This window comes from Pinus tabuliformis, chromosome 3_2 (genome assembly GCF_031772625.1).
Source record: "Pinus tabuliformis cultivar Carrire ecotype Pingquan chromosome 3_2, CPIR1, whole genome shotgun sequence".
In the NCBI taxonomy this organism is placed as follows: Eukaryota; Viridiplantae; Streptophyta; class Pinopsida; order Pinales; family Pinaceae; genus Pinus; species Pinus tabuliformis.
The window spans coordinates 266,759,459-266,903,637 of NC_142302.1; the positions used below are offsets into that span (position 1 = coordinate 266,759,459).

General features: G+C 37.0%; 1 pseudogene; it reads right to left on the reverse strand.

The window, feature by feature from the left end:
• Positions 1-12,678: 12,678 nt before the first annotated feature.
• LOC149180682 (inositol transporter 1-like) lies at positions 12,679-73,316 on the reverse strand (annotated as a pseudogene).
• Positions 73,317-144,179: the final 70,863 nt, after the last annotated feature.

Sequence of the window (144,179 nt, forward strand, 5' to 3'; positions counted from 1 at the left end):
AAAAAAATGTCATACAATGTGCATGTTCATCCAATATGATAATGCAAAGTCGCATATATTAATTACAATACTAAATAATATTAAGTATAAATAAAATTAATTTCAACCATATAAATTTTATTATATAACATGTCAAGTATTATTTCCAACTTAATATTGGTTGGATTACAATTTACACATGAAATATTGTTTCATCATTTCAAAACATTATCATTGTGTTGTCAAGGAATTGCAAGTGAATTTACCAAATCTAAAGACTTGACCATCAGTCTTTATGTGTGTCTCTTGTGTAGGATATTAGCTCTAAGGGTGTCACTAGACCAATTCTCTTCTCTCTCTTTTTATATTTGTCACTCTAGTGTTATTGTTCCCCTCTTTCTTCAATTCCTGCTTCTTACCATCAATACTGAGTTCCTCTCTTGAAAATTAAAGAAGATACAATGCAGAGTATAAGACATAAAATATGATAAATATTTGAATATAAAATAAAGTATAATGTAAATTATTTATATGACATATACCTCAACATCAACAATGTCAATGCCATTTCCCCCCATAAAAGCAAGAAACTCGAACAAGTTTTCTTCAGTTGGGGATAATGGCCATTATGTGGCCATATGACCTATATAAAAAAAGCAAATAAAACATCACCATATAAAATAACACCTTAATAACTTAGTATTCAACCTTCAGAGAAATCTTAGGCATAATCATGCCAACTAAGTTACATGCTAAAAAGCTCAGATTGTAGATAAGTTGTTAAAACAAATATGCCGAGGTGTGATGTTTAACCCTTGTCATTTTATTCATAACAATATTTCATTCTCTAACACGTGAACTTAGTCAAATATATATACAACCTATGCTCAAATAAAAAAATGAAGGTAAACTTTTGTAATATTCATGAAACTACTTTAACACAAAACAACTAAAAAGATTTCAATTAATATCGTGTAATACTAAACTCATCTTCGAGCTCTAGATGTTTTTTAAATTGACATAATACCAAGTATTTTCAATTTCATAGTTAAAAGAAAACAAAATAACAATAACACATTTAAAAATATAATCAAACAACAAATTGAGGATATCATGGAGTGGACATTGCAATTACAAAAAAATTGTTTACCTGTCCACCAGTGTCTTGTCTAGCTTTCCTAAAACATTTACTTTCCCAAAATAACCATGACGTGAAAGAATCACAACATTAAAAACCATAGGAATCCATATTGGAAACATTTCCAAAGTCGATGGTTCAGGCGCCTAAAATATCTCCAACAACAAATGAATCATATCCAAGACATGCTCTACATTGTCTCTCCATCCTTTTTCCTATCCCATTTCTTGTAACATGTCCACACCAGAGTCAAGTAACAATAAAATGAAGGAACATATTTTTTTATTATCTTTTGTATCTATAAACTTTGAATTTGGTTTGTTTCATGAACATATTAATTCATATTTAAAGCCTTCCTGTCATGAGAAGGTATTAATCAAGTAGGACATCAAAAAAATCGACCTTTATGAGGTCCTCAAACAATTCCTACAATATCAATATTTTTCTCCTTGTGATATCTTGGGTAGAAAAAATAACATATCTACAAAATAAAAATCCATATATTACCTGTGTTTAAACTCTGTATCTAGTGTATTTGTAGGCAGATTTTTAAGATGTTCTTCTGCCTTTACCAAAGAAGATTGTAACTTGGTTCAACTCTATATCATTTCATTCAACATCAATTTCTGCAAGATAAATATCACATATTATTCTTTTCCATTTCTCAACATGCTACAAATGATAAATTGAAAGTCACATAAAACCAAGAGCAAACCCTTTTTCTAACCAAAACAATCAAACAAATAATGCCTCTAATAAAACTTCACACCTCAGAAATTAGTCTATCACGTGCATGGGCTAAAGCAAAGATTCTTTGAACCATCTTTAGGTCATACTTAAAGGGATATTCATATGTTTACCATGATGTAAATTTGGTGTTAAAATAAATATATAAATCTAGGTTATTATCAGTGAAATTCAAGTATAATTAAAAACAAATAACATCATTGCAAGGTGGTGGATAGAGAAACATCTCCATAATTAGGATTCTCTATTTTATTTTGATTTGAGTTGAGTTCGTATTTTAATATATAATTTTCTCTAAAGAATTGAAATAGAAGGATGAGAATCAAAATAGCCTAAATAATCCCAAACCTTCCTCTCCTGGTTATCCATACCTATCTCCTAGCCTTGTTAAAATGATGTGATTTAAATTATTCAAAGAGTAGAATGAATTTGCTGCAAAAAAATTGTGGTTGTCATGATATTAATTATAAGCTCCGTAAAGAAATTTGTCAAATAGGTTTATCTCTGGTGGGAATGATTGCTATCCTTCCCACCCAATTTCAATTTCCATAAGTGACGTGTTGAGCTCATAAAAAGCATATTGGTGTAATGACATTGAACTTTGTTGTTGACTGGAATTCAACAAGGTAAATATTTTGGTCATCATTCTTTCTAATTCACTCCAAAAAAATTTCATAATTTGCTACATAAGTGATGTCATAGCTGCAACTTGTGAATTCTTTCCTAGCATATGGCTTGTTTCATCCTGGCATTCATTTGCCTTACCAAAACATTTGACTTATTTCTTTCCTGTATTCAATCAAAAACATGTGTGGCATTGACATAGTCAATTCAACTAAATCACCCATTTTTAGCTTATGACAAGGATCACTAATGGTTTTTTGATTCATTCTTGGCCTCAAATCCTCCTGTATTAGCAAACCATAAGATGTAAAAGTGAACTACCATAAGTTATTTTTCCTAGAAAATCCTTCACAATTGAATTTGGAGGTAGTTCTTGCATAGTCATATATTTAACAACAATAAGAAATCCTTTATTCATGAAATTTATATGATGGTATAAATTCAAACAATATACATAAAAAATGCGTAAAATATTAGAAAATTAATTTCAAATAAAATCAAATTGCAAACTAACTACATCATAATATGGTGTTTTTAAGAATATCCTTTCCATACGCAAATGTAGTGCTAAATTAAAATTCCTATATTTTGGGAGTGGTAGAAATGAAAAAGATTTTCAAAGGGGATGTTGATGAATGATGTAAGTAGAGGCATCTGTTATCTAGCATATCCAATGGAATTTTCATAAAAAATAACAGTGTCTTATCAAGAAATAGTGAAAATTATGACACTGCCACCATGAAAAACATGTCGATATGCCACCATGAAAAACTTTCCTATATGATTGGTGATATTCCATTTAAGTTGTACATTATCCTATAATACCTTAAAAATGTCATTCACGAATTTGCAACAATTGATTTGAATTCCCTCTCTCACTGTTACAAGGAAAAGTGTCTATATAGAACTGCTCTATCCCACTAAGGTGTGACAGCTGCCTTAGAAACAAACAGAGAAAAGCTACTTTCGTTTTTCTTTTATGAATTATAAATAGAGAGGAACAAGAAGACCAACCTCTGTCTTGCGCTAATCTCCTAATTTGATTCCTCTCTTCTTTGATAGTCTTCAGCTACCTGCTCCCTTGCACGCCCAACTTCACAAAGTACCTATAAGATCACAGAAGCATAGCACTATACAAAGACATGGATCTATAATCATAAACAATCTAGGATCAGATGTAAATTGACCATACAAATGTAGCAAGCATCAATGACACAAAAGCATGGAGGAAAACTTGAATAGCTTTTATTAATAATCAAGAAAAGAGCCAAGAGGAGTTACAACCAGTTGTTCTGACCCAGCATCAACCTCCCAGCAAAGAAGCCCCTCTTCACCTCGAACAATGCTTAGATCACCCAACAATCTGATGTTTGTCTCAAGAAACCAACAACAATTCCTTACAATACGCAAAATTCCAGCCTCCAACCCCTGGATCTCTGGGATGAGAGATCTATATATAGATATTTACAGAGGTGTGAGTCAGCTCTGGGTTTTTTATTAGTGTCTTCTCTCTGATAGTTCTTGATGCCACTTGGAGATCTCATTGATCTCTTACCCATCCTTGGGCGATTTTGAGAGGCAAGTGTCCCAGGAGAAGTTTCTGGAAGATTCCATGATCATCCACCTCGCAAACTGTCTCCGCCACTTGTCTTTTCCCGTCCATCGCACCCCATAGAAGGGATTTTTGAAATTCAATGCACTTCCTGTGTGCTCAAGGTGCGATGCATCGTACCCTGGCCATGGAGCAAGTGAAATGATCCAGTTTTGACCAATTCTGAGAAGTTTTTCATGGAGAACTTCTGGGAGAAGCTGTAATTTGTTGACCTTGTTCCTTTAGGGGTTAGAACAACACTTTTAGGGACTTAGGAGCCCTTGGTTTATGGACATTTCATGCTTGGGGTTGTAGTGCCCAAAAATGTCTATAACAGTTGCCCCCTAAAGCATGAGGTAGTTAATCCTTTGATGTCGGGTGAAATGCTTTATTATGAGGATCCGAAGTTCTTTCAAGCTGGGAGGAGACCTGTAATAAGATACAATACAATACATTATCTTCATAAGATTTTCATGATCTAGCTGAGGCGGGCATTCCCATGCTCAGCTCTATAAATTCATTTTCATGTACATAGGACAGACAATCATCTGAGTGTAGACTGATGATTCTGATAGAGCCATCATCCTTTTGATTGGATGGTATCTGTGCAGCAATGATGTACATTTGATGTCTTTATTTCCCTGAATATATATTGCAGCCCAGATGGATGAAACTAGATCTGGGGTCTTCAAACTCGTTCGATCTTCACTCGAAGTACAAGTCGGTCCATGTGAAAGTTGTTTTGGAGTCGAACATGGAAAGACATTTCCTGATTACCAGCCAATGATGTAAGCTGTTAACAAGCGCGAGAGGAATCACCGATAATGATAATGACCCTCAAGGTACTGTAGTACAATTTACGTGGTGTGAATAAAGGACTTGGCGTTGAACACCACGCAAAATCTTTCGGTCGAAGGCCATTGATGTAAACCTGTCGCCGGAAGTGAGAAACTTGCCATTGAGGCATGCAAGCTTCAAAGTACTGAATGGGGTGTTCCTAGATCAACTTCTTGGATAATGAGCTGATGTCGACAAGAAGTGATCTGTCACAGGAGGGCCTTAATGAATCCCACATCAATGACACGGAACGGAGCAAATGATTTTAATGGAGGTGAAAACGATCTAGTGATATAAGGTTCAGGGTGGCGGTCATGAAAGAATGGAGTATAATGTATGGTAGTGGGTGAGACACAGGTGAATTCTCTGAATGACTTCTCTTGAACATATCGGCGACATTGTTGTGATGGATTGGTAGCATTAACCCCAAATGTGGATGGTATGATGGGACCATGGTGATGTGACCGGTGAATGAAACAACCCAACCCGACTTGGACACGGAGTGGAAGTGTCATGTTCAAGAGCGACATGCTACCAACAAAGTTTCTTCAAGTTTTCTTCCCAATTTTCCCCAGTCATTGCTGACCAGTACCTCTTTATTTTTGTCAAGCTTGAGGAGGATAACATATGCTTGTTCTATAATTTTCCCTTTGGGCAAACCCATCGCTATGTTTTAACGAGCCTAGCGATAGTGAAACTCGTTCTCGTCTATAGACAAGTTTGTCGTTATTACACTTTTAACAAGTTTAACGACAAAGATAACTCGGTCCTTTTCAATTTTATAGAGTCTGAAAAGGAACGTAAAGGTAACTCCAAAATTCATTTTTCGTCATCTAATCCCTTAAGTCCGAAAAAGTATAAAAACAATACAGAAGGGATGAATTTTCGATACTTTTAACGAGCCGAACAAAACAAGCGCTCGATATTTTTGTGTAATAATCTCTCAGGTCCAAAAATATTAAAATTTAGAGGAGAGATAGCACTTCCGGTCCCTTTAACGAGCTGGAGAGGCCAATGGCTCGGAAATCTTTTCATATTTTACGAGTCAGTTGAAAATAGCTTAAAGGAGACTCGTCTTTTGAGGAACGAGTGATAAAATGGGTAGCAATTGATTCCAGGTAAGGTTTGGAATTTCCCAATCACGACAGTGTTACAAGGATGACTAGTGAGATCACTCTTCGCAGCTGTTCCTCAAAATGGGTAAACGATCAAATGGAGGTGAATGATCGGCCAATACAGAGTGGAGGTGATGATGAAAACACAACCAAGGCTGAAATACTACATTCACGATGGTTATTTACTGGGAAATTAGTTCATTTTTTTTAATTGAGCTTAAACACTGGGGAGAAACATTTGCTCATGACTTATGTTTATTTTTTAACGAGCTTGAACTATGTCTTAAAACTGCTCGATGCGGGTTTTCTTTTTTTTAAACGAGCTTGAACCCTGCAGTAACACTGCTCATGATAAGTTTGCATGCCCCCAGCATAATAACGCAAATCGAGGTGCATGCCCCCCAAGCTTCATTGCATTCAACTCGGTGGTTGGAATGAAGGTTTACCTTTGAGATTTGGAAAGGGGATTTGTTTCATTTTTTAATGAGGTTGACACAGTAAAAGAACTATCCTCAGAATCCACTGTATTTACAGTATTTGATAGAAAATCAAAAACTGAAGGATGATTAAGGTCATTGGAATAATCTTCATTGTAATCCGGGAGATGGGAACGATGGTGGTAATCTTCCCATGGTGCCTCCCCTAACATCATTGACTGAATGATTCCTTTGTCTGTAGAATGTACATGCGACCAAGGATCTGAAGAGGTGCCATATTCCTTAGACCTATCTATCCAAACACTCGATGAGCGTTGATTTGGGTTTGCCCCCCAGGCCAAGAAAATTGATTGCTACAATATTTCTATTAGGGCGATGATCCATGCTGACAAAATGTTTAGGAATCTTCTGAATCCATTAGATATAGAAGATTTCATATTGCAGGTTTCCACTGTGGCCACTTCCGCCAGCTTACTCGGAGGCGGTAGGGCAAAAGTACCCATTAAGGCAGGGTCTTTTAGGAGGCCTACTCCAATAATTTGAAGCGAATGATTGCTTCCATGGATCAATGGAATGCTTCCTGTAACTTGTGGACTGTTGGGGAGAAATGTTTGTTGGTCGAAGATTTTAATTCCTCCTTGGAAGGGAAATGCAATCTTCCTGAAGTAGGTCGACACAACTGCGGCCATGGCATAAATCCAGGGCCTTCCCAAAAGGATGTTGTAATCGAGGTTTCCGTCGACTACTTCAACATAAATTTCTACTGTTTTGCCTCCCAGTTCAACTTGCAAGTTACTTAAAATCCCATATGGAGTGTATGATCATCCATCAAATGCTTTTAATGTCGTTGACGATCTCGAGAAGGGTGGTGAGCCTAAATTTTTCCAGCAACTCATTGACATAATACATGTAGATGTCCCCTCATCAATAATTGTTTGATGAACAGTTTTGTTGAGGGATTTCACTTGAATAAGGAAAGCTAGTTGAGCTAATAACTGAGGGTCATATCCTTTGTGATTAAAGGATACAAGATTGGAATCCATTGGGTCAATCCCACTTATTACTGATAATAGATCATGCTTTTGGGAGAGGCAATTTTGCGGTACCTCAAGTGTCGACATAGCGGACGGTGATTGGGCTAGGTCCTCTACTATATTATAATTTTGTGCTACTTTTGCACAAGGATTAAATGTCAATTTGTGTACTACTCCCTTTGGCAACTTTATCATTGGTTCAGGAATGATGGGTGGCACAACTTCGGTGAAAGTTGTTGTCGAACTACTAGGTTGTTCATTAGCCTTGTTATTCGACAGTCATGGATTCCCGTAATCTTTATTCCTTGTCAAAGCATCATTTTGGTGCTTTGAGATAGACAACATAAGCACTTGGGATCAGGAAGCATTTTGATTAGCAACCAGTTTGGTTCCTTGGTTTGAAAATGGATCAGTCAATACTGCTGAGGTTTTTGAACTCTTAAAGAGTTTCTTAACTTCAGCTTTATGTGGACAATCTCTCGTTCGATGATCCTCATCGCATATATGACACCCCGCAGGGGGTTTCCTTTGCCCAGAAGGGTTTGTAGAAGCTTTATCATGCTTCTTTTTTCTCCCTTTCTTTTTCTTCTTGCCCCCTGGTTGCTTGGTTTCTTTGCCTTTATCTGTCGATACGGCAATTACTTCTGAGGCAAGAAGTTCATCTCTTGCATTTTGACCGGAAATCTTACGGGCCTTTTTAGATGTATCCTTTGTCAATTTCATGTCTGTTGCGCTAATCACGCCGTCGTCGGCATGAGAGTGATTGTTTGATTTAGGAGGAGGAGGAACTGAGAATTCCAGTCTAGGGGCGTCAGGTATTTTATCGTAGAGTGTGTCGGACTGGGTGTAAATCAAGTCCAAATATTGCGCACGAGCGATAACTTGCTCTTCTGTGACGACTCCCCCTTTTGCCACATCTTCCGTGATGGAAGGTAGTAATGACTTGATAAACCATTCAGCTAAGAGCTGATCGGGAACATATATTTTTAGCATTCTACGACGACGTCGCCACTCATGTATATGATCAGATATGTGAGTGGCCGTCGTTTGTTTGAAGTTGGTAAGGAGTTCTGTTCCCGTTTCGTACCTTATCGGTAATTGAAAATGGGTTAAAAAGGTTGTGGCTAGGGTACTAAAGTTGTCGAATGAAGCTCTAGGCAATTCGATGTACCATTTTGCTGCCAGACCAGTTAACGTCCTCTGAAAAAGGCGAAGCCTAATCGAATCATCGTTTAGGGTGTTTGATGAACACCACAGATGAAATGTCATCACATGATTCGACGGGTCCTCACCCAGATTTCCATTAAATTTAGGAATATCTGACGGAAGTTTATGCGGAATCGCTAGCGACCAAGGGGCATAAGCAATTGGATCATTCGTCAGCCGGTTTAGATCCGGTAATTCTAGAGTTGCTACAAAGGGCAACTGTTGATTCAGGTTAGGCGAAGAAACCCAGGATAAGATGGAATCGCCTGAGCAGTGGGTCTTTGCATACCAACATAATGTATTTGATGCTGGCAACTTTGACAAGGTTGATGGGCATAACCGCTTTGGAAATGCGGTTGCCCATTACTTACAAAGACTTATTGCTCAGGTCCTTGATATGATTGCTGGAATGGCGGTTGTTGAGATTGAACCAGTCATGGTTGTTGGACCATTTGCTATTGCCCAATACTGGATGATTGACCAAGATGAGGCATCATAGTACTTGTTTGAGCCTGAGTCGCTCCAGATAAGGAGGCACTAACCTGAGGTTGTGATTGAGTCATTGAGACAAGAGGCTGTTGTATTGCAACCTGAGAAACTTGGGGTTGACATACAACAGGTAGCGCTCGTATTTGCGACGCAGTCACCATAGAAGGTATAGTGGGAATATTCGACACAGGGTGGACTGGTTGCATTGAATATATAACCCTTGGTTGCTGAGGTAGCATTGGTACCCAACTGCTGGATGTAATTCCAGTTTGACCTGAACTTTGTTGTAAACTCCCATATGGTTGTTCTCCAGGAGGGAATAATGAAAAGGCATACTGCCCTCCATATGGTGGAAATCCAGTACTTAAAGGGTAAATTGGCCTTTGAAGACACATTGGATCAATTTGTTGAGTTTCAGCATGAGAAATACCAGATGATGATCCGGATGAAGAAATAGGAACTGACCATGTCGTTGAAACAGTCCCTGACTGGACTCCGGTTTGTTGTTGATAACTTGCCGGGACAGATGGTATACCATCGAACACCGTTGGAGTAGCAACAGGAGGCTCTGTAGCTATTGCGTCAGATGACATAGTCCTGGATGTTGATGGTTGTTCAGACATATCTTGTCTATCCAAAAGATTTTCTAGCGATTTCGATTAACTTTCTTCCACAATTGCGGATTACTCGATCAACTAAAAATAAAAGGGAAGTATGTTTATGAATTAGATGAATTTTAGATGCTTTGACACAACTTGTTTTTTCAATTTTTAAGAGTTGAGAAAAAACAAAAGATGACTCTAGTCGCCTTCGATTTTTAATGAGCCTGAAGTGACAAGTGCTCAGATGGACCTTTTCCGTTAAGGAGTCTGAAAAGGAACGAAAGGGACTGCTCTGGAAATCTAGGTAGAGGGATTACCAAACCAATCACAAAACTGCAGAATACTTTTTACGGTACGGCAGTCAATCTTCTCGAATGCTGTGTTCAGTGCATTGTGATCGATAGGGCGGCAGATACGGCTTCCTATGGATAAAGGATTAAGCCTATTGGGGTCTCCCAAAATATACTCGACGGTACGTGGGAGCACAAGTCCGTACTGGCACTTATCGTCTCAAAGTGGAGGAATCACCCAACCATCAGTGAGAACAACAGTTACCAAGCTTTACGATGTCGGAATACGTCTCTAGCCTAGACTTCTAAATGTTGTGCGCTAAGTTCCAAAGCGTTGTTAGATTCATTGAATTTATTTTAAGTTGATCTTGTTTATGAAGTTTTCCTTTCAGGTTCACCATGAGATGTAGATGCAATTCCTAAAATGAAATCTAAGATGATAAACAAACTTTTTATCTTCTTTGTGCAATGAAAATCCTAGCTACTAAGGAAAAGAAAGATAGAATCTTTTCACAAAGAGCAAAGAGCACACTCTAAATGCACTTTCCTATATCAAGCCAATCAGACTGTCTATATGCAAATTCACATGCATGTATTTGTTTTCGATTTTCTTAGTATATGAATGCTAAAAAGAAAGTTGATGCACAAATCTGAATTTCTTTTCAAGCGACAAATATCAACAAGTTTCTTTTCGAAATAAAAAATGTAGATGATCACAACACCTTACGATTTTGAAATGAATACTTGTTCTTGACACTAGAAAATTACAAATTCAGACCAAAAACAATAGTAACAGGATAATCGACCATCAACAGTAATCAAACTCTTTCCTATGATCGAAATCGACACTTGTGACAGTTTCAAATCAAAGGACAACAATACAATTATGCTACTTTTGCAAAGGAGAACTGTAGATGACTCAACAAACACACAAAAAAATCTACAGTTCTTTTGTACAAAGGAGGTGGAATAACAGCAAGGAAAAGGGGTTTCAAACAGACATATACTGATCACAAGCAGCAAAATTTAGGAATAGAACTGGAAAGAATGAATCACAGAAACCAAAACTGCACAGAGCCTAGTCTGATAAGTGCACCTGTAACATAGAGAATTTGAAATGCAGCGCACCTTGTCCACTCGGGAAGTGCGCTGAAGTTCAGATTCTCTGAACAGTACCTGCGCTGGGCTAGAAACGAGACTCTGTTCGGGTTCCGGGTCACAGTTTGTAGTTCAGTTCTTGGGTTTTGGCCGAGCAAAAAGCAATCAGTAATGCAACAATAAGGGGTAGATCTAAGGAGGATCTAAGAGCTATCACAAGGGCAATCAGATATTTTGTGAATCAGTTGTTTAAATCATAAACAGATCCAGTAGATGGATTGAAGTAGAAATTAGCTACTTTGCATTTGTTATGGCAAATGCAGTTTGAATGCTACTTGTAATTTTATGAAACAGACAACAAAGAATGATAAACAAACAAACTAATTAGCTCCCCAGTGGAGTCGCCATTTTGTTACAGGGAAAAGTGTCTATATAGAACTGCTCTATCCCACTAAGGTGTGACAACTGCCTTAGAAACAAATAGAGAAAAGCTACTTTCGTTTTTCCTTTATGAATTATAAATAGAGAGGAATAAGAAGACCAACCTCTGTCTTGCGCTAATCTCCTAATTTGATTCCTCTCTTCTTTGATAGTCTTCAGCTACCTGCTCCCTTGCACGCCCAGCTTCACAAAGTACCTATAAGATCACAAAAGCATAGGACTATACAAAGACATGGATCTATAATCATAAACAATCTAGGATCAGATGTAAATTGACCATACAAATGTAGCAAGCATCAATGACACAAAAGCATGGAGGAAAACTTGAATAGCTTTTATTGATAAACAAGAAAAGAGCCAAGAGGAGTTACAACCAGTTGTTCTGACCCAGCATCAACCTCCCAGCAAAGAAGCCCCTCTTCACCTCAAACAAAGCTTAGATCACCCAACAATCTGATGTTTGTCTCAAGAAACCAACAACAATTCCTTACAATATGCAAAATTCCAGCCTCCAACCCCTAGATCTTTGGGATGAGAGATCTATATATAGATATTTGCAGAGGTGTGAGTCAGCTCTGGGTTTTTTATTAGTGTCTTCTCTCTGATAGTTCTTGATGCCACTTGGAGATCTCATTGATCTCTTACTCATCCTTGGGTGATTTTGAGAGGCAAGTGTCCCAAGAGAAGTTTCTGGAAGATTCCATGATCATCCACCTTGAAAACTGTCTCCGCCACTTGTCTTTTCCCATCCATCGCACCCCATAGAAGGGCTTTTTGAAATGTAACGCACTTCCCATGTGTTCAAGGTACGATGCATCACACCCTGGCCATGGAGCAAGTGAAATGATCCAGTTTTGACCAATTCTGAGCAGTTTTTCATGGAGAACTTCTGGGAGAAGCTGTAATCTGTTGACCTTGTTCCTTTAGGGGTTAGAACAACACTTTTAGGGACTTAGGAGCCCTTGGTTTATGGACATTTCATGCTTGGGGTTGTAGTGCCCAAAAATGTCTATAACACTCACGAGAGATTTTAGCATCTAATTTTCTACTTCATAATGTATGATGATCATCAAGAAGGTGTTTTTTAAAAGAACCTTCCTCGCTTATACGACTACTATATGATCTCGCTTGTCATAATTTATCAACCTCATCAAAGCTCAGTCCTTTCAACTTAGGAACAAAATCAAGGAAAAAAAGAATGAAGCCCCAACAATAATGGCGAATACTATAAATGTTTTGGATGTGCCCAACACATTAATCAAGGATGGGAATCTCTTTAAAGAAATCAGATTAAATATTCAAAAAATTGTTGCGATAATGCTTCCACACATATTTCTATATTTTGAAGGATAAGTTTCAGAATTGATTGTCCATAAAACTGGTCCCATGCCAGGTGCGAAGAAATCTATATATAAAACCAAGCCATGAACAACAACCCAACCATAACTAATGGGACCCACATCGCTGTACCAGGAGAGAAAGTGATGGGAATAATATTGCTCAAATGTTGTGTTTGCAAGAAAGCAATTTCCAAGAATCATATGGACAAACAATGATAAAATATTGTAATGGATTAATAAAAGAATACATGTTAAGATATGCAATCTAATTCAATGACATCAATATTTCAGTAAGTTTATCTCAGACAAAATTTTAATCATAAAACCTTTTAAGGGGCCTAGTTTTTTTCTTTCTAACAGAGTTACTTTATAATCCATATTTTTATCTTTTCCATAAACTGCATAAGACATACTGAATAAAATCCATTTCCTTTGGGAATGCATATCACATTGAGAAAGGAATATGGGATGTGTCCTTACATTGTTTCCAGAGGTTGCACAAAAGCCACACCCAACAGTTAATAAACCATTGGAGTTCCAAAGAGGTTGACTAAAGTTGAGGATTGTTGGACAAGAATAACCTTCTTTTAGTGTCTGTTGCATGTCAACAGTGGGCACATAACAAAATTCAAGTAAAATTTTCTAGATAGAATGGCTAGTGACAAACAAAATTCTGATTAAGCTCATCAAGAGTAGTGGTCTTCTTCCACACCAACATATTAGGTATATGCCAAAGAATTGTACCAAGTGCATTCATTTCCATAACAAATAAGGAAATTAATAAAGTAGTTTGATTTGAAACAAAACCCACCAATTTCACAATAGTAGGACTGTAATACATTACATTATTAATACCCATAAACTGTTGAAATCCCTGCAAGTGAATTACTGTAAAAATATAAGTCACAAATAATAGAAAGAAGAACAAATGTAGATCAATGTGAACGACTCATGGTTAACATTACTATAAGCCTTTGGAGCCAACTCTAAATTAGAAAACAAAATATGAAGTTAATATCAGAGAAATATGGAGGTTAGGGACATAAAAATATTGGTATAAATATTCCTTCAAGAGACATAAAATGAAGAAATTGTATTCTCATAACTAATAAAATCTCTATGGAAGGAAAGACATGAATTACGCATCAAAACAAGAAGGTTATTTACAGGGAGTAGCCTCCCTATGGGATTCTAATATCCTGCAGAGTAGGGCTGAAATGTTCTCACTGGATCACAACATGCTTTATAGAATTTTCCTTGGGTCAATAATTCCAGTTAACGAACATTTATACCCAAAATAATTGGGGTAAAAGAGAAGCTTCTAGGAATCATTCAATATCTCAAAGGAATCCATCCCTTAGAAAACCATACCTTGGCAAGTGACTCAAAGTGGACCACAAAGAGAAAAAAGATGGTATATATAAGAGACACTACAAAGTACAAGTAAAATACCTGATCTAAAATAATTTTATGCCAAACCTTCAAAAATGAAATTCACTTGGAACAACACTAGAATTGTAAAAGGATTCATTGCAAAAAGAATTTCCCAAATGTTGTCGTGTAAAAAATAGTTGGATAGAAACAAAACTATCTTACAAGAAGAGCAAAATTTTATAATATCAATAACTATGACATAGTATAGTATCAATGCAAATTGTAGAGAGAAAATGTTGACAACACCCTTGGAGGTTAGTAAAGAAAATTGGCTACATTCATTGAACCTTTGGGGATCATACTAATGAGGGCTTTTAGGATCTCTGACCCTGATCACATAAAGGATGAAATAGATCACTTGACCTCTGTCTTCAAAAGCATTGGATACAAGGAGTGGAACATCAAGAAAGCTATAAGAAGGGCCCGGGATAAGGCGCTCTCTGAACATCCCCCTAAAGACAAAAAAGAAAATCAAGGGAAGGTTTACCTTCCATACATCCAAGGGATTACAGATAAGATTGCAAAAATTTTAAAGAGGAAGAACATTCACACTCAATTTACAACCTGTGGAACAATAAGGCAAATAATGAGGTCGGTTAAGGATAACATTGATCGTCAGCAGCTCAAGGGGGTGTACAAGATCGATTGCTCCTGTGGCAAGAGTTATATCGGGGAAACAGGTCGATCTTTGAAAATAAGGCTTAAAGAACATGCCGCGGACATAAAGAATGAAAGATCCCGCTCATCAGCCCTTGCTGAGCACTCGTCCAAAACCAAACATCAGGTGTGTTTGGAAAGCGCGAGGGTGATTGCAAGAGAAGACAACTATCATAAAAGGAAAATCAGGGAGGCCATTGAAATTATGAAGTACCCGCGGAACCTCAACAGGGACAATGGGAATGAAATCAGTGGAAATTGGCTTCCTCTAATTAAACAAATGAACACCCCCCCGGAACCCTTGGAAGCTCAGGATCAATAATATTAATAAATTAAAAATAATATAAGTATATTAATATTAATAATATTAATAAAATAAAAATAAAAATAAAATTAATTTATATCAATTAATTTTATTAAACATTCTTATTAATTTATATTAATTATATTATTAAAATCCTATTAAATCTTATAAATTATATTAATTAAAAATTTTATTAAATTATATTAATTAATTAACTTATATTAAAATATATTATTTATATTAATATAAATTAATTTACATTAATCTTATTAATTATATTAATTATATAATAATTCATATAAGTATATTAATAATTATTAATTATATTAATAATTCATATAAGTATATTAATATTAATAATATTAATAAATTAAAAATAAGAATAAAATAGAAATAGAATTAATTTATATCAATTAATTTTATTAAACATTCTTATTAATTTATATTAATTATATTATTAAAATCCTATTAAATCTTATAAATTATATTAATTAAATTTTTTATTCAATTATATTAATTAATTAACTTATATTAAAATATATTATTTATATAAATATAAATTAATTTACATTAACCTTATCAATTATATTAATTATATAAATCTTATTAATTTATATTAATTATATTATATTAAAATCTTAAAAATTCTTATAAACTATATTAAAGATATCAATTAATGTTAAATTAAAGTAATTATATTAATTAGAATAATTATATTAAAATTTACATTAGATATATTAGTTATATATATTAATTATAATAATATAATTAATATAAATTTGGTTACATCAATTAATATAGATGAATTATAGTATAGTTTATATCAATCAAATTAAAATTAAATATAATTTATACATATTGAATATTTTTAAATATATTAATATAATTAGATATAATTTAGTTACATATTAATTAATATAAATAAAATAAATTAATTTAGCTATATATTAATTAATATAAATAAATTATAATATAGGTTTTTTAAAAAAAAATAAAAATTTATTCATTTATAATTTAATAATTAATATATTTTTATGATAAAAAGTTTATTCATAAAAATCTAAATAATAAAATCCTAATCTAATTAAAGGAAAAGAATAAAAACAATTAAAGCAAAAATTTATATTATTATTATATTAATTATATAAATTAATATAAAATTAATTTATATTGATTATTATATTAATCATATTAATTATATAAATCATATTATTAATTTATATTAACTAGTTTAAATCATATGTCGGCCTTTTTCTATGAATTTAGGGTTCTTGTATTTATTTCCAGGTCGCATTCTCTTCTCTCTCAATATTCTCTCATTCCTATTCTTTCTATTTGTCCTGATGATGGACCCCCTTTGGGGTTTGAAACGTTGGCAAAATGAACTAAGAACTGTGGTTAATCCGGATCATGAATCAAAAAACGCCCACAGAAGTCTAAAATCTAACATCATACTAATGTTCATCACCCAACCCCAGAAATTCCAAAACAAGGAGGCTAGAACCCATAGATGGAGACATTATAACTTGAATATGCATAAAAACACTTCATTTTATTCTTCAATATAACAAGGGGAAATACATGAGCTATAGGAGTAGGTGGTTCCATCATGACCCAAAAGGTTAAAAAGAAAAGAGAATTCTCATGGGGTTTTGGAACAGCTATGAACAACAAAGAAAAAACATTAGCAATGCTTTAAGGGCTAAGAGTTTTGAGCACACTCACCATGGGAAAGATTACCTCCATAGGAGAGTATAATTTTCATGGGGTTTAGGTAAAGCTATGAACAATAAAGCATAATAATTAGCAACATTTAATTGCTAAGATTTATAGGCACATTAAGCCCCAGGAAATATTACATTCATAGGAGAGTCAAATATTATCTTCTTAATATTGGTAAGACAAGCTCAGATACACTTAGAAACTATTTAGTGATCTACAAGTCCTAAGAACCCATAGCACAAAACCACAAAAGTGGATGTTGCAATTAATCTGGAATTAGCATTGGATATGGTAGAACTAAGGGTGCTATAAGAATATTGGACAAATGTTATGTAGCCAACCCTAAATCAAAGAGGCATGAAATTCCCCAAGAAGTTGGAGGCTAGGGCCCACAAATTGCAACCTTAATACCTTAATAATTGCATGGAAACACTTTTTTATTCTTCAATGGTGTGGAAAATGAGACGCAGGGGGTAGTAGGAGTAGGAGGTGTCATTATGACCCAAGGGGTAAAAAATTTCAATTAATTCTCACGGAATTTGGGAGCAGCTACCAACAACAAAGCAACAACATTAGTAGTGCTTCAAGGGTTAAAAATTCCAAAATCATTGGGTGTGGTATAACTAAGGAGCCTGGAATAAGATTTTGAGGTCCATAGGTAACCATCACATATCCTTGTTAAAAGAAATAAGAAACAATAGAGAAAGGATCAGATTGGCAGAGAAATAGAAGAAAAGGGAAGAAATCAGGATGGATAGATGACACACACCCAAATTTCACATAAACTTCTAAAAAAGAGGGAAAATAAGGTTGAAGGATTAGAGAGATCACTAACAATAAGGGCCTATAAAAAATTCAAGAATTAAAAAAAAGGAACAAATTGAAAAATATATGATAGACAATCATAGGAAAGAAGGAAATCACTTCATATCCTTTGGTGAGATTCCTGAGATTCCCAATAAAAAAACTCATAGAGATAGTAAGGTCAATAGAAACACCCTCAAATATTATCAACTTCAAGACTATCTTGGATTCTCCCAAGTACCATAGAATGAGTAACAACTTCCCCTATTTCTTAGCTATAGACAAAGAAATTGGGTGGGTGAAATATGACATCTCATAATGCAAAGAGAAGATTGGAAAACTAAAGGAAAATAATACAATATTATCTAAGTCAATGGGGTACCTGAAGGAGAAGGTGAGGAAAGTAGAAATCATGTCGAACATTAACCTCCATTCACAAGGTGAGTAGCAGAAAAATAGGATAGTTGTAACAGAGGAGAAATTGAGCTATTAAGGAGTTGAACCAATCCCTGATATACTAGATTAGCAAGATTAAAGAGGGCCATGATACCCCCATCATAATAGAGAGAGAAGAGTGAGTAGAATATGGAAAAGCCACAAACCAAGAAATCATGATTGTTAATCATCAGACAAAGCAACAAGGCAATCATTTTTGACATCTAAGTTATTTTCTATCTTAGAAAATGCTGGGATTTTTCATAAGGCTCTGCCTTCAGTTTGTCTATATATTGCTCTACAAGAATGATATTCAAGTCAAAATTGGTGATGATTCCCATATTTTAGTTCATGGTAAGAACTTGGCTACTTTAAATATTCTGAATCCAGTTCAGTATATTGTTTTTTATGAGCATAAACAAGAAGACAACCTATGGGTATAATCCCTGGGGGTAGGTGGAGTGCCTACATGTTTTTTCCTGCTGTGAATACAAATTTTTTCACTATTAAAAAAAGATTATAAAAATGAGTTAGCATCCATTCATGATGCATGCCATGATCAAAATAATTAAAAATGACTACAAGGCACATCAATTATTCTCAAAGAATAAGATACAAAGTCTTTGTAGATGTATACCTAAAGACCCACTCCAGTAAATAAAGCACGTCTTACTTATTTGGACTTTAATAGGTCTAGGTATGATATATCTCCACTGGAATCCCTCTCATTAAGGTATTTTTCAATAGCATATGATAGTTGTTTGATCTCACTCCCTAGACAATCAAGGTCATATATCTATCGTAGAACTGCAATACCCTTAACTTCATTTTTCTATGTTGAAAGAAAACATGAATAAGTTGTAGGTCCATTATAAAGAAATGTCTTTACATTTGATTAAAAACAAAAATTGTATGCAGACTAACTAAACCTTCATAAAGAGCCAATGTGGAGATTCTAGCAAGAATAACACCAATAAAAGTTGTAAGAGGGTTGGTAACCGTGCTACACCTAGGATCCACTACCATGTTGTTGATTTGAGGTAGCATCGGATGTGCTCTAGCCACGAAATTTGGTGGAGAGGTTGGGGCACATGAGATATCCAATATCCAGAAAGGGTTTGGGTAGATTCTAAACAGATCAGGACACATTAAACTAATTAATATTTTTAATGGAGTCCCTAAGTCAAAACTTAGGGAAAATAAAATATTAATGTGTATTAATATGAATCTGTGTTAGAACGGTCCAAAAGACATGGATCAAGCCAGATCTAATCTTATCCATTGATTAGGGACTTAATCTCAGTCGTTGAGATGTCAACAAGAAAAGTATAAGAGGAGGTTTGAGGGTCACTTGAAGAAGTACAGCAAATGATCAATCATTCTATTCTCTAGAGTGGGGTTTGCTAAGAGAGATAGAATCAGTGATCAGGAGAGCAACTAACGGGCATTGAGTGCATAGAAATAGAGAAGGCATAGATTGTGCCAGGAGAGCAGCTTAGCAGCCAAGGAGGGTGATGCAGAGCCAGCAAGGGCTCATGCAGGGCCACGCAGAGGCAACCAAGTGCTGTGTAGAGCACCAGAGGGGTCAACGTAGCTGACGTAGAGGCTTCTAGAGATGATGTAGGGCCTCCTAGGGCTAACGCAAGCCTAGAAAGGTTGACACAGGGCCAACATGAGACAGAGAGGGGCTAACGCAGTCTAGTTTGGGTAGATGTTGGGGTTGTAGAGCAGATTTGTGCTGAGGAGCTTCCAGAAGGATTTTCCGGGGTTTCAACTAGGAGATTTGTCTCAAACTGTGAGGTATAGCTGCTAAGAAAATTCTTTGTTGGGTAGGCCATTTTCGACACCCAAATTGTACTTTGATATTTCTTAATAAGAAAACCCTCAGATAGTTGCACTTGTTTTCCCGCATTAGGTTTTTTCAGGGACATTGGTCCAAAAATAATGGTGTCATGTGGTGTGTTTGTTCTTGTTTCTTTTAGTTGCTGATCTGTAATATGTTGATCATGCACTGGTGTTTATTATCAGTGTTTACTCTATAAATAACTTGTTAAGGAAAAATAACAAGTAGGTAGAAATAAATCAGAAAAAGTGCATGAAGGGTTTCTAAACTAAGTAAACTTAGAAACTTCAACATGGTATCAGAGTGTGATTGCATATCATAGGAGGACTAAAAGACATCAGCCGAGCGAAGAAATAATGGCAGAAAAAAGTTGTCCCGAGGTGACAGAAGCTGTTTCTAGCAGCGTAGAAGCTAATAAGTATGACACAGAGCTAGCCAGAGCCATGTAGAAGAAGCAGGGAGCTACGCAGAGCCTTTGAGAGGCCAATGTTGCTAACGCAAAGGGATAGAGGGCTAACACAGAGCATCCCAGGGCTAATGCAGACCCATCTGGGGTGATGCAGAGCCAACATAAGGTAGAGAGGGGTTGACGCAGTTCACAGAGAGGTAGTTTTTGGAGTCTAGAAGGCTACAGAAATATTGTAGAGTGGAGCTGGTGAGGTACTGTAGTCAGAACAGTACCTGAAAGAGCAGGGCTAGAGGAGTTGTTATCGGGGGTTTCTAGTCGAGGAACCTGGATCAGCAGTGTAGTTGCACAAGACAATCAGAGTAGGGGACATCTCAACAAGCAGTAGAAGGACTTCCACCAGGGAAATCAGGACTCAGAGGGAGTCCAGAAGAGAACTCCCTGACGGGAAGTAGAGACTCAGAGGAGTTGAACATAGAACTTCCAAGAGGGAAGTAGAGGAGCATCATGGCACTTTACGGGGTAAGATACCAAGATAGACTGGATGGAGCATCACATTTCGTACCCTGGAAGGCCAAAATCTTATCAATTCTAGACAAGAATCGTGTCAAGAACTTCGCCTTGAAGATGATATCTATCCCAGTTGACCCAAATGATAATGACAAGTACGAAGAGGCGATGTTGAGGGCCAAGTGCATTATCTTTGACGAGGTCAAGGATCATGTGTTACCACATATAACTGAGAAGGAAATGACTATTGAGATGTGGGAGGCTCTCACGAACATGTACCAGCATACTTCTGTGTAGAGAAGAATGTTGCTCGAGAACCAGATGAGGTTATATAAGATGAATAAGGGTCAATCGATTGACACCTTCCTCGGAGGACTGAATGAGATCCGAGACCAGTTGACTACTATAGGAGCGACACCGGATTAGGAGCTTATGGTGAGGATAGCCTTGAATGTTGTCTCATAAGATTGGGAAGTGTTTGTCCAGAGTATCCTAGGCAGAGGGACTCTCCTACCTTGGGACGAGATGTGGGTAGCTCTTCGCCCGGAAGAGATTAGACAACAATTGAAGATAGGTAGCAATAGCAAAGGGATCAAGGTCAAGGAGAAGGAGGAGGATGTGGCCCTAACATCTGAGGGAAAGTAGGAGAAACGGAAGAAGAAAGATCTCTCCAAGATCAAGTGCTTCCACTGTAAGAAGAGGGGTCATTATGCGACCTAGTGCCCAAGGAAGAAGAGTAAGGGAGAGTCTTCTGAGACTAAGGCAGCGCCATCACGGGCAGAGAAAGAAGTTGATAGATGATGACTGTGCCATGAGTGAACATGCACCACTTAAGTGGAAGTGGGGAGACATCGAGCTATAGTCAGGTGGACTATAGGCGATGAGAGGCAGGATCCTTGAGGTACCTAGCCTCTTGGATTAGACCTTGCTACAGGAGCCTCGACAAGGAGTAGCAGGATTGGCTAAGTGGGTAGAGATGGATGCAGATGGAGCAGCAAAGAGAGCTATAGTGGAAGAGTCCCAAGATAGCACAAGGCTTGTAGGCTGTAGTAGTGCGAGAGGCACAAGAGTGTTGCACCAGTGCATGATGGAACAGAGAGGTGTGCAATGCTGCAAGATGTAGGGAGTTGTTGCAACAACGCAAAGGTCAGAGAGGGATCACTTGTCAGCGGCAGAGGGAGCTTCAGCATCAGAAGGGTCTCTAGCCCAATAGGGAGGTTAGTTGGAGGATCAGTTACTTACTTCTCAGTCACTGAGTTGTAGTGCAGCAATGGGCAACACAATGCAACATGATGAGAGGAGGTGTTGTGCAGATGCATCGTTGGGAGAAAGGACCAACAGTAGCATGGATGCAGAGGGAGCTGTCGTACAGATGCAATAGTGGCAGTGACAGAACCATGGGTAGCAGTATAGGAGGCAGCAATGTAGAGGATGGTGGGCAGGAAGGCCTAACATCAGCACAGGTACCGATGCCGAATGATCAAAGTAATACTTAGTGAGGAGTATTACTAGAGCACAGTCCTTGCTAAGAGGGAGTGTTGATTTGAGGTAGCATTGGATGTGCACCAGCCATGAAATTTGGTGGAGAGGTTGGAGCACATGAGTTCTCCAATACCCAGAAAGTGTTTAGGTAGATTCCAAACAGATCAGGAGACATTAAAATAATTAATATTTTTAATGGAGTCCCTAAGTCTAAACTTAGGGAAAATAAAATATTAATGTGTATTAATGTGAATCTATGTTAGAATTGTCCAAAGACATGGATCAAGCCAGATCTAATCTTAGCTGTTGATTAGGGACTTAGTCTTGACCGTTGAGATGTCAACATGAAAAGCATAAGAGGAGGTTTGAGGGTCACTTGGAGAAGTACACCAGATGATCAGTCATTCTATTCTCTAGAGTGGGGTTTGCTAAGAGAGATATAATCAATGATCGGGAGAGCAACTGAGGGGCATTGAGTACATAGAAATAGAGAAGGCAAAGATTGTGTCGGGAGAGTAGCACAACAACCAAGGTGGGTGACGCAGAGCCAGCAAGGGATCATGGAGGGCCACACAGAGGCAGCCAAGTGCTACACATAGCACCAAAGGGGCTAGCGCAGCTAACGCAGGGCCTCCTCAGGCTGACGCAGGCCTAGAAATGCTGACACAGGGCTAGCATGAGATAGAGAGGGGATAATGCAGTCCAGTTTGGGCAGACGTTGGGGTTGTAGAACAGTTTTATGCTGAAGAGCTGCCGGATGGGTTTTTCAGGGTTTCAGCTAAGAGATTTCTCTCAAACTGTGAGGTATAGCTTCCAAGGAAATTCTCTGGCCAGTTTTGGCACCCAGATTGTACTCTGATATTTCTTAATAAGAAAACCCTCAGATAGATGCACTGGTTTTCCCACATTGGGTTTTTCTGGGGACATTGGTCCAAAAATAATGGTGTCATGTGGTGTGTTTGTTCTTGTTTCTTTTAATTGCTAATCTGTAATATGTTGAGCATGCACTAGTCTTTATTTTCAGCATTTAATTTGTAAATAACTTGTTAAAGAAAAATAACAAGTAGGTAGGAATAAATCATAAAAAGTGCATGAAGGGTTTCTAAACTAAGTAAACGTAAAAACTTCAACACTTGTCCCTAATATCTACAAATAAAAAAATATATATTCAAGTGATTAAAGTATCCTCCAATGAACATCACCTTTACTCCAAAAACATGCAAGCATCAAGGTGTCCCTTAAATGAAAACCAAGAAAATGAAGAAAATTTGCATAGAATTTAGGCTAGGCAAATTATGTGGTTTAGAAATATTTCAGCAGTTAGAGGAGAAATGCAGACTATGAGCTGAATATTTGATACAAAATTTGTTGGATAAATGATAGGGATACCCACTAATTCTCAAGGCACTTGTTTCATGCTACTTTGTGAAACCAATGACAAATCAATAGACAATTTGACAAACAATAACAAGGCTTCTTACCTCAGTAAATGTTAGATTCACAAGATATGATAGGAACTGACCCCTAGTGGTCATGAGTGTATTTGTACTCACTATTTCTCCCCTTATTTTAGAAGGTGAAGCTTCTACAAGAGTAGTAATTGATGCAATACCAAAGCCTATCCCCACCAAGAACCTGCCAACTATGAGAACATATGGATAGGAGGAAAATCCATAGAAATTGATCCAACAATAAAAAACAAATAAACTACAACTATTGCCAGATTGCATCCATAGGAATCACTAATCCATCCATCTATTGCTTCTCCAATTATAGCACCCACAATTTTCATTGTAACAATAGTTTCCCGTTGAAATTCAAGGTAGGGGGTTGTGAACAGCTAGATGAGAAGAAAATAAGCATTCATTGATGAGAAAGAAAGAGGAATTATTTATTATAAAATCCCATATGAAAGTTGAAATTGAGCTTGCAAGTACCTGTAAAAAGGTGCTCCTTTTCATAGAAGCAAAGTCATCACGAATGTAGAGAAAAGCACTAGATATGACACCTGCATATATGTCATTCCCACTATTAGCCACCTTGTCTCAGACTGTTTGCCACACCCAAGCACATATATACTTGACAATATGAAGATAATGTAAATAGAGCCCAACTAAAATGGGGACTAGCAGAATCTAGAATATAACATTGTAGAATCCTGAAATGAAGGATTAAGTAAAACTAACTAGCAAACCAGAGACTATAAATCAAAAAATAAATAAATAAATAAATATATATATATATATATATATATATATATATATATATATCTATATATATATATATATATATATATATATAGTTCTAAATGCTAATCTAGGTTGCAAATTTTCCTGATGACAAGACAACTAAGGATGGAATTGCCAACAAATCAATAATACAAATACCTAAATGCAGTAATTCTAACATTATTGAAAACTTTGAGGAGAATACAATCTGCAACTATTGAAACCAGGATAATAATTAATAAACTATACCATGTTTATTTTTCAAACAACTTCTGTATTGACTAATTTATTTTATTGGGGGTTCTTACACTCTCTATTGCCTAATTATTTTCCAGGGGCTTTTACATAGAATTTTATGTTACCTAGGTAAAGCATAAAAAATATTTATGTAAAACATAGGCATAGAAACATACAACCCTTTGTGAGAAGTAAACAATGAAGAGAAGGAAATACCTATTTTTTTTGCAAATTCCTTTTGTTGACAAGAGCAATCTCCCTAGATCCTAAAAGGAAACTAGAAACAAATAGACAATCAAGCTAATTCCTTCCCTGAATCTATCTTTCCTTGAATCATAAGCTAATAAGGTAAGAAATGGAAATCCATACCTTATTACGACACGCTTGATTAAGATCCCTCATTGTGCTTCAGTGCAGCTTCTCCATGCTTGAATCTAGACCTACACACATGGAAACAACAAAGGATTAGAGGCATAAGCAACATAAATGATTCAATAACTCAAACTAGTGATCAAGGAGACTAGTAACAAACATCATTCCAATGGAAAAATATAAATAACATCATCCCAAAGGAAGAGTATAAATAACATAAACCATCCATGAAATTGATCAATTCATCCATTAAACAATGAAGTGAGAAGAAATTCTTGTTTGTATTAATTTTAGAAACATAAAGGAGCTACAAAACCTGTGCCTTGATGTCGTGAATCTCCTCCCATTGATCTCAATCCTCTCCAAGAATGATAAGCTCTCCAACCTGATTACTCCAACATAAAGTTACTCTCAATAGCCTCCCTCAATTCCCCCACCTATCGCTTGATTTATAGGCCAAAAGGAAGTAGTTTGAGATCCTTAGTCCAAGGATGAGATCCACTAAAAGAGCGATGAGGGCTCCTTGAAGAATGGGAATTAGTTCCATAAAAAATGATGTTAGGCTTGAATAACAATGAGTTCGAGGCTTTCTGCTAGGAATGATTCAACCAAAAATGCTTCTAGATCTCGATTTTAATTTTTACTTTTTATTGATTGACCTGCGTAGTTTTTGACCACAGATAGAGCGCAGTTCTATGAAGTTTTGTAGTGGACAAAACTGCACATGTGTGGTTTTAGCGAAACTGTGCAGATGCTAAAAAGCAGGGTTTTGTACCAAGAGATCCATAAATTCGACTTTATTCAAGGTATATAAGTTGTCGAATTGCAAGGGAATGCTACATGACACTTGGATGGATGGTGAGAGATCCAGTTTTGATGATTATTTGTCATGGTGACAAAATGAAGTGTAGCAGATTGCCCCCTAAAGTGTGAAGTCATAAAAGTTGAGGACTGAAGTGCTTTATCATATAAAGGATTGGATCAGAGATCATGGTTGGAAACCTACAACAATCAATCAAGGATTACAACAAAATATAATAACCATCACTGAGGTAGGCATTCCCATACTTAGAACATAAAAGTCTTACAGCATAGTATGAAAATACATAATGTCAAAGTAGATATAGGATGGATGCAGCCATCAAACATAAAACTCTTTGTACAATCATGAACAAAAAACTCCTCGCAACCTGGATAGATGAAACTAGATCCGAGGTCTTGATCTCCATCTCTCGATCCATGGTACAGATCTAACCATTTGAGTAAATGTCTTGAAGTCGAACATGGCAGAAACCACTTAATTATCGGTCAATGATGCAAACCGTTAACAAGTGCGAGAGAAACCACCAATAATGAAAATGGCTCTCAAGGTACTCCCAGTAAAATCTAAGAAGTGTGAATAGGTGATCTGAAGTCGAACACTCATAGAATCGTTCGATCGAAGGCCATTGATGAGAACCTATCATCAAAGGTGAGAAACCTGCCATTATGGAATGCATGCTTCAAGGTACTGAAGGTTTCTAGATGAACTTCCTAGATACTGAGTTGAAGTCGATAGGAAGTGAACCATCATAGGAAAGCCTACGACACGAAATAAAATGTCAAGTTTTGAAAATATTTTTCAAGGAATGACTCAAGGATGGCCGATACAATTGAAGGCTACAAATTGCAAGGTAATTTGAACTGAGGTTTAGACTTCTCTTAAACATATTGGTGACATGACAAAATGACTTGGAAACATTTGACTAAACAATAATACCCAAACCAACTGAAGATTTTCAATTAGGTTTGATTAACTATGAGACGAATGGATTTCTCAACCCAAACAAATATGTGGTGGAGTGTCATGTTCAAGAGCGACATACTGCCTAAAATACAAGAAACGAACTTTTCTTCTCAATTTTCCCCCACCATTACTGGAAATTACCTCTTTATTTTTTACAAGATTGATGAGGATAACATATGCTTGTCCTATAAGCTCATCCTTCGGATGAGTCCATCCTAGTATCTTTAATGAACCCTAGGAAGGAGTGGTTTGGTTCTATTATGCTTAACGGGTCCTATAGTGTTTAGTTTTTACGAGTCCAGAAAAGGAGTAACTCGATGTCGTTTTCTTTTAAGAGTTTGAAAAAGACACAAAAAGGAAAATCATTCAATTACTTTAACGTAAAATTTTAGCGAGCCTAGAGAAAGTAAATCTTAGTGTTTTTCAGTTTTAGAGAGTCTAAAGAAAAACATAAGTAGACTCCATCAGGTTCTTTTTCTTAAATTTAGTCCCTAGAACTCGAAAAAGGATAAAATAATGTGGGAGAGAACTCTATTGACCATAATTAGTCAACGTATACCTTTTTTGTAAACAATCATGGCTCAGTCTGTAAAAGGGGTAAACTTATACTGAGTGGACAATTGTTCGTTTAATTTTACGAGTTCAAACAATCAAGTGCTCAGAAATATTTTCATGTTTTAAGAGTTTGAAAAGGGCTTAAAAGAGGACTCCATGATTTCTCTTTTTTCATAAGGTTTAACGAGTTTGAAAAAGTGATAAAAATATACTCATCTCACTGACTTTCAATTTAATTAACGAGCAGGAAAATATGGAAATAACTTGGCATTTTCATGTACGGTTTACGAGCATGAAAAGATAACAAAAGGAGCTCAATATTTTTATGATTTTAACGAGTCTTGAAAATAATAATTGAAATGGACTCCAGATAAGTTTCATTTTTGCACAAGCTTGAAACAAAGAAAAATTGTGGTTGAGGGTGGCTTCATTTTTACACAAGCTTAAAATAGAGAAAACTGTGCTTGAGAGTGGTTTTGATTCCCCCATCATAATTACATAGGCACATGCCCCCCAAGCTTCATTTCATTCACCTAAGTAGACTATCAGTTACTAATAGGTAGATGAAATGAAGGCTTGTTTACGAGATCAGAAGACTCGACTTAACATTTATGAGATCTAGTTAAAGAATCAATGATAATATAGGAGGATTTGTTTCATTTTTTAATGAGCTTGACACAGGAAAAGAACTATGCTCAAATGACCTGTTTCATTTTTTAATGAGGTTGACACAGTAAAATAACTATCCTCAACAAGCCTATTTCATTTTTAATTAGGTTGACACACAAAAGAAATATCCTCATAAGAGCCTGTTTCATCTTTTAACAAGGTTGAAATAGTAAAATAACTATCCTCAAAAGAGGTTATTTCATTTTTTAACGAGGTTGACACAATAAAAGAACTATCCTCATAAGACCCTATTTCATTTTTTAATGAGGTTGACACAATAAAAGAACTATCCTAAAAAAGAGTTGTTTCATTTTTTAACGAGGTTGACACAATAAAAGAACCATCCCCATGAGACTTATTTCATTTCTTAACGAGGTTGGCACAGGAAAATAACTATCCCAATGTATCCTATTTCATTTCATGAGGTTGACACAGTAAAAGAACCATCCTCATAAGACCCTGTTTCATTTTTAATGAGGTTGGCACAACAAAAGAACCATCCTCATAAGGATCTGTTCATGGCTTCCATATGGAGGAAACACATGACAAGGGACACCCCTTGATCATGGCTTCCAAAAGGTCTTCATCAGATGGAGGAAAAATCCTTTGGAAGGAACCAATGTCAAGGGGATCAATAGGGGTACGAAAATCATATTCAAATGCCCCCACTGATCTTTTGACCATGTCAGCTACTGGAGCTAAGTCAAAATAAGTCAAGAAAATAGTGAGAGGCTCACTTGCATTGGTAATTGAAAACATGGGATAGGTTGCCACATAATTAACCCATGGCAAGGTAGGTACCACTTCCATATAAGGAACATTCAAGGCTGTTGTATGACTAGTATTCGAAGAAAGATCAATGTACGCAAGCTGATAAACCATCACAACATTTCCATTGTAAGGGAAGGACATCATGTGAAAGAGTGTCGATATGAAAACTTTCATGGCATAGACATAGTCTCTCCCAAGGAGAAAATTGAAAACTAAGGGATCTTGGACTACCATAAGATCAATACAAACAGTTTTACCTTCCAGAGTAATAGGTAACTTAGGAAGGATCCCTAAAGGTTCACTAATGGTTCTGTTAAAAGCTAATAGATTTTTTGTAACCGGCACAAGCTGAGGGGAGCCCAAATTTTTCCAAGCAGTTGAGGATAAAATACTAACAGAAGCACCTTCATCTACATTTGTACATCGCACATTCTTACCAGAGGCCTTCAAAATGATTTGGAAAGGGGTGGAAGAAAGAAAACAAGTTTCTGTCAGTCTACTCCAATCAAAATAAATAGCCTCATTACTTGGATGGGTTCTAAAGCAAAAGATGAAATGCCCCCCATGTGTAGAAGAATCTGAGGTAACATGAAGAACATGAGCGGTATGGAGTTCACTCTCTAAAGGGAGATTGAGATTGACCGAAGATGGGATTGATTTGACCACTTGATCAACAAATATTCCATCAACCTAAGTGATACATGTTTCACCGTCCAATGGAAGAGTGGGATTGATTGTACTTGGATTTACATCAATCACTTCATCAAATGATAGGAGATGGGGAGAAAGTTTATAGTAATTGGTTGGAAGTTGTTACTATGAAACAATAAGTTTTTCCAACAATTCTGAGGCTTCATCCATGTAAAGGCAAAGGTGACTATGATGAGTCCCTTTACATAACCTCTAAGGAAACCTAAACTTAATCTTTTTCCCTAGAATCCAAGAATCATTGGTTAATGCATCAACAGTAAGTTGATGAGAATTATTTGACCATACTTCCAAAACCTTAGGAACACCATGACAATTGATATGGAAGTGGTCACTCTTACAAAGCTTGCAAGGGTATTTGGTCTTACGATGCATTATAGAAGTTCCATCAAAATTACCAATACTTACGGCCATGGTTGGTTGGTTGACTACTTTCTTATCTTGTTTCTTCTTCTTCTTCCCTTTCTTCTTCTTCTTCATCACTTGGTTACTAGCATCAAGGCTCTTACCAAGCGAAGAAGAAGAAAGGGAGGAGGACATGTTGGGTGAAGAAGGTAAAGGGTCAACAGTAGGTTGGCGATGTTGAGATAGTGAACTCAGTTGAGCTAGCACAATTGCAGTATTTGGAATTAAAGAAGTTTAGAACAAACATACAAGTAAACCTATTGTGAATCTGGGAAGTGACAATATAGCCATATAAGGAGGATCGACATTTCCAAGATTGGGAAAAGGACGAGGATTCTCATTCATGGGTTTTCCTTGGTCGGTAACTTCCAGATCGATAGTCATTAGATTCAATCCAAATGAGTTTTTATTATTAAAATTAAATAATATTCACAATCCACACCTAAGGTCTTGTAAAAATTAAAAACAAACAAAGTAACACACGCTAAAAAATCTAGGGATTCAAACCATACAAACTCACCTTTCATAGAGATCAATATTTACTAGTTGGTTATGAAATCCAACGTCGCAAAGATCAAAGTGAAATTTTTTATAGATATGAGCATTTGGAACCAGTTACCTTGACAACCTTCTTAATGAAATAGTCTGGTGCAAGTAACTATGTTATACACCATCTCAAGAAAATATTACCCTCAAAAATGTCCAAGTGAGTCTAGTCAATGTCTTTTCCAGGTACAACAAGACCTTCCCTCTGTCGTCAGCTTAGGTAGAGCCCTAGGATTATGGTCACTAAGTTTAAAAACTACAACAATTTTACCTAGGGGGAGAGTCGTAGATCGAACGTACACGCAAGGGAAAAGTAACAAGCTTAATACCCTTGAAGGCTTGTCCACATTATCAATTGGAGGTTTAATTTCAAGTGACCTCAAGTACCTTTCGGTACCATTGTAATACGTGAAAATCACTCTATCATAGCCAATGAAGTGGGTACGATCACTTCACCAAATCCGACATGATCTCATGCTTAACTCATGTATAAGTAGAGCTTCCCAGAGTAAAATGGAAATAATTGGATTTTCTCTCCCTAACTCAAGATTTTATATTTATTTGTAGCTTTGGAAAGTTTACTTCCTTCCCTATTCCAAAGCCCTACACTTAAGCTATTGTAGGTGGCAAGAGCCCTAAAAAATAATAAAAATTTTAGATGGATTTTATTAACGTTATTTTATTAATTTGTTATTTACTCAAAGGGTAAATGGACATGAAACTGATGGTATTATGACTTGAATCAAAACTCTAATGCATCAAATATGAAATTTGTAATCTTTTCATGTCGATGAATTCTAGCTAGAGTTAGTAAAGAGGTTCTTCTTTAAAACATTAACTCGAAAATGTACCACTTCTAATTTTTCAATGCAATTCAAAGCTCTAAGTTGCAAACCACGCAATTTCATCTAAGCACAATTTTCCTGAAAACTATGGAAATGTAAACTATGCACAATTTCCCTGAAAACTATGCAAATGTAGTCTATGCACAATTTCCGTGAACAATATGCAAATGTAATCTATGCACATTTCATGTTCATGAAATGAGAATTCTAACCATGCAAATGTAATCTATGCAAGAGAATTCTTCAAAACAAACACAAGATGATTCCTGATCCGGATTAACCACAATCTTCACTTCATTCTGCCAACATTTCAAACCCCAAAGGGGGTCCATCATCAGGACAAAAAAGAAAGAATAAGAATGAGAGATTATTGAGAGAGAATAGAATTGCGACCTGAGAATAAAGGGAAAGTTTACCTTCCATTCATCGAAGGGATTACAGATAAGATTGCAAAAATTCTAAGGAGGAAGAACATTCACACTCAATTTACAACATGTGGAACAATAAGGCAAATAATGAGGTCGGTTAAGGATAACATTGATCGTCAGCAGCTCAAGGGGGTGTACAAGATCGATTGTTCCTGTGGCAAGAGTTATATTGGGGAAACAGGTCGATCTCTGAAAATAAGGCTTAAAGAACATACCGCTGACATAAAGAATGAAAGAGCCCGCACATCAGCCCTTGCTGAGCACTCATCCAAAACCAAACATCATGTGTGTTTGGAAAGCGCAAGGATTATTGCAAGGGAGGACAACTATCATAAAAGAAAAATCAGGGAGGCCATTGAAATTATGAAATACCCTCAGAACCTCAACAAGGACAATGGAAGTGAAATCAGTGGAAATTGGCTTCCTCTGATAAAGCAAATGAACCCCCTCGGACCCTTGGAAGCTCACGATCGGAAATAAAGGGTCTTGCATTCAGGGAGTTTTCTTAAAACAATTAAAGCAAATTTATATAAGTATATAATTATATTAATTATATTAATATATAAAATATAAAATTAATATAAATTAATTTATATTAATTTTATTAATTATATTAATTAATTTATATTAATTTATATTAAATTATATTAATTATATTAATTAATTTATATTAAATTATATTAATTATATTAAGGTAAATTAATATAATTTATATTAATTATATAAATCATTTTAATTAATATTAATTATATTATTTATTAAATTAAAAATCTTATAAATTATATTAATTAATTTATATCAAATTATTTTAATGAAATTAATTAATTTATATTAAATTATATTAAAATGATTATATAAATTAATTAAATTTTTTATATAATCAGATATATTATTTACATATATTAATTATAATAATATAATTAATATGAGTAAGTTAGTTATATTAATTAATATAAATAAATTATAGTATAGATTTTAATAATTGTTTATAATTTAATAATTAATATATTTTAACTATGGTAAAAATTTTATTCATAAATTTATATTGATTATTTTTTATTAATAAAACATATTAATTAATTTATATTAAATATTTTAAATATATTAATTATTTTATAATCTTATAAAATCTTATAAATTATATTAATTAATTTATATTGAATTATAGTAAATTAAAAATATAAATTAATTAAAATAATTAGAATAATTATATAAATCAATTATAATTTATATATATTATATTATACATTAATTATAATAATATAATTAATATAATTTAGTCATATTAATTAATTCAATTCAATTATAGTAAAGGTTTTAATATTTAATAATTTTAATAATTAATATATTTCAATAAAAAATATTAAAAATTGTAAATAATAATAAAATCCTATTTCAATGAATAAGAAAATAATAAATAAAATAATAATTAAGTATCATATGTCGGCCTCTATTTGTGAATTTAGGGTTCTTGTATTTATTCTCAGGTCACAATTCTATTCTCTCTCAATAATCTCTCATTCTTATTCTTTCTTTTTTGTCCTGATGATGGACCCCCTTTGGGGTTTGAAACGTTGGCAGAATGAAGTGAAGACTATGGTTAATCCGGATCAGGAATCAAAAAACTCCCACAGAAGCCTAAAATCTAACACAAGATGATTCCAAAGCAGCAAAAGAACAATAAGATTATTTCCCTTCACTAATACAACTAAAGAACAAATCAAGTGTAAACAAAGGAAATCAAGGGAAAATTCCAAAGATAAAAAATAATGACACTAAAAGGTGGTTAACACTCAAACATAATTAAGTAAAAAGAGAGAAAAAACATGCAAAAATTGTTGAGAAACTGAGACAAATATTTGAGCAATGACCAAAGTAATTCAAATAAAAAACACCCAATGAAATCATTAAAATGAAAATGCTTGAATGAGTTATGAAATCAAAGCTTAATGTGTAATTATGATTAAACTTCAGTACTGGAATAAAAATGACTCATGTTTTCAATGCAACACAAGAAGCACATCTCATCAAAACACTAATTCTTGAGAAACCCTATGTTTCAATCCTTGAAAACAGACCAATCTCAAGAAAAATCCTTCACAACACTCGATCAAACACACAGAGACTAAATGGAGTCATAGACAAATGAAATGAAACCATAAAAAAAAAAATTCATAATAAAAGGAGAGGACAATATAGTACAATAAACATGCGCACTGTTACTAAAGGTAATTTGCACAAATTTGTGCTGTGTTTTTAAACAGAAACCGTGTAGGTAGAGAAACTTAAAGAAAAAATAAAAAAAAAAGTATCAAAACAAATCAAAAAATCCGAAAGGTCATTAACTTGTCAAGACTCAGATAAAGCTATCGAAATGGGTTTGAGAATAAAAAACAAAGAGATGGAATAGAATAGGATGTTCCCCAGTATGGTCACCAATTTGTTAGGTGGATAAATTCCTCTTGCTAACAAGAGAAATCTCCCTAGATCCTAAAGGAAACTAGAAACAAACATACAATCAAGCTAATTCTTCCCTAAATCTATCTTTCCTTGAATCATAAGCTAATAAGGTGAGAAATGGAAATTCATACCTTATTACGACATGCTTGATGAAGATACATATTTATGCTTAAGTGCATATTCTCCATGCTTGAATCTAGACCTGCAGACATGGAAATAGCAAAGGATCCAAGCCATTTGCAACATAAATGATTCAATAATTCAAACTAGTGATCAAGGCGACTAGTAACAAACATCATTCCAATGGAAAAATATTAATAACATCATCCCATAGGAAGAGTATAAATAGCATAAATCATCCATGAAATTGATAAATTAATCCATTAAACAATCAAGTGAGAAGAAATGCTTGCTTGTATTAATTTTAGAAACATAAAGGAGCTACAAAACCTATGCCTTGATGTTGTTAAGCTCCTCCCATTGATCTCAATCCTCTCCAATAATGATAAGCTCTCCAACCTGATTACTCCAGCATAAACTTACTCTCAGCAACCTCCCTCAATTCCCCCACCTATGGCTTGATTTATAGGCCAAAAGGAACTAGTTTGAGATCCTTAGTCCAAGGATGAGATCCACTAAAAGAGGGATGAGGTCTCCTTGAAGAATGGGAATTATTTCCATAAAAAATGAGGCTATACTCGAATAAACATGAGTTCTAGGCTTTCTGTTGGGAATGATTCACCCAACAATAATTCTAGATCTCACTTTTTATTTTTACTTTTTATTGATTGACCTGCGTAGTTTTTGTTAACACACAGAGCACAGTTCTGCACAATTTTGTAGTGGAAGACACTGCACATGTGTAGTTTTTCTTGAGAAAAACCACACAGATGCTCAAAAGCAGGGTTTTTTACCCAGATATCCAGAAATTCCACTTTATTCAAGGTATATAAGTTGTTGAATTACAAGGGAGTGCTTCGTGACACTTGGATGGATGGTGAGAGATCCAATTTTGATGATTATTTGTCATGGTGACAAAATGAAGTGTAACAATTATTTAATGCAAATATACATAAAATTAAAACCAAACCTCAAGAAGGTGTGTTATCCTCATATCTTATCAATAAAGGCCTACAATGTAGAATTTACAAGCGAAAGTTGTTTAAGATATTCAGCAATGGTATTTGATCTCATAAAAGCATTTTGTTTGACAAATTCTTCTCATATCAAGATTTAGCAAGCATGCACATACCCAATTTGGGAGTATATTCAATGAAACTAAATCAATTTACTACATTCAACTCGACATCCATTTCTAATCTAAGGCATACTATTCAAACTACAAAATCCCTAATTTTGAGAACCTAGGGCATGTTTTTCAGTATATAATTGCAACCTTGTTCCATAACAAGGTTAATCATAAGCTCTCTTTCAAATAAAAAAAAATTATGTTCCCATGGGACTGAATTTCTTTATACATGGACAACAAATTAAAATGAGTGTGTAGCTTGTTCTTACAACAAATGAAGGATTATTCCAAATGTAATTGATCACTTATCTCTAACCTTGTGTTTTTTCAATACTTAAAGGGTATTTTTTTTACAGGAGCATTACCTTTTGTTGTTCAAAAATATTTGCTTCTATTCCCTTTTGTTGTTCTATCTCCCTTCATTTCCTATTCCACAAATACAAATCGAAAAGTAGATATGAGTGAAGCATGCACAACTTCTCTGGTGGCTAATATTCTCGGTGCTACTTTAGGTCATTCAACTTAGTGGTCGACCATTAGCTCATTATAATATAGTTGGCATGCCATTGAGTTGGCATTTGTGAGTATCAACATACCTGCTTAGCACATGTAAAGTGTTGCACTTCTGGATCCATTCTCCACTTGTGGACGTAGTCTAGGGTTAGGGTCTTACCTTACTTGTGATTGACTCATCCTCTTCCTTCTAAAATAAGATAGAAGGATATCATTTCATAACATTATTAGCTTGTTGAATGAGAACTAGAGCAATGAGAGAAATGGTTGCAATAGCTAGGGATTTCTATTTGTTTGTTTTGCTTCATGAGCTTGAGAGGAGTTGTTGGATTTGTATTGTAAGATTGGGAGAAGGTGAGTTGTTGTTTGGGTTTTGCATATCCAGCTTCTAAAAAATGCACGTGCATTTTGAGTTTCTAGATGGAAAAAAAATTCCAGCATAAAAGGGAAATAAGAATCCAAGTGAGCATTCTCCTTCAAAAAGAAAATCAATCGCATTTGGGTCATTGTGGAGGGGCATGGTCAATAAGCTAGACAAAGAATCAATGTATGGTGTTATTTTCCTCTTGATCAGATTGAAAGATTGAAAGCTCTTCAATACTTTGAATCTCAAGAATCATAAGAAATTACATCTAGTCAAGTGGAATAATAGAGGAATATTGTTATGCATACAAGTTGATGATCATCCTGTACTAACATCTTTATGAAAATTTTTAGCTAGAAGTATGTTATCTAGACCAATGGAAGAAACATCTAAGGTCACACTTAAGGTCGTGGATCAAAGGGGGAGATAACTGGAGCATGTATCTTTAAGAACATTTAATGGAATTCAGGGCTTAGGTCACCACTTGCAAACACTGAAATTGACAAGGTTACTCTACCTAAGCTTGTAGGGAATTTTAGTTACAGAATGGGATGTAGACATCTTTGATAAAAATCTTACCCTGGAGTTGCTCATGGTTGGACTGTAAACCACAACTAAGGCTAATGAAAGTGTTGCAATCAAAGGTTTTCTGGAAAGACTGAGTGAGAGCCCCCATGTGAACATGCTTAGCTTGGTAATGCATGTGACACAATGATAGTGAATATAGAAAGAAGGTTTGTTGTTGTAAATTCCAAAAAAAATAGTCTAACTCAATAAAAAGCCGGAAGGTGAAGCTTGGGCTACTAGACATAGATACAATATGAGGTGCAATTAATTGGTTCCCTTTTAGATGTATTTCGAAATATACCACATGGAATGCCCCTTGAGAGGGGGAAAGAACTAATTATTGAACTAGAACTAGAATCCAAATCAGTAATTGTTCTTCCCATATATGTTAATTTTAGGTATGTTCTATGCTTAGTGAAATTTATTTCAATTTTCATAGTTAGCTCAATACCTTTTCCAGATTACCAATCACAGCAGCATTAAAGTAAACTGCAGATAGAACATAAACATAAATCGCAGAAACAAGCCAAGATAAGAGGACACAAGATGTGGTGCTAGCCAGGGACAAACCCCAATGTGGGGAAACCCTTGATCAATTCTTCCTATATGTACTTCAATAGTTCAGCAGAGAGAGAGAGATATAGTACATATACAACAGAAGTCAACACTTTGACTTATCTAAATAAGAGCATAGATCATCTCTAAGTAGATGATACATGAGGTAGCTGAACTTAGTTGAAGACATGATGCTTCAACTAATTCTCCCTGGTGACTCCATCACCATGCGGCACCTATCATTGTGATGCTCCTCATCATCATGTTGCACCTCACTGTGTTGCACCACTCTGCACCCATCATTACTATGTTGCATCCCATCATGATTTACCAATCATGGTTGTACCCATCATTGTACTGCATCATGTACCATTGTTGTCCCAATGTGCTTGCAACACCATACTTACCATGCTGCCCCATTGTGTTTGCAGCACCATGCTTGTTGTTGTCCCATTGAAGCATTGTTGTACCATATGTTGTCCCAATTTGCAGCACCATGCTTTCTGCCCCAATGTAGCATTGTTGTACCATGTTGTTGTACTAATTTGCATTGTTGTACCGTGTTGTTGTCCCAATTTTGTAGCATCATGCTTGTTGTCCCAATTTGCATTGTTTTACCATGTTGTTGTCCCAATTTTGTAGCACCATGCTTGCCGTCCCAATTTGCATTATTATACCATCTTGATGTCCAAATTTCATAGCACCATGCTTGATGTCCCAATTTGCAACACCGTGCTTGTTGTCCCACTGTTAAGCATGACTATCCCTCTAGTGCTGCAGCCATGCCTAGGAGAAGCTCCTTCATACGAAGTTGAACTCTTGAGGGTATATCCATCTCAGTGCAGACCTAGATTAATTCCAACTTGCTATGGCTTGCAGCCTAGCTTGCTGTAGCTTTTGGTCTCCTTAACGTGCCCAAATATTCACTTAATTTCTAGCATTTAGTTCCTTATCTACTCAGCCTTACAGCTTTCCCTCTCAGCCCTAAATCCTTGGCCCTCCATCCAACAATATAATCATTTGAAGTGGCCTGCAGCTAGGGTAGGATAGACCAGTGTTTAGGGCAGAATGAATAAGATTTAGACTAGCCAGGTTAGGGCAGATTTAGGACATCGTTAGGGATGCTTTAGGACTGCAGCCAGGGCTTGTTAAGACCTCCTCCATAGCTACGTTAAAATTCTTCCATGAGCTCCTTTAGGTCAACGTAGATCCCTTACATAATTTCACTGGCATGTCTTCTTTGTTGTGGCTAGGGAAAATTCCTTAACTCTAATTTCTAAGGCTTCTTCCTCCTAGATTTCTCTCACACTAAAACCCAAGAAAAGTGGAGAGAAATCAAGAGAGAAGTGTGTGTAAAATGACTCTCAAGTCATCTCCTTTTATACTAAAATGTTGAGCACATGTGGGGTTATTTGGTTGTTGGTCGGCCTTGACGAATTGTCCCATAACACAAATAAATTCATATCTCCATGAATACTTATCGAAATCGAATGATATTTAGATCAATCCTACACCTCTTGATGAGAGGGATCTAAGAAAAATATCATCTGCCATTAATACGATTACCCACATGGAGTTTGGCCCTATTTGCCAATTTTAACACTCCCTCTCAACTAGGGAGAACTCCAACCGCTGATCCATATGCCCAACTGTACTATCTCTACCATGAGGGCCTTGCGCTGCTCTGCTCTACTCTGCTGAACCATGAAGAAGAAGAATTGATCGAGAATGTATCATACCATTATCTACTTACCCGAAATTAGTTTCATATGAAGAGAGTGTGTCATACCACTTTTACTGACCTGAAGTCAGTTTCATTGATCCCAAATCAATATCACAAAAGCGTGTCTCAAACCACTCATACTAATCCCAGATTAGTTTCATTGATCCTAGATCAATGGAGGTCATCTTGGCATAGGGAGTATGGTAGATATAATGATGCATCCATCGATAGTACTAGTAATGGCCCCTATCCCCATTTCCCTACCCATTGATCAGATGAGAGGTACTTCCCATGAGTCCCATATTTCATGGGTAGGGTGCCTCGATAGGAGAACTAATCATCCTATCCCACAGGAGAACTAATCATCCTATCCCACAGGAGAACTAATCATCTTGGCTCATAGGAGAATGAATCATCCTATCCCAAAGTCACCTCGGGGTATCACAGGGGAAGGCTGAGCTATTCACCTTGTACACAACACACCATGAGGGGAGGGTGAGTTGCCCTATGGTCATGTGTTGCTCTAGTAAGTACCCCAAGCCCCCCAGAGCTCCCAGAGCTCAATGCATGCAAAATGCAGGTCCCTTATACAAAGGTCTCTCAATGACTCCAAGTCGTTCAGTAAAGTCACTGGTTTGACCTTTCCCCGGGGCTTTGACAAAATGTCTGTGAATTGTACATCAGTCTCAATGTGATGGAGCCTCCTCACTCATCGACTTACCATATGCCAAATAAGGTAGCATCTGATGTCTATCTGTTGGGGCAATCATTGAATACAAGATTCCTCAACAATCGAATCCCCCCCTGGTTGTCACAAAGGATCATGGTGGTATTCATCATGTGTACATACTACAAACAACTCATTGAAGAGCTTCCACAACTAGGCAACTTTATACAAGATCATACTCGTGGTTGTGTATTCGGCCATGATGGTGCTTCTAGCAACTGATTTCTGCTTCCTACTCATCCAGGATATCAAAGTAGAACCCAAAAAAGAACCAGCACTGAGAAGTGCTCCAGTGATCCTCCACACAGCCTGCCTAGTTAGCATTTGAATAATCATGCAGCTTCATATTTCCAATAGTGTATCTCAATCCATGAGAGATTGTGCCTCGAAGATATCTCAGAAGATTCTTGGCACCAATCCAGTGAGGCACAACCAAATATGAGCTCACCATGCTAACTAAAAAACATATATCCAGACAGAAGTTCACTAAGAACATTAATGCATATGAGTTTATGAAACTCAGAAGAATTTCCCAAATCTGGTCCAGCATCACCACCATATAACTTCTAAAATTTAAGATCCTTGAGGTAGTCATGGGCTTGCAATTTACCATTCCACATCTGGAATCCAACTCCTTCTTACTTCTGTAAGTGATAGAGTCTGCACCTGTCATATTTAGGTCATTCTCAGAAGGTGCCGGCATGAGAGGTATATCATCAACAACCTTCAAAAAATGGTTTGGATTGACTTCATTCTTAGTGAATCTCAGCTTCATCTGACAACAACCAATCCTCTCATATCAAACTTGGGGTGATTTTCTACAAGCCATAGAGGGCTTTCTTCCACCTTCACACATGAGATTCCTGATCATGAATCTCAAACCTCCTCAGGTTGTTCCAAACCTATGGACTTGCTACATGAGGGTAACAGTCCCCTTGTAAGATTTTCCATCGGTACATATCAAACATGTACCTTCATGCTCCTTTTGAATTCAGGCATCTCTATCATCATCTGACTCACATACCTCCAGTGCTATGTGTCAACTGACATAATCCCCAATGGACCATCCTACAATTTGATACAAATTTCCAACCATGAACCCATGAGTTAAAGCATCTTTGAAAATTTCATTTTCAAACACGTACTTTTCCATCGATGAATGCCACCCTATAGACATTAATTTCCATTTCTCAAAATGGACACTAGGTTCTTCTCTCGATCAAGTACTGTTGAAGGCACGAAAATCACGTCTACAATAAGGGGGATAACCACCCGGTCTGGACCTTGAAAGCAGCTCCTTTTCCATTTGGAATAGTGGCTCTGACTGGGGGTGATGGGACCAGTTTCCCAATCTGTTTATGATGGTATGCTATCGGGATGATGTTTTTCTTTTTGGGTTTATGGGGTGAATGCTTATTCTAAATCTAATCTATCTTTAACTAACATGTGCAATTTATTCTAATGAAAGAAAACATCTAACTTTAAACTATCCCAGGAGTAATGTTTCGCTTATGTGATCTAAAGTAATTTCCAACAACAATTGGTAATAAAAATCATTCAATCACTATGAGAAAGGAATCCATTAAAAATGATTGTTTCATATAATAAATTATCCAAAACAATTATGAGAAACTGTTGAGGGCCCCGAAATCGGGTCAACAACAAGGGGGATACCCACCCGGTCTGGAACCTGGTTGGCGGCTCCTTGCCCATTTGGTGTAGCAGGTCCGACTGGGGATGATGGGACTAGCTTCCCAATCTAAAAGATGTGTGTGTGTGTGTCTAGATTTTGAAGATACTAATCTAAAGGTAATTTTAAACTAATTTAATTCTAGACTCTAAACTGACTCTATGCTACTGTAATCTAACAAAAAACAACACATCTAATCTATACTAACCCGGGGTAAAATTCTTTCGTTATGCGATCTAAAAAGATTTCATACAACAAATGGTAATAAAGATCATTCAGCTATCATAAGAATATAAATCAATTAAGATGAACCATTCTGCATAAGAAGTTAGGCAAAACAGTTGTGAACAACATATCGCATAATCAGTTATTCATATGTCAAGCACAAACAAATGATTCCACCGTACAAAAGTGCCAAATGGTAATCCAGACATTCATACGTCGACGTATAAACAACTCAGCTGTATATCACTCTAAGAAGATGAGCAGAAATTAATCAAGAGATAAAAGTACCATTTATGACTGATTTTCGCTCACAAACTTCAAGCAATAACGATTTATCTCTACTTACTTCTAACATCTACTAAGAGTACAGAAGTGCAACATCAGTAGCAGACATTAAAATGTAAACATAAATAAATCTCAATCCATCCATTCATCAAAAACCCCCTCCGAGGGTGCAAAAGTGCATGTTCTGAGGACAAGTTTTTTGACAAATTTCCGAACCCTTCTCCAAATGCCATGAGAAGGGTTAAATACTACTAACTAACTAATCTTAATTAAACAAATTTAGGGAACGGCTTCAAATGACCGCCCTTTTACTAAAGCAAATTTATTTCTAAAAATTGAATCTAATTTCTAACCGTTTCTGTATCTGCTCCTTAGTGCTGTAAGCAATGTGAGGTTCGCCTGGAAAGAGTCGGCTGGTTGTCTTTTCCTTTTGCTCGGGCGATGAAAGTAGAAATAACAAAAGCTGGCACCTCTTTCTGACAAACTAGAAGATATTTTTGAAAATCTTCCTCTGGCTGGGTGTTTTTTGCTGTGTGTATACTTAGTATAACCCAGATTTCTTTCAAACTGATTGTGTTGTTGCTATTTCGGTTTCTGGCCGTGTGAATGACTCAATGAGTTAGGCATTTTGTTACCTGAACAATCTTACGTATTGAAAATTGCTTCCATTCTTTGTTCTAGGCTTTTCTGAAGCATCATCCATTTTCAGCGTTTTTCTTTTTGCTTTATCCAATCTGAGCTTCAGGATCTTTTGCAAACATGCTGCTTTTGTGCGCCTTTGACTCTGAGTCTTGGATAGTCTATTTTCATCAGTGTCTGTGGAGTGATACTCTGGAATCCGCGGCTCTGCTGCATGCGGTATTCATTTGCAAAGGCATCTCCTCTCTGTTCTTCAAGTATTGGCGCTTTTCCCTTTTCCTTGGATGTTTCCTGCATATAGATTTATATCAGTTACTGCCTTACAGTTTACGCAAAGGAAAAGAGGCATGACGAAAAGATTGACATGAAAGCTTTAAACTCTAATGAATGCATAATCATGACACTCATAATGACTTGACTCTTCGAAAAATGCAACACGATCATCTTTGGATACTCAGGCGTGCAATCATTAATTTCCCTTAAGGTGCGCGCTCGATTTTGTGTTTACAGATCATGCTGAAGAAACTTTGCGATGAGTGGTTTCTGCGATTCGTATCGCAGCAATTAATAGTCTCATTCGTCGCAGATCGCAAATCGCAAAATCGCAGTTTATAAGATCGCAGATCGCAAATCGCAATATTGCAACTTACATTTGCTCATTGTGTGCTGCTTATGTTGCGATATGCGACGTCGCATATCGGCCATCGGCGATTCCTTAGGTTTTTTCTTTTTAAGGGCGCTTTCAGAATATGCGATGCGATGAATTTCGCATCGCTTCTTTGCAGCTTATTTACGCGCATAGGAAAACTCTTCACTCTCTCTTTGCGATGCGATATAGCTTTTAGGGAGTTAAATACAAAAATTTGGATAAAAATATTTTTGGGATTTTTTGTTAAGGGTCCCCCTTTGCTTGATATTATTGCTAATACTAAACAAAGAGGGGGGTTGTTGGTGACCACAACAATGGCGATTCACTGTGAAGAACCAGTTATCTCTGCTTTTCTATTGACATTTCCACTTCCGAAACAGAAAAAATTTCATATGTCTAAATTTTGTTATGGACAGATAGAGTAGATTACCCCTCATCCTGTCAATGATACTTTGTTTCAACCCTTCCTTTATTCCAATTGTCTGCTTCCTTTAGGCTTAGTTCTTGCATTCATACCAGACATTACTTGGTCCTTTTTTAAAGATAAAATAAGGTCTTCTCTGCGTACTGGCTTTAAACTATGCTCATTTGTCGTAGGTAGAGCCTCTGCTGCCCGCAAGCGTCCATAGCCTCGACAGGGTTACCATGTTATCCAGCAATGATCCTTTTTCCTGCTTGAGGTTATTTACAACACTTCAGAGAAAAATCCTTTTTGACACTTTTTCCCTTTTTTTTTTTTTTTATTCTCTAAAGAACAATGTCTTGGTTTGGTGGCCAAATTATGACACAGTCATTCACTTGATTTACACTTTTGCTGAACAAGCTGGCTCGTGATGAGACCCCTTGTCTTTTGATTGCAACAATCTTGAGTCGTTGCCCTGTTTTGATAGACAGTATTGGCAAAGTCAGCAAGTTATAATATCTGTGATCATGATAAGCCGGCTCGTGATGAGACCTCTTATTCTTTGAGATATAGTGTTTTCTCGGATTGTTTCTCTGAATGCTTCAGTTTCCTTTAGCAGGGAGGAAGTCATTGTTTTTCCTTAAGAAAGCTCTGGACGACAATAATAGAGTTTTGAAAATAACAGCTTTGCAGAGAATATTTATTTTATTATTGATGATACCTTTCATTGTGCTGGGATAAAACAATTTTTAACCAAAGGTTGCTTTCATCAAAGTCTTTTGAAAGGTTGAAACTAATATCATTATTCAGGCTAAAGTTAACTCTATTTGTCAATAATAAAAATCAGATTTTTCGAAAAGCTTTGCTATTTGTACAAGTGAAATCAAAATCTGATAGAGAGTTAGTGTGCTCTTTCATGAATCCTTTTCAATGATCCTTTACAACCGATTTTATTTATAAGAAAGAGAAAAAACAAAATAAAAGAAACTAAAACTATCCTACAAAAATAGAAGAGTGATCTTCTATGGAAAATATATTTTAAGAATCTGTCCATTCCCAGGCAAAGAATCTCTTCTACCTGCCAAATCCTGCAACATAAACGTCGATGGGCCTATGACTTCTACAATCTGAAAAGGACCAAGCCACAGCTTTTGAAATTTCGTATGTTTGCCCTTTTCTTCATGAGCCTTATCCCATTTCAAAACTAAATCTCCCATCTGAAAGTTCTTTCTGGTTATGATGGCTGAGTCAAAAGAGGATTTTATTAGCGCTTGGTGGTGAGCATGGGTTTTCTTAGCTTGTTCTCGGCGTTCTTCTAGTTTGATTATTTCCATTTGTCTTAATTGCAAAGAGGAAGTAGATACTTCATCGATGTGTTGTATTAAAGACAAAGAGGGAATGACTAAGTGAGTTGGAAGAACCACTTCTTTCCCATAAACTAAATTAAAGGGAGAAGTGTCGATTGAAGCTTTCTTCGTGATTCTATCTGCCCATAAAGCATTTACCAGCGCTTTGTGCCAATTCTTTTGGTTTTGGTCGACTGTTCTTTTGATAATTCTGATTAGGTTTTTGTTCGTTGATTCAGCTAACCCATTACCTTGCGGATAGTAATTAGCAGAATATTTCAATTTGAACCCTCTTTTTAATGCAAACTCAGTCATTGCATTTCCAAAAAAGTATGATGCATTATCAAACATTAAGGCCGTTGGCAATCCAAACCTAGTGATGATAAATTGATCTATGAATTCAATAATGTTTTCAGAATTAACTGTCTTGAGAGGAACTGCTTCTACCCATTTAGTAAAATAATCTGTTGCCGTGAGGATATACCTATGCTGCTTAGAAGAGTGAGGAACGATCTCACCTATTATGTCCAAGCCCCATTGGCTGAATGGTTGCTCGATGTTGACCGGCTGTAGTGGCATGGATGATTTCCTTTGTTTCCCTGCAGCAGTCTGGCAGATTTGGCATTTCCTTACGTAATTGTATGAGTCTTTGAACAGCGTGGGCCAATAATATCCTGCACGTAAGATCTTATGCGCAGTAGTCTCTCCAGCATAGTGTCCACCTGCTGGTCCATCATGGAGTTCCTGCAAAACCTTTTCGGCTTCAGTTTTCTCAAGACACCTAAGAAGTACAGAATCATAATTCCTTTTAAACAGAACATCATTTATGAGCTGGTATTGTTTAGCTTTCAACCTCAGAGCTCTTTTCTTGGTGTGGTCCAGGTGTGATGGAGCATACCCGTTCTTAAGATAATAAATGGTGTCCGCATATAATGATTCTGCGTCGTTTAGGCTTACCTCATACGTGTGTACCTCTTCAGATGAGTTCTCAGGAATTTGCGATGCTCCAGCTAACATCTTGCAGAAGCCTTGACCCCTTACGATGTTTGCTGGTTTGATCTCAAGATCGTATTCTTGTAGAGCGGTAATCCAATTTGCTCTCTTTTTGCCCACATCCTTCTGTACCAACAAGTTTCTTACCGCTGGAAACGGTACGACGACTTTGGTATGGGCTTTAAGTAAGAAAGGTCTGAAATATTTGATCGCTTTGAAAACAGCATAAGCCTGTTTCTCCACGTCTGAGTAATTGAGTTCAGCACCTTGTAAGTTCGAGCTAAAGAATGCGATTGGAGCTTCCGCCTTCTCTTGATTTACTTGAGTCAAAATCGCGGCATAAGATTTCTCTGAGGAAAAAGTGTATAAGATGAAAGATTCTGAAAAATTTGGGGTAGCTAAAGATGGAGCGTTGATGATAGCTTGTTTGATCAAGTTGAATGCTTCGTGCTCATCTATGCCCCATTTAAAATTTGAATTCTTTTTTATCATATTTTGTAAAGGAGAAATAATACGTGAAAAATCGGGGACAAACCTTTTTACAAAATTGATCTGTCCAAGTAAAGATTGCATGGCCTTTTTGTTATGGGGTATGGATATTTCGGAAATTTCTTTGATTCTGTCAGGTTCAATGTGAATACCAGATTTCGACACTATGAATCCGAGCAATTTCCCTTCACTTAATGCGAAAAAAGATTTCTTTGGGTTAAGTGAAATTCCATACCTTAAGCATCTTTGAAAGATCTGTTTCAAATCTTTGAGATGGTCGATTCGCTTCTTGGAGTACACTGTTATATCATCCAGGTAAATCACTACCGATTTATTGACTAAACCTTTAAATGCGATGTCCATGGCTCTCTGAAAGGTAGCGCCGGCATTGATCGGACCAAATGGCATCTTCCGATATGCGTATGTGCCCCACTTGGTTCGGAATGTGGTTTTCAACTGATCATCGGGATGTACCAGCACTTGATTGTATCCTGAAAATCCATCCAGGAAAGACATTAATTCTGAGCCCGCTACTGCCTGTAGTATTTGCTCCATAGGTGGGAGGGGAAAATTATCCTTCTGACAGGCTTTGTTGAGATTCTGGAAATCAATACAGATTCTAATATCTCCGTTTTTCTTCCTAACAGGCACCATATTGGATACCCATTTGGAGTGTCTGACGGGGAAAATTATTCTGGCTCTCAACAATTTATTTAGCTCAGTCTTTATCTGATTTTCTAAGTTGTGGTGGATTTTTCTGAGCTTCTGCTGGACAGGTTTTTCATTGTCAATCATAGGGATAGTGTGTTGAATGATAGAAGTGTTGTATGTTTTCAGCTCATCGTAATTCCACGCAAAAACGTTTTTGAATTGTCTCAGAAGACGGATATATGCTGATTTTTCTTCAGGGGCTAGGCCGTGGCCTAGATTAACGTTTTGCGGCTTCTGGTCGGTTCCTAGGTTCACTAATTCATAGTTCAGAGTTGAACTGTAGAGTTTAGAATTGGCAGACCTTTTAAACCGACTTTTCAAATCATATAAATCTTCTAACTTAACCACCGATTTAGGTATAGCGTTATCAGTGCTATTTTGCTATATTTGGTGATCATGATGGTCTTCGTCAATTATTTGATTTGAGTAGGATCCTTCAGAAGTGAGGAAATTTACAATGTCTGGATCATCATTGAATACTCTCCAGTTGGTGATGTTGTCAGGGATGGATGGTTTAAAGATTAATTCTATTGAAAACCTATCGGGACTAAAATCTTTGGAGGGAATCAGTCTAGAGGCTACGTTAGCTAACAGGTCTGCGCTCGCATTTTGGAGTCTTGGGATTGACGAAATATTGAATGCTATGAAATGTGAAGTCAGATTTTGTACTAGAGATTGATAGTGCTTTAAATGACTTGACAGGCAATGTATGGTGTTATGTACCTGTTTGACGACAATTTCAGAATCTCCAAAGACTTGGAGATACTTAACATTCAAGCCGATTGCTTTGTATAGGCCTTGCACCAAAGCTTCGTATTCCGCTGTATTGTTTGTGCAATCGAACTCAAGTCTGCATGTAAGCATGGTCTTGTTCCCATCTGGGTTAATCAGAATGCATCCTGCTCCTGCTCCCTCGTTAGATTTAGAGCCATCAAAATATAATCTCCAAAATAAAGATGTATTTACAGAATTATCTAAAAAATTAAAACACTTTGAATCATCAGTTTGGGAAAAATTTTCAACTTGGGACACAACTGAATTTTCTAAGTAAGGTGAAGTGTGAGCATTGAAATTGCCGAGGAAAGAATCTACCGAGTAATTGCCTATGATACTGCTGTTGTATGCTATTGCTTCATTCTCTCCTTCCAATTCTGTCACTATGTACTTTTGGTGCAATTCTCGTTCAACCTTTATTTGATTGGGTTTGCCGTTGTAGGGTAACCACATGTGCGACCAGTCGGTTGAGAAATATCCGTGGAGTTTCTCGGACCAATCCCTGCTAAGAATTAAACCATAGAATTCAGGGATATCAGCTACTAGAATGTCGATAACCTGACATACTTTCGGGTTAGACGACAATCTTATGGTCACCTGGTTAAGTTCACCAATCACTTCGACTTGAGATCGATCAAGTTGAACTATGCGCACTGCAGATTTCTGAGGTTGAACATTCAATTTGGCACAAATTGATCTGGGTAGAATATTCGTTGAAGCACCAGAATCAATCAGGCAATTGTGCACGTTTTTATTGAAAATTTCATAAGTGAGGAGAAAAGGAGGAGTATGGGATCTTGACCTTCCTCCAATCAAGGCAATGTCATTCGGATCAATCTTATTGATCATGTTGGTTGGAGGTCTTCCCATGTTGTGGGAAGCTACAGCTGTAGGTAAAGATGTAGTAGGCACGACATGTAATTCTTTCATCATTATTTTCTGTTGATGTTTCAATTTGCTCAATTCGTAAAGAGTGATATTAGCCCTAGTCTTTTTCATGTCATCAATAATGTTATACTCCATTTCATCCGACACTATCAGTGTTCTTGATGGAGGTATTTGATCTGATTGGACTGGGCTAAATTGGGTCGCTCTAGCGGTTGTTTTCTTTGTTGCGACCTTATCTTTTGTTGCAGGGCTTGCGCCCTTCTGTTTAGGGGTAGTTTGGGGAGGATCAAGTTGATTTTTGCTTCGTGTGCTAACCGGAAATGCTTCTTGATCCTCTTCTTGTGGGAGGATGAAATCCCACATTCCTTGTAGTTCCACAACTTCTTCATCATTGGTCTGCCCTTCAGTGGTATTTTCTTCTTCTTCTTCTTCTTCAGATTCGACGTTTGAGACAGCATTGGGTGGTTTCACCTCCATGGGAAGGTTTCTTTTAAAAGATCTGTAGGGCTTTTTTGAAGAAGTTTCTGCTACTTGCTTTCTTATGTCAATCATCTCGTTGGACATGGCCTTTAACACCTTTTGTAATCCTTCCATATCGAAAGGATCTTTCGTTTGCTTCTTCTTGGTGTCTTCTTTGAAAGAGATCTTCTTAGATTTGCGTTCTTCTATTGCAGATCTCTTTTCTAGGGCAACTACGCGTTTTTCTACTGCTAACGCCTCAGTTAAGTTTTCAACTAAGGTCGTCTTGTTTGCCCTATCTACGAAGATAGCCAAGTTAGATGGTAAGGCCGTGATGTACCATTCACATCTTACTTCCTCGCTGGGTTGAGAAGCAGCGAGAATCTTGTTGAGGATCTTATTGAACCGTAAATTGAAATCTTTAATGGGTTCTCTAGCCTCAGCTTTAAGATTAGATAGGTCATTGATCAATGTCGCTGTTGATCTGTCATCGCCAAACTTGGTGAGGAATTGACTTTGAAAAATGTCCCAACTTGTGATGGACCCGGAAGGTAACGAAAAGTACCATGACCCGGCTGTTCCTTGCATTGTGTAAGGAAAAAGTCGGACGACAGCATCTTCGTTGGTAACTCCGTTGAGATTAACAGAAAGCATGAAATTATTGATATGTTCTTCAGCTAGCATGCCTGTTTCTGGATTGAATTTAGGTAGCCACTTCTCAGGATGGGCCGGTATTGGGCTCAGGGGTGGAGGCATTAAAACCGCCCCAGGATTGTTCCATGGAGACTGGGCCATCGTTGAGCCGCTAGTTAATGAGAGTGCAAAAAATGGTCCCTAATGCTGAGAAGATGAAGGTATTATGATCTTTGATGATTGAAGAGGAAGTGCTGTGGAAGATGGATGAGTGATTTGGGATGAGGATGTGGGTCGTTGACTTCGCGGTGAGGGTGTTGAAATGGACGAAGTGGATGAAAGAGTCTCACGGTCAGACTCTGGTGGTGCTTTCCTTGCTCTTTTCCTAGTAGGGAGAGGGAGTTCACTTGGTTGAATACCAAATTTTTCACTCTTCAATCTGGTCAGAGGATGAGCAGGATTGTACTGCGAAGTCACGCTGCTGTTAGATTTATCAGACCTATGAGAAAAAATAGAGAATCCCTGGAGTTTAGGAATCAAAGTTTGAATTTCAGGGGGTTTAATAATGAGTTGGTCTGATATATTAGAGTAGGTAGCAGCGGTGGATACTCGAGCGACTTCTAACTCCGGGTTTAACCGTAGTGGAGAAGTCGGGGGAGTTGATGAGGGTGATTTACTCTCAGAATGGCATTTAGATTTTGACTTAGTTGCCATTCATAGTTCGGGCCCTCCTTCTAGCGCCAAAATATGTTGAGGGCCCCGAAATCGGGTCAACAACAAGGGGGATACCCACCCGGTCGGGAACCTGGTTGGCGGCTCCTTGCCCGTTTGGTGTAGCGGGTCCGACTGGGGATGATGGGACCAGCTTCCCAATCTAAAAGATGTGTGTGTGTGTGTGTAGATTTTGAAGATACTAATCTAAAGGTAATTTTAAACTAATTTAATTCTAGACTCTAAACTGACTCTATGCTACTGTAATCTAACAAAAAATAGCACATCTAATCTATACTAACCCGGGGTAAAATTCTTTCGTTATGCGATCTAAAAAGATTTCATACAACAACTGGTAAAAAAGATCATTCAGCTATCATAAGAATATAAATCAATTAAGATGAACCATTCTGCATAAGAAGTTAGGCAAAACAGTTGTGAACAGCATATCACATAATCAGTTATTCATATGTCAAGCACAAACAAATGATTCCACCGTACAAAAGTGCCAAATGGTAATCCAGACATTCATACGTCGACGTATAAACAACTCAGCTGTATATCACTCTAAGAAGATGAGCAGAAATTAATCAAGAGATAAAAGTACCATTTATGACTGATTTTCGCTCACAAACTTCAAGCAATAACGATTTATCTCTACTTACTTCTAACATCTACTAAGAGTACAGAAGTGCAACATCAGTAGCAGACATTAAAATGTAAACATAAATAAATCTCGATCCATCCATTCATCAAAAACCCCCTCCGAGGGTGCAAAAGTGCATGTTCTGAGGACAAGTTTTTTGACAAATTTCCGGACCGTTCTCCAAATGCCATGAGAAGGGTTAAATACTACTAACTAACTAATCTTAATTACACAAATTTAGGGAACGGCTTCAAATGACCGCCCTTTTACTAAAGCAAATTTATTTCTAAAAATTGAATCTAATTTCTAACCGTTTCTGTATCTGCTCCTTAGTGCTGTAAGCAATGTGAGGTTCGCCTGGAAAGAGTCAGCTGGTTGTCTTTTCCTTTTGCTCGGGCGATGAAAGTAGAAATAACAAAAGCTGGCACCTCTTTCTGACAAACTAGAAGATATTTTTGAAAATCTTCCTCTGGATGGGTGTTTTTTGCTGTGTGTATACTTAGTATAACCCAGATTTCTTTCAAACTGATTGTGCTGTTGCTATTTCGGTTTCCGGCCATGTGAATGACTCAATGAGTTAGGGATTTTGTTGCCTGAACAATCTTACGTATTGAAAATTGCTTCCATTCTTTGTTCCAGGCTTTTCTGAAGCATCATCCCTTTTCAGCGTTTTTCTTTTTTCTTTATCCAATCTGAGCTTCATGATCTTTTGCAAACATGCTGCTTTTGTGCGCCTTTGACTCTGAGTCTTGGATAGTCTATTTTCATCAGTGTCTGTGGAGTGATACTCTGGAATCCGCGGCTCTGCTGCATGCGGTATTCATTTGCGAAGGCATCTCCTCTCTGTTCTTCAAGTATTGGCGCTTTTCCCTTTTCCTTGGATGTTTCCTGCATATAGATTTATATCAGTTACTGCCTTACAGTTTACGCAAAGTAAAAGAGACATGACGAAAAGATTGACATGAAAGCTTTAAAATCTAATGAATGCATAATCATGACACTCATAATGACTTGACTCTTCGAAAAACTTAACACGATCATCTTTGGATACTCAGGCGTGCAATCATTAATTTCCCTTAAGGTGCACGCTCGATTTTGTGTTTACAGATCATGCCGAAGAAACTTTGCGATGAGTGGTTTCTGCGATTTGTATCGCAGAAATTAATAGTCTCATTCGTCGCAGATCGCAAATCGCAAAATCGCAGTTTATAAGATCGCAGATCGCAAATCGCAATATTGCAACTTACATTTGCTCATTGTGTGTTGCTTATGCGACGTTGCGATATGCGACGTCGCATATCGGCCATCGGCGATTCCTTATGTTTTTTCTTTTTAAGGGCGCTTTCAGAATATGCGATGCGATGAATTTCGCATCGCTTCTTTGCAACTTATTTACACGCATAGGAAAACTTTTCACTCTCTCTTTGCGATGCGATATATCTTTTAGGGAGTTAAATACAAAAATTTGGATAAAAATATTTTTGGGATTTTTTGTTAAGGGTCCCCCTTTACTTGATATTATTGCTAATACTAAACAAAGAGGGGGGTTGTTGGTGACCACAACAGAAACATATCACATAAGAGTTATTCATATACTTAGCATGAAAAAGAATAGTTATCACCATACAGAAGTGCAATAATGATAACTGAACATTCATACTTTCATATATCAATAACTGAAAATAATTTATTACTTGGCACATAAGTAAAAAGTATTAGGAGATAAAAATACCATTGGTAATAGGTTCTACTCATGAGCTTCAGCAATATAGATTTATTTTCAAATAACTCAACATCCACTGAAAGTAAAAAAGTGAATTTCAGTAGCATACATCAAACTCATATAAAAATAAATCTCATTCCATTCATTTTATCAAAACCTCCTCAGTGGGGGGCAAACTGCACGTTCTAAAGAATTGTTTTTGATAAAATCCTGGACCCCTCTCTAAATGCATGAGAGGGGTTTAAATACTACTCTAATGAAATCTAAAAATAAATATTACACAAATAGATGAGGAGGTTTAAATCACCTTCCTCATTTTAAGCAAAACTAAACTAAAAATAAAACTAAACTGTATCTATGATAAATTATGCATCTGTTCTTTTAAGTTGCAAATATCCAACATCGGCTTCAAGAGTGTCGGTTGGCCGACCTCAGCTTTTAATTGACATGCAAATATAGAATTGGCGAGTGATAGCACTATCTTCTTGGTGAAGGTTATGAAACATTTCAGGGTCATCCATTGGCTATGTGGCTTTACCAGGTACTGCCAGTATGTTTCCCAGTTTAACCTATTTACCTATTTAATTGACTCAGCTTTTTGCTCTGTTGTTTGTTTCCACTTTGTTTGAAGCTGCTGTGCCTTTGGGAGGTATCCTGGAGTGGTCTTTGATATCAAATTTTCCTTGTGGATATTTTCATTAATGCACTCGATAATGTTGTTTGCTGATGTCACTGCTTCCTCCATCACCTGCTCTACTTCTTTAAGCTGGGAATCCCATTTTGCGAATAACATTTCTTTATGAGATTCATCGATTTTGGGTAATTCTACTCTTTTCCCTCTATATGATTTTTTCCAGTTCAAAAAGTCATAAACCTTCTTAAAAATTGAATCATAATCGAGTCCTAAATCTATGACTTGATTTGTAATGTTATTGCTCTTTTCGCAATGGGAATTCCATTGCGAGATCTTTTAGCAGTGTTCTTCCTGTTCCAAGAGTTGGGTATTAAGAGAAAGTGCTTCTATGATAAATTATTCAATCTTAGGATCATCCTTAGATAGTCCTATCATGGTCTATAACTGTTCTTCTTTATTGGCCAGACTGCTTTGATAATCCAATTGCATTTGTTGGAAATTCTGCTGGAGTTTTGTCAATTGTATCTATGCTTCTTGACTGATGCTGGCCTGTCATAGTTGTTGTTCCAAAAATAGAATCTTATCCTCCTTTTCTTTTAATAGTATTTGAACTTCAGTTGCCTTATCAATTGTTTCAAAAGCATATGCCCCTGCGATTTGAGAGAGTCTAGTTAGGTTTTCTGATGGGTCTGTAGTTGGGTCTTTCCACAGAACATCCAGAGGTTCAGCCTCTGGAGAGAGCATGACATATATTTTTCTTTTCTTCCTTTGCCTCCTGATGACAACCTTATGTTGTGGGCTATAAAATACATCCAAAGGAGGAATCTCCTCTATTTTTAGTACAATTTCGGATGACGGGGCAACAGGAATATGATCTGTCTTTTGAGTATTGGTAGCCCCTTCCACCACCATTTCTATGGCTATCTCTCTTGGGTTTTTCGGTGGCTCTATGCTTTGTTCCATAGTGTTGATTAACTCATTAAAATTTTCCCATTCCTTTTTTAGATCCACTATAAGTGGCTTTGTTGGCTTTGGAAGGGAAGTGGGAGTTTCAGTTTGTTCTGTAGACAAAACCTGCTGATCAAGCTTCTCTGTAGATTGAGTTGTATCTTTAACTGACCCTTCATTTCTGTTGTTTTCACTTTTCGACTGATCATAAGATTTTTTAGCCAATTCTTTTTTGGAATTGGATTTAGACTTCTCTTTTTTTGAACTTCCACTTATGCTAATACTAGGAGTGGGCTCCCTTATTGGTTCCATACGTAATTTGTCCAATGGACCTTTCTTAACCTCTATTCTCTGTAATTGTTAAACTCTTGAAGCTTTTCTTGATCAAATTGAATTTGTGCCATATGTAAGACCTCTCTAAAAGTGTGTTTCTGTAAAAAGACATCGTCAAAGGAATCTTCTTCATTGGTAAACACTTTTATTTTAACCGCTGTGGTAAAATTCTTTACAACACTAAAGGGATCATACTGCCTCCTCGGGAACTTTGGTAGCTGTAAACATATCATATTATCAACCTCCCTAAAAGCATGACCTAAATTAAATAATGAAAAAGCCTTGCAAACTACAGGGAATTGAAGCCTAATGGCCTTCTTAGAATCCTTGAGGACTTTGCTCATTCCCCCAACACCACAGGTCTGGTAAGCTATTTCCCTGGCCATTAGTTTTTTGAGGACATACAAAGGAAGGATGTGAGGGGAAGTAATGCTACCAGATAACCTGATGTACGTGAATAATTCCTCCTCGAACCGTATTCCCACATGGAGAATTTTAACTTTAGCTTCTGGGGAGAATCTTGGGGCGTCTTTGTTGTAAAGCATTTTATGAATAGGGAGCATCACTCTATGACAGATCTTGTAGAAATGTGGGATGAAATTGAATTCCCACAATTCTTTGTGATAAACCTGAATAGGAAGAGGGTTCTGTACTGTCCATTTCCACCCCATGATAGGAAAATCAGAGACAAAACAAATGGCATCCATGACGTAGGCACTTAAAAAGAATGGAGGGTAAACCCTCTAAGAAAAACTTCTTTTAGTTCGATATCCTAAAATAGCAGAGGCTAAATTATCTGATAAAATTTGGGGCCAATCCATTATGGTGGCATTGGTGGCTGCATCTAATAAAGGCAACCATTCTGATGAAAACTTGTTGATATTTGGCTTCCCAAATAGTCTAGATAACATTGCAGCAGCGAAACAATAAGGAGAACAGAGAGAGCCAATGGCATACAAACCATTTTTTTCCTTCTTTAGTGGTTCCTCCTTGGTAGACCGGCTTTTTGTGCAATCCACCAAATCTTCATTCTCTTTGGAATTTTTCTACAAATTGATTGCTGTAGGAAGCCTAAGGTTCTGGCAAGTGGTACATGTGTCTCAAATTGCTTGGGGCAAATGACCCCATGACTAGTTGATTGACCGTCTTGAACTCTCTATCATATATATCTGCATGATCTATGACCCATTTAACCATATTAGTGTAGGGCAGTATTTTTGGCCTCGCAGCAATACGATGTAGAAACGAGCATGCAAACTCAATTAGGGATGCTTTAGAGGATCCATGTCCATCTGCTGTAACTGTAACCTTCATAATTCTCGGGTTTTCCTCTTCTAACAGTCGGTATGTGGCTTCCCAAGTAGATATCCCCGATTCCTTAGTACAAGTGGTGTCTGTGAATAACGGAGTCATTTTTGACTTTTCAGATGTAGGAGCCTTGCCTTTCTTTCCCATTACGCTCTGTGTGCTGCTCTGCATACTACTCCTGAAAATTGCAAGCAGAGAATAAAGATACGATAAGGATGATAGTGAATAATGAACAAAAATAAGGTGACAGGAAAGCTTTTAATTCTTTAAATCATATCAAAGATATTACCTTGCATGAGATGGTCCTTTTACCCTGATTCGAATCATTTTTAATAAATAACTACTAATGGACCGTTAAGCTAAAATTTAATTCTCATAACTTTGCATCGAACAACGGAAAGTACTGTCATAGAACTCTGAGCCCTTAGATTTGCGATAAAGCAATTCTGCGATTTGCTTCGCAATATCGTAGATTACGATATTGCAAAACCTATTATCATTAACAACCATTGTTTCATTGGGCGGCTGTGATATGTGATTTGCGAGAAGCTTATCGCATTTCACAATATTTGGGCTTTGTTTACATTAAGTGGTGGTACGAAATTTGAAATCTGCGATATGCAATGAGGTGGTAAGGCCTTAGATCTTGCATTTTTGTAGATCACATTTTCAAGGAGTTCTTTATATAAGAGATGCCCGCCATGACCTTTTTGTGATGCGATACCATTGTTTGAAAAGCGGGTTTTGTGAAAGGTTTACCTATTATTTAAGACTTTCCGCTTTCAAAGCTTTTCTTGGGTTTTACGGCCATATAGCGCTTAGGTATGGAAAAGGTAAATTTACACGTTTTTAGAAAGTTTCACTTTGATATCTTGTTTTATTTTAAACAAAAAGCAATATTAAATACTAAGTTTTTATTTTTTTGGAAGGGTTCCCATTTATTAATGTTATTGCTAACACTAATAAAAAGGGGGTTGTTGATGGTCACAACAATTGGCGATTCACTTGAAAGAACCAGTTATCTCTGATGGTTTTTTTATTTTCTAAAACTTCTAAAATAGATATGTTTTTGGAAAATAAAACTTTATTGTATAAAGATAAGGTAAACAATGTTATTTACGAACAACAACATCTTGTTCCATCTATCCTAATTCTGATTATTTTCTTCCCAAAGTTAGTCATTGTACTTACATCAGTCATTACTTGGTTTATAAAGATAAAAACAAATACATCTCCGTAGATCAGTTTAGGTGTACTCATTTGTCGTAGGTAGAGCCTCTGCTGCCAGCAGGCGTCCATAGCCTCGATAGGGTTACCTGTTACCCAACAGTGATCCAGTATCCTACTTAGAAGTATGCAATTTTCAAAGATAAACCCTCATCTACACTTATTGCTTTTTTTTTCTTTTAATTCTTAAAGAACGATGTCTTGGTTTGGTGGCAAAAATTGACACTACCATTCACTTGATTTATAACTTAACTGAACAAGCTGGCTCATGATGAGACCCCTTGTCTTTTGATTGAAACAATCTAGAGTCATTACCTTGTTTTGGTATGTAGTTTGGCAATGTCAGTTAGTTATAATCTTTATGATAATGATAAGCCAACTCTTGATGAGACCTCTTATTATTTAAGTTTAAAGTGCATAACTGGATTACTCTTTGAATCTTGCAGTTTCCTAAAGTGGGGAGGAAATCATTGGTTCCTTAAGAGTTCTTCTGGACGACAATTGTAGAGTCTAAAAGTAGCTTTTCTGTAGAGAATCTTTGTCTTGTTATTGATACTTTTTATGACTGATATGAAGCAAACTTCTACTTAAGGTTGTTTTTAATCAAAACTTGTAATGTTGAAACAAAAGAACTAGTAAAATCTTTTATAATTATAGCACTTGACCATATGTTTCAAAAATAAAGATTAACTTTCCTAACCACTTCCACTTATACAAGCGAAAAAAAAAAATTGACAAGAGACACTGCTTTTGTCGTGGAAACCAAAGGTAAACATTTTCAACCTATTTTATTAGAAAAAATAAAAACAAACTAAAAATAATAATTTACAAAAATAGAAGTGGTCATCTTCTATGGAAAGTATTTTTTAAGGATCTACCCATTAACAAGTAAAGTCTCTCTTTTCCTTACTAAGTCTTGTAACATGAAAGTCGATGGACCTATGATTTCAACAATTTGGAATGTTCCAAGCCACATCCATTGGAATTTGGTATGCTTGCCTTTCTCTTCATGGGCTTTATCCCATTTCAATACTAAGTCTCCAAGCTAAAAATATTTTCTAAATACCAAGTTTGAATCAAAAGAAGCCTTTACTAACTATTGATGATGCGCATGGGTAATTCTGGCCTTTTCGTGTTCCTCTTCTAGCTTAAGAATTTGTAATTGTATTAGTTGCAAGGATGAGGAAGGAGTTTCTTCGATGAACTGAACTAAGGCTAAAGAAGGAACAACTAGATTTATTGTGAGGACCACTTCTTTCCCGTAAACTAAATTAAAAGGAGAAGTGCCAATAGAAGTTTTATGAGTTATTCGATCTGCCCAAAGAGCGTACATCAAAGACTTATGTCAATTTCTATGATTTTGATCAATAGTCCGTTTAATGATTCTGATAAGGTTTTTGTTTGTTGATTCAACCAACCCATTTCCTTGCAGGTAAAAATTGTCAGAGTACTTAAGTTTAAAACCTATTTTGAGTGCAAATTTAGTCATAGCATTACCAGAAAAATATGATGCATTATCAAACATTAAAGCTGAAGGTAAGCCAAACCTGGTAATTATGAATTGATCTATAAAATTGATGATACTCTCAGAGTTGGCTGACTTGAGTGGAACTGCTTCTACCCATTTGGTAAAGTAATCGATAGCTGTAAGGATGTACTTATGCTGTTTAGAAGAGTGAGGAATGATCTCACCTATTATATCTAATCCCCATTGTTCAAATGGTTGATCGATGTTGACCGGCTGTAATGGCAATGATGGTTTCCTCTATCTTCCAACAACAGTTTGAAAAATCTAACATCTTCTTACATAGCTATGTGAATCCTTAAATAATGTTGGCTAGTAGTAGCCCGCGCGCAAGATTTTGTGTGCTGTTGCATCTCCTGCGTAATGTCCACCTATTGGTCCATCATGAAGTTCTTGCAATACTTTTTCAGCTTCAGATTTCTCAAAGAATCTAAGAAGAACAAAATCATAATTCATCCTAAAGAGTACATCATTTACAATTTGATATTGCTTAGCTTTTAATCTCAGGACTCTTTTCTTTGTATGATTCAAATGTGAAGGAGCATATCCATTCTTTAAGTAAAACATGATATCAGCATATCTTGATTCAATATCGTTTAGGCTTACCTCATACATTTGTACCTCACTATCTGGGGAATGTATTTTTGATATAAGCGATGCTCCATCCAACATCCTGCAAAAACCTTGACCTTTTACAATATTCGTTGGCTTGATTTCAATGTCATATTTTTTCAGGGCTGTGACCCACTTTGCTCTCTTTTCACCCATGTCTTTCTGAACCAAAATATTTCTTACCACTGGAAATGGTACTATTATTTTTGTATGAGTCTTGAGAAGAAAGGGTCTAAAGTGTTTGATCACATTGAATACAACATAAGCCTATTTCTCAATGTCAGAATAATTTAATTCAACTCCTTGGAAGTTTGAACTAAAGAAGGCAATTGGGGCTTTGAATTTATCTTGGTTGGCTTGTGTGAGTGCTGCATATGATTTCTCAGAGGAAAATGTATACAAAATGAAGGGATCAGAAAAGTTTGAAGTCACTAGAGATGGGGCATTTATAATTGCTTGTTTTATCAGGCTAAACGCTTCATGTTCTGCCTGACCCTATTTGAAGAGAGAATTTTTCTTAATCATTTCTTGAAGAGGTGACACAATTCTTGAGAAGTCGGGTACAAATCTTTTAACGAAATTGATCTAACCAAGGAAGGATTGCATTGCTTTTTTGTTATGGGGTAAGGATATCTCAGAAATATCCTTAATCCTATCTGGATCAATATGGATTCTAGATTTAGACACTATGAATCCGAGAAGCTTTCCTTCACTTAATGCAAAAAAGGACTTTTTTGGATTAAGTGAGATCCCATACTTTTGACATCGTTGGAAGATATGCTTTAAATATCTGAGGTAACTACTATGTTTTTTAGAATACATTGCTATGTAATCTAAATAAATCACCACTAATTTATTCACTAATCCTTTGAACGTAATGTCCATGGCCCTTTGAAACGTGGCACCGACATTAATCAACCCAAATGGCATCTTTTGATATGCATACGGGCCCCATTTTGTTCAAAATGTCATTTTCAATTGATCATCTGGGTGGACTAAAACTTGGTTATACCTTGAGAAGCCATCTAAAAGGGACATTAGTTCAGACCTTGCAACTTCTTGTAATATCTGTTCCATAGGGAGTAGTGGAAAACTATCCTTTTGGCAGGCTTTATTGAGATTTCGAAAGTCAATACAAATCCAGATATCTTCGTTTTTGTTTCTGACTGGTACCAGGTTGGAAACCCATCTAGAATGTTGAACAAGAAAAATAATTTTGGCTTTCAGTAATTTGTTCAACTCAGACTTAATCTGATTTTCCAAATTAGGATGGATTTTCCTCAACTTCTGCTAGACTGGCTTTTCGTCAACGATCATCGAAATTTTATGTTGTATGATTGCAGTGTCGTAAGTTTTGAGGTCGTCGTAATTCTAGGAAAAAATATTATACTGTTTCAAAAGTCGAATGAAGGCTTCCTTTTCCTTGGGTATTAGACCAAGACCTAGGTTGATGTTTTGTGGTTTTATGTCAATCCCAAGATTCACTAATTCATATCTTAGAGTTGAACTCTGAAGTTTTGAGCTGGTGGACCTTTCGAATCTATCCTTTAAATCATATAGGTCTTCCAACTTGACTACAGATTTGGGTATAGTGTTATTGATGCTTCCTTGTTCTAGCTGCTTGTCATGTTGGTCTTCGTTAATTATCTGATTATTGTAAGAGCCTTATGAAGTAAGAAAACTTACAATATCAGGATCATCGTTAAAAAATATCCAGTTGGTAACATTATTCGGAATGGAGGTCTAAAGATAAATTCGATTGAGAATCTGTCTGGACTATAGTCTTCTGAGGGAATGAGCTTGGAAGCTACATTAGCAAGGAGGTCAACACTAGCATTTTCGAGTCTGGGAATAGATGAAATATTGAATGCTATAAAGTGTGAAGTCAGGTCTTGTACTAATGATTGATAATGCTTCAAGTGCCCTGATAGACAATGTATAGTATTTCTTACCTGCTTGATAACAATCTTAGAATCCCCAAATACTTGTAGATATTTTATATCAAGCCCGATTGCCTTGTATAACCCTTTAACTAGAGCTTCATATTCTACAGTATTGTTTGTACAATCGAACTCAAGTGTACAGGTTAGCATGGTTTTCTCTCCTTTTCGACTAATTAATATACAACCTGCTCCTGCTCCATCATTAGACTTAGAACCATCGAAAAATAATTTCCAAAACAAAGATTTATTTACAGGCCTATCTACAAAATCAATGCATCTAGAAGTATCTGTTTGAGAGAAATTTTCTATCTGAGATAAAACCAAATTTTCTAAAAAATGTGAAGTATGAGCATTGAAATTCCCTAAAAACGAATCAACATAATAGTTTCAAATTATATTATTGTTGTATGCTATAGGTTCATTTTCTCCTTCTAACTCCATTACTATGTACTTTTGGTGTCTTTCTCGTTCAACCTTTATCTTATTTGGTTTACCAGTGTAAGGGAGCCACATATGTGACTAGTCGGTCACAGAGTAATCGTGAAGCTTCTATGACCAATCCCTGCTAAGAATTAATCCATAAAACTCAGGAATATCTACAACAAGTATATCAATGACTTGACATACCTTTGGATTTGATGAAAGCCTTATGGTCACTTGATTGAGCTCACTGATAACTTCGACTTGAGACTGATCCAACTGTACTATGCGTACTGTAGAATTTTGAGGTTGGACATTTAACTTTGCACAAACTGTCGTAGGAAAAATATTAGATGAAGCACCAGAGTCTACCAAACAGTTATGCAACCTTTTATTGAAAACTTCAAAAGTAAGGAGGAATGGAGGAGTATTGGATTTTGATCTTCCTCCAATTAAATCAATGTCATTTGGATCAACTTTATTTGACAAATCAGTCGGAGGTCTTCCCATTTCAAGAGTAGCTTGTGATATTATAGTGGCAGGTAGAGGCGCAATAGGTACTGCATGCAACTCTTTCAAAAGTAGTTTCTATTGATGCTTTAATTTACTCATCTCATGAAAAGTAATGTTGGCCCTAGTCTTCTTCATGTCTTCAACAATATTATACTCCATTTCATTGGAAATGATAAGTGTTTTAGATGGAGTTGTTGAATCAGTTTGGACTGGGTTTGTTTGAGTCACCATTGGTGAGGATTTCTTACCTGCAATTTTATCTTTAGAAGCTAGGCTTGGGTTTTTCTATTTAGAACTGGATTGTGGAGGATCAAGTTGATTTCTACTCCTGGTATTCACTAGTAAGGCATATTCATCTTCTTCATCTGATAGAATGAAGTCCCGCATTCCTTGTAGTTCTACAACCTCCTCATCATCAGTATGTTCTTCATTTGAAACTTCCTCTTCTTCTCCTTCTAATTTTGCGTTTGTTATAGCGTTGGGAGGCTTCGGATCAGTTGAAGGGTTCCTCTTGAAAGGTTTAAAAGGATTCTTGGAAGAGGTCTCTGCCACTTGTTTCTTAATATCAACCATTTCGTTGGACATGGTTTTTAAAACTTTCTGTAATCCTTCCAAGTCAAATGGGTCCTTTAATTGTTTTTTCTTAGGGTCATCTTTACAAGCGACCTTTTTAGACTTTCTTTCATCTACAACGTTTCTATTTTCTAAAACTAGGATATGTTTTTCCACCACTATCACTTCTTTCATATTTTCAGCCAATGTTGGCTTGGCAGCCCTATCTACAAAGATTTTTATATTCGAAGGTAAGGCAGATATATACCATTCACTTCGAACCTCTTCACTAGGTTTAGATGCGGTAGGAATCTTATTTAAGAGCTTATTAAATCACGAGTTGAAATTTTTGACAGTTTCTCTTGATTCAGTTTTAAGATTTGAGAGATCATTGATTAATGTCATTTTAGACCTATCATCACCGAATTTAGTCAAGAACTACTCTTGGAAAATATTCCAACTAGTAATGGATCCTGATGGTAATGAAAAATACCAAGACCCAGCCACTCCTTGTAAGGTATATGGTAAAATCCTAACAACAGTGTCTTCTTCAGTAACTCCATTTAAGTTTATTGACAACATAAAGTTGTTTATGTGTTCTTCTACCAGTATGTCTGTATCTAGGTTAAAATTTGGCAGCCATTTTTCGGGATGAGCTGGCAATTGAATCAAGGGTGCAGGAATTATGACTGCCCCTGGATTGTTCCATGGTCTCTATGCCATTGTTGATATACTAACAGAGGAAAGCGTAGATGAAGTTACAAGTGGTTGGGAAGACGATGTTGAAGTTCCAGTGCCCTGTTGAACAACAATATGGAGTGGGGGAGTGGATGGTTGACTTTGCAATGGATTAGATGAAATGGATGATGATGATAAAAGAGTCTCACTATCAGACCCTTCCGGTGCCTTCCTTACTCTTTTTCTTTTAGGAAAAGGGAATTATGTTGGTTCAATACCAAGATTTTCACTCTATAATCTGGTAAGAGGACGGGAAGGAATGTATTGCGAAGTCACACTGCCTTGAGATAACTCATATTTTCGTGGTGATATTGAAAATCCTTGAAGTTTATGAATTAAAGATAAAACTTTAGGAGGTTAAAGAGTGGGTTTATCTAAGATGTTTAGGCTTTCAGCAGTGGTTGTTGTTTTCTCAACTTCTCTCTTAGAAATTGGAGACTCAGAATGCGAAGGAGAAGTAAGGGGAGATGTTGAGGAAGATTTACTCTTAGAATGGGTTATGGATTTGAATTTTCTCACCATTCATAGTTCAGGCCCTCCTTCTAGTGCCAAATATGTTGAAGGCCCAAAAATCGGGTCTACAACAAGGGGGATAACCACATGGTTCGGACCTTGAAAGCAGCTCCTTTTCTATTTAGAATAGTGGCTCTGACTGGGGGTGATGGGACTAGTTTCAGAATCTGTTTATGATGGTATGCTATCGGGTGATGTTTTTCTTTTTGGGTTTATGGGGTGAATGCTTATTCTAAATCTAATCTATCTTAAACTAACATGTGCAATTTATTCTAATGAAAGAAAACGTCCAACTTTAAACTATCCTGGGAGTAATGTTTCGCTTATGCAATCTAAAGTAATTTCCAACAGCAATTTGGTAATAAAAATCATTCAATCACTATGAGAAAGGAATCCATTAAAAATGATTGTTTCATATAATAAATTAGCCAAAACAATTATGAGAAACATATCGCATAAGATTTATTCATATACTTAGCATAAAAAAGAATAGTTATCACCATACAGAAGTGCAAAAATGACGACTGAACATTCAGACTTTCATATATCAATAACTAAAAATAATTTATCACTTGGAGGTGGGCTCCAGTATTGCAGCAATGATGCTGCAACTCCTGGGACTCCCTTCTTTACTTTTATCAACCTAGTAGTTTGTAACAAACTTGGAGGTGACAGTGTTGTATGCACAAGTACTAGCTCTTGCCGTAGGCTATCACTTGATCAGCTGGCACAAGTCTGCTAGGAGCTTAAGCCAACTTCTATGAGCTCTTAGAAGAAGATTTTAACTGTGATGGATGAAAGCTAACTCAAGAGAGGCTAATCTACTTGCAGAAAGATGCTGAAAGCTGAAAGGAAATGCAAACCCTAGCAAACCCTAGTTTTACTGACTAACCCTACTGGTGCAAGAGAAGAGATGAAAGTTGTAGAAATGGATGCCATTGATTCTTGGAAAGGTAAAATGCATGTGACTAAGCTACTTCTGAAGTAAAATCTGAAAGAAACATCTTTTTGTCCTTTTGAGTAATTTTGCAAAATTATTATGCATGTGTGTTAACTATTTTTTACTGTGCAGCGGTTGATTGGCGAAAGGAAATGGAGTGGGCAATGGTAGGAGGTTTGGAAGATGAGAATAGGGCATAAAGGGTCCCTAGAACCCTTCTAGAGAGTTTCATAGCGATCAGATCTTGAAAAACTGCTCACGTGAACTTCTACAGGAAGTCTGCAGGGGTTCTACAGGAAGAGCCGAAAGAGGATTTTGGAGGGTTGATGGTGGAAAAACGGTGGGAAAGTGGAAATGAAGGATGGATAAAGTTGTTAAGAGGTGTGGGACCTGGTAAATGAAGCTAAGGAGTGATGAAGATGGTTGGATTTGTTCAAGGATGGAGGGAGCAATGTTGCACAAAAATATAGAAATTAGGGTTAGTTGGGAAAGTGTGGAAAATGAAGGGAAGGAATCTTGGATTAGGGGTTGGAGCAGAATGTATGATGGAGGAAGGATAGGTAGGGATGTATTATAGGTGCTCTGCACACTATTTTCCAAAACTAATCAAACAAAGACTAGAAAAACTAGAGATCTATCTACTTTGACCTAATCTGACCTAAAAACCAGAAACATGATGAGCAGAAGTTTATAGACAAGAAATCATGCAAGATAAATATGGAAACTAAGCAAGAACATATCTAAACATGCAAGTACAATTGGTATCAACTTTTCCAACTAAAAATCTAACACTAGCAATTGCATGGAAAGGCAAAAACAATGTTTTTGTGGTAGCAAGTATGCCTTGGTCTCAGCTCATGGTCCCAAGGAGGGAGAGGTGAGATCAAGGATTGCTTGATGGCATTTTTACAGAAATTTTCTGTTACCAAACTGTCAAATAAACTTGAAGCATGAAAAGCTATTTTAATCATCAAAATCAACCTAAGTAACAAAGCAAGATCTTAACCTAAATAGCAGAAATTATTCTATGAATGCAAGGAAAACACATAAAAGTACACAAAGGAGGTACTGGCACTTGGGTTGGGCCCAACCCCAAGAGATACAGCCTCCTAAGAAAGCTCAAAGCTGGTGCAAAGTGAAATTTATCTCCATTACTCAAAAAATAGTCATGTCACAAAACTGTTTACAGCAAAAGCTTGAAAATGAGCTGAAAGGCAGAGCTGCACTAAGGTGCGAAAAAAACCTGTTCAATAGCTCAAATACCAAGGCTTGAAGCCTTCCTAATTATGCAACATGAGGACTCCCAACAGTCCTCCTTAACTTTAGGATCTTGGCTGTTCAAAACTACAGTTAATCAGCCACCTCACAAAATCTGCTTGGCTGCCCCTTGAAATCATCTTTGGTGGGTTGTTGAACTCTGAGCTGATGGTGGAGAACTCGAGGAAGGGGTCATTTAGTGTAGGAGACACCCTTCCTACAAATCCTCAGCCTTGTTCCTTCGTATTTGGCTGTCAACTTGCTCATAAATGCTTGACCTTGGTCCAAAAGATGTCCAAAAATCTGCAATAAGCACGTATTAGATTTTGTGGTCAAGTGACTATCCTCATTCATTCAATTAACATAAATATATTCAAAAGCATGCATAAAACTATGAAGAATGGTGGATTAATCAAGAATAATAGGCAAAATGAGCCCAATAAGTTACCCATTTTTGGGGCTCATCACTTCGCACATAAGTAAAAAGTATTAGGAGATAAAAATACCATTTTTAATAGGTTCTACTCATCAGTTTCAGCAATATAGATTTATCTTCAAATAACTCAACATCCACTAAGAGTGAAAAAGTGCATTTCAATAGTAGACATCAAACTCATATAAAAATAAATCTCGTTCCATTCATTTTATCAAAACCTCCTCAGTGGGGGGAAAACTGCACGTTTTGAAGAATTGTTTTTTATAAAATTCTAGACCCCTCTCTAAATGCATGAGAGGGGTTTAAATACTACTCTAATGAAATCTAAAAATAAATATTACAAAAATAGATGAGGAGGTTTAAACCACCTTACTCATTTTAAGCAAAAATAAACTAAAAATAAAACTAAACTGTATCTATGATAAATTATGCATCTGTTCTTTTAAGTTGCAAATATCTAGCATCAGCTTCAAGAGCATCAGTTGGACGACCTTAGCTTTTAATTGACCTACAAATACAAAATTGGCGAGTGTTGGCACTCATTGGCTATGTGGCTTTACCAGGTGCTACCAGTATGTGTCCTAGTTTAACCTATTTACCTATTTAATTGACTCAACCTTTTTCTCTGTTGTTTGTTTCCACTTTGTTTGAAGTTGTTGTGCCTTTGGGAGGAATCCTGGAGTGGTCTCTGATATCAAATTTTCCTTGTGCAGATTTTCATTGATGCACTCGATAACGTTGTTTGCTGATGTCGCTGCTTCCTCCATCACCTGCTCTGCTTCTTTAAGATCGGAATCCCCTTTTTGCGAATAACATTTCTTTATGAGATTCATTGATTCTAGGAAATTCTTCTCTTTTACCTTCACCTGATTTTCGCCAGTTCAAAAATTCAGAAACCTTCTTAAAAATTGAATCATAATCGAGTCATAAATCTACGACTTGATTTGTAATGTTATCGCTCTTTTCGCAATGGGAATTCCATTACGAGATCTTTTGGCAGAGTGTTTCTTCATGTTACAAGAGTTGGGTATTAAGAGTGAGTGCTTCTGTGATAAATTCTTCAATCTTAGGATCATCCTTAGATAGTCCTATCATGGTCTGTAATTGTTCTTCTTTATTGGCTAGACTGCTTTGATAATCCAATTGCATTTGTTGGAAATTCTGTTGGAGTTTTGTCAATTGTATCTCTGCTTCTTGACTGATGCTAGCCTATTGTAGTTGTTGTTCCAAAAATAGAATCCTATCCTCCTTTTCTTTTAATAGTATTTGAACTTCAGTTGCCTTATCAATTGTTGCAGAAGCATATGCCTCTGTGATCTGAGAGAGTCTAGTTAGGTTTTCCGATGGGTCTGTAGTTGGGTCTTTCCATAGAACATCCAGAGGTTCAGCCTCTGGAGAGAGCACGACATCTATTTTTCTTTTCTTCCTTTGCCTCCTGACGACAACCTTATGTTGCGGGCTATAAAATACATCCAGAGGAGGAATCTCCTCTATTTTCAGTACAATTTTGGATGACGGAGCAACAGGAATATGCTCTGTCTTTTGAGTATTGGTAGCCCCTTCCACCACCATTTTTGTGGCTTTCTCTCCTGGGTTTGTCGATGGCTCTATGCTCTGTTCCACAGTGTTGATTAACTCATTAAAATTTTCCCATTCCTTTTCTAGATCCACTATAAGTGGCTTTGTTGGCTTTGGAAGGGAAGTGGGAGTTTCAGTTTGTTCTGCGGACAAAACCTGCTGATCAAGCTTCTCTGTACATTGAACTATATCTTTAACTGACCCTTCATTTCTGATGTTTTCACTTTTGGACTGATCATTAGAATTTTCAGCCAATTCTTTTTCGGAATTGGATTTAGACTTCTCTTCTTTTGAACTTCCACTTATGCTAATACTAGGAGTGGGTTCCCTTATTGGTTCCATATGAAATTTGTCCAATGGGACCTTTTTTAACCTCTGTTCTCTTTAATTGTTAAACTCTTGAAGTTTTTTCTTGATCAAACTGAATTTTTGCCATATGTAAGACCTCTTTGAAAGTGTGTTTCTGCAGAAAGACATCGTTAAAGGAATCTTCTTCACTGGTAAACACTTTTATTTTAATTGTTTTGGTAAAATTATTTACAACACTAAAGGGATTGTACTGCCTCCCCGGGAACATTGGTAGTTGTAAACATAGCATATTATCAACCTCCCTAAAAGTATGACCTAAATCAAATAATGAAAAAGCCCCGCAGACTATGGGGAATTGAGGCCAAATGGCCTTCTTAGAATCCTTGGGTACGTTGCTCATTGCCCCAACACCATAGGTCTGGTAAGCTATTTCTTGGCCATTAGTTTGTCGGGGACATACAAGATAAGGATGTGAGGGGAAGTAATACTACCAAATACCCTAATGTACATGAATAATTCCTCCTCGAACCATCTTCCCACAGGGAGAATGTCAACTTCAGCTTCTGGGGAGAATCTTGGGGCATCTTTGTTGTAAAGCATTCTATGAATAGGGAGCATCACTCCATGACAAATCTTGTAGAAATGTGGGATGAAATTGGATTCCCACAGTTCTTTGTGATAAACCTGAATAGGAAGAGGGTTCTGTATTATCCATTTCCACCCCATGATAGGAAAATCAGAGACAAAACAAATGGCATCCATGACGTAGGCACTTAAGAAGAATGGAGGGTAAACCCTTTGAGAAAAAATTATTTTAGTTCGATATCCTAAAATAGTAGAGGCTAAATTATTTGATAAAATCTGGGTCCAATCCATTATGGTGGCATTGGTGGCTGCATCCAATAAAGGCAACCATTCTGATGAAAACTTGTTCATATCTGGCCTCCCAAATAGTCTACATAACATTGTCGCAGCGAAACAATAAGGAGAACAGAGAGAGCCAGTGGTGTACATACCATTTTTGTCCTTCTTTAGTGGTTCCTCCTTGGCAGACCAGCTTTTTGTGCAGTCCACCAAATCTTCATTCTCTTTGGCAAATTTTTCTACAAATTGCTTGTTGTAGGAAGCCTAAGGTTCTGGCAAGTGGTACATGCATCTCAAATTGCTTGGGGTAAATGACCCCATGACTAGTTGATTGGCCGTCTTGAAATCTCTATCAAATATATCTGCATGATCTATGACCCATTTCACCATATCAGTGTAGGGCAGTGTTTTCGGCCTTGTATTAATATGATGTAGAAATGGGCATGCAAGCTCAGTTAGGGATGCTTCAGAGGAGCCATGTCCATCTGCTGGAACTGTAACCTTCATATTTCTTGGCTTTTCCTCTTCTAACAATCGATACATGGCTTCCCAGGTAGATATCCCTGCTTCCTTAGTACAAGTGGTGTCTGTGAATAACAGAGTCATTTATGACTTTTCAGATGCAGGAGCCTTGCCTTTCTTTAGCATTACGCTCTGTGTGTTGCTCTGCGTACTACTCCTAAAAATTGCAAGCAAAGAACAAAGATACGATAAGGATGATAGTGAATAATGAACAAAAATAAGGTGACGGGAAAGCTTTTAATTCTTTAAATCATATCAAAGATATCACCTTGCATGAGAAGATCCTTTTACCCTGATCTGAATCGTTTTTAATAAATAACTACTAATGGACCGTTAAGCTAAAATTTAATGCTCATAACTTTGCATCGAATGACAGAAAGTATTGTCATAGAACTCTGAGCCCTTAGATTTGTGATAAAGAGATTTTTCGATTTGCTTCACAATATTGCAAATCACAATATCACAAAACCTATTATCATTAACAACCATTGTTTCGTTCGGCAGTTGCGATATGCGATTTTCAAGAAGCTTATCACATTTCGCAATATTTGGGCATTTTTTTACATTAAGTGGTACTATGGAATTTGAAATCTGCGATATGCGATGAGGTGGTAAGGCCTTAGATCTTGCATTCTCGCAGATCACATTTTCAAGGAGTTCTTTATATAAGAGATGCCCTCCATGACCTTTTTACGATGCAATACCATTGTTTGAAAAGTGGGTTTTGTGAAAGGTTTACCTATTATTTAAGAATTTATGCTTTCAAATCCTTTCTTGGGTTTTATGGCCATATAGTGCTTAGGTATGGAAAAGGTAAATTTACAAATTTTTAGCAAGTTTCACTTTGATATCTTGTTTTATTTTAAACAAAAAGCAATATTAAATACTAAGTTTTGATTTTTTTGGAAGGGTCCCCATTTATTAATGTTATTGCTAACACTAATAAAAAGGGGGTTGTTGATTGTCACAACATGTACATAAAAGAGATTCTATAAATGAATTGAGTTACCCTTATTAAATTTAGGGGTAATATTCCCTACACCCTTTCCGGGATAGGTGGCATCAGCTCCAAGTATAATCCCACGATTGTTTCCATCTCTACTAAATTAGAGAGATCACCCTTCTATCCAATGAAGTGCCATGAAGCACTATTATCAATAAGCTATATTCCCACAGAATCTGAAGGAGAGGGCCAATACAAGATAATGCTTCTTTATCTTATCAGAAACAACATTTGATTCTTCATACCTGGGGTTCCTTGCTTTCTTGAAGAGTCGGTTGTTTCTTTGATGACCTACATTGCCTGTCATTCCTTCGATCATTTAAGATGTCCTTGGAATGATTGTTATCTTCATCAAGAGATGTGTCCCTACCATTCGAACACTCCTTCGCATAATGGTTGAACTTATTACAAACAAGGCATTTGTCTTTCCTTCCACCCTTAGATCCAAACTTCTCAATGAAGTGATATTTAGGTAGGCCATCAGAAGCTTCTGATGTGCCATTCTGATAATATTCTCTGCTTCGATTTCACCCTTGGTTAATTTGAAGAGGGATGACAAATCCACTAATCCTTTTGTCCTTTCCCAAATGTCTTTGGTGATTGCTCTTTCACTCTTGCTTGGGGATTGTCTTCACCTCACCTCTGATACCATGTTAATTCTAGGTATGTTCTATGCTTAGAGAAATTTATTTCAATTTTCATAGTTAGCTCAATATATTTTCCAAATTAGCAATCACATCAACATTAAAGTAAACAACAGATAGAACATAAACATAAATCATAGAAGACAAGCCAAGACAAGAGGACACAAGATGTGGCACTAGCCAGGGACAAACCCCAATGTGGGGAAACCCTTGATCAATTCTTATATGTTCTTCAATAGTTCAGCAGAGAGAGAGAGAGATAGTACATATACAACAGAAGTCAACACTTTGACTTATCTAAATAAGAGCATAGATCATCTCTAAGTAGATGATACATGAGGCAGATGAAATCAGTTGAAGACATGCTACTTCAACTGATTCTCCCTGGTGATTCCATCAACATGCGGCACCTATCATTTTGCTACTCCTCATCATCATGCTGCACCTCACTGTGTTGCACCATGCTGCACCCATCATTACTATGTTGCATCCCATCATGCTTTACCAATCATGGCTATACCCATCACTGTGCTACGTCATGTGCCATTATTGTCCCAATGTGCTTGAAGCACCATGCTTACCATCCTGTCCCATTGTGTTTGCAGCACCATGCTTGCTGCTATCCCATTGAAGCAATGTTGTACCATATGCTGTCCCAATTTGCAGCACCATGCTTGCTGCCCCAATGTAGCATTGTTGTACCATGTTGTTGTCCCAATTTTGCAGCACCATGCTTGCTGTCCCAATTTGCATTGGTGTACCATGTTGTTGTATCAATTTTGTATCACCATGCTTGCTATCCCTATTTTCATTGATGTACCATGTTGCTGTCCCAATTTTGCAGCACCATGCTTGCTGTCCCAATTTGCATTGTTGTACCATGTTGTTGTCCCAATTTTGCAGCACCATGCTTGCTGTCCCAATTTGCAGCACCGTGCTTGTTGTCCCACTGTTAAGCATGACTAGCCCTCTAGTGCTGTGGCCATGCCTAGGAGAGGCTCCTTCATACCACGTTGACCTCTTGAGGGTCTGTCCATCTCAATGCAACCCTAGATTAATTCCAACAGCTTGCTATGGCCTACGACCTAGCTTGCTGTAGCTTTCGGTCTCCTCAACGTGCCCAAACAGTCACTTAATTTCCAACATTTAGTTCCTCATCTACTCGGCCTTGCAGCCTACTCTATCAACCCTAAATCCTTGGCCCTCCATCCAAAAATACAATCACTTGAAGTGGCCTGCGGCTAGGGCAGGATAGACCAATGTTTAGGGCAGAATGAGTAGGCTTTAGATCAACCAGGTTAGGGCAGATTTAGGACAGTGTTAGGGCTGCTTTAGGATTGCGGCTAGGGCTTCTTAAGGCCTCCTCCATAGCTGCATTAAACTTCTTCCATGCGTTCCTTTAGGTAAATGTAGATCCCTTCCATGGCTTTGCTGGTCTGTCTTCTTTGTTGTGGCTAGGGCAGCTTCCTTAACTCCAATGTCTAGGGATTCTTCCTCTTAGATTTCTCTCATACTAAAACCCAAGACAAGTGGAGGGAAATCAAGAGAGAAGTGCGTGTAAAATAACTCTCAAGTAATCTCCTTTTATACTAAAACGTTGAGCACATGTGGGGGTTATTTGGTTGTTGGCCAACCTTGACGAATTGTCCCATAACACAAATAAAGTCATATATGCATGAATAATTATCGAAATCGGATGATATTTAGATCAATCCTACACCTCTCAATGAGATGGATCCAAGAAAAATATCAGCTGCCATTAATAAGATGACCCACAAGGAGTTTGGCCCTAGTTACCAATTTTAACACTATAGGTTCAAATTGTTTAAGGATGAGATTCAAAGAGTAATTGAAGACTACTAGACGTAGTCCATAATAAAATTCAAGTAATTTCTGAATTGGCCTTCTCCAAAGAACGTGAGTTCATTAAGAGGATCCAACAAGCTCTGCAAGTTTTATATGAAGTTTATCAAAGGATTTTGGGATCTTATGGCATCATTTACAGATCTAACCAAGAGATCACAGTTTATTTGGTTAGAGGCAGAAGAAGTCACAATCTATAGGAAGAATATAATGACATCTAGTCACCTCATTATCAAATATGATGCTTTTTGCATTAGCATTAGAGCTGTGATCATAACAAAAACAAAAGCCTATTTCTGTTGAAATAGGAAGCTCACTGATACAGAAAAGACATCACTTGCATGCCATAGTAAATTTATAAGAAGTGTTTGTTGGAGAACATTTAATTTAGAAAAAGACAGATCATCAACAAGTTGCAAGTGCATAACTTTGAGATTTACTGTAAGAGGGGTATCAACAACATGGTGGAAAGCTTATTATCTTTAGTACATGATATTCCTTCCGCATCCATAACAGACCATCATGTAAAGAAGAGATAGTTCCATGTTGCACAAACCTAGAAAGAAGGCAGACAACAATTATTCAGTTCCAGGTGATATCATTCTATCTGAAAATCAAATCTACCTAATTACTAACTCCAATTTCAAGGTACAGATCCTCAGATAAATCCATTCTTCTCCTTATGCTTCCCACATTAGGAATATGTTCTTTTAGAAAGGTTTAAAAACATATGTAAAATATTTTTATTTCTCATGTGAAACCAATCAAAGAATAAAACTAAAAACATATGGAGTCCAAGCTAAGCATGGACATTGTGATGGAACTACCTAAGGTGGGAAGGGGAGTGGAAACTAGTAGGAATCACCTAAGCTCCAAGCACTAATTTCATCCTTAACCAATGAACAAATTGTAACTTTTAATAATTGTTTGGAAGGATACCTATGAAATTATGTTGTTGAACATCGATCTTTAGGATTAATGGTTGCACCTAGTAGAATATTGGTTGAACACATCATACCACATGTCCATTGGTATGACATCTTTCGAGCCTTAGTATAGTTATGATCTTTTGTTGATTATTTATCCTCTTGAAGAGGACCAAATTCTTGTTGTTCCTTATCTAGGATTTCAACATTACTTTATAAGTTGTGGACACATCAAGGATTAGGCCCTCATTCTTCAGGTGATAGAGCCCATTAGGTCCAAGTGTTGAACCTAGGAGCTCTTATACCACTTGTAACAAACCCCCTTGGATATATATATATATATATATATATATATATATATATATATATATATATATATATATATATATATATATATATATATATATATATATATATAAGATGTGGACACATCAAGGGTTGGGCCCTTATTCTTTAGGTGATAGAGCCCATTAGGTCCAAGTGTTGAACCTGGGAGCTCTGAAAGCACTTGTAACAAACCCCCTAGATATATATATATATATATATATATATATATATATAGAGAGAGAGAGAGAGAGAGAGAGAGAGAAGTAAATTCACTATTTTCCTTAAATATCGCATAAGTAGCATATGAATGGAGTTGCTAATAGTGTAAGAACTAAGTGTTCAGTGAGATCAAGGTGTGTTCTAGGAACTTATTTGAGACCCCATTGGCCTAGACAACCTTAGGATTGACCCGTAGGCCCTATGAACCATTTTTCTTGCTTTACACTCAACCTCCATCCTTGACCTGGTCTTGTTAGGATTTTGAGGTTGGATTTATTTTGTAGGACCCTCGAACAATATTTAACTTTAGGTGCCACACCCAACAGATGCACTTCTCTATGCCAAACACAAAACTACATGAAGCAAATAGACTATTATATAATTATTTGAAAAGAGGGCTTGGCCTTTGATCAATTCCCTTATCTCCATAAAACAATGGAGATAATTTACCCTTCCATGGCTATTTGTGGACATTAAATAGAAACAAATACCTTATCTAATATGATATGTCTATACTTAGTAGGATTTATTAGCACTAAGTTACATTTTCTGAATCTTGTGTGAGAAGAGTTATATTTGATAAGTCATTTAATTTTGGCTAGATCCATGAAAAACAAAAGATCTATTTGCATATCCAGTCTCCAATTATGATATTATTTTATACTCCAGTGTTATTATTTAATGCTAAGACATTGAAATCAAATGATTTTTCCCTCCAAATTCCTCATTTTATTTGTGGGCTTATATTAATCTAGGCAGAAAATAGTTTTGATGACTCAAATTTGACACAACTAGAATTATGAGGTAAACTAGTCTTTCAACACCAATGTCTGGGCATTACAAAGGTATCAATTATAATGTAAACTATTATGATGGATAAAGAAATCATGCATCCTATCAGGTATGGGAAGCATTGAATATCATACAATGGGATGCCTTTGCATATGATAGAGCAATGTAATCAGGTTCCACAAAAGTGACCCATTAATTGCAAGATAAACAGTACAATTTCTTCCAATTATGGGAAAATCTTAAACAAGAAATTTTATATGTGGTGACCCATAGTATTACAACTTTTTTTTCTTTTCTTGTTAAACATAAAGAGGAAACACAAAAGTATAGAAATAGATTCCAAAGAAACCAAACTTCAAACCTTATTAGCCCCAAGTAGGTCTAGTCTATGCACAAGGAGGCACCCAAAAAGGTACACTTACATTTTTGATAGTGTGAGGAAAATAGTTTGTTCATTTTGACTTGGTTTGAATTGTTATTGTCCGCTAGAAATGGTATGATTGTTGGCAAGCATTAAGTGTTGAGAAATGGAAACAAGAAATTCCAATTTAATTTGTCCTTGAATTAAACTAAGAACTAAAATTGAATTCTATTCTCATAGAAACTTGTAAATAGTTAATTAAGTTTAATTAACTTAATTAGCTTAGGAATTTCGAGTTGAAAGTCTTTATGTAGTCATGTATATGTTCTCCCTAAGTTTTAGGGGTCCATTATGAGTTTAAATTGAGTTGGAACTTAGATCACTCAGTTTACTGAGTTAAGTTTAGTTAAATTAGTTCCAAACTGTTTGAGGACCTAATAGAGAGTTAACGGTTAGTTGGTGCACTAGTGCATCCACAAGTGTCACTTTAGTTAACTGAAAATTCCCTCATTAGAAACTCATGCATGTCAATTATGAGAAAGACCCAGTTGAGACTAGAGTGCAGGGACAGTGTACTATCATTGGTATTATTTATTGGAGTGCAAATATTATGCATGCATTAGAGATTTATCCTATGTTTGGATTCCACAGTTTTGGAAGCATGAATTCCCTTTAAATATGGGCTATTCATCTTAGGAATTATGCAAGAGATTAGGGCTTGGAGAGATGCAAAATTGGCTAAGTGTTGGCCAAGAGATAGCTTGTGAGCTGAGAGAGTTGAGAATACTTGTGCGAAATTGTTCTAGTGAGAACAAGCTTCGTATATTCACTCGTATTTCTAATAAATGCAATATAGATATCAGATTTTTGAGAAATGGCTTTCCCCAGATACATCTTGTGTTATGTTCCTTTGATTTATCTTCTTCTTGTTCATATTCTTTTCATCAATCTATTGGCTTCTGCTAGTTGAAAGTAGAAGTAGATTCTTGTCTTGTGCTTTAGTACATTGGACGAGCTTGTGAATCTATAGGATTTTCTTTTTGGTATCGAAGTTGAGAACAATATACTAGAGGAGATTTCCAAAGTTTTTAGTTTTGGGTTACAGGTGAAATTCGAATTTTCAATACATATTTCAGGATCAACAGATGGCATTCTACGGTTTGTGGCTCGAGTATGCCTTGGAAGGCAACTTGAATTTTATAACCTGGAGGGTGATTTGAAAATCACTTTTGAGTGATCTTAGTTAATTGATTAGTGAAGGTATTACAGACTCATGTGCTGGTGTGTGTCTATGTTATCTTATGCAATGGATCGATAAGATTGAAAAATACACAGACACTAGAAAATAGTAAGAGAAACACAGCAACCAAAACAGAACACAACAAAATTTAATAAGGAGTACACCCAATCCTCCTGGGCTACGTCTCCGGTCCAGATCTTAGTGGTGGCCTTCTTCTATTGTGTCTTTAAGCAGAGTTTTTACAATGAGGAGCTCAATTTGAGTCTCCTGAAATAGATGATGCTTAGAAGGGTGGTTCTTGGATTCCCCAAGCCACTATAATGCACAAACTCCCCCTTACCAAGTCTTGACCTCAACTGGTCTTAATGGGATGAGTCCAATTTGGTACTCAGTTCTTGACAGATATCCTCACAGGGATTTCTTGAACCTCTCAAGCCTGGTTCTATCTGCTCGATGCTGCCTTAGCTCTGTAGGTCAACTTGACTCTCTGTTCTCTTCTTCTCTGTCTCACTGTCTCTTTTTTTTTTGTTCTCTATCTGTTCATGGCTTAAAGCCAATTCGTCCTTTGATTGTTCACTTCCTCTTCCGTCTCTTCGGCTCGCTTGCCTTTGTCCGCTTGGAATTTCTTGCTTCTGCGTCATCACCACTGTGTAACGTTCCATATGGAGGTGGCCACCTGTCCCCTCATGAACTGATCGCCAGCTCTTCCTCGACGATTCGTTATTTTGGTTACTTTGTGAAATGAGTCATTTGCTAGCTCAGCGGTCAAATCAGACTTCAAACCTTTATGTGTCATAGCTTATTCCTCTGTCAAATCTGGTCTCCCATCGGGTGCAATCTCCACCATTAAATCTGGGGCCTCCAGATCCCACATTTATCGCTCTTATCGCATGGTTGACTTGCTCAACCGTTAGCCCGCGATGAGAGCGGTTTTCTCTCTCATCCACCAGACATGCATCATTCAGTGAATGGCATCGTTGGGTCATCAGCCAAACCCACTTACTGCCCGAAACACCTCCGATACTCCGCTGGTTTTGGAGCGTGGGACCCGCCTTGGGTTTTAGAACTTTTCCCATGGTTTTCTAGCTTCCCTTGTGACTGAGCACTCAGGGCTTTTCCATTTCGAGGGGTTTTTCCTAGTAAAGCATCATGCATCAAAAACGGCCTCTGTTTTCTGATCTGGATCTCCCAATTTCTAGTTTTTGCCACTGCACGGTCTCCATGGGCCTCGGTCAGTGCGCTTTGACTAAGGTCCTCGTTGTTCTGTGCTGGCTACAAACTACCATTGTCCAGAGGTATTTCTTGATGGCTCATTGTTCACAAGTTTTTGAAGTCTGTCATCATTTGAAACAGTCATGGAACTCTGATAATTTTCATGGATCCAATTCGGATCACCGCCTTCCCACTAAAAAAGCTTTTGGACCACCAAAAGTTGGTTTTAAATCATCGACTAAGTGAGGGTACAGTTGTATCACTTGCCCAATCTCTATCCATTTTGCACTGCTCGATTTTGAACCCTTGAGCCCAACCCTGAGGTACTCAAAATATCCCATGCATGTTGTTCTCACCTTCCTGTCCAGAACTGTGTCTTCCTGTAATTCATTAAGATAATCAGGTAGCAGGTCATCAATAGAAGGCAATTGACTCTCTTCTTTAGGATCTTCAATTAACGAAGGTTCAAATAGTCTCAAGTTGTCTGCATTTATGACTAAGTAGATGTGCATGTAAGCTGGCAGATCAAGGCGAAAATCATTCTCACCAATTTTCTCAAGTATCTTGAAAGGTACATACCTAATAGGTTTTAGCTTTTTACCTTCACCTTGCATCATTTCCTTGCTGATATACAGCTAGACTTGATCGCCAACTTGGAAACTATGCTCCATCCGATGTTTGTCATGCCTTGCCTTGTATTTGGCTTGGCTCTCTTCCAGTTGTTCCTGTACTGCCTCGTGGATCTCTTGGATTTGTTCAATGAACCTAGTTGCCTTGTCCACATTATTGTGTCCCTCAACTGTTGTGTACTTACCAAAGACAGAATCCAAGGGAGACCTTGGTGTGAAACTAAAACAGGTCTCAGAAGGAGATCTCTGTGTAGAATAATGTTTTTCTCAGTTGTAAGCATGCTGCACATAACACAAATGTTCATCCCAAAGCTTAGGATGCTTACTGCAATATCCCTTGAGTAATTGGATCACTGTCTTGTTGACTACTTCAGTTTGGCCACCGGTTTGTGGATGGAAAGCTATGCTTTTCTTCAGTTTGGTGTCCATCAGTTCCCACAGACTTGACCAAAACTTTCCCACAAATCGGGTGTCTCAACCAGATACAGTGGAAGTAGGTAGTCCAAAATGAACCCATACATGTTGAAAGAACATTTTTGTAGTTTTTTCAGCTGTAATCTGTTTATTACAAGGTATCAAAATACACATTTTGCTGAACCTATCCACAACAACATATAGATAATCATGACCTTTCCTAGATTTAGGTAGTCCTCCAACAAACTCCATGGAAACACTTTCCTAAGGATGAGAAGGAACTAGTAATGGAGTGTACATGCCTATTTTTCTATTGCTGAGCTTGCTTTTAGCACACATAGTACACCCTCTCACATATCTAGAAATTGTCTCATTCATTTTTGGCCAATAACAAAATATTTACAGCTACGAAACTATTTTACTTAGCCCAAAGTGACTTGATGTTAGAGAAGTGTGTGCTTCTCAAATTATCTTTACTCTTTCAGTTTGTGGAATGCATAACTTCCCACAATGATATAAGAGTCATTCCTTTACATGATAATCCAACTCTTTTACTCGTTTTCCTTGACTTAAAGTTGAATATACATCTTTAAATTCTATATCTTGAGCATATTGTTCAATGTAGCTCTCATGTAACACAAAATTATGCTTGAGTATAGTAGATGCATTTATAATGGGTCTAGATAACATATCTGCAACTTTATTGTGTATGCCCTTTTTATATCTGATGGCTAAATGAAACTGTTGTAGAAAACCCATCCATATATAGTGTCTTGATTGCTGTAACTTAGTTTGGGAGTGTAGATATTGAAGTGGTTGATGATCAGTATGTGTTATTGTTTCTTTGCCCATTAAATAATGTTTCCACTTTTTCACACTTTGTACTAGTGCATACAATTCTTTATCATACGTGGGATAGTTAACTACTGCAGAATTAAATGTCTCAAAATGATAACATATGGGTTTACCATGTTGTGTCAACACTGCTCCCATGGCATAGTCACTGGCATCCATTTGGATCTCAAATGGTCTTTGAAGATCAGACAGTGCTAGTACTGGTGTTGTACTAATCTTTTCTTTCAAGGTGTTGAAGGATTTCTGCTATTTTCCTCCCCGCTGAGACACCTTGTTCAACCCTGTTAAAGCATGTAAGGGAGCTGCAATTAAGGAAAAGTTAGAAATAAACTTTCTCCAATATTGTGCTGCTCCTAAGAAGCTCCTAATTTCTATAGCAGATTTGGGTTTAGGCCAGTTTATAATGACTGCCACCTTAGATGGATCTATCTTCAATTCACCACCCCCCACTATATGTCCCAAATAATTCAGAGATGTTTTGCCAAATTCACATTTTAAGAGTTTAACATAAAGTTTTTCCCTTTTCAAAACATCTAGTGTCCGCTTAACATGCTTTAAGTGTTCTTCCCATGTTTTGCTAAAGATCAGAATGTCATCTAGATACACAATAACAAAATCATCAAGAAAAGGTCTGAGTACATCATTCATTATTCTCATGAAAGTAGCAGGATCATTAGTTAAGCCAAAAGGAATAACCAGCCACTCATACAATCCCTGCTTTGTTTTGAAAGTAGTCTTCCATGCATCTTGTTCTACCACTCTGACCTAATGATATCCACTATGCAAGTCTAACTTGGAAAAATAAACAATTTCTTTCAATTGATCTAAAATATCATCTATGCGAGGAAGGGGGTAACGATTTTTTATTGTTATCTTGTTCAGTGCTCGGTAATCAATGCACATTCTCCATGAGCCATCTTTCTTTCTCACCAAAATGATTGGTGACCCACATGGTGATGTGCTAGGTCTGATGAACCCCTTCTCGAGCAACTACTGCACCTGCTTCTTGATTTCTGCATTCTCTAAAACGAACAACCTGTACATTCCAATGTTAGGCAAGGGAGCATCTTGCTGCAAATTAATTTCATGCACTATTTCCCTTTTGGGTGGCATACCTTTAGGTTCTTGAAACAAGATATCATACTCTGAAACAACTTTTTCTAAATCAGCTTGTCTTTTAGCATCACAGCCCTCAAATACATTGGTTTTATCAGGTTTCTTTTCCTTTACAACCATCAATAAAAATTGTTTGCATGAATTTATCATTCGTTTCATCTGCCCTGATTTTATGAGAGTATAATTATTCTTGAACTTATGAGCTCTTAGAAAGTATTCGATTCCATCTTTAATGAGTAGATACTTGTTCTCAGCTTTATAGAAAATAGCTTTTCTGTCGTACAAGTAAGGACTTCCTAAAACAATTACACATATATCCAAAGGAATTATGTCTAACTCAACCTCATCTACAAATGTTGACCCAAAAGAAAACTTGAGTTTGCATTGTCTAGTCACTTGTAGTTGTGATTTATCATTTAACCATCCTAATGGGTATGGTTTCTTGTGAGGTGTAGTCAGTAATCCCAATTTCTTTACAATTGCTTCAGAAATTAAATTTACTTGTGAGCCACTATCAAACAAAGTATCAATCCTTTGATGTTTGGAAATAACTCGAATATGGAAAAGCTCATGTCTTTTTCTCTCATTTTCTTCATCAATAATAGATTGTGCATAATTACTAGTAGATGCTTCAGAATTCTTACTTTTTATACCTATGGCTACAATGGTTGTTTCATCTCCTGAGTCTGACCCAAAATCTTTCTGAATAGTTGCAACAGTCTTCTTCTTATTTCCCTTGAACTTCTTAGGTCTCAGCTCCGGATGCAGAATCCAACAGTGCTCATCATCATGCCCATCCTTGTTACAGTGAGTGCATGAAGCCTTGCTTTTCTGTGCAATGTTGGCCTTCCTTGATTTCCATTTCTGTTTTCTTTTCTCCTTATTCTTTCTTGTAGTGGGTTGGGATGATCCCCCAACTTCTGGGTTTCCATTCTTTCCTCTAGCTTCTAGATGTGTAGCTTGAACAGATACCTCATCTATACTAGTGGGATTAAACATGAGGATAGTGTGCCTCATGTAGCTGTGTAGACCATCGATGTACTTCAACAGAGTCTCAGGTGAGTCTAATGAGATTCCTAGAATCAATGCTCTCTTCCTAAATTCTTGGGTGTAACCTTGTACATGTTTCCCTTTCAATTGTTGAAGAGTTTGCCATCTCATCATGGCTCGCTGCATGTAGGCCAACAGATAGAACTGCTTTTTGATTGCAGAAATAAATTCACTCCAAATAGAAATAGTCTTATGATGTCTCTTCATGTCAGCTTGGGTCCTGCCTTCCCACCAAATTAAGGCAGTTCCTCCAAGGCGTAGGCTTGCCAGCTGAATCTTGCTATTATCTGAGTCAATACTTTGCACTCTGCAATAAACATAAATTTGTCTGATCCAATTGTCGAGCTTCTCTGCATTCAACTCTCCATCATATATTGGTAAATCAAATTTAACATCTAGTTTAATCAAAGATGTCTTCTTTTTATGTTCAAGGCTATTAGGAGGTGTGAGAAAGCTTTCTTCTTTCCCTTTTCCTTTTGAGTGGTCATGGAGGAGAAACTCTTCTTCTCCTTTATCTTGTTTGGAGCCTGATGAATCTTCATCCTTATGTTTTCTAAAATCCTTATACATTTCCTCTACCATGGACCTTATGGCTAGGAAACTATCTATGAATTGAGGGTCTGGCCCCACAGAACCTTCCTCTAACATTGTCTTCTGAGGATAGACTCTTCCACTTTCAGGATTAGTTTCGACCAACTCTCCTTTTCCTAATCTGAGCTTTGATCTAGTTAGCATTCAATAGCTCAATCCAGCACAAGCTTGTCTAACCTTAACAACCTAGAGCTCTGATACCACTTGATCTAAAAATCAATTGTGAGTGATCTCAGTTAATTAATTAATGAAGGTATTACAGACTCATGTACTGGTGTGTGTCTATCTTATCTTAGGCAATGGATCGATAAGATTGCAAAATACACGGGCAATGGAAAATAGTAAGAGAAACATAACAAGCAAAACAGAACACAACAAAATTTAATAAGGAGTTCACCCAATCCTTCTGGCTACATCTCTGGTCCAGATCTCAGTGGTGGCCTTCTTCTATTGTGTCTTTAAGCAGAGTTTTTACAATGAGGAGCTCAATTTGATTCTCCTGAAACAGTTGATGCTTAGTAGGGTGGTTCTTGGATTCCCCAAGCCACTAGAGTGCACAAACTCCCCCTTACCAAGTCTCGACCTCAACTGGTCTTAATGGGATGAGGCCAATTTGGTACTCAGTTCCCAATAGATATCCTCACAGGGATTGCTTGAACCTCTCAAGCCTGGTTCTGTTTACTCGATGTTGCCTCAGCTCTGCAGGTCAGCTCGACTCTCTGTTCTCTGCTTCTCTGTCTCACTCTCTCTTTTTTTTGTTCTCTATCTATTCGTGGCTTAAAGCCAATCCGTCCCTTGATTGTTCGCTTCCTCTTCTGTCTCTTCAGCTCTCCTGCCTCTGTCTGCTTGGAATTCCCTGATTCTACGTCATCACCACTGTGTAACGTTCCACAGGGAGGTGGCCACTTGTCCCCTCATGAGATGATCGCCAGCTCTTCCTCGATGGTTCGCTATTTCAGTTACTTTGTGAAATGATTCATTCACTAGCTGAGCGATCAAATCAGACTTCAAACCTTTATGTGTCATAACTTATTCCTCTGTCAAATCCAATCTCCCATCGGGTGCAATCTTCGCCGTTAGATCTAGGGCCTCCAGATCCCACAGTTATCGCTCTTATCGTGCGGTTGACTTGATCGACCATTAGCTTGCGATGAGAGGGGTTTTCTCTCTCATCCGCCGGAAACATGTCATTCAGTGAATGGCATCGCTGGGTCATTGACCAAACCCGCTTACCGCCTGAAACGCCTCCGATTTTCCACCAGTTTTGGAGCATGGGACCCGCCTTCAGTTTTAGTGCTTTTCCCATGGTTTCCGGGCTTCCCTTGTGACTAAGCACTCAAGGCTTTTCCATTTTGAGGGGTTTTACAAATCGCGCATCAGAAACGGCCTCTATTTTCTTATCTGGATCTCCCAATTTGCTAGTTTGTGCCACTGCGCGATCTCCATGGGCCTCGGTCAGCGCATTTTGACCGAGGTCCTCGTTGTTCTGTGCTGGCTACAAACTGCCATTGTCCAAAGGTCTTTCCTAATGGCTCATTGTTCACAAGTTTTTGAAGTTTGTCATGATTTGAAATAGTCATAGGACTCTGTTAATTTTCATGGATCCAATTTGGATCAAAAGGACATAATGGAGGTTGTGCTAGAGGATAATGGCTTGAAGGGATTTGTTGATAAAAAAATTCCTAAGCCAATAGCATCGATTCACAAAATTTGGTTGAATGGAAGAAGTGTGTGGCAAAGGTGAGGCAGATAATCCTTGAGGGAGTTTGAGACCACATTCTCTCGAGTCTCCATGGCAAGGAAACTCTATATGCTATGCAGAAAGCATTGACAGACTTATATCAGAATAGAAGTGACCAAAGGAAATTGGCACTGAAGGACAAACTTTGAAAAATCAAAATGGAGAAAGGAAAGACGATTCCAAAATACTTGATCAAGTTGATGCAATGTCTGGATGAGCTTGGAAGTGTTATAATAATGGTTTCCGAGGGTGATATGGTGAATCTTGTTCTTCTAGGACTCTCAAAGAGTTGGCATAGTTATCAGGACTCTGTTAATGGTCGGGAGAAGCTTCCATATTGGGAACGACTCTGGTCGAATGTTAGGCCCCTATATTACTAGTGTAACCTCTTATTGTTATTAGTACAACCCACTTATTATATTGATGTACCCATGTAGTGCCCATATTGTTACTATTGTGCCCCATAGAAGCCCACTATTGTTATTATTGTGCCCTTACATTATTATTGTTATGTCGGCTCTGATTATGTTATGACCCCTTAGACTCCTATATATAGAAAGGGGGTCTTTTCATTTGTATCATCCAAGAATTGTTCATTTATGTAATGTAAAGGAGGTTTCCCCTTGAAGAGGTTGAATTCTAAGGCGTGGATCTATCTTTTCTATCTTTTTCTTGAGCTGGTTCATAACATTTGGTATCAGAGCTTTGGATTCTATGGTTTGCTGCTCCAAATAGGTCATCGTAGAATTTTCACTATAACTTTTGCTCTGTGACGTTTTAGAATCTAAAAGAAAAACCCATTTGAGAATAAATCACGCTGAATCTTGGGTCTGAATTTTAGAGCTTTTTGCTCTATATTTGCAGAGATGATCTGAGGAAGTTGGTCTTTCTGCAGACTCCTAAATTACATTCCAAACAGGTTACCTAGGGAAAATTGTCATAACTTTCTCTCTGAGCATCAGATTGAAATTTCGTAAGAAGGTACAGAAAGAGGACGGACTGTAGTTTCTTGTATATATTTTTTAGAGCTAAAGGTCGAAACAGTGACATGTGGCACTTCATACAAGTTCGCTCTTCTGGAAAGGTCTATAATCAGGTCATCTTGGGAGATTGTGCATAACTCTTTCTTGGAGAATCAAATTTGGATTAGACTGGTGGCATTGGAAAGAGAACACAGAGGGCTACTACAGGTCGTAATTTCAGAACTTCAATATTCGAAAGTACAAAGTTACAAGCGTTTCAAGATCGAGCTCCTAAAATCAAGAAAAAGCAAGATGAGGAAGTTTGATGGCAAGGATCCGGTAAATTGGATACTTCAGATGGAGCAATATTTTGATATACATGGTGTACCACTGTTACAAAAGGTATGTATTGCATCTTCATATTTAGAACTAGATCAATTTTTATGGTATGAAGGGCTTTGTTCTCGTAAACAACTTGTTACGTGGTCAATTTTCACGGAGGAAATGATAGCACAATATGAGGATACAAAGAGCAACACCTTCTTTATAGCAACACCACAACAATTGGAAAGAGTAAAAGGGTTTTGTGACATAGTGGAAAGCAAAATTATGGAAATCGGGAAGCATACCCCTCACAACTATAAAGATGGAAGTGTTGTTTCTCCTAGTCGTCCACAACCTACAAGGGTTACACCACAACAATTGGAAGAAAAAAGAGAAGAAGGGCTTTGTTACAATTATGATAGAAAATGCACTAAAGGTCATAAGTGTGCTGAGAAGAAATTATTTTACATAGAATATGAAGAGGAGGAAGAAAAGGATCAAGAAACATCAAAAGAAGAGGATATACACCAGGACCCCACCCCAGAGAAAGAAGAAATGAATCAGACCATATCTTGTAAAGCATTGGCAAGAATTATCACTCCTCAAACTCTCAAGATAGAAGGACATATCAAGAAGAAAAAGGTGCAAGAAGTGAAATATCACATCGAGAAAGAAGAAATGAGTCCAACCATATCTTGATTGGTCGAGATTACCACTCCTCAAACTATCAATATAGAAGGACATATCAAGAAGAAAAATGTTCAAGAAGTGAAAGATCACATCGAGCATCAAGAAATGAATCCGACCATATCTTGTAAAGTATTGGAAGAAATTACCACTCCTCAAACTCTAGAGATAGAAGGACATATCAAGAAGAAAAAGATTCAAGCAGAGAAAGATCACATCGAGCATTGACAACAAGTTCTCCAACTTGTAAAGGATAACACCACTTCGGCGCAAAATCAAACGAAACAACAAGTAGATCAACATCGTAATGAAATATGTTTTGATGTAGGTGATTGGGTATTTTTACTGCTACATCTCAAGCAAACTATTTATGAGAAGGAAATGTTGGCAATACTACATGCACTTAAAAAATGGCGACCTTATTGAATGGGAAGACTCTTCAAGGATGAGGATGTGGAAGCATTGTTTTGTGCTATTTCTATTATCCATCTAGATTGGATAAATGAAGTAAGGGATGAATGGAAGAAGGACGAAGAAGTATGGCCACTTATTCAAAAGTTGCAAAAGATCCCAATTCAAACAATACTGCTAGAAATTGAAGAGGAAGGAAAAATCATATTGGAACCTGGAGTAGTCACAGAAACAAGAACCTGATAGCTACGAAATCGATCAATTTCAGAGTATCTCATCAAGTGGAAGAATTTACCCGCTGAAGATTCCACATGGGAGGAAAAGAATTTTATATAGAAGCATCAAGAACTACTCAAGCATTGAGGACAACGCTTTTTGAAGGAGAGGGGCATGTTAGGCCTCTATACTACTAGTGTAACCCCTTATTGTTATTAGTACAACCCACTTATTATATTGATGTACCCATGTAGTGCCCATATTGTTACTATTATGCCACATAGAAGCCCACTATTGTTATTATTGTGCCCTTACATTATTATTGTTATGTCGGCTCTGATTATGTTATGACCCCTTAGACTCCTATATATAGAAAGGAGGTCTTTTCATTTGTATCATCCAAGAATTATTCATTTATGTAATGTAAAGGAAGTTGCCCCCTCGAAGAGGCTGAATTTTAAGTTGTTGATCTATCTTTTTTATCTTTTTCTTGCGCTGGTTTCATAACATCGGATTTGATGCAGGAGGAGATCAGGAGGAACACCAGGGTTGGCTCTTCATCAAAGACTAATGAAGAAGATAGTTGTGTCTTAGTGATTAAGGCAAAGAAGGGGAAAGGGAAAGCTTCCCATTTCAAATCAGATATGTATCATGGAGGTAAGAAGTAAGACATGACAAAAGTTAAGTGCTTTCATTGTCATGAGCTGGGCCATTTTGCTACAAATTTTCCACTAAAAAAGTCCAAGAAGAAGTCCTTAGGAGGAGCGGCAGGTGAGGCTTTTGCCTCTCAATTCGGATTGAACTTTTCCCTCATTACATGCATGGTGTCATCAATGATGGCAATTGTATGGTACTTAGACTGTGGAGCTTCATTCCACATGACTGGAGACAAAGAATTATTCAGTCACCTAGAGGAGAAATATCTCTAGATGCATATCGAGATGGGTGATGACGAGAAGTATAGTGTTACTGGATTGGGCACGATTACTTTTCAGAGGGAGCATGGGGCTCCACTGACCTTGAGGAATTTTATGTATGTGCATGGGTTGAAGAATAACTTGGTATTCATTACTATGGTTGAGGATAGAGGCTATGATGTGATCTTCTCAAAAGGAAAGTTGTTCCTTGGACACATAGCCGCAAGTCAAGTAAAGAAGATAGGGATTTGCATGAAGAATCTCTATAAGTTGGAGGTACAGGTGTGTGCTACTTTTAGCACAAAAGTAGAAAGGGTGTAGATCTGAAACATTGGAGAGTTGTGGTATAGGCGATTGGCCACTTGCATTAAGGGGATTTGAATATATTACAGTAGATCTATATTGGTCTTCCCAAAGGTACGCTTGAGCAAGTTGATACATTCAAGGGGTGTACTTCGCGAAAATGTACCAAGTCTTCCTTTCAGGACAAGGACAGTTGAGCATAGGCTATTCTAGAGTGATTCCATTCAGATGTGTGTGGACCATTCTTGACAGCATCCACGCCCAAACAAAGGTATTATGCTATATTGTTTGGTGACTTTTCTTGAAAATGTTGGATATTTTTCATGTAGAAAAAGGATCAAACTTTCACAAAGTTTTGTGAGTTTAAAGAAATGGTGGAGAAAGAGTCAGGAAAGAGTGGAAGGTGTTGATGCCTCGAAAATCGCTGCAACAAGAATGGGGAATAACCACCTGGTCTGGACCTTAAAGCAGCTCCTTTTCCGTTTGGATTAGTGGCTCCGACTGGTTTAACTAGGTCCAGTTACCTTCTCCCTATCGCTATTGGTTTATGGTGTATCTTTAACTACCAATAGACAGGGATATCAGATCACTTCTTCTTGCTGATCAGGCAAGAGAATGACCCTTAAGTTGATTTGGGTTCAGCCAAACCACAACTAAAGTTTTGCCTCTTTGAGAAGAGGACTTAAAAGAATATAGAAATTACTCTAAATGCAAGCTTATTCTAAGATGCAAGCAAAAGAAACTAATCTTAATCCTATCTTAATTAGGTAGATATAGATCTAACCCAACCAAGAGCAAGATAATTAAAGTATTGAGATTTTAAATATGTCTTGTTTATAATGAATATCAAGTTAATGAAGTAGTTCAATTAACTGATATTATGGATATCAAAACACATCATATTGAGACCTATTAACTGAAATAATAAACCAACAACACTCAGGAAGTAATTCACAAAAATGATATTGATTATCAAATCAGTAAATCCAATAATTAAACAATAATATGTGGAAATAGTTCACAACACATTACCATTCAATAAATCAGTTTTATAAGACAGATTTCTGAGTAAGAAGTTACTCAAAAATGAGAAATTAATTCATAAAAATAGAGATACATAATAACAACATTGAGACAAATTACCCATATTGACAATAGTGCACAAACATGAATAAAATGACACATTCCTGTTACCATAAAAATAAAATTGATATTTGAAACAGTAGTATTAGAAATCTCAATTTATTGCATCCATCTCTCTGTCCCTGGTCTTCAACAGCTCTGTAGATTTCTTAAACTTCTACTTTCAAAGCTAAAGCCATAATAGTGCAAACTTTACCCTTCATGTATAATTCAAGATACAAAGGGAAAATCCTCAATAATCCCTAGATCTGAGATTTTCTCTCCTCTCTCCTGCAACTCTAAATTCCTACTACAGTAGTGCTTTTAGAAGTCTAGAATTGCAGAGGAGAGCAGCCTCTTATTACATTCTGTAATCTATCAGTTATACTATTTGCAAAGGAATTTTTGAGAGGAAAGTTTGTTGAAGGAAAATCTATCAAATCCAATTTTATTTGCTCAAAAATTTTAATCTTCAATTGCTGGAGCATTCTTATTGACTGAGATCCTTTTCTCCATATTTCTTCCACTGTTTTCCTACAAAAAGAAATCAAAATAAATTAAAATGCAACAATAAAATCAAAATGTCATTGCTGGCATTTAAAACAAATCCAATCAAATACAATTAAATAAATAATTGAAAATAAAATGTAAGCTTTTTATTGATGCTTGAGATGGTTTTAATTGGCCAAGAATATCATTGATGAGCGAATCTGCAATTAGAAGAGGTTTGGGCAAATGAAAATAAAACTCAGAGAATTGATTTTGTTTCCAAAATTCGGAGCTTGATTTTCTGCCTGATTTTTGACCCAATAAATGACCAAATCTATTAGTGAAACCTCCTCAAAAATGTTCTCCTTCATTTTATCTTTCCAATGAGCTGTCCTGGACCTCATTTGACCAAGTATAACTCAATCTATGGGCCTCCAAATTTAATGGATCAAATCTGGCATAAATTTGGAAATTTTGTTGTTGGGCTAAAAATCAGAATTTTAGTTAAAATCTAATCCTAAAATAGAATTTTAATTAATCCTAATTTAATTATTAATCATAAACTAAACTAATTAATTAATTAATATTAATCTCACTAACTAATATATAATTAATTATTTACCAACTATATAATATTAATCTTAAATAATAATTACATTTTAATTTATTTAAATTAATTATATTACATATATTAATTAATTTAAATATTAATATTTACACTAATATTAAAAAGATAATATAAACTAACCTCCATTTATTCGTTCCATTCTTTTCTTTATTCACTCTGAGTTAAAACTTTAAAACAAAAACCAAAGTTTATAAAAAGAACTTTGCTTAAATGCCTTAAGCCATTTCGCTTTCATGATCAGCGATCGGGGACATGAGGGGACTGTTTCTCAAAATATTATAAGTTTCATATAAACTCCATGATTTTATAAATTGTCTAGAATCAAGACCAAATCTAAGATGATAAAATTTAAATATGAAGATAGAGAGGTCTTGAATTTTATTTTTAATTATGGAATTATATATTTAAAATTGAAATATTTGAGAAATCAAAATGATTTAAATGTGCTGCGAATTGGTCATTAACTGCTTTATTACCATAGTGGTTACCCAAGCTCACTTTTGAAATAACACATCGCCGTATCAAATAAGTCTCATCACATGTGTCTTCACCATGCTTCAAGTTTAATTTGCAAGACTTCACCTTTGTTGCTATGTCATATATTGATTAAATTTTAATGGCTTAGAGGCATGCATTGGAAGCTATCGTATCATAGACTGCAATGGAAAATTTCGATTAAGAACATGCAATGAGGACATGTGCAATGAAATGAAGATATCGCATTATTAAAGAAATATTATATTAGGGATCGGGGACAGTTATGTCACAAATTGCACATCGCACACCGTATCTTGCAATTTGTACTTTGCACATCACGCATCGCAGATTCAGAATAATGATATGGCCATAAATAAAAATGCAAGGAAGCGATTGTGATATCGGCGATGCGATGGATGACATAACTAATCGACGATTGGCAATCTTAAGCACCCGATATAACACAATATGATTCTTGCGACGCCGATATGAGATGAATGACATGGCTAATCGGCAATCTTAAGCGCACGATGTAACAATTCTCAATACGCTGATATGCGATGAAGAGTGAACTCGATAATTTTATGATGAAAATTTGATAACATATTGGATCTGAGACATCGGCCCCTTTTAAATTTATGCTCCTACCATTATTGCGATTGAGCAGACGCGATATTTTTATTAATTTGATTTGAATTTCATATCTGGTCCAAAATTATGTGGTTGTCGCAATATCGGTAAAGTCATTTATCGGAGATCGGTGATTCATGATAATGGAAGTATACTTCACTTGCAAACCTCCGATATGCGAAATGCGATATGGAAAATGAGTGAGGTAATACATCGGAGATCTTTTATGAACAATTTGTTAAAAAAATTCTAAAAGCTACCTCCGATGCAATATTTTGCTACAAATAGTTGTGAAGTGGATGATGTGATATCAGAATGAAATGATTGACGAAGATGAACGGGATGATAGTATTGTAAATATTTTTATTGAAGTATCAGCAATATGAAAATCAAGTTGAATCCTATGATATTTCTTGAAATTTCAATTGGGTTTTTTGATGGTTGAAAGCAAAGTTAAAAATGCTCAAATTCTAATGAAGCACAAATAAAATTTCCCTGAACTTGTTGCAAATTTGAAATGGGTTTGCTGCTTACTTCAAGTTTTTTGAAAACAAAATGAAAACCTGCAAATAAAACAGAACAAAAATAAAAAATAGACTAAGGAAAAGATGAACTAATAATAGATGAGAATAAACTTGTAAATGCTTACCTGGAAGGAATTTGTCTGTAGATTTTACCTTATGAATCTTCAAATTCTTCCTTCGATTTATCAAAAATTTGACTTTGTTCAAAATCATCTCATCATTTATTCTAAATCTAAGTGTGCAATCAGCTTAAATAAAATCTGTTTATTCATGTTTAAGAAATATAAACTTTACCAGAAATAAATATAAAAATAGATTTCCCTTTATAGTGATTGTTTAATAATGCCTTTAGTAAATAAATACGATGTGTATTGTAGCATCAAATAATAAACTAAAGATCAAAATGGGATAAAGCCACTAATTGTGGAAAAATGTTAAAACAGATTTGAATGTTTGCACACAGCAAAATGGACATCCTTAAGGTCAGCTTAGCAAATTTCGAGGGAGATAATATGAACTTAATATGATTACCACGAAAGGTTAGACTGACTAATAATGATTGAGTCAGAATTAAGCTTATCATAGACAGTCATACATTTCATGGGATAATGGGATCATGAAGCTTTTATATCCTTAAAACCTTTATCATATAAATTTCAAAAGAAAATCTTAGAAGGAAATCCTGAAATGAAGAAAAGTGGCTTTGAGGTGATTGATGCCAAGTGCAACATCAATTAAATTTAATCAAGACATTATTCAAAATGGGCAGAGTAGAGATATTGTTGTAAGAAATTTAAAAAGGAAAGCAAGAATTAAAATTTTCTGATAGGGAAAAAATGTTTTCACTGAACATGTATGAGAATGGCTGATTGCTTTGTTTTATTTTTAATCTACAGAAATGTTGAAAATAAATTAACTACATAAAACAAACAAACTAAATTAATTCTACTCCTATTCTAACCATATACATGGAAATGACTAGGTATAGTCATATTTCCAGTGTAACCATTCTCTCATTTTTATTCCCGCATATATGTACAGTTAAAATGTTAATAATAAAAATACAAATCTAACTAAACTAAGGAAACTAAATATGAAATCAGAATGTACAGTTATTGTTAGCAACTTAATTAAAACCTCTTTCTCTTGAAATTTCCTTTCTAATTGAATACCAATTGGATCATAGAAATCTGGATGGATTTCTATTAAAAATTGGGAAATGTTCAAAAGAAGAGATAACAGGCCAGATTGTGAAGATGAATTTTTAGATTCAAAGGCCTGAAAAAAATTGTTAGTGTTATGTACAAATATTAACTTATTGACAATCTTCTTTGAGGGAAAAATTTCCAAATATTTTTCAAATGAATTAATGAAAAATGGATGGAAATCTTTCAAATGAAATGAAAAATTATTAATTAAATTGGATTGCTGGCAGATTTCTAAAAATACATTCTCTTGTTGATATTGCTTCGATTGAAATTGAAATTGAAATAGCTTTTGATGCTCTCGATTATAATATAAAACTTCAATTTTCCAATGGGGCAATGCATCAATTGAATGTTTGATGGTAAAGTGCTCAATATGCCAGCGTAATATATCAAAATTTTGAAAAATAAAATCTGAAATAAAATCTAATTTTATACAAAATAAGTGAGGAAATAAAAATAAAATAAAATCACTATTTTTACAACTAATGTTACAGCACAATTGGGATCGTTTTGAAATAATTTTTTTTTCACAAGGATTGTCCAGAATTATGGAATTTGAGTAATTTGGAATTCCAACTTGTGAATTAGAAAACGAATTATGATTATGAGTAGCGTTGAGAGTTTGATCATGATATGAATCATAAATTGGGATGTTTCCTCGAATAGTGAAATCATAAAGATAATTTGTTGCTCTAAAATGAGGATTAGTTGTGATAATTCCTAAATTGAAGCGTTTCCCATTCTCAGATGTCATTTGAATTTTATCATGAGGATTTTCTTGAGAAAAATTGAAATCAACATCCTCAATATCAGAGTAATTATCATAAATGACCTCACAAGATTCTCTAGAATTCCCTTCGATCTCATCCAATATATCAAAACAAGGAGGAACAAGAATTTCATGTTCATTAATGGTAAAAGAATGATCAACAATTGTTTCTTTATCTTGATAAAAATTTATTGGTAATTCATTTAAATCATCCTCTTTAATTTCTGAAATATCATTAATACCAAGAGGGGAAAAATTACCATCATTAAAAATATCAGGATAAAGGGAAAAATGTGAACCTGAAACAATGCATTTAAAACTATCTCTGTTTGAGAACTCTTGTGCATTATGCTCATTGTAAATTTCAGATTCTAAATCATTCATTTGTGTACTCATGCTTTCTTGAAGAAGGTTGCTTTGCTGCTCTGATTTCGGCATTTGCTCATCATGGAAAAATTCATAAATTTGTACAGCAGGTTGCGTGTTATTATTTACTTTGATTGCTACTTGTACTTGTTGATTTGCGATCTGATTTTCTAAATTGACCGCAGAGTAATTTTCAAATTCCAAGGCAGCTCTTTCTCCAAAATTGTTGTTGTTGTCTTCTTGCATTTGAATAGAAATATTTTTCAAGCTTTGTGAAACCACTTCATCACAATTTATTTGCACATCCAAATTGGAATTCTCATTTATGTTGGAAGAGAATGGAACAAAGCTTGAACTAATTTCATATGGATTGGGAATGGGTGGAAGAGAACAAATATATTCAAACCAATCTAATGATTCTTCTTCTGTAGGTTTATCTTTGATTTTGAATCTTAAACAATTCAAATGAAATCGAATATTAAAATCTTTAACGGACTCATTTTCAAATCTTCGTAAATATTCAATTTCATCACATACCTGTTCATAATCGTAGCCGTCAAATTTAGAAATGAAAATTGTAACAAATTGATCCCAGCTGTGAATTGAAGCAACCGGAAGAATTCTACACCAGTTTCTGGCTTTTGCCGCAAATGTGAGAGTAAAAATTCTGCATAAGATGTCTTCATCAATTCCTTGAAAATCATAATTTGAAACATTTTGAATAAATTGAAGGACATGATTAAAAGCAGAAGAATTTCTCTTACCATTGAACTTTGCTTGAGACAAGAGTCTTACCACTTCGTGTGGAGTATTGGAGGATGTACGTCTATGGATACAACACCAAATTGGAAGTTTAAGAGGAGCCATCGCAATAAATAAAATATTAAAATTGAAAAGACTCCAATAGAAAAAAAATCTCAGGCCCTCCTTCTAGCGCCAAAAGTGTTGATGCCTCGAAAATTGCTGCAACAACAATGGGGGATAACCACCCGGTTCAGACCTTAAAACAACTCCTTTTCCGTTTGGATTAGTGGCTCCGACAGGTTTAACTAAGTCCAGTTACCTTCTCCCTGTCGCTACTGGTTTATGGTGTATCTTTAACTACCAATAGATAGGGATATCAGATCACTTCTTCTTGCTGATCAGGCAAGAGAATGACCCTTAAGCTGATTTGGGTTCAGCCAAGCCACAACTAAAGTTTTGCCTCTTTGAGCAGAGGACTTAAAAGAATATAGAAGTTACTCTAAATGCAAGCTTATTCTAAGATGCAAGCAAAAGAAACTAATTTTAATCCTATCTTAATTAGGCAGATATAGATTTAACCCAACCAAGAGCAAGATAATTAAAATATTGAGATTTTAAATATGTCTTGTTTATAATGAATATCAAGTTAATGAAGTAGTTCAATTAACTAATATTATGGATATCAAAACACATCCTATTGAGACCTATTAACTGAAATAATAAACCAACAACACTCAGGAAGTAATTCACAAAAATGATATTGATTATCAAATCAGTAAATCCAATAATTAAACAATAATATGTGGAAATAGTTCACAACACATTACCATTCAATAAATCAGTTTTATAAGACAGATTTCTGAGTAAGAAGTTACTCAAAAATGAGAAATTAATTCATAAAAACAGAGATACATAATAACAACATTGAGACAAATTATCCATATTGACAATAGTGCACAAACATAAATAAAATGACACATTCCTGTTACCATAAAAATAAAACTGATATTTGAAACAGTAGTATTAAAAATACCAATTTATTGCATCCATCTCTCTGTCCCTGGTCTCCAACAGCTCTTTACATTGCTTGAACTTCTACTTTCAAAGCTAAAGCCACAATAGTGCAAACTTTTCCCTTCATGTATAATTCAAAATACAAAGGGAAAATCCTCAATAATCCCCAGATCTGATATTTTCTCTCCTCTCCCCTACAACTCTAAATTCCTATTACAGTAGTGCTTTTAGAAGTCTAGAATTACAGAGCAGAGCAGCCTCTTATTACATTTTGCAATCTATCATTTATACTATTTGCAAAGGAATTCTTGAGAGGAAAGTTTGTTGAAGGAAAATCTGTCAAATCCAATTTTATTTGCTCAAAAATTTTAATCTTCAATTGCTGGAGCATTCTTATTGACTGAGATCCTTTTCTCCATATTTCTTCCATTGTTTTCATTCCAAAAGAAATCAAAATAAATTAAAATGCAACAATAAAATCAAAATGTCATTGCTGGCATTTAAAAAAAATCCAATCAAATACAATTAAATAAATAATTGAAAATAAAATGTAAGCTTTCTATTGATGCTTGGGATGGTTTTAATTGGCCAAGAATATCATTGACGAGCAAATCTGCAATTAGAAGAGGCTTGGGCAAATGAAAATAAAACTCAGAAAATTGATTTTGTTTTCAAAATTCGGAGCTTGATCTTCTGCCTGATTTTTGACCCAATAAATGACCAAATATATTAGTGAAACCTCCTCAGAAATGTTCTCCTTGATTTTATCTTTCCAATGAGCCATCCTGGACCTCATTTGACCAAATATAACTCAATCTATGAGCCTCCAAAGTTAATGGATCAAATCTGGCATAAATCTAGAAATTCTGTTGCTGGGCTAAAAATCAGAATTTTAGTCAAAAATCTAATCCTAAATTAGAATTTTAATTAATCCTAATTTTGTTATTAATCATAAACTAAACTAATTAATTAATTAATATTAATCTCACTAACTAATATATAATTAATTATTTACAAACTATATAATATTAATCTTAAATAATATTTACATTTTAATTTATTTAAATTAATTATATTACCTATATTAATTAATTTAAATATTAATATTTAAACTAATATTAAAAAGACAAATATAAACTAACCTCCATTTATTTGTTCCATTCCTTTCTTTATTCACTCATTTATCGTATGAGTGAGTTAAAACTTTAAAACAAAAACCAAAGTTTTTAAAAAGAACTTTACTTAAATGCCTTAAGCCATTTGGCTTTCATGATCAGCGATCGGGGACATGAGGGTATCGGCCATCGGCATCGGAGGCATGAAGGTGTCGTGGTTGTTAAACATATGTCCCAAACAAAACCTCCAATGCGAACAAAATCCTCGATGCGATGTAAAACAAACCTGCAATCGGCGTCGGGAGGGGTATCAGCAATCGGGGGAAGGGAGATGTCGGGATTTCAAAATGATATGTCCAGATTAAAACCTCCGATCTGATCCAAAGCCCCGATGTGATCAATTTTTTGTTTATTTATTATTATTATTTTTTATTATATACATATTTTATGTTTTAAATTTTAATTTAATTAAATTAATTATATTTAATATTAATTAATTTAATTAATTTAAAATTTAATATTAAACATCAATTTTTTTATTTTGGTTTTATTTGAATGAAATTTAGTTAAGTTGTGAAATTATCTAAACTACGGCCACTTGAAAAATAAATAAAAATAATAAAAATAAACTACAGCTACTTGAATATTTGGGTTTTCGAGATTAGTGATCTATTTTGAAAATTAGAATAAATTACTAAAATCCCGATGTTTCATGATTTGGCTGCATAACTAAAAATGGGAAAATGTTAGTAAAAACTCACTACAGGTTAATTAAAATGAATGCATTATTGAACTAATTTATTTACAAAATGCAATATTGTACATTTTATGCTTTTTTAACCCAGGCTACATAAATGATCAAACTTTCAAAGAAGTGTCATTTTCAAACCAGTTGACCAAATGAGGCGAAACAAGCGTCAATGGGAAGCTTATAAAAAATCATTCTAACAAAGCAATCAAAACAAGAATCCAAAGAAAATGAAAATTTAACAAAAGCGTAGGATAATTAACTAAATAAAAATCCTAAAAGGTGTTTAGCCAAAATTTTAAGAGAAATGGTCCCCATTATTTGAGGTGAACACATCAATAATGGGGGGGTTGTGTTTTACTACAACAGAAGGTTAAATCTGTACATAGTGATAACAATGATGAGTATGTCTAAAATGATTTTAAGAACTTTTGTGTAGTGGAAGGGATTAAACGGGAGTTGACGGCACCCCATAACCCTCAGCAGAATGGGGTGGCTAAGAGGAAGAATAGAAGCATAGTAGGGGAAGTGAGGGTGATGTTGCAATATCGTCACCTACCACTACACTTGTGGGCTGAGGCATGCAACACAACAGTTTATGTTTAAAACCATAGCCCACATCAGATACTTGAGATGAAGACACTAGAAGAGGCTTATTCCGGTGGGAGGCCAGATGTTGGTCACTTCAGGATTTTTGGGTCATTTATATATTTCCTTATGACCAAAGATGCACGAAAGAAGCTTGAGCCAACAACAAAGTTGGGGATATTTGTGGGGTACACTGACACACCTCACAACTATCGGGTGTATGTGTTGTCCAGCAGGATGATAGTGGTTCGCAAGGACGTCAGATTTGATGACGAGAAGGCCATGTGAGTTTCCCTTGAGAGGGAGCTTGAGGTACATGCGGATGAGGAAATTTTAGCTCCTAAGCTTGAGGAGCCTCAGATTGATGTGTAGCAGCCACATGTAGAGGATCTAGGAGTGGAGACATCCACTCAAGTAGAGTCTTCCAGAGGGGGAAGAAAGCGCCCCATAGAGGCCGACTGATTGTTGGATGATGTATAGGAGAACTGAGAGTTTTTGTCTAGGTAAATCCTCTCTGCGGATAGAGACAAGCCCTCTCGCCTTGATGTTGATAGGCTTTCCTTGAATGAATATCTAAGTCTAAGATAAGATCTCCAAACACTCATTCACCAATCCAAATGAATATCATATAGGCATAATACTAGCATAAGGGTGAAAATAGGCATAGACCAACCAGTGTCTAACCATTTAAGAATGGGAGAGGATGAACATATAGGTTGGGAAAGGAAGTTAGGATCTCTCCAAAGATAGGAGTAGGCCCTTATCTCAAGGCAGTAGCTATAGGGATAAGACCAAGAGGTAAAGTTGGGAGAATTCGACCTCATCTACGTCGAACAACCTCCAGCTCGCCGCTCTAGAAGCTTTTAGATCACGAAGTTTCTCATCCTCTTTAGGAAAATTACCTTTTTTGGATCATCATGGGTATATAAGTAAACAGAGCGATGTCATCATGGGTCTAGCATAGTGAAATAGGCAATGATCACAGTTTTTAACCTCATAAGAGCGATGATTCTCAAATTAGGGTTTAAAGAGATATTTCCTTTAGGGGAAGCACATGGAATTTTCCAATCAATGTCTTAGGGAGGATCTGAGCTACATATCTAAATGATTACACTATATGATGGTCATGTTTCGGGCACTTCGGGGTATGTCACATGCAAGTGCAGGAGGTGTGACAAAATACTATGTAACAGATGCCCCCTAAAGCATGAAGGTAGAACAAGGAGTGATGGATGAGATGCTTTATGAGCTTTTGCAAGGATGAGAACAAACACTGTTAGGAGACCTGAAAATAAAGGACGCATATACATATACATATCTAATATCATGAATCTAGGGTATGGACGCAACCATCCAGATGATAAGGACTATATGAAAAGATCCATAGTATGGGCTCAGCCATCCAAATGAGAAGGATAATCTGTGAATCTAAGATCCAAGGTATGGACATAGCCATCTGATATAGAAGGATCACCATAAATGTAAAGTCCCACGGTATGGTCACAGCCATCCGTATAGCAGAAACATGTGTACAATCATGAATAACATATAACTCCATGCAGCCTGAGTCATATCAGACAAGACTCAGGGTCTTGCACTCCATCCTAACCTGATGAAAGTATGAATTCTAACATTCGAATGAATGTGTTGAAGTCGAACATGCTAGAAAACCACTTGATTACCAGCCAATGATGTGGACTGTTAACAAGCATGAGAAAACCCACCAATAATGACAATGGTTCTTAAGGTAAATAGTACACTCCATGAATGTGATAATGAAACTGAAGTCGAACACTCATGGAATCATCCAATTGAAGGCCAATGATGAAGACATGTCGTCAGATGCGAAGAAATTTCCATTAAGGCATGCAAGATCTAAGGTACTGAAAGGGAGTTTCTAAATTGTCTTCTTGGATAATGAGCTAAAGTCGATAGGAAGTGACCCGTCAAAGGAGGGAAATGATGATTTCCCTATCATCAACACAAAACAAGGAATAAAGTGTAATGAAATGAATAAGATCCAAGACTATAACAATGGGTTAGACAGTGTATAGGTAATAGACTCTAGCTAGGACTTCTCTTGAACATATTGGTGACACGACTCTAGAGTGTGGCAGCATTAGACTCAGCATAGGACCAAGGGTCATAACGATGAAGTGGAATAGTCAGATGAGAGGTGAAATGGATCAGCCAAACCTGGAAGGGAAAGCGACTGAGTAAGGATGTCTCAAACTCGACACGAGAAATAAATGAGTGTCATGTTCAAGAGCAACATGCTACCTATACAGGAGATGTTTCAATTTCACTTTTCCCCGGTATTTCTAGTGAGTAACTCTTTATTTTACACAATTTTGAAGACGATACCATATGCTTGTCATATAAGTTCACCCTTCAAATGAATCCATCCTAGCAAGTTTTAAGAGTCCTAGGAAGGAGAAAACCAGGCGCATCATGGTGACAATTCTTTCGTCCAATTTTTATGAGTTTGATAAAAGAGTAACTCGATGTCTTTTTCATATTTAGAGAGTTTGAAAAAGAGATGAAAAAGAAAACTCCATCATGTCCCTTTTTGTAATTTTTCCCTCGAACCTAAAAAGGTAGAAAAAAATATTTGAGGGAACCTCTTGACCATATCGATCAAGGTGTACCTTTTTCATAAATAGTCAATCTCAGCCTGAAAAATGGGTAAACGTATACTAAGACGACGTCAATTCATTTAATTTAACGAGTTCAAAATGAAAATTACTTGACAATATTTTCATATTTTTGGAGTCTGAAAAGAGCTTAATGATAACTCCTCCTGGAGGAACGAGTGGCATCAAAGGATAACAACCGGTTCTGGTAATGATGGAACTGTTCAAAAAATTTAAAGATCAAGAGGTTGTCTAATAAGACCACTCATCACAGATGTTCCTCAGGCAAGGGTAAAACAACCAAGTGAAAGCATATGATCATCCAAAGAGATGGTGACAATGGAATGAAAAAACCAAGGCACATCTGGAAAAAATCAGCTGATAAAAATGGAAATCACGAGATGTAAAATGGGAATGGTTTCATTTTTTCACAAGATTGAAACATGGGAAACTATGCTTGAGTATACTTGAATATGGTTTCGTTTTTTCACAAGATCGAAACATGGGAAAAAAACAATGCTTGGATTTGGTTTCATTTTTATACAAGCTTGAAACAAAGATAAACTATGCTTGAGATAAGTTTGCATGCCCCAAACATAATGACTCAATTTGAGGTACATGCCCCCAATCTTCATTTCATTCACCTAAGTGGATGGAATGAAGGTTCACTTACGAGATAAAGTGAAAGACTGGAATTGGATTTTACGAGATCTAATCAAAGACTCGAATTGGAAGGGGATTTGTTTCATATTTTAATGAGCTTGACACAAGAAAATAACCATGCTCAAGACACCTTGTTTCATTTTTAAGGAGCTTGACAGAAGAAAAAGAACTTTGCTCATGGGAACCTATTTCATTTTTTAATGAGGTTGACATAGTAAAATAAATATCCTCATGAGGACCTATTTCATTGTTTAACAAGTTTGACATAGTAAAAGAACTATCCTGATGGTCCTTGTTTCATTTTTTAACGAGCTTTACACAAGACAAGGAACTCTGCTCCATGGTCCTTGTTTCATATTTTAACGATCTTGACACAAGACAAGGAACTCTACTCCATATCCCTTGTTTCAATTTTTAAGGAGCTTGACACAAGACAGGGAACTCTGCTCCATCCCTTGTTTCATTTTTGAAGGAGCTTGGCACAAGACAAGAAATGTTTCTCCATGCATGTGATCACAAACTAAAAAAGGCCATGGCTTCCAAGAGGTTCTCATCAAATGGGAGAAGAACACTCAGGAAGGGATACATCTCCATGGATCCAAATGAAAACTTGGGCTCCAATGCCCTTAGTACATGATGTACTACATCATCTACTATATCATCAGTATATGTGGGCATGGAACATGTGGCCACGTAATTAACTTGTGGTGGGGCCGATATTGCTTGCATATGAGAACCACTTAGGGATGATGGTTGATTTGATTCAGGACCAATGGATGTAAGATGATCGATGATCACAATGATTCCTTCATGTGGGAAACACATCCCTTGAAAGAGGGAAGAAACAAGTGCTCCCATGACATAAACATAGTCACAGCTAAGGAGTAGATTAAAATCTAAAGGCCCTTGGACAACCATCATATCTATATAGACAGTCTTTCCTCCCAAATTAATAGGAAACTTAGGAAGGATCCCTAACGGTTGACTCGTTCCTCTGTTAAAAGCTAACAAATTATGGGTGATAGGGACAAGCTGAGGAGAACCTAAATTTTTCCAAGTAGTTGAGGATAGAATGCTAACAAATGTGCCCTTATCTATGACTGTGCTAGGTACGACCATATGGTAATCTTGTACTATAATTTGGAAAGGGACATAAGATGGAAGGTGATATCTTTCCAGTCGACTCCAATCAAAATAAGTGACCAAAATACTTGGGGGGGTGTCATAGGAATGCGAGAGTTTCCCTCTTTCTCTATGGGAACAAAAGAACTATGCTCATGCACCTGGGGAATGGGGGATTTCCCTCCAATTCATTTGAAACTGAAGAAACTAGAAGAACCTGAGTGGTATGAGGTTCATTCTCTACCAAAAAGGTCCGGTTAATTGAAGGTGGAGTCAAGTTTATTGTTTTCTCAACCAATGGTTGGTTGAGAATGGACTCATGAGACTCACTTTTAGAGAGAGAGAGATTGACCAAAGATGAATTTTGATCAATCACTAGATCAAATAGTGAAGCATTAGGGGAAAGATTTTGATACCCACTCGGAAGATGAGGTTGAGAAGTTGTAAGGTTTACAACTCTTTAGAATCTTCATCCATAAGAGGACAAAGGTGAATGGGATGACACAACTTATAGGGAAATTTGACTTTTCCCTTTTTTCCATGAAATTTACTAGTTGAAGGTTTATCACCAGCATGATCACCAGAGGCTGATGACAAAGGTCGATGTGAACCTGTGGACCACACTTCTAATACCTTGGGAATACCAGGACAATTTCGAAGAAGGTGGTCACCCTTACATAACATGCAAGGGAACTTTACTTTCTGGGGCTGGTTGGAAGATTTTCCTACATCAGTTGCATCAGTAGTAATGGATGCTTGGTTTCCCCCTTTCTTATTTGGCTTCTTCTTCTTCATCCTCTTCTTCTTCTTCTTAGCTTCCTAGTTACTAGAACCTAGACTTTCACCAGGCGAAGAAGGCAAGGAGTCAATTATAGGATCAACATGAAATTGATGTTGTTTAGGTGGAGGAGAACTTGGTTGAAAAGAATTTTGGACACTCGGAATCACCAAGTTCAAAAACAACCAAACTAGAAGACCAATGGTGAATCAAGGAAGGGACAACGTTGCCATATAGGGAGCACCGACATTTCCGAAAGAAGGAAAAGGACCATGATTCTCATCAAGGGGGTTTCCTTGGTTGGTAGACTTGGGAAATGTTTCCATTGATATCAACCTAAGATCTACTAAGGAATATTTCCACAGGAAGGATGTTGTTCTAAAGTCAATTAATTGATTTTATAATTTGAAACAAAACTTTTCCTTTTCATGTTTTAAGAGTCGAGAAAAGGATGAAAAGGTGACTCTAGTCCCTTTCGTTGGCTTAGTGAGCTTGAAAGGACAAGTGCTCAATGATCTTTTAAAATTTAAGGAGTCAAAAAAGATAGAAATGACCACTTAGGTAACTCTAGGAAGAAATGAGTACCAAGTAACTGTGAACTGCAATATACACCTCAACAAATAAATTTACCAAGGACTTGACGTACGTGTAGGCAATCTCCCTGAATGTTGTGTTCATTGTATCACATTTACAAGGCAGCAGACTCAACTTCCTATGGATAAATCCTTGCAACCTATGAGAGTCTCCCTTTATATACTTGATGGTACGGGGAGCACAAGTTCGTGCTACCACTGTCTAATGCAAGAGCGAACAAAAACTACTAATTTTTATAGATGCCGGAACACGTCTCTAGCCTATACCACTAAGTATTAGTGTTAATGTCTCAAATGCTCATTAGATTAATTAATATATTTTAAAGTTAACATTGAAATTATCTTTCCATTTCAAGGCCTTAACAATGTCACCTCTTCCTAAAATGCAGTTAAATGATGAAATTGAAATCCTTTCATTTGATGAAGGCTACCTATTTAGGGAAGAGAAACACCCAAATCATGCATCAAACAAGCAACAATTCATCAATGACAATTTCCAATGCTAAATGCCAAACATGAAATCTAATATTTCTTATGATGAAGAAAATGCAATGCCAAAACAAAATGTTAAAGCGATCTACCTTAAGATGTAATGATTTCTTTTTCACTTTAATGAAATCAATGTAATCTAGTGCAAAAGAGAAAAAGAGAATGCAAACAACTCAATAATCATGAAAATCACTTTCACATTAATGGTTTTGAATGCAACAAATTCTTAGAAAGCTACTTAAAAGATAAATAGTTTCGCTTTCACTTTTCGGAACACAAAATTCAAAGCAAATATTTCCTTTCAGTTCAATCGAAACAAACAATTTTGTAATATATTGCTTGCCAAAGGGAACTAAAGTGAATTTCAAAGAATCTACTCAATTCAACACTAACGAAAACAAATTAATACCCAATAACAAAAAGTGATTTGCAAAAGACGTCCAAACACGAAAAGACTCTTTGAACAAAGGCAATTGATATCTAAAGAGAAGACCAATGAGTGAATGAAGGATGACCTAGAAGTCCTAAAACCTTAGAAATAAAATCAAGCTCCAAACACACTTAAACCAAATAAAGAGGTACTTTTAATCATACAAACATGCCAAGCAAGACAAGAACACTCAAATCACACTAGTAAACCACTGACAGAAGGCAAAACTAAAAACAAGAAGACACACCCTAATTTTCTTTAATCTCTAATATCATCGCACTTGTTAAAAGAAAATTAGAAATCATCACTACTGTAATAAACATATCCACGACGTCATCACGACTGTAAGAGACAAAACAGCAATGGTCAAGAAAGATAAAGAAAAAACAAAAAATCTTTAAGAGTAGCACAAATCAAGAACCTTCAAGCAATTACCCAAAAGTGAAAATAGTTATAGATAAGCAAACAAGTTTGGGAATGGATGGTTGGTCAAACTCATCTCAAAAAAAATTTAAAGGATGGATGGAAAGGATCATAGGTCCCCTAGTGGAGTTGCCATTTTTTTGCTTAGGTAAATCCTCTCTGCAGACAAAGACAATCCCTCTAGCCCAATTAGTGGGTCTAGCAACCGAAGTGACAATATACTAGACACTTTCCTAAGTTGCAATTGAAAAGAGAGATGAAGAAGATGGCCTACCTAGTTATGATGTTATCTCGATCTCCTTTGTTGAAGACCTTGAATCACTCATGCCACAGGTTCTTTCTTACTGCTCTCACCGTTTATGCACCTACACAAGAGATCAAGACACAACAAGGCATGCAAATACAAATAGAATATTCAAAAGCAACCTACTTAACTGATCAAGGAATGTTAAGCTAAATGATACATGCATACACATTTAGGGAAAATGAACCAACAGTTGTGTATTAATAGAAAATAAGGGGAAGCATACAACCAAGCCTTTATGTTGATAAGATCTCCTTGAAAGAATATGAAAGTCCAAGATAATCTCTCCAAGCACTCCTTCTCCAAGACAAATGAATAGCATATAGGCACAATCTTAGCACAAGGGTGCAAATAGGCATAGCCCAACCAACCTCTAACCATTTGGAAATGGGAGAGGATGAATATATAGGCTAGGAAAGGGAGTTAAGATCTTTCCAAAGATAGGAGTAGGCCCTTATCTCAAGGAGGTAGCTCTTAGGGATAAGACCAAGAGGCCAAGTTGGGAGAATTCGACATCATCTACACTGAACAACCTCCATCTCGCCGCTCTAGAAGCTTCTAGATCATGAAGCTTCTCATCCTCTTTGGGAAAATTTCTTTATTGGGATCATCGTGGGTATACAAGTAAACATAGCGATGTCATCTCGGGTCTATCATAATGAAACAGGCTACCATTGCGATTTTTAGCCTCATGATAGCGACAATTCTCAAATTAGAGTTTAAAGAGCTATTTCCTTCAGGGAAATCTCAAGGCATTTTCCAATCAATGTATTAGGAAGGATCTAAGCTACATAATTGCATGAGTACACTGTATGATGGTCATATTTTAGGCACTTTGTGGTATGCCACAGGGAAGTGTAGGAGGCGTTACAAAATACTGTGTAATAGGAGCACCCACTTCCCAGCACAGGCAGAGGAGGTCACCTGAGAGGTACACTAGATACATGGCTCTTATGGGTGAATTTTTTGTGACAAATCCATATTCCTTTAAGGATTCAGTGCAACAGTCGATTTGGGTTGATGCCATGGTGGAGGAGTATGACTCCATAGTTCGTAACACTATTTGGGATGTGGTCCCAAGACTGGAGGACAAGTCAGTGGTGAGCTCCTGTTGGCTTTACAAGGTAAAGCAAGCTGCAGATGGTAGTGTGGAGAAGCACAAAGCTAGATTTGTGGCCCATGGCTTTTCACGGGTAGAGGGGATTGACTATTTATAGGAGAGATGCAGAATTTGTAAGTGTTGTCCAAGAGCTAGCTTGTGAATTGAGAGAGTTGAGCATACTTGTGCGGAATTGTTCTAGTGAGAACAATCTTTGTATCTTCACTCATATTTTTTATATATGCAATACAAATAGCGGCGTTTTGAGCAGTGTATTTCCACATATACATCTTGTGTTATGTTCCATTGACTTATCTTCTTCTTGTTCATATTTTTTTCATCGATCTATTGGCTTCCGTTGGTTGAAAGTAGAAGTAGATTCGTGTCCTGTGTTTTAGTACATTGCATGAGCTTGTGAATCTACAAGAATTGCTACATTAAGGACCTCACTTATGGTTGGGTAGATAATGGAATAAATAGATTTTCAAAAACTTTTTTATTCCTAGATGAAGTAAATATTGGATGCATAGAATGTGCATGCCCTTTAATCAAGGGTTTTCCTAAAATTTGTAGAGTCTTTAGGGTTGATTAGTGGTTGTCATTGATGTCAACCCAAGCAACACCAGGGGCTACCCCAATCTTGCATGGGCATTTTGACTTGAAAAATTACTCTATTCTGAGTCAATAATATTCTATATGGATTCTACTCGTCGATATGTTTTTGTTGATATTGTAATTCTTCATGGTTTGAGAGATATTCATATTTGAAGTTAGTAACCCCAGTTAGTGGGATAAAACTCTATGGGGTTGTGGCATGGTACTCATAATTGGATGTGGTCATTGAATAGTCAATAATTAATAATAATAAAATTTCTCCTAAAATCCCTCCAGTGTTCACTTGTTGAGGACCCTATCAACTCAAGGCATTCATATAAACAATGACCCTCATATCCTCCTCTAGTAGGGATTTTGTGGCTTTGAACAGGTCATCGTAGAATGTTCGCTATAACATTTTTGAAGCTTCAGAATCTAAAATTACAACCCATTTGAGCCACAATCGCGATGCACCGTGTGACCGAATTTTTGATCTTGGTTCACTATATTTTCAGAGATATGATCTGAGGAAGTTAGGGTTTTTGGAGGCTCTCGAATTCCATGTCAAACAGGTGACGTTAGGAAATTTGACATAAATTTCTCTCTAAGCATTGGATTGAAATTTTGTAAATAGTCATAGAAATAGGACAAACACTAGTTTGTTGAGTAGAATTTTCATGGCTGAAGGTCACAATAGTGACACGTGGAACTTCGTACAAGTTCTCTCTACTAAACCAGTTTATAATCCAGTCATCGTGGGAGATTAGGAATAACTATTTCTTGAAGAATCCAATCTTGATCAAACCTTTGGGGTTGTAAAAATGACTCCGAGGGATACCACTGGAGAAAATTTTAGACCCTAGAGATGCGCAATTACATAGATACAATAGATTCAATATCGAGCTCCTAGAAGGGAAGAAAAAACATGCATACAAGGATCACTGCAGTAAGGACCACACATCAATAGTCAAGGGTAAGTCTCCTACAACAAGGTATGTATGATTAGTGTTTAAATTTGAATTTTGAGTATCATCTCTCACATATGTTTTGCAGGAAAACATAAGTATATACAGTGTCTCGATTATATCTCTAAGTCTCTATATGTCACAATTAGTTTTTTAGATGTCCTATTCTTGATACTACACATTTTATGCTACATATTCTTGATGCTACACCAAGTTTGCTAAATCTATATGATGTTGTATGTTCATGTTACTTGTCTTGTCATAGTTGATAGAATGGTCTTTTTTGTTGTACTTAGAACTTGGTCCATCAAAAGTCTAGGGTCTGCCATCAGTTTTTATTGTATATATCTTTAGGTCAGTTTGGATATAGTCTTACATAGAGTCTAGGCCTATATCAAGAGTGGGAGTCTTTGTCTACTGTTGAAACAAGTCAACAACAAAAGTCATAAGCACACTTCAAGTGCGCATTGTAGTTTTAATTTGTATTTATTCATTATTATGCACTTACATGTGTTTTGTAGGTAGAGGTAAGTTGAAGGGTATTTTGTTTTGTTTTGGGATTGGTTTCACCAAGAACATTTTGCATGCAAGTAGAATAAGAATCAAGTACAACTTCAAGAAAGAATTCAAGAGTAGAAGTATCAAATGAAAGGAAGCATTGTAGCGGGACATCCTTTGAAGACATGACAACCATCCGTATATTGTGAAGAAGTGTCAAGGCCAAGAGTCATCATTGTAAAGTTGTAAAAGAGTCATTTGTAAAAGTGTCATCATTGGAAGAGTCATTATTGTAAAAGAGTCAATTTTCCTAGAGCTGAAAAGGCATTATTCGGAGGTATAGGAGTATCTATTTGGATGATGTCATGGTTGGGTTGTAGGTCATAGTGTGCTTGGGTGTTCAGTCAAAATCATTGTAAATCATATTGTATCGTGGATCATTGTCCTTGGTACATGAATCCACACTCTTGTCTCATTTCAGTCACTAATGGGTGGCGGGGAGGTGCTAGGCTGGTGCATGAAGTCGCCTACAGGTTGGAGCTTGTGAACACTTCAAGGTGGTAGGTTGGTCTAGGATGTTGGGGCATCCATTCAGTTGACTACAGAAGAAACTAGTGAATTGGGGCATCCTTCTAGTGGGAGCTGGAGAAGAATGATTTTCTAGAATTCTAAGAAGTTGTTGCTTTCATTTTAGTTGGGGCTAAAGATTAAAGAATTTATTAGAAAATCGTTCAGGGATTTTTGACCTGGAGGGGGTTCTCCACCTAATATTATTGTGTCTACTGTGTTCTTCTATTTACTATTATTACTGCATAAACATTAATAATAATTTGAAGATTAACTAATTCTCTGAAAAAATTTAAAAGTGCTAATTGCTAAGGAATTCTAGTTTACCCCCCCTCTCAGTATTTCCAACATTTAGGTCCTTGGAAAAAGTATTTGGTGTTAGATTTATGGAGTGACAATACAGAAAAACTGACTCACAAACTTATCATATACAACAACATTGTTTCATTGAGTGTTCTTGGCATCAACAATCATTACATAAATCATAATTATAGTAAAATAAATACTTTAATATAAACACCTTTAGCATTAGGTTTGTGGAGTGACAATACAACAACAACATCATTTGGTTGACTATACTTGGCATCAACAATCACTACATCAAACAAAATTATAATAAAATAAATACTTTCATAATAGAACCTTATAGCTAACAAGGTGGCACCTTGTAGGTATGTAGGAAGTGAAATTGGAGGCCACAGAGAATGTTTACAAACTGTTTTTTGCATACAGAGGAAGCCAATCATGAGTACATTAATTAATTTACCGCCATCTTTTTTTCTTTGTGTGCAGCAGAAACTAATAGATATGTCCATAATTCAACACTAAGAGCATACAAACCAAAAATTATACTCAGAACCTCCCAAGGATAAGGTTATGGTAACTCTAGTTTATATGCAAGTCAATGAAAATAGGTGGCATAGTTAAGATAATTGAAGATAAGATGGTTTGCAGGTCAATATCCCTCATTCTAACCTCTAGGCATGTTTAAATCAGGTTGTTAACCAAATAAGTACCAGGATATGTAATAGTCCCTTAACAAAATTATACCATACTTCCCATGGGCTCAGAATTTGAGGCTCTCATTGATCCTATAACATGAAGCCTATAGTATTAAGGGAAACCTACAACTTTGCATGAGAATCATTAGAACGAAATTGAAAAATCTTGGCCAGTTTGACACTTGATAATGGAACCGTGTTAAAAAAAAATATCCTCCCAACCACTAATAGGTTACCAACACTATTGAATTACTAGTAAATGTCATCCCCTGACACATTTAGCTTGTTCCAATGGTTGTATCACCAAATACACTAGGGTTTATAGAGGTTTTTACTCACCTCCACCCTTCTATTCTAAGGATAATTAGGTGCACCAAGTACATTGGAGATGTTCCACACCTCCACACTATCTAATTGAGAAAATTTGGTTGTCATAGGTGCACTTAGGGAGTCCAAAGGTGTTCCACACCTCCACCCTTCTCACTTAAGCATGTTCAGTTGCAACATGTATGCTAGGGAATCCAGAGGTGCTCCACACCTCCACCCTGCTTATTGAGAATATTTAGTTTTCATTGGTACACTAGGGAATCTAGAGGTGTTCCACACCTCCACCCTTCAACAGGTGCACTAGGGAATCCAAAGGTGTACCATACCTCCACCATTCTTACTCAAGCATGTTCAGTTGCAACACGTATGTTAGGCAGTCTAGAGCTGCTCCACACCTCCACCCTGCTTATTGAAAATATCTATTTGTCATCGATACAATAGGGAATCCATAGGTGTTCTATTGTAACAAAAAATAATTTTGATAAGTTAGAAATTTATAAAATGGGGTATAAAAAATTGAAAAACAAAAAATAGAATAAAAGAATGAAAATATGAAAATTTGTGAAAAAAATATGAAAAGAAACCCCATCAAAATAAAAAAAAATGAACAAGTGAGAAAGCTCAAATGCCACTTGAAATAAACCCTGTTTGAATCACATAGTATAATCATGATCAAACATGTTTAAATTTATGTTTTAGGATTAGAAAATAAGTCAACCAAACTGTTTGATCTTGATTGAAAAATGGAGATAGGATAGATTAGAGGAAAAAGTGACCAAAGAATTTAATCTTGGTCAATTGTATTTGTGTACTAGAATGGGGTTAGGTGTTATTTTAGGAAATAAAAAGGGCATTCTTAATAAAATGGGCCTTTAGAATTATAAATTATTCTTTGTTAGTTTTTTTTGTTTAATAATAAACTAATCATGTCATTTAAATATGATTAGCGCCATGTAATAAGCTTTAAACTTGAGTTTTATTTTACGTCGAGAGATGATTTGATATCTTGTCATTTTGCAATATCCAAAGTGCACTTTTTGATGGCTATGATTTCCCCACCTAGATCAACGGTGGGGAAACCAATTCACACCCCCTTCATCCCATTTCATGTTAACGTTAGGGGGGTTTGAAAATTGGTATTGTTTTTCCTCGGCCCCATGCAACATGGCACTCTCTCATCAATTCACACCCCCCTCATCCTAAACCGCTTACCATCACCCCCCCCCCCAAAAAAGAATCAATTATTGCTCCTCCGTTCTCGCCAAAAGTTAGTACATCACCTCCCGTGCATTTCTCTCCACTAATCATATTTTTCCACTTGTCCATCTATTATCCATTATCACATTCTAGTTATCATTTTCATGTTAATCCTACTTATCCATTACCAAGTTCCCATTATCCATTTATGCACCTAAATCTCGTTTAGAATGATTCCATCCCAAAGGTAATCGATTAAGGCCTATAAAATTACTTTGACACATTTTGTGCGGCTCCCCTAGCTACTTTAATTATTTTTTTCAATTGCAGGTATTGTTCAAAGTTTCTACACTCCTACTATCTAGCACTTATCAATTTTGGCAATTCAGAGCCCAGATATCCTTGACAAAGATTTATTTTCTTATACAAGTACATGTTAAAGCCAAATTTTGTCCTCATTATTTCTTTCTTTCTCAAAAGCCTCAGTCATGGCACTAAAGAGAAAATCCTAGTCTTCTAACAAAAAATCTAAAACTGATGACAACCCTAAGACCTCTACTACCCTAGACCTAGATCATATGACATCAGCTGACCAATACTTTAAGATTGTTTACAACGAGTGTGAATTTGACCTATTTGAATTACATCACTAGTTAAAGCAAAATTACCAAGACCAGTAGGACGACATTAATATTTGGGAATTCATGTTACCTGTGTTTATCTTTCCTCAAACACATTATTTCTCTGATCTGGTCATGTGATGTCAAAGCAATGAATGAGATCATCAAGAAAAAGAATGCATACATTGCAACACTTAGGAAACTGTTGAAATTTCCTTCTACAGAGGATACATTGGCAAAAGAGATTAAAGAAAGTGAAAACATAAAGAAGACATGCTCAAATTGATAATTGAGAAAAGATACAGATGAAGGAGATGGAGGAATAGATTGAGAAAATCCTTAAAGAAAAATAAGAGGTTTCACAATTAATTACAGCTCCAGTGACAACCATACCCATCACAGTTGTAGACACAATAGGAGATTCGACATCAACACCTGATGATTTAAATAAAGTTGTGCATGAACTGTCTCTTTAGAGATAAGAAAATGACAGGCTTCAGCAAAAGCTCAAGCATATAAAAGCACAAAAGATAAAATAATTATTCTCTTTTGGTGGAAGAGATGTAGAAATCTCACCAATTGGCCTAGAAGATTGACCAATTGGAAAATCAGTCACTAAAGGCTCACACCTTGGCCCAAGACAAGGAAAGGATCTGGGTGGATATAAATCATGCCATAACTATATTTTGGCCATCTATCTAGATTATATTTGAGAAAGAAGATTTAATTGAAAGATTCATAACAACTATTGAACATGTCAAAACAACACTAGGACATAAACCAACAAAGGCTACTTCCATGATCAGATTATTGAATTCAAAGACTACATCAGAGTGCAACAGATTCATATTGTAGATATAATAGACACCTTTCTCAAGATCAAAAATGTATTACAGAAAAGGAATTTAATGACCCAATTGGAGACTAAGTCTCAAGCTCTGGAAAATGTTGTCCATAGATTTCACACTAAATTCAATTTTCTAAATCGAAGAGGACTGTCAGGGCTAGTAGCACCAAATGATAGGTTAATTAGCTTGGAATATTACAATGGAAAGCTTTACACCATTGAAATAGATACATCAAATTTTGCAGGTATTAAGTAACATGTTGGCTTGTTGGGGCCTGACCCAGGTTCAGAGGTGATTTAGCAAAAAAAAATCCTGGTGCTACTGGCCCTTTCGGCAACAGTCCATGGAGATTGGGCTAAGGTCTCACCCAAAGTAGTATGGGAGGGTGCTAGAACTAGGTTTCCGCACCCTGGGGATGTCTGATGGTTTCAAGTGATCCATGGTTTGATCCTCTACGCACGTCGCTATGTGCACTTATCAGTACCTCGCAACATATGATGTTGTCTTCGTGCAGTCTTACTCAGGGGCCGAACATTGTTATTACCCAAGGCCTTATTAGTAACCTAATATTAGTTTATTAACTTAGCTTACCTATATGCTTTTAGTTATACTTAACAATATTCACCATTGATACAAAGGTGGACAATAAATAAACAATATAATTGCAATTGATATCAAACATGTAATAACATAAGAACAGATACATGGAATTTAGATAGAACTTCTATTTGTTATTCTTCCTCATTGGTTACAAACTCAACTCCACCCTATGCACTCAGCTGCACGGTTCCGCGCACTCAGCTACAGACTCTACTAGGCCTCTGCACACTCAGCTGTAGAGCCTCTTCCTACTACTACGACCCAAGATACTTAGACTCTTGCTCTATGCTCGCTATCTTATTCTCTTCGTTAGAATCCATTGATTCATTTTTTTCTTTACAAATTAGAGCCTTGCTCTATTTATACAATCCCATGGTCCCAAGACCATGGGTAGGCCGACACTACATTCAAAACTTAGGGCAGATAACTCTATGACTCTAACATATAATTTGCGCTTCGCGCCTGCAATTCGCAGGGCTTTAGAATAATATTACTCAAAACTTGAGCTTTGAGCCCCAAAACATGTTGTGGGGGGATTCCATGACCAACAGGCCCCCAACACAAACATCGTGACTCACCCTTGAGTCACTCTGTCGGCACAGTGATCTTGGTGCGGAGTCCCTCCAACTGGTCCCAACGGTCTTGATGTCTGTAGCACACTGAGATGCTGCTTGCTGAACCTGATACATTCTCTCTTCTAAGTCCTCTATTGCCAGCGTGCTACCCTGTATCTATGCATGCATCCCCTGAATCTGTGCGAGCTTTCCTTCAATATTTGTTGTGATTGTGAAGGCTTCATCAATCCATGGCTGGATGCGCGCTTTGAGGACTGCTTCCTTGTAGTGCACCACATCCACCTACTCCTTTAATGCCTTGGCTTGCTGCATCCTTGCAAGCCGTTGAGTAAGGAATAATATCTATGTAGTCCCTCTCATGTTGTTGTACTATTGCTGGAGTTCACGTGCCTCTGTCTCCAGTTGCTAGATGTTGGGGTCCTCTTGCAACGTCGTGACGACCTCAAGTGCATGTTCCAACATATTTGTATAGTTGCGCACTGCACCTCCAAATCTTCCAACCCTGCTGCAATAGCACTGGTGCACTGTTCTCTGATTTCTAGGGGAGTGGAAGGCTGCGCTCTCAACCGCATCTTGGTGATCTTGAGATTTAGCTCCAGTTTCACCTTTGTCATCTCTTCTCTCGCGTCGCGGACTCTAGTGGCCAAATTGTGGATCCACACTTCTATCGGTAGATCTTTTGTGATAGCTAGCTCCGGGACGTGTCGGCAAGCGTCGTCTACCGTATTTACCAACTGTTGATTCTGCGACACCAACTCGTCGTGCTACAAGATGAGTTGTTCTATGTTAATTTTTTGCTCACTGACAACCTGGATCGCGCAACTCTCCCTGGCCCACAGCTCTGCCGTTATCCTGTCCTATAACTAATATAGTATTTCCCAGGGAAGCGCAGCTAGGTTAAGGCCAATGTCTTTCATCATGTTAAGCGACCTCCGATCTATTGCATTTGGTGACATTAGAGCTCCCTCTTGTAACACTATTGTGTTTGCCATCCTTGCACGCAACATCTGTTCTGCTGCTGAAGTGCCTGCTATGACATGGGTAGATAGGGTACCTTCCTGAGGGGGTCACACTTGTAATTCCTGCAGCTGTGCCCTGAGGGTCCCCAACACAGTCTGGTGCTTCGTCATAAATTATTGAAGCGCTTCACCAGTGACATCACGAACCGTCTTGCCGATGTCATGGAGATCACCTTCGATTAAGGTGATTGCGTAAATGGACAGCTTCGAAGCCTTAACCTTCTTCCTTGGACCTGATCTCTCTATGATGCGTGACCATTTGAGTTGTGTGGACGCAGTCCCTGGGTCCGCGCTCCCTTCTGATATTTTTGTGTCCTCTGCCTCCTGCCCTAAGGATGTTGCTTGGCCCTCCTCTACCTATACCATTACTACCTCTACTGTCTGCGCTGCTGCTACTGCTTCTACAACCTTCTTCTGCTCAACGGCTTCTTGTGCCGCTTTGCATACTACCCTTACCTCAGCTGCCGCTTTTTCATTCCACCTTCTCACGGCCAGTTGGGTGATGCACAACTTGGCATCATTGTTCGTTTTCTATGTTGTTGCTTTCTACAATTCTGCCAAATATGGGGTGTGCCACTCGGGAGGCCATGTCTCCAATGCAGTTAAGATTTCATCATCAGTGGCTACAAATGGTAGCTTTGTCCACTACTTCACTAGGGCCTTTCGCGCCCTGATATAAATGTTTTGCATATCTGCCTTGAAGTCTGCAAAACTCTGCAGACTATTGTGCACCGTAGGTTTTAGGTGCAGTCTCCTGTTGATCCACATTCGGATTCTTACCTCCATGAGCACCTAGAAAATTTTTGTATCGCGAATCCATTTCACGTCCTTGGTGGCCCAGAGTGAAGCATACTTCGCAGTCTCTGGTAAGTCTAGGTCAATGTTGGGAAATTGACTATCCTCCGGTAGTTCTCCTACTACCAACTATTATAGAAATTTTTGGGCACTACAACCCCAATCAAACATGTCCATAAACCAAGGGCTCCTAAGTCCCTAAAAGTTTTGTTTCATACCCTAAAGGAACAAGGTCAGCTGATTACATAATCTCCCAGAAGTTCTCCATGAAAAACTACTCATAACTGGTCAAAACTGGATCATCTCACTTGCTCCATGGCCAGGGTATGATGCATCTCACCTTATACACATGGGAGGTGTGATGCATACTGAAAATTCCTTCTATAGGGTGTGATGAATGAGAATAGACAAGTGGCAGAGACATTTTGCTAAGTGGATGATCAAGGAATCTTCTAGAAACTTCTCATATGACACTTGCCTCTCAAAATTTGCCCAAGGATGAGTAAGAGATCAATGAAATATCCAAGTGGAACCAAGAACCATCAGAGAGAGGACACTAATCAAAATCCTAGAAGCTGAATCACTCCCCTGTAAACATCTATATATGGATCCTTCATCACAGATATCCATAGGTTACAGGCTGGAATTTTGTATCTTGTAAGGTAGTGTTGTTGGTTTCTTGTTGGAATATCATAGTGTTGGGTGATATAAGATTTTCATGAGGTGAAAGAAGGGATTTCATGCTGGAGGATGACATTGGGTCAGAACAATTGGTTGTAATCCTCTTTGCTATTCTTGATATTAATAAAGCTATTCAAGTTTCCCTCCACATTCTTGTATGTTTGATGATATATGCATTTGTGTGGTCAATATACATCTGGTCCTGTATTGTTTATGATTGTAAATCTCTGTTCTATGATAGTATTATGCTGCTTTGATTCCACAGGTGCTCTTTGTAGTGTTCTAGCTAGGGTACTAGGCTAGACTATATTTAATATCGACCAGGGTGCGTAAGCTTAGAGGCATGCGTCTAAAGTATATGGACATAAAGGATTGTTGGCTAAGTGATTATGATGTAGGTCACAAGGCTTCTTTACGGAAGGCTGGGATATGTCACCTATCATTCAAACACTCAGATTATCCTACTAATATACCTGATTACAATGCTTGTCATTAGATGTATTTACCAAATTAAACATTGAACCTAAGCACTGTGTATGACTGTAACAACGATCTTAATCTCCTTACAAAGATATTACCCAGAAAACCCTTGTTCAGTAAACACACAACATTCAATGATATTTACACTATATCAAACTATATAGAGATCATAAATGAATTGTGAAACAAAAACAGAGTCTATGATGGTGCTTTTAAAAGACACACAGGGATCGAATCCCTTACAGGATGCACTTCCAGATCTCAGTGATGACTGTTCAGCATAACCATAAATGTAAACCAACCATAAGCGCAAACCATATACATTCAATGGAAATCAAAAGCTATGGAAATCGAAACCCAAGTAATTGTAACTATTATGCAAACCATACAAAACCTATTGAAATCGAAATTGAATCAATACCACTGTGCAACCATACGATAACCGAAATGCAAATGAAATAAATGGACAGTATACCAATTGAACGAGGGCCCGTCCGCGTTCCAGGGGTACACTGGCTTATAATCGACCGGCTACCAAATCAATGCACGAGACACACAAGTCGTAACTGTGAATAGGTCTTAGTATTAAACTTAAAAAATCTGTTCTGGAACGATTCAACGATTAAACATTAACCATTAACCAGACTGTATTTACATATGTATATCCATAGCCATGTCATTTCGACAATGAATGTACATTCGGCTGTTGCCGCTTTTATTACATCAAGCTTTTTCAAAATGTTTCTATCCTAAGTGTTTTAAAAAAGAACAAAAACTAAATAAAAATAGAACGAGCTGCTGTTGTTGCTTTTGTCTGCCAGTGTGCCATGCTTTGACCTGAGTTGACCGTGCATATAGGAGGATCGATTCGGCTGGGAGATAGGTGTTTGTCCATGCTTGGACATTCTGCTTTTCATCCATGCCTTTCGTTCTATCCCAACTGTTGCGCTACATGTCAAACGATAAGCTTATTACAGGATGTTGGAACTTCCTGTAACCATTTCATCAAAAACTTCTATTTCTTCAACATAAAATCCCTAAATCAATTTCTATGCAATTTAATAACTATAAGACTATTAATAATCAACTTTCAAGGATTCTAAGGGATATATGATGAAAAGGAATGGACAAATGATATGTTTTTGAGGAGGAAAAAGGGGTCTTGGGATGATACCAACATCTCTCCCCGACTTAAGGATTTAGCATGTCCTCATGATATCCCCGAAGTGCTTCCCTTGAACTCTGTCCCTGCATGGATCTCTGCTGCCTTGAGCAAGGTGTCCACATTCTTTTTCACCTGGTTATCTTTCTATCCCTTGAGCTCCTGCTTTAACTTTTTGTATTTTTCTTTGAGGGTCTTCTTCTGATTGTACCACTTAGTGGCCCAGTTAGAAATCTCAGTTTGCTCAGCCTCCAATTCACTGATTCTTTCCTTTAACTTTTCATTCTTCTTCTGAGTTTCTTTGCTTTGCGCCCGGAGCATTTCATTTTCTCTCTTAATAACTTTTTCCAACATGTTAGCCTCCATGAGCTCTTCCTTCAATTCTTCAATTTGTTTTTCTAATTTCTTCTGTCTTTTAATGGGAGGTGGTGAACATTTTTCCTGTTTGTTATTGCTCTCTACCTCCATATCAACTTCTGGTGCTGGTAGTGAATGGTCACCACTCTCAACATCCATTTTTGCAGGTGCATTAGATTCAAACTGGTCTTCTTGTAACTGGGCTCTTGGTGTCCTCCTTGTTCTTCATGAGTAAGTGGTAAAATTTTTATCTTTCTCGGCCCTCTTAGCATCTTCCTTTTTCATGTTCCTGGTCCTTATGCTGCCCATAGGTAAAGGTGCTTTGCTGGCTTTGGATACTGGAATTTCTTCATCAATGTCCTTCATAAGCCCTGAGTCCTCTTGCACTTCTTCTTTTTCTTCCTCATCTCTGATTTGATTGACAGCTAGGAATTCTTTCCATGGTTTCCCTCTTCTTTGCAATTCATGTTCAATGAGGATTTTAATTAAGCCAAAATGATACAGGCTCTTGTCTTCATTCCCCTTCTACTTCTGGATAGTCTTGGACATCTTGGTTAAGCTTTGTAGCAGAAAATATGGTATACTGATGACACATTGTTTCTTCAAGTGGAGGAGTAGTTTGATGTGGTATAGATAAACAATACTGTACCGACCTTCACAGGTTATGAATTTTTGAAGGATGTAAACCTTCTCATCCCAAGGATGCATCAACCAACTTCTTGGAACACCCTTCTTCCAGTTTACTGAGGAGACTCTAGATCTAGACATGAACTGTGTCCATGATTTCTCTTTAAATTGCTTGGTTTTAAAATACTTCTCCCCTTCTGGACTAATCCCTATTGCCTGAGCTATAGTATCCTCTGAAACCCTGAAGGAGAAGTTACCTATCAGGGCTTTTTCTCCATTGAAGGTGAAAGCAAATTGCTTGGTAACTTCCTCATTATTTCCATGAAATTTTTCTAGAAATGGTAATCACTGTATTTCTCTGAGAATTTCAATGCAATCCTCATGGTATTGTGAACTGTCGAACACACTCGGCTCCATCAAAAGTATGCAACATGGGTACTCCTTGGATGAGAATTTAAATTTTGCATCCAACGAGTACTCCCACTCTAAATTTGAGCAAAAACTTAGGGAGATAAGTTGAAAATACGAGTTGAAAAAGTTCTTTTATTATTTTTTAATCTTTTTACTTTTTTACTCCAAAAATGGTGAATCATCCCCCATCGTGCTACCCTCATTCAACTGAAGGGTAGCATTCACTACACCCTTTATGGGATAGGTGGCATCCTCTCCAAGAATAATCTCCACGATTGTCTCTTTCTCTATCAAATTAGAGAGAGCTTCCTTGTATCCAATGGAGTGCCTTGAAGCACTATTGTCAATAAGTCAGATTCCCAAAGAGTTCGAAGGAGAAGTATTGGAGGGGATAATATAAGTTAATGCTCCTTTTTCTTATCAAAAACAAAATTTTATTCTTCATAAATGGAGTTCCTTTCTTTCTTGAAGAGTCGGCCATTTCCTTGATGACCTGCATTCCTTTTTCCTTTGCCATTGTACCTGTCATTCCTCTGATCATTGAAGATGCCTCTGGAATGATTGTTATAATCATCAAGTGATGCATCCCTTCGATTTGGACACTCCTTTGCATAATGGCCAAACTCATTGCAAGCAAGGCATCTTCCTCTCCTTCCACCCATAGATCCGTACTTCCCATTGAAGTGACCTTTAGGTAAGCCACCAAATGCTTCTGCTACACCACTCTGGTAATCTTCTTTAATTCGAGTTCACAGTTGGTGAATTAGAAGTGGGATGAGGAACCCATTCAATATTTTGACCTTGTCCAACTGTCTTCGATTATTACTCTTTCACTCTTTCTTGGGCTTTGTCTTCACCTTACCTCTGATACCTTCTTAATTTTAGGTATGTTCTATGCTGAGAGAAAATTTACTTCAATTTTCCATATTAGCTCAATATCAACTCAATATTAGCAATCACATTTAGCATGATAGTAAAATGCAAATAGAACATAAACATAAACCACAGAAGACAAGCCAAGACAAGAGGACACAAGATGTGGTGCTAGCTAGGGAAAAAACCGAATGTGGGGAAACCCTTGATCAATTCTTCTTATGTTCTTCAATAGTTCAATAGAGAGAGAGATAGTACATATACATCAGAAGTCAACATTTTGAATTGTCAAAAATAGAACAGAGATCTTCTCTAGGAAGATGACACATGAGTTAGAAGATCTGAACACGGGTGATTCCATCACCATGCTGTACCCATCACTTTGTTGCACCCATCACTGTGATGCACCCATCATTGTGTTGCACCCATCACTGTGTTGCAGCTATCACTGTGTTGCACTCATCACTGTGATTCACCCATCACTGTGATGCACTCATGACTATGTTGCACCGATGACTGTGTTGCACTTCATGTGTTGCACCATTCATGTAGCACTATGTTGCACTTCATCATCACTTTTTTGCACCTGTAACACTGATTAGATAATTATATGTAGCCCTAAGTTCCCTTTCTATGTGATCTATAGCTAAACTTATGAGGGCACTAATCTCAATATATCAGCTCTTAATAAACCCTTGTTATGATGATATGGCCTATGGCCTAATACACAACAATTATGAAGTAGATGATCAAATACCAAGGAGAAGACTTCAACACTTTCCTTTATAGTAAAGCTATGACTTATCAAATAGTCCTTAGGACATGATTATACCAGCTCCCTTCATCCCATAGTCACCTACAACAAACATGTATTAATTCTATTATAAGATATTTTCGTATAGCCACCTTTTCTGTGAACATATCTATTAATGAGTTTTTCTTTAGGACTACTTCAGGCTGAGCATAAGGAACTCCATTTACAACATTTTAGGGCTTCATCTGAACCATATATAACAACATATTAGGATCATTAATATATGTGGATTAGAGCTTCCTTCTAGGTCTCAGTAGAGCCTCCAACATACAACGTAAGAAGCCTCCTCTTGTCTACAGATAGGGCTTCCTTGATAGCAGATGGAAGGTGATTTACAGACTTGCATTTAGGGCTCCTTTAGAGCTTGACTTTACAATGGATGAAGTGTCCCATAGACTACGGATAAACAACCATTTTAGGTTGTGCATTGTAGCTCCCTTAGACAACATTTAGGGATAGGGTCCTTCTCTAGTATAGCGGCCTGATCTTTGCAGCTAAGGCTATTCCTTATTGTGGCTAGGGTCTCCCTTTAGGACTACGGATAGCTATGAATGAAACCCTTCTTCCTCTATGGCTAGGAGCCTCCTTAAGGGAAAAGTAGGTGCTTCTCTTCAATGAGATAATCCTCCTCTAAGACAGGGTCCATAGGGCTAGCTTCATTGACTATAATAGGGTAGCGTAGGTTTTTCTAGAAGACCTTTTCATCTTCCACATCTAGGGATCTTCATGGCAGTGTTAGGGCATCATAAGGCTTCTTCCCTTTACTTCAGATTAGGGCATCATTAGGCCAGTGTATATCCTAGGGCACTCCCTCTATATCTCTTCTTCATCAAACCCAAAACCGAATGAAGAGAGATCACAAGATTGTGTGTGTCAAAGTGACTTGAAGTCCACCTCTATTTATACTAAAACGTGGAGGACAAGTGGGGGTAATTTGGTCGCTGGCCGACCTTGAAGAATTGTCACATAACACGAATAAATTCATATCTCTATCAATACATGTTAGAATTGGATGATATTTAGATCAATCCTACACCTCCCGACGAGAGGAATCTAAGAAAATTATCAACTACCATAAATAAGAAGACCCTCATGGAGTTTGTCCCTAGTTTCCAATTTTAACACTCCCTCTCAACTAGGGAGATCTCCATCTACTAATCCATCTGCTAGTCCGTACTATCTTAGCTATCAGTGCAATGCGCTGCTCTACTTTGCTGAACTATGAAAAAGAAGAGGTGATCGAAAATGTAGCATACCATCCTCTACTGGCCCGAAGTGAGTCCCATATAAAAGAGAGTGTCTCATACCACTCTTACTGATCTGAAATTAGTTCCAAATAAAGAGAGTATATCATACCACTCTTAATGATCCGAAATCAGTTCCAAAAGAGAGATAGTTATATCACCCTTACTGACCCAAAGTCAGTTCCAATTGATCCTAGATAAATATCATCCTGGCATTGGGAGTATGGTAGTTAGAAGATGCATCCATCGATACTGCTATGGTCCCTATCCTCATTTCCCTATTCATTGGCCAGATGAGAGGTACTTCCCATGAGTCCCAGACTGCATGGGTAGGATGTCTCAGTAGGAGAAGGATGAACCACTCATCATGCCTACATGTCACCATGGGGTATCATAGCAGAAGGTTGAACCACTCACCTTGCAGACTAAAAATCACTAGGGTAAGGTTGAACCACTCACCCTATGATTGTGTCTCAAAAAGAGAAGGATCAACCACTCATCCTGCCTACATACAAAACCACTAGGGAAAGGTTGAACCACTCACCCTATGGTTGCTCATTTCTCCAAGAAGTACCCCCAAGACCCCCAGAGCTCCCAGATCTTAATGTGCATATTATACTGGACCTTCAAGAGATAGTCTCTCCACGACTCCTAGTCGTTCTTAGAAATTCAAGAATTTGACCTTTTCTAGGGGATTCATCTGAATATTGGTGACCTGCACATCAGTCCCAATGTGTTGGAGCCTTCTTACGGCCCATTGTACCATATCCTAGATAAACTAGTACCCGATGTCTATATGCTTGGAGTGATCATAGAACACAGGATTCCTCAACGATCGAATCCCACACTAGTTGTCACAGAAGATCACAATGGTATCCAACATGTGTCCAAACAGCTCACTGAAGAGCTTCCTCAACTAGGTAGCTTCACATGAGGTCATACTTGTAACTATGTATTTAGCTTCAGTGGTGCTCAAAGAAGCCAACTTCTACTTCTTGCTCATCTAAGATATCAAAGCAAAACCCAAAGAGAACTAGCACCCAGAAGTGCTCTTGCAATCCTCCCCACTACCTGCCTAATCAGAATTAGAATAATCATGCAGCTTCACATTTCCAGCAGTGTATCTCAATCCATGAGATATTGTACCCCAAATATATCTCAAATTATTCTTGGCACTAATCCAGTGAGGCTCAACGATATATGAGCTCAACATGCTAACTGCAAAACATATATTTGGAAGGGATTTCACCAAGAACATCAATGCTAGTACAATTTTATGAAACTCAGAGGGATTTCTCAAATCAGGTCTGGCATCACTACCACATAACTTCTTAAAGTTAGGCTTCATTGAGGTATTCAAGGGCTTGCAGTTCACCATTCCAAATCTAGAATCCATCTCCCTCTTACTTTTGGAAATGAGAGGGTTTGCACCTGTTAGAAAGAGGTTGTCCTCATAAGGTACCAGTATGAGAGTTCTATCATCCACAACCTTAAAGAAATGGTTTGGATTGGCTTCACTCCTAGTGAATCTCATCCAAAGAGCTATCAATCCTCTCATACCAAGCCTAGGAAATTTTCTTCAAACTATAGAGAGCTTTCTTCAACTTGCATACATGAGATTCCTAATCATGAATCTCAAACCCCTTGGGTTGTTCCACATCCCTGGTCTTGCTATTACATGAGGGGAATGTTCTGCTTGTAAGTTTTCCTTCGATACATCTTGGACATGCACCTTCATGCTCTTCTTTGAATTCAGGAATCCCTGTCACCATTTGTCTCACATCGGGTAGGGCCTTACAATGAAGATGAGCAGACCTCCAATTCCATTGAAGAGATGTTTCGAATGACATGGTCCCCAATGGAATTCCTACAACTTGATACAAATTTCCAACCTTGAACCCATGAGTAAAAGCAGCTTGAAAATTCCATTTTCAAACACGTACCTTTCCATCGATGAATGCCACCTTGAAACCTTTGACTTCCATTGCCAAAATGGAAACCAGGTTCTTCTTGAGATCATGTACATAAAGAAATTCTTGTAAATGAATTGTTCTACCCTCATTCAATTGAAGGGTATCATTCCCTACACCCTTTCTAGGATAGTTGGCATCGTCTCCAAGAATAATATCCAGAATTGTCTCTTTCTCTATCAAATTAAAGAGAGCTTCCTTGTATCTGATGGAGTGCCTTGAAGAACTACTATCAAAAAGCCAGATTCCAAAAGATTCCAGAGGAGAAGTAGTGGAGGGGGCCACTATAAGTTAATTCTTCATTTTCTCTTCAGAAACAACATTTGATTCTTCATACCTAGAGTTCCTTTCTATCTTAAAGAGCCGACCATTTCCTTGATGACCTGCATTCCCTTTTCCTTTTCCATTGTTCCTGTCATTCCTCCAATCATTTAAGATGACCATGGAATTATTATTATCATCATTAAGTTTCAAGATGAATTGTCTTGTGTGATTTCTCTTTCACTCTTGCTTGGGCATTCCAGATTAGCAATCAAATTTAGGATGATAGTAAAATGCAGATGGAACATAAACATAAATCACAAAAGTCAAGCCAAGACAAGAGGACACAAGATGTGGCACTAGCTAGGGACAAACCCCAATGTGGGGAAACCTTTGATCAATTCTTTGTATGTTTTTTAATAGTTCAGCAGAGAGAGAGATAATACATATACATCAGAAGTCAAAATTTTGACTTGTCAAAATAAGAGCAGAGATCTCATCTAGGAAGATGACACATGAGGTAGAAGATCTAAACATAGGTGATTCCATCACCATGATGTACCCATAACTGTGTTATACCCATCACTGTGCTGCACCCATCACTGTGTAGCACTCATCATTATGTTGCAACCATCACTGTGTTGCACCCATCATGCTGCATCCATCATCACTTTGTTGCACCATTCATGTTTCACTTCATCATCACTATGTTGCACTTGTAATTATGATTAGAACATTATATGTAGCCCTAATTTCCCTTGCTATGTGATCTGTAGCTGAACTAATGAGGGCACTAATCTCAATGGATCAACTCTTAATAAACCTATGCTATGATGCTATGGCATATGGCCTAGCACATATAAATTTTGAAGTAGATGATTAAATACCAAGGAGAAGACTTCAACACTTTCCTTTACAATAAAGTTGTGAATTATCAAACAATCCTTAGGACATGATTATACTAGCTCCCTTCATCCCATAGTCACCTACAATAAACATGTATTAACGATGTGATAAGATATTTCCTTACAGCCACCTTTGCTGTGAACATATCTATTAATGAGTGCTTCTTTAGGAATACTTCGGGCTGAGCATAAGGACCTCCATTTACAGCATTTTAGGGCTTCATCTAAACCATATATAACAACATATTAGGATCATTAATAGATGTGGATTAGGGCTTCCTTCTAGGTCTCAGTAGATCCTCCAACATACAATGTAAGAATCCTCCTCTTATCTGCAGATAGGGCTTCCTTGACAGTGGATAGAAGGTGATTTACAGACTTGCATTTAGGGCTCCTTTAGATATTGATTTGACAATGGATGAAGTGTCCCATAGATTGCGAATTAGAGAACCCTTTTAGGTTGTGCATTGTATCTCCCTTAGACAACATTTAGGGATAGGTGTCTTCTCTAGGATAGCAACTTGATCTCTCTAGCTAAGGCTCTTCCTTACTACGGCTAGGATCTCCCTTTAGGACTACTGCTAGCTGCGAATAAAACACTTCTTCCTCTGTGGCTAGGAGCCTCCTTAAGGGCAGTGTAGGTGCTTCTCTTCAATGAGATAATCCTGCTCTAAGACAATGTACATAGGGCTAGCTTCATTGGCTATAATAGGGTAGCGTAGGTGCTTCTAGAAGACCTTTTCCTCTTCCACATATAGGGCTCTTCATGGCAACATTAGGGCATCATTAGGCTTCTTCCATTTACTGCGGATTAGGGCATCATTAGGCCAAGTATATCCTAGGGCACTCCCTCTAGATCACTTCTTCATCAAACCCAAACTAGAATGAAGAGATATCACAAGAGTGTGTGTGTCAAAGTGACTTGAAGGCCACCTCTATTTATACTAAAACGTGGAGGACAAGTGGGGATAATTTGGTTGCTGGCCAACCTTGACGAATTGTCACATAACACAAATAAATTCATATCTCTCTGCATACATTGCCGGAATCGGATGATCTTTAGATCAATCCTACACCTCTCGACCAAAGGAATCCAAGAAAAATATCAGCTTCCATAAATAAGAAGACCCTCATGGAGTTTGGCCCTAGTTGCCAATTTTAACACCAAGGGATAAGTCTAAGTTATGACAACAATAAGTTTGAGAATCTATATGCATATACATTTGAGTAACGTATAAATTAAGCATTAAGAGCAAGATCATGGCAAGAAAGGTCATGGAATTCAATAGCTTTTTACCAACAATAATTTTTAGTATTGTAGTGCCTCCTTTTGCAACTATTAATAAGTCTTCCCTACCACATTTTGTTGATTTTTTTCTATTGGCACAATATTTTTTCATGGTGTCTCATTGAGAAAATGTTTTATGAGTTCAAAGACCACAATTGTGTAATCTCAAGGAATTTTCTAGCCACTTGTGGAGGATTCTTCTAAGAAAAGTTAAAGGGGTTTTTCTCAGCTAAATTCTCAAAGGATTTTAACTATTTTTTTATACACTTGTACTTTTCATGAGACTAATGCTCCTCAATCTTATCCACTCTTATTCATACCATTAGAATCATAAATTAGGTGCACATATACATTAACATTTAGGCCTACATTTCTTTCAACATCACCATCTCTCAATATCCTTTCTAGACCTTGAAGGAGGATTGTTAATGTTATGCGGAATCTACGACTATGGACAAAAGTATCTTCCCTAGTCCTGGTGGACTAACCTAGAAAAATAGAAATAGAAAGAAGATTATGTTTTCCTTAAAGTAAATAGATAATGGGATTAAGCCTACCAGGAATATGTCATATGCTTGGCTCCTTCCTTGACTTGTATGCTCTAATCCTAGCTCTGATCACTATAATTAGAACTACACAATCAGAAAACACAAGCCAATGATATAAGAGATCTATGTAGCATTATCTAATCACTTTATTCAATAGATAAACATGGTATTTAAATACATGAAATCATAACATCATATATAGGAAAACAAATAACTATTTGCATTAATAGAAATGGAGTGATTTACAACCAAAAATAGGTGTTGATCTTGTAGAAGAGCTTCTCCAAGTTGACTTTTCCTTTCCTTGCCACAAAGTGCACCTCTAGTCACCCTAATTCATTGAATAATCTCTCTCACAATAGAAGCATTAGGGTAGAATCAATCTCCAAAATCCAACCCCTTGTCTATGGATGGTTGTAAATATATAGATGAGGGAGGTAGTGCATGAATTCTTATCCTTTACCAATCTAGGCTCGAGATCCACTCTTAACGGGAGGATGATTCAAGGGATAAGGAAAAAAAATCCAAGGTAGGATAGGATAGGATTCAATACTTTTATCCAAGGTAAATAGTTAAAACTAATCCTAGAAGCTTCTAGAAGAGGAAGCTTTGATATTTTTGTTGTTTTCCAAAATTTATAGAATCAACTTACTCCCAACATAGGGAAACTTTTAGGTGATCAACACATGCCCAGAGTAGGAAAACATGGTAGTAAATGCATGCCAATGAGAGGCCAGGATGTGTTGGGCCTAAAAAAGGCTGAAATAAAGAAGTTTCAGGAAGAAACTCAAGCATATGAGAGAGGCATACTTAAGGCTTTGTGGAGGGAGGATGACAAAGTGTTCAAAGGATGTGAAGGATCTTGTTTGAAGGCCTATTGACCAGATGTGACAAAATGGACTATAACAGATTGCCCCCTAAAGTGAAAAGTCAAAAATGGTAGTTGATGACGGAAGTGCTTTACCTTGTGACAAGTCAGGATCAAGAACAACTAGTGATATCATTATCTGTTACAATACATTTACATCATGACATCTTTTCTAAGGGAGGCATAGCCGTACTCAGCACATAAGCTAACATTACATGTACAATGATGAAAATACACGTTCATAGATGAAAAATGGTGGACTCATGATTGGATGACTTTATGTACGATCATATCCATCATAAATTATGATCTTGTATTACTCCTGAAATCACAACACAAATGGATGAAACTAGTTTTGAGGTCTTCTATCTCATTCACACGACTAACCAATGTATGAGTCTAACCATGTGAATCAATGAGTTGAGGTTGAACAAAGTAGACACCATCTAATTACCAGCTAATGATGTAAGCCATTAACAGATGCAAGAGAAACCACTGATGATGTTAATGGATCTAAATGCACTACAGTACAATCCGTATGGTTTGAATAAATGATTTGATGTTGAACACCACACAGAATATTTCAGACGAAGGACAATGATGAAAACTTGATGCTGAGAGCGAGGGAGCTTTCCATTTATGCAGTCAAGAAACAAGGTACCAATGGAGTGTTCTTAAGTCAACTTCCTGGATAATGAACTGATGTCAACAGGAAGTGACCAGTCATAGGATGCCCTTGATGTATCCCCCATCAATGACGTGAAATGGGTATCATGATTTGAGACAAAATGATCAAAATGATGCTAATACAAAACTTGATCAGGAAAGGTATACATGGAATGAAGGCTTAAGAGTATTATAGAAGATATTGATTGAATGACTTCTCTCAAACACAATGATGACACTGAAATGGAGTTAGAAGCATTGATCCAAAATAAAAAAGAGAGGCTTTGAAATGATATGATAAACCAAAAGACAAGCAGATTTCCCAACCTAATGGCCACAAAGATGAAGTGTGGGGGTGTTGTGTTCAAAAGTGACTCGTTGCCATTAACAAAATGGAGTACCCTATTTTCCCAATTTCCCCAACCATAATGGTCAATACCTCTTTATTTTTTAACAAGCTTGAGGAGCTTGAGGAGGATCACATATGCTTGATCTATAAATTCATCCTTTGGATGAATCCCTCTGAGAATATTTAATGAACCCAGAGAAGGAGTGGTTTGGTCCTGTTATGAATGATGAGTCCATAGATTCTTGATGTTTTTATGAGTCTAAATGAATGTGAAAACTCGACATATTTTTCATGTTTACAAAGTTTGAAAAAGAGTTGAAAAAGAAAACTTTAGATGTTTGTTTTCGTAGATAGTCTATTGATTCTGAAAAGGAAGAAAATAATACCTAAGAGAACCTCTTAGCCATGGTTGACTAAGGTATTCCTTTTTCATAAGTAGTCTATCTCAACGCAGAAAAGGGTTAAACTTATATTGAGTAGACGTCTTTTCATTTACTTTAACGAGTTTGAAAAGACAAGTGCTTGACAATATTTTCAAATTTCGGGAGTCTGAAAAGAGATGAAAGAGGACTTCTCTTGGAGGAACAAGTGGTATAAAGGGTAGAAACTGGTTTTGGTCATGGTGGAACTTCTCAAAACACATAGAGGTCAAGAGGATGGCTAATAAGACCACCCATCGCAACGGTTCCTCAAAAAATGGTAAAACAAACAAGTGAAAGTGTATGATCGTCCAAGTAGATGGTGACGACGGAATGAGAAAACCGAGGTTCATCTAGTATAAATAGGCCAATGAAAAATGGCAATCATGAGAATTAGGATGACAACGGTTTCATTTTTACACACAAGCTTGAAACATGGTAAAGTATGCTTGAAATTGGTTTCATTTTTACACAAGCTTGAAACAGAGGAAAAACTATGCTTGAAATAAGTTTGAATGCCCTCAACATAATGACTCAATTTGAGGTATATGCCCCCCAAGCTTCATTTCATTCACCTAAGTATACTACTGATTACTAACAAGTGGATGGAATGAAGGTTCATTTATGAGATCGAGTGAAAGAAATGACTAGGAATTTACGATATCTAATCAAAGACTCAAATTGGAAGGGGATCTATTTCATTTTTTAATGAGCTTGACACAAGAAAATGAACTCTACTCCAGGACCTTGTTTAATTTCATAACGAGCTTGACAAAGAAAAGAAACTATGCTTCAAGACCTTGTTTCATATTTTTAAGGAGCTTGACACAAGAAAAGAGAATCTTCTCCAAAGAAACTTGATTCATTTTTTAATGATCTTGACACAAGACAAGTAACTCTACTCCAAGACCTTGTTTCATTTTTTGACGAGCTTGACACAAGAAAAGGAACTCTCTTCCTGGACCTTGTTTCATTTTTTTTCAAGGATATTGAAACAAGAAAAGGAACTCTACTCGAAAGAACCTTGATTCATTTTTTAACGAGGTTGACACAAGACAAGGAACTCTACTCCAAAATCATATCATGGCCTCCAAGAGACCATGGTTTCCAAGAGGTTCTCATCAGATGGAAGAACAATGATATGGAAGAGATAAATATCAAAGGATCCAATGGAAATATTAGGCTCTAATTCCCCCAGTAAATGATTCACCATATCACCTACTAGATCTAGGTCAAAAGTAGTTAAGACGATAGTGAAAGGATCATCTTCATCAGTAGGTATGTGAATGGGATAGGCTGCCACATAATTAACCTATGGCAAGGAAGATACCATGTGCACTTTTTGAATGCTTAGAGAAGTAGGATGATTGGCTATAAAATTAGTACCAACAAATGAAAGTTGATTGATAGTCACAATCCTTACATCATGCGAGAAGCACATCACTCGAAAGAGTGTGGACACAACAACATTCATATTATAAACATAGTCTCGTACCAGGAGAAAATTGAAGTCCAAAGGGACCATCACAACCATAATGTAAATACATACAGTTTTTCCTCACAAGGTAACAAGAAACTGAGAAATGATCCCTAATTGTTGACTAGTTCTTCTCTTAAAATCTAATAGATTCAGAGCATCAGACACAAGCTGTGGGGAACCAAAATCTTGCCAAGAAGTGGAGGATATAATACTAACAAAATCTCCTTCATCTATAATAGTGTGATGGATGTTCTTATCATAAGCCTTTACCATGATATTAAAAGTAATGTAAGAAGGGAGACAAGGTTATTTCAATAGACTCCAATAAAAGACAATGGCCTATTTCCTTGGAGGGGGTTTTGTGGGAATGCGAGAAAAACCCCCTAGTTTGATAGAATCAGAAGAAATAACAAAAACCTGAGTGGTATGATCCTCACTCTCTATGGAAAAAGTACGATCAACTAAAGGTGGATCGGGTCAACCATTTTATCAACCAATGGTTTGTCAAAAACAGACTCATGGGATTCACGTTAAGAGAGAGTGGGATTGATTAGATTCAAATTCTAATCAATCACTTCATCAACTAGTGGAGGATTGGGAGAAATCTTTTAGTAATCAACCGTAAGACAAGGCTGAGAAGTTGTAAGGTTTCCTAACACTTTTGAGGCTTCATCCATATAAGGAAAAAGGTGAATAGGATTATTCCCTTCACATAACTTACATGAAAACCCTTTTTCCCATGGACCTTACTATCACTAGGCGATGATTTGTCACCAGCATGATCTCCAGAGGCTGATGAAAAACAATGATGTGAGCCTGTGGACCACACTTCTAATATATTAGGAATACCAGGGCAATATCTAAGAAGGTGGTCACCCTTACATAACATTCAAGTGAATTTAACTTTGCAGGGCTAATTGGAAGGTTCCTCCATACTAGTTTCATGGGTAGAAGTGGTTGCTTGGTTGGACCCCTGCTTATTTCGCTTCTTCTTAATATTCCTTTTATTCTTCTTCTTATCCACTTGGTTACTAACTTTGATGCTTTCACTAGATGAAGAGGAAGAAGAGGAATAAGACTGAGCATGCAGAGAAGGAAAAGGGTCAATTTTAGGATCATATTGAGGTTGATATTTTTCAGGTGGAGGAGAAATTAAATGAGAAGAAGTTTGGACATTTGGAGCCAAAGAGGTCGAAGATAACCAAACTGGAAAACCAATGGTAAATCTGGGAAGGGAAAACATTGCCATATAGGGAACACCAATATTTACAAAAGACGGAAAATGATTAGGATTCTCGTCAAAGGGGTTTCCTTGATTTGTAGACTCAGGAACTGTTGCCATTAGTCTCACCCTAAGATCTACTAAGGATTTTTTCCATGAGGAGGATGTTGTTCTACGGTCAATTAACTGATTTCAGAAATTAACAATAAGGACAAATCAAAGAGGGTAAACTAGGCATAAAAGTTTACCAAGAAACTGTGAACTATAATATACACTTTGGAGAACTAAGCACTTAACATACATGCAAGTAATATCCCCAAATGATGTGTTCAGTGTATCACGATATAGAAGGCAGCCAACTCGATTACCTATGGTGAGGATAGCAACCTACGATGGACTTACATAATATACTAGACGCTACATGGAAGTGCAATATGTAGTAGTGTTGTCTAGAGTGTTCCCATATATTTTTCATGCATGGAGATCTGTCCAATATACTCGAAGGTATGTGGAGAATGATCCTATACACTTACATATGTGGAACAAGATTTCACCCCTAGGATACGACGCTGGAAAACAACGACAACTCCTACATTTAACGATGTCAGAACATGTCTCTAACCTAAACCTCTAAGTGTTTTCATTAATGTTACAAATTCTCCTTAGGTTGATTCAATAAATTTTAATGTTCATCTTCAATTAAATTTTAGTTTTGAGGCTTACAGCGAATTTCACTTGAGTATCCTAAAATGAAAACTAATATGAAAACAAAAATCATTTTCCTTTTAACAATGAAAGGCCTAACTAAGTAGGGGAAGAAGAAATCAATCAATAGTGAAACAAACAAGTGATGCAACAATCAATCTCTATAACTTCACTTTTACAATCAAAATCAAAGCCCTATATGCAATGAATGATGTATAAGATTTTTCTTTTGGATTCCACTTAATTTTTAGATGAAAACTAAGATATTTGCCTAATCATTGATAAAAGAAACTATTTAGAATGATGACTAAAACACCAATTCTTTCAAGCACTCAATGATCAAACAATTCAGTTTGTCAATGAACTAATGACAAGAACAAAGGAAAATCTAAACAAATTCTTATCAAAAGGCACTAAAAAGCAAAAGAAAACAAGATGAAGGCTTATGAGAGACCAAGACACACTCAGGGACACCGAGAGGACCAACTGGAACAAATTTAAAGAGGGAGAAAATCACAAAAAGGAATTTTTTTGCAACAAATTGGGATCATAGCAGGTGTTGAAAGGGATAGGGTGCACTGAAACATAAGTGTAGTGAAGAATAAGGTGCACTGCAATGCACTATCTCTAGACCATAGGGTGTCATGATTAAGGAAGTCCAAGTTTCAACACAAAAAATGAAAATAAATCTCAATGAAATGTCTTCTTAGGTCTATTATTGACTGAGTATGACAGTGAAGGTCCAAAGAAGAGGTAGAAAAATCACTAAGGACAAAGAAGCCACCAAGGGCATACATTGTTTCCTCAACAAAGTCACCAGTTTGCTATGTGGAATCTATGACTGTGGATAGAAGTATCTTCCTTAGGCCTGGTGGACTGACCTAGAACAATAGAAAGAAAAAGAAGTTGATGTTTTCCTTAAAGTAAATAGATAATAGGATGAATCCTACCTGGAATCTGTTGTATGCTTTGCTCCTTCCTTGACTTGTACTCTCTAATCCTAGCTCTGATCACTATAATTAGAAGATTCACAATCTGTTATGCTCTTGACTTGCGAGAAATTCTAGAATACCAGATATGTGAAGAAATACAATCCAGAACACAGAATAAAATGAGAAAAAACAATAAGTATTTTATTATTCAGAGATAAATGCAATGTTCACTTGCCTCTTCGAGGGGGGAACCTCCAACAGAGGAGAGCTTGATTACAAATAAGACTCGATGATATTTCCCTTCTAACTACGGCTATTTATAGCTAAATGACCTCCAACAACCTAACCACTAGTGGTCCTTTGCATAACATGGGTTAACCACTTTATTTATTAATTATGGCATGTTTTCAACTAGATGTGCTCCCTTTCATAAATGTGGGTCAACCACTTTCAATTATTAATATGGGATTTATTGGCTCTTTAACTAACTATGACTATGACTCAGCCCCATTGTGTTTATTACATAAATAAAGGGGTTAGGGTTAGACCCTAACATGCCCTCCCCCATCAAAATTAGCCTTGTTCTCAAGGCTGAAGTTGTGGAAACTACTGAAGAATAGTTGTTGGTTCCCAAGTCCCATCTTCTGGATAGGTGCCTTTCCACTTAACTAGGACTTCCTTGATCGTGCGGCCACGCATATGTCTTTCATGACTATCAAGAACCTGTTTTGGTTGGATCTAGAGTGAACCTTCCTCGTCCAATTCAAGTATACTAGTTTGCATTCTGCAATTGATCCCCACCACTTTCTCGAGGCATGATACATGGAAGACTGGATGGATTTTTGAAGTTGGTGGCAAGGCCAACTTGTAGGCTACTACTCCAATGCATTGAAGTATTTGATAAGGTCCATAGAATTTTGGAGCTAATTTGTGGAAGCCCTTTCCTTTGAGTGATTTTTTCTTATATGGTTTTAACTGCAAGAATACCTAATCCCCTTCTTGAAATGGGCACTCTGAATGATGTTGGTCTACCTATTGCTTCATTTGATTCTGAGCTTGATGGAGATTATATTTGAAACAAGCTAGCATGGATGCACGATTATGTAGGAGTTGATCAACTGCTTGCACCTTAGAACATCCAGGGATATAAGAAATAGGTGAAGGTGGAAGTTGGCCATACACTGCTTCATATGGAGTCATCTTGGTGGCTTCATGATAGTTAGTATTATACCACCATTCAGCTAAAGGTAGCCATTATACCCATTGATGTTTCTTTTCTGTTTGACCATCTATTTGGGGATGATAGGTAGTACTTAGTTGGAGTTGGGTGCCTTGTAGCTTGAAACTTTCTTGCCAAAATTTGCTGGTGAAAGTTGGGTCATGATCAGACACAATGGAAGTTGGCATGCCATGCAATTGGAAGATCCAGTCCATGAAAGCTTGAGCCACCAAAGTGGGGGTAAATGGGTGGGGTAGAGTGAAAATGAGCATATTTAGAAATTTTGTCCACAACCACCATGATGACAGATTTTTGCTCGACTTTCGAACACCAATAATGAAATCCATGGAAACATTCATCAAGAGAAAGGTAGGGAGTGGCAATGGATGTAAGGTTCCTGGTAACCTTATTGTTTCTCCTTTGTGGCATTGACACACATCACATTCAACTACAAAAGTAAGAATTTCATCTTTCATGTCAATCCAAAAGAAAGAATGATGAGTACGAGCATAAGTCTTTTGAAAGCCTAAATTCCCTACAATGGGAGATGAGTGCAATTCTTCCAAAATGTGGGTTTTGAGGGTGGATTTCAGTGATATGACTACTCGACCCTTGTAGCCAATTGAGGAATTAGGATCTGCTCTCATGTTATTAATAACTTGGAAGAGAGATGGGTGTGAAAACCATTCCTTGCGGGCTTCTTCAATCCAATCTGGTATGGGAAAAGAGATTGATAACAGGGTGCTTTCATCCTCAAATTGGTGCGATAAAGCATCGGCTACGACATTTTCACGCCCTTTCTTGTAAATTATATCATAATCATATCCCAAAAATTTGGCCAACCATTTATTTTGTTGTGGTAAGGATAGACATTGCTCCAAAAATATTTGCAGGCTTTTATGGTCTGTGTGGATTTGGAAACATCACCCCAATAAGTATGGTCATCAGGTATCTACTGCATCTAAGATGGCCATCATCTCTTTCTCATAGGTAGATTTACCTAGATGTTTCCTACTTAGTTATTGGTTGGCGAAAGCCAAGGGTCGGCCTTCCTTCATTAATACAACACCAATACCATAATCAGAAGCATCATATTCAATCACAAAAGATTTGGTGAAGTCCAGTAGTGCCAATACTAGAGTGGAACACATGGCCTATTTTAGAGCCACAAATTCCTGTTTTGCTGCACCAATCCAGATAAATGATTTTTTCTTGAGAAGGTTAGTGAGGGGTCTAGCAATGCAACCATAATTGTGGAAAAATTTGCGATAGTAGCTAGTGAGACCCAAGAATCCCCTCAAACTCTTCAAGGTTTTTGGTTGGGGCCAATCTTGCATATCATGTATCTTTTTGGGATCAACCATGACACCTTGACAACCCAAAATGTGTCCCAAATACTTGACTTCTTCCACTCCAAAAGAGAACTTGGACAATTTGACAAATAATTTGTGATTCCGGAGCAGTTACAAGATCAAGTCTACATGCTGAAGAAGTTTTTCCCAGGTTAGGTTGCTGATGAGAATGTCATCAAAGAAGACAACAAATTTTCGAAGATATGGTTTTAGCAGGTGATTCGTGAGGCTTTGAAAAGTAGATGGGGCATTACAGAGACCAAATGGCATGACCAAGAATTCATAATGGCCTTCATGAGTTCAAAAAGAAATCTTGGGAATGTCTACTTCTTCATCCATATTTGGTGATAGCCAGAGCGAAGATCTAGCTTGGTAAAGAATTGAGCACCATGAAGTTCATCAAGTAGATCATCAACAACTGAAATAGGGAATTTGTCTTTGAAAATGAGCTTGTCAAGGGCCTGAAAGTTTGGACACATGCATCATTGTCCATCTTTCTTTAGCACCATGACCACTGGTGATGAATAAGGAATGATGCTAGGACGAACAACACTAGATTCAAGGAGTTCCTTGATTATTTTTTCAATTTCATTCTTTTGGGTGAAATAATATTGATATGGGCGCACATTAGGTGGTTGGGCCCCTGATACCAAAGGGATGCTATGATCATGTTCACCTCTCAAGGGTGTAAGCTCTTTAGGTTTGTCAAATACCTGTTGGTAGTGATGTAAGACCTGTCGCATCTCAGAATGAATATGAAGAGTAGTGGATTTAATGGCCTGGATGGCATTAAACTAGGCGATAACTCCATGATGGCCCTTTTTCAATAACTTTTCCATTCTATGCGAGCTTATGACAGTAGGAGCACCTTCCTAGAGTCCACGTAGTGTATGAATGTGGTAATTCTTCTTAAAGCTCATATATAACTCCTAGAAATCCATTGTGATTGGGCCCAGTGTGCAAAGCCATTCATCACCCAAGACAATGCAAAACCACCCATATTAATCACAAACATGTGGGTCTTTAGGTGGTAGTCTCCGATCTGAAGTTTAATATTTTCGTAGCGGCCTTCAAATTTCATTGTCCCACCATTAGCGATAAGGACTTTGAAATTAGAGACTTCCCATACAAAATAATGAATAGCTTCGACAACTCACTTATGGATAAAGTTATGAGTGCTGCCACTATCAATCAATACCACTACAGGACAATGTTTAAGAAAGCCTCTGATTTTGAGTGTTTGGGGCACACAGATGCCTGCCAAAGCATGTAGTAAGATAACTGGTTCATCTAGCGTAGCTGTGAAATCATTGTCATGTTGGGTTTCCTCAACTTCATCCTCTGGCCCCCCAAGGGGTGGGGCTTCCTCAGATGAGTTGTTATTAGTAACATCAATTTGAAAGAATCTTGGATCCTTACATTTATGCCCCGAGAAGTATTTTTCATCATAGTAGTAGCACAATACTTGTCTTCTTCGTTCAACCATTTCTTTTGGAGACACCTTTTGAACCTTAAGTGTTTTGGTAGGGCCCTGAGCTTGGGTGGGACACCCCTTGGCTACAAAATTTGGACGAGTAGACTGGGAAGCTAAGGCAAGTTCCACCTTGACAACCTTTTTGCAAGCATCCATCCATGTAGGTGGGTGGTGCATCCAAACATGTGCTTGGATGGCTTCTTTGAGACCAATGATGGAACACTCCAAGTAGAAGTCATCTCCTAGACCTTCCATTTTGATGGCCAATGTCTCAAAGGCTACAATGTAGTATTTTAGTGTGCCTGTCTATCGAAGCTTAGTGAGATGTCCCAAAAAATTAGATTCTCTATCAAAGTGGTCACAAAGGGCTTTTGAGAACATGTGCTATTGGGAACAGGTCCCCTAAGGTCAATTTTGGGGTTAAAAGCCCAAGTTTTTGGGCGAAAGGCCCATGTTTTGTGTAAAGAATCTAAAGTATCTACATTTTGTGGCTGCAGAGCACAAAGATGTAAAGAATTACTAAGCGTTTTCTACACTTCTTTCGTATAAGTCATGTTGGCTTTAGATATATAACCATAGTCCATAGACCATGGGATTGTATAAAAAGGGAGTCTTAGAAGAGTCTAAGGCAGTTTAGTTTAGTTCAGTTTAGTTGAGCCTTGTTATGTTTTATGCATGGGTCTATGAGAGCTAAAAGCAAAGAGTCTTAGCGTAGGAAGAGGCTCTACATTTGAGTGCACAGAGGCCAAGGGTAGAAGTCCACAGCGGAGTACATGGACCCCTGCATCTATGTGCACAGGGTAGTCAGAGTTTGTACTGGAAATCTAGATGATCAATAAAGAGAAGTATTCTGGAATTATCTATGCATTATTTTACTTCTATTATGAATGTTGTGATTATGTTATGTTGAATACTGAGGTTATGAATTAATGCTATATTGATGCGTGAATCTATGTATTTTACTTTGTCATATGAACACAAGTAAGAATGTTTTTTACGTGGAGATAACCATAATGCATGTTAAAGTTAGCCGATACTTAATCGAATCTAAGTGAATACAGAAGTAGAGTAATTGCAGAGGCATGTAAGTGCTTGATCTATCTATTTAGGGTCCGTGAAGGACGATCAAAGACTTTCACGAAGGCTTCAAGGAAGAATAAGGTATGTACTTTGATAAGCCCTAAATGGCTTATTGGCCTGCGCAAGGAAGGGTTAGGGAAAATAACTGACATCACAACCACCTCAAGGTGTGGAAAATTGGTTCCTGCATCCCCCCATACTGCTTCGGGTGAGACTTCAGTCCGCACTCCACAGATTGATGCCGAAAGGGCCAGTAGTGCAGGGATTTGCTTGGCTGCTTAATATTGAACCTAGGTCAGGGCCCATCAAGCCAAAAAATGGTTCCATTGTTGGGATTGGTATTTGCATAATGGGATGTGTGATGTTGCATCATTGGAATCCAACTAAGAAGGAGATCGAAGACTAGTTGGATAGAAAGATCCATGAATTCGCAACACAAGAAAATAGGAATCCACGATTGAAGAAAAAACAGTGGTTGGATAGATATCTATACATAGAGATTCACAAAATCTTCTTATGTTCCTTCCCAGTTAAATTATACGAGTGGATCGCAAAATTGGCAGATGGCCAAGGGAGGTGGAGGCTTGACGGTTTGATTGTCTGGACCCCGGATTTAGTGCGTAAATGGGAAGCCTCTGAAGATAAGATCATGTGTGTTGTGAATCATTGGCTCGACTATATCATAGGAGGATTTTTGATAGAGTTCGTGGTTGATACTTCGGTCAGCTACAACGAAGTAGAGCACCGCTTCTTCAAAGGGTCGCTAGGTAAGTCTTTGAAATCAGTAAATACTTGGATTAAGATGCTCTTGTGTGAAAAGAAGGATATGCAGTTACCTTGATGTTTGGGGTTACGTGAAGTGGAAGGAATTTCAGGGATAGAGGATGAAAAGGACTTGAATATAGCCTACTGATTAAGCCTCCTCTGAGTAACGAAAAAGGGGTAGCATATGCTTCTCCACTAAGCGCTATTCAGTGGGTAAGACATGGATTCCCACGAATACCTACACCACCTCCATCCTCACCTCATCCACCCACACCGTCTCCATTCTCACCTCCACCACTTACCCCCTCACCCACACCACTGCCACCTCCACCACTATTCAACATGGCAAACTCTGTAAAGCTACCTGTGTTCAAGGGTGTAGGAAATGAAGATCCAGACTAGTTTTGGTTTGTCGCAAACACTGTATGGGAAGCTCAAGGTATCACAGATGATCAAATGAAGAGAGAAACATTGGTTATTTCTTTGCAGGACCATGCTCTAACTTGGTATATTAAGTACTGCACTGATAATCTGACGTCCATGTTGGCAGATATCTAGAGTGCGCTGAATAAGGAATTTAGTGTACCTATGTCTGAGGCACAATAAATTGTGGGATTCAAAGAGATCATGATGAAGCCTAGTGAGACACCCTAAGATTTGGATCAGATATTGAAGTGCACGATCTCTGATGCCAACATGAATCTGACTAATGGGCAGCACTGCGAATGGTTTCTAGCCTCACTCCTGCCTCATCTAAGGGTTGCGCTATCACAACAGAAGATTGGGACCTAGACGAAAGCTCTGGCAATCACGATGAGATTACATGAGACACCAATGCAAGATGCTAATATCGGGGTTTAGCATATTTATGCGCAGTAGTAGAACCTTTGCCTTGAGATGAAAAGTCTAAAAAAAGACTGAACAACTTGGCCAGAGGCACACGAAGAAGTATGGTGCCTAAAGTGAAAAATACAGGGGCATGACAAAGATCACTATCTGGTTTTCATGAATTATGTTACAGCAGGGGGACCAATGCCTCTAAGGTCGGAAGCTGGAGCAGGGCCAAGTGAAGGGCTGTGCTATGGTGTGCTATCTGTCAGGTAGTTGGGAAACATGCAACCAACGATTGCCATTTGCTGCAGAAATTCATACAGACACCACAACAGCTCTTCTGCAACTTCTATCAATCTGTGGGTCACGATGAGTGCAATTGTCGGAGTTACAAATTGATGATGGATAGGACACCTACATACAAGGTGCAGGTAGAAACACGGACCCTAGACCAAGGCACTGGAGGAACGTGAGGCAAGTATTAGGGGAGTGGACGAGGTCGAGGTGGAGGAGGACTTGGTATAGGTCGAGGGTAGATTATTTTTTACAATTATGAAGGACCAAGACACTAAGCGTGAGATTGCCCAACTCCGACACGACTATCATGACATTATTGTACTCATTTTGACCATGCGATGAAGGATTTCCCTATATTGTTAGCTAAAATACGTGAGAAGGGGGCACAGCCTTAGCAACTGACTCAGAACCTGCAGATGATGAGGGCTGAGCCTCGCGCGGAAGAACCTAAGGTAAATACTGTGCTGCGGAGTGGAGTGACGACTGGTTAGGATAAGGGGAAGAAACTTGAAGAAGGCGAGTGGGTCCACAAAGCACAAAAAAAGGAGACCAGGTTTGATCTAGAATGCGCAAAAGAAAAATTTATGGAAGAAAAGAAAAGTTTCACTGAGGCCTCTACCTCAGGGAGTCAGGAGAAACTGGCTGAAGAAATGGACCCGTCCATGATTACCACACTCTTGGAGACCTACATGAAACTGCTTCGTGATAGTAAGGCTGTGAAAGGACTGCAGGAGCTGACCAATAGGTGCACTAGCAAGGAAACTGCTATTGACGGATCGCGCATAGTTAGGAAGCTTGGTAAGATTAAGGCATGAACTAGACATG